Below are 132,650 nucleotides of genomic sequence, written 5' to 3' on the forward strand. Positions count from 1 at the left end.
GATGAGTATGTCTGTCCTAGATCGCTGTATGGGGGATGAGTATGTCTGTTCCAGATCGCTGTATGGGGGATGAGTATGTCTGTTCCAGATCGCTGTATGGGGGATGAGTATGTCTGTCCTAGATCGCTGTATGGGGGATGAGTATGTCTGTTCCAGATCGCTGTATGCGGGATGAGTATGTCTGTCCTAGATCGCTGTATGGGGGATGAGTATGTCTGTTCCAGATCGCTGTATGGGGGATGAGTATGTCTGTTCCAGATCGCTGTATGGGGGATGAGTATGTCTGTCCTAGATCGCTGTATGGGGGATGAGTATGTCTGTCCTAGATCGCTGTATGGGGGATGAGTATGTCTGTTCCAGATCGCTGTATGCAGGATGAGTATGTCTGTCCTAGATCGCTGTATGGGGGATGAGTATGTCTTTTCCAGATCGCTGTATGGGGGATGAGTATGTCTGTTCCAGATCGCTGTATGGGGGATGAGTATGTCTGTCCTAGATCGCTGTATGCGGGATGAGTATGTCTGTTCCAGATCGCTGTATGCGGGATGAGTATGTCTGTCCTAGATCGCTGTATGGGGGATGAGTATGTCTGTCCTAGATCGCTGTATGGGGGATGAGTATGTCTGTTCCAGATCGCTGTATGGGGGATGAGTATGTCTGTCCTAGATCGCTGTATGCGGGATGAGTATGTCTGTTCCAGATCGCTGTATGCGGGATGAGTATGTCTGTTCCAGATCGCTGTATGCGGGATGAGTATGTCTGTTCCAGATCGCTGTATGCGGGATGAGTATGTCTGTTCCAGATCGCTGTATGCGGGATGAGTATGTCTGTCCTAGATCGCTGTATGGGGGATGAGTATGTCTGTCCTAGATCACTGTATGCGGGATGAGTATGTCTGTTCCAGATCGCTGTATGGGGGATGAGTATGTCTGTCCTAGATCGCTGTATGGGGGATGAGTATGTCTGTCCTAGATCGCTGTATGCGGGATGAGTATGTCTGTTCCAGATCGCTGTATGCGGGATGAGTATGTCTGTCCTAGATCACTGTATGCGGGATGAGTATGTCTGTTCCAGATCGCTGTATGCGGGATGAGTATGTCTGTTCCAGATCGCTGTATGCGGGATGAGTATGTCTGTTCCAGATCGCTGTATGCGGGATGAGTATGTCTGTCCTAGATCGCTGTATGGGGGATGAGTATGTCTGTCCTAGATCACTGTATGCGGGATGAGTATGTCTGTTCCAGATCGCTGTATGGGGGATGAGTATGTCTGTCCTAGATCGCTGTATGCGGGATGAGTATGTCTGTTCCAGATCGCTGTATGGGGATGAGTATGTCTGTTCCAGATCGCTGTATGGGGGATGAGTATGTCTGTCCTAGATCGCTGTATGGGGGATGAGTATGTCTGTTCCAGATCGCTGTATGGGGGATGAGTATGTCTGTCCTAGATCGCTGTATGCGGGATGAGTATGTCTGTCCTAGATCGCTGTATGCGGGATGAGTATGTCTGTCCTAGATCGCTGTATGGGGGATGAGTATGTCTGTTCCAGATCGCTGTATGGGGGATGAGTATGTCTGTTCCAGATCGCTGTATGGGGGATGAGTATGTCTGTCCTAGATCGCTGTATGGGGGATGAGTATGTCTGTTCCAGATCGCTGTATGGGGGATGAGTATGTCTGTCCTAGATCGCTGTATGCGGGATGAGTATGTCTGTCCTAGATCGCTGTATGCGGGATGAGTATGTCTGTTCCAGATCGCTGTATGGGGGATGAGTATGTCTGTCCTAGATCGCTGTATGCGGGATGAGTATGTCTGTCCTAGATCGCTGTATGGGGGATGAGTATGTCTGTTCCAGATCGCTGTATGGGGGATGAGTATGTCTGTTCCAGATCGCTGTATGGGGGATGAGTATGTCTGTTCCAGATCGCTGTATGGGGGACCGTTATGGAAAAAAACACTTTTCACATGTGACATTTCCACATGTTTTGCACAGGTGAAATCATCTAAAACAATGTTTTTCGAAAACTTCTCATGTGATGATGATATTTCACATGAAGTTTCACATGTGATCGCATAACCTTTCACAAGTGAATTACACATTTTCACATGAAATTTCCCAGGTGATGCCTTGCAATCAAATATAGTTGTTATGATACACACACAGTGCTTTTTTAATTTATTTTTTTACATATTTGACACACTTTGAATATGTTTACAGTAATAACTATTTAACATGTCCTTACCTGGGATTTGAACTCACAAATGCTTGGAACACTGCATTCCGATCATCCTGCTATCCCACCATGTCTATTACTGATTTCACCTTTATTCCTACACTTTTGGACTTCAAAGTACATCCCAGCTTTGATAAAAAATACACTCAAGAAAAAGTATTATTTATCATAGGGATTCAGGTGTAACATTAAAGCAGACAAATATGCACCACCAACATTGTACAGCTAGACAGAAAACACTCTTATTGAGGAAATAAATCAATGTAAGTGCAGAGATGTATTGAATGCGTATACATACTTTGTGGCACAGCAGAAAGGTCAGTGTACCTCACATCCAGAAGATGTGAGTTCAAATTCCAGGTGGGGTCATACTTTAGCTGAATAGCGATAACACATGAAACATGAAAATAACCTCCAGGCTGTGTAAGGGCTATTTGACCAAGAAGGAGAGTGATGGAGTGCTGCATCAGATGACCTGGGCACCACAATCACCCGACCTCAACCCAATTCAGATGGTTTGGGATGAGTGAAGCTGCAGAGTGAAAGAAAAGCAGCCAACAAATGCTCGGCATATATCGGAACTCCTTCATGACGGCTGGAAAAGCATTCCAGGTGAAGCTGGTTGATAGAAAGCCAAGAGTGTGCAAAGCTGTCATCAATGCAAAGGGTAGCTACTTCGAAGAATCTGTAATATTATTTATATTTTATTTGTTTAACCCTTTTTTGGTTACTACATGATTCCATATGTATTATTTCATAGTTTTGATGTCTTCACTATTATTCTACAATGTAGAAAATAGTGAAAATAAAGAAAACCCCTGGAATGAGTAGGTGTGTCCAAACCTTTAACTGGTACTGTACATGTGCGGAGAATCTAGCATAATAGTAAAATTTTCTACCCATCACATTCAATTTAATGCTCGATTCGTAACCATTTGGGAGGTGGGAATTTACTAGTTGTGAAGTCGTAAATACTAGTTGGATGCATTCATGTGCTTTGAACTTGTTGAGAAATGCTGATTGCCTAATGGCCAACAAGCTGCATTAACCATCTGCGCCGGTGTAGTACCTCGTGGAGTGGGAGGGGTACGGTCCGGAGGAGAGATGCTGGGTTCCGGTGGAGGATGTGTTGGACCCGTCAATGCTGCGGGAGTTCCATCGTCTCTGTCCGGATCGCCCTGCGCCTCGCCCTCCGGGTCGTCCCCGAGGCCGGCGTTGGCGCGCGGCTGGAGCCGCGCGTCAAGGAGGGGTACTGTCACGACTTCCGCCGAAGTCGGGTCCTCTACTTGTTTGGCGGCACTTGGCGGTCGCCGTCGCCGGTCTTCTAGCCATCGTCGATCCACTTTTCATTTTCCATGTGTTTTGTCTTGTTTTTCCTCACACCTGGTTTCAATTCCCTCAATTACTTGTTGTGTACTTAACCCTCTGTTCCCCCCATGTCTTTGTGTGGGATTGTTTATTGTAGTGCTTGTACACGTTCCCCGTGAGCGCACAACGGGTTATTTTTGTGCCCATGTATCTTGTTGTTCTGGATGCCTTTGGTTTTGCTAAATAAATCTCCGGTTATCACCCAGTTCTGCTCTCCTGCGCCTGACTTCTCTGCCACCAATTACGCACCACGCTACACCAGGTGTCTTATTGAATGTGAAAAAAGTATTGCACAGTCCTGACAACTCACTTAACTATTCCTGAGATTTTCACTTACTAGAAACAATTTGAATGCCAAACTCACAAACATTATAATAATTACTGTACACACACTTCTTTTCAAATTTCCATAGAATGTGCTAAGTATGACAGCCATTTCGTTAAGTACCAGGAAGATAAAGTGGCCAAGGTCTCTCCCCCACACATGTGATATCATTGAAAAGCCCAGAACAACATGACTTAATACAGTGGCTTGTATGGCCTCTGAGGTACGGACCAAGAACTGATGTCCACTACAGAGGACAACAATGAATTGCTGAGTATTACAATGACAAACTAAATATTGTATGGCTGTTTTGTAGTACTTTAACAAGGCTGCAGAACTGACAGTTTTGTGTTTATGAAAATAATGCAGCAGAGTACATTAACTTGGATGACACACCAAGAGACAAAAAGTGTTAGCTAAAAGCTACATCTCCAAAAAGCTACACCTGCAGTCTTCTGCCGCTGCTACAGTATGCTGCCAATCAGCAGGTGATGTGCATGTTGTCAACAGAAGAGCCAGTGAAGGTACAGTAGGTTACTGGCAAGGATTGTTAGTAGCAGTGTGTGTCTTGTAGGTTACTGGCAATGTTTTGCCAGTATTAATGTGAATTTTACACTGACTTACTAGGTAAGAAATGACAAATTCACAGAAAAGAATTGCCATTAATTTACTTACAAAGTTTGCAGAAGAGGCAGTATCAAAATAAGTGCATAATTTGCATCGCCATAACCAACTGCTACAACACTTCCACTGATGGTTGGCACAAATGCACATTTATTTGACCATGCCCCGAAATATGCTAATGTTCCCTACTAGTATATTTCCCCCACTTACAGTTAAAGTCAGAAGTTTACATACACCTTAGCCAAATACATTTAAACTCAGTTTTTCACAATTCCTGACATTTAATCATAGTAAAAATTCCCTGTCTTAGGTCAGTTAGGATCACCACTTTATTTTAAGAATGTGAAATGTCAGAATAACAGTAGATAATGATTTATTTCAGCTTTCATTTCTTTCATCACATTCCCAGTGGGTCAGAAGTTTACAGACACTCAATGTATTTGGTAGCATTGCTTTTAAATTGTTTAACTTGGGTCAAATGTTTTGGGTAGCATTCCACAAGCTTCCCACAATAAGTTGGGTGAATTTTGGCCCATTCCTCCTGACAAAGCTGGTGTAACTGAAACAGGTTTGTAGGCCTCTTTGCTCGCACACACTTTTTCAGTTCTGCCCACACATTTTCCATAGGATTGAGGTCAGGGCTTTGTGATGGCCACACCAATACCATGACTATGCTGTCCTTAAGCCATTTTGCCACAAATTTGGAAGTATGCTAGGGGTCATTGTCCATTTGGAAGACCCATTTGTGACCAAGCTTTAACTTCCTGACTGATGTCTTGAGATGTTGCTTCAATATATCCACATAATTTTCCTACCTCATGATGCCATCTATTTTGTGAAGTGCACCAGTCCCTCCTTCAGCAAAGCACCCCCACAACATGATGCTGCCACCCCCGTGCTTCACGGTTGGGATGGTGTTCTTTGGCTTGCAAGCCTCCCCCTTTTCCTCCAAACATAACGATGGTCATTATGGCCAACCAGTTCTATTTTTGTTTCATCAGACCAGAGGACATTTCTCTAAAAAGTACAATCTTTGTCCCCATGTGCAGTTGCAAACCGTAGTCTGGCTTTTTTTATGGCAGCTTGGAACACCTGTATTTGGGGAGTTTATCCCATTATTCTCTGCAGATCCTCCTTAGCTCTGTCAGTTTGGATGGGGAGCGTTGCTGCACAGCTATTTTCAGGTCTCTCCAGAGATCGGGTTCAAGTCCAGGCTCTGGCTGGGCCACTTAAGGACATTCAGGGACTTTTCCCAAAGCCACTCCTGCGTTGTCTTTGCCGTGTCCCTATCACTGAAAAACATCCCCACAGCACCTCCCTGACCAAGACCCTTCTCACCCATTTGCTCAGTTTGGCTGGACGGCCAGCTCTAGGGAGGAAGAGTCTTGGTGGTTCCAAACTTCTTCCATTTAAGAATGATGGAGACCACTGCGTTCTTGGGAACTTTCAATGCTGCAAACATGTCCCTCGACACAATCCTGTCTCAGAGCTCTATGGACAATTCCTTTAACCGCATGACTTGGTTTTTGCTCTGACATGCACCGTCAACTGTGGGATGTTATATGGACAGGTGTGTGCCTTTCCAAATCATGTACAATCAATTGAATTTACCACAGGTGGACTCCAAGTTGCAGAAACATCTCAATGATGATCAATGGAAACAGGATGCACCTGAGCTCAATTTTGAGTCTCATAGCAAAGGGTTTGAAAACTTACTGTACGTAAATAAGGTATTTATGTTTGTTATTTTTAATACATTTGCAAACACTAAAAATGTTGAGATTTTGCATCTCCATGTTGTCACATGTATTTCACACGAGATCGTGTTTTCACATGTTCACCTGTTGTCACATGTAGTTTCACGGTATCACATGTTGAGATTTTGCATCCCCATGTTGTCACATGTATTTCACATTAATTTCACATGAGATCATGTGCTTACATGTGCTAGCATGTCACGTGTAGTGTTATGTTATCACATTTACTTCACATTGAATCACATGAGATCACACAAGATCACGTGTAGATAATCTGAAATTCGGGTGTTTTTTCTGTGTGGGAAAAAGACCTGGGCTGAGTTTTACATAAAGTCCTGGTGTGTGTGGGTTTGGATCACGCGGCTCGGCTGCGGGGGTAGTCTGGTTTGGGCAGAACTCTGAGGATGTGGAGGTGGTAGAGTTGGCTGCTGCTGAGGCTACCACTGTACCTCAGGCTAAACTGGCACCAAAACTGTAAATTGTTGAACATCATCCAATGTTTAGGCTTCAAGTGCAGATACTCCCCACACTCATGTGCGCACACGCAATGCAGTAGCAAGTGCACACACAGACGCATGCACGTAGACACACACACACACACACACACACATCATTAACTACTAAAGACCATCACAGAGATTAGCGCGCAGTATTTCGGCAGTGTAAATATGTCTATTATCCCTACATAGAGGCTTAATTATAGATGGATTAATTAAACTGTGTGTGTGTGGGGGGGTCCCCTGCTGTAAGATGAGACCTCTGTGAGACAGGGAGGTACAGGTATGTGTCACTGCTCTACTCCAATCATGATTACATAACAGGGAGATCCTGACTCATGACAGAACTGGGGAATTCCTCACCTTACACAACTCTGTGGGTGTGTGGAACTCAGCTTCTGACTCTGACTCTGGGGTGCAGAACATGGAGGTAAATTTAGCATGTGGAGATTACATTGAGCGATGGCTTCCTGATGGATCTGGCTCCACACAGCTGACTCCCCCAGCTCTGCACTGACATACATGGCTCTAATTCTCTAATCGGTCACAGCTAGCTCGAGGTCACAGAGGCGGAGGTAAATGGCACCATATTCATTTTTAGGGCACTTCTTTTGACCAGAGCCCATATAGCTCTGTTCAAAGGTAGTGCACTATATAGGGACTAGGGTTACATTTGGGACATAAGCATGGTTACTGGGAACAATCACACCCAGAGGGTCCATGATGTACTTTCTGACTCCTCTGCCTCTGACTCGTGGCACTACTATCTCTTCTATAGTATTTATACCGAGTCTCTTGGGTAAGTTAATGAGAGTCGCTCTGTGGTAATGTGATCAGTGATTCATTGTTTGATTAAATTGACTGGAGAGGAAACCCTGTCATAGTGGTGCCCGTAATGACTCTTTGCGTTGTTATGAAAGCCCAGCCATTCAATTCCTAATGCTAATGACACCCAGCCAATAGGATACTTACGTAAATCCCCACAGGGACAGTTAATACCACCCAGCACCACTACAGACAGACATAGCATGAGTCTCAAATGACAATCTATTCTCTATATAGTGGACTACTTTTGAACAGATCCCTATGAGCCCTGGTCAAAAGTAGTGCACTCGGGAATAGGGTGCCATCTGGGTCACAACCATAGACACAGGCGCCTGTCCTCAGAGCTGGGCTTTAAACGTAATGTGTGTTTGTGTGCATATCGGGGGTGTTAGATGAAAGCTGAAGACAAGTATATTTGATCTAACTTATCTGATCTTTAGTGGTTTCCCTCAGCGCTGCTCGCATGTTTAGGTTTCTCTCTCTGCAGACTAACATTGCTGAAACAGAGTATGGAAACCATAACACACTCCATGTATAGATAACACAGGGGGGGTTGAGGGGCTTATTTCTTCCTATTTGTCTGTTTGTTTCAGGGAGGGAGAGAGGGGGGATTCTAAAAGTGGACTGGTGAAAGGATGGCGGAATGGAGGGAGAGGAAGAGGTGTGACTTGTCAGTGTGGGCTGCATGTAGAGTCACTAAAGTGGGACATACAGCTTGTCCCTCTCTTCTTCCACCCTCCTCTACCTCTCCTCCCCTCTCCTGTTCTCCTCTCTCTCTCCACTGCATTGCGGACGAACACGGGACAAGGTGCAGACCCAGAAATGTCAAGCTAATGTCATGAGGATGTATTTGCTCTTTTTTTCTCAATCTCTTTCTTTCCTCTCTTTCTCTTTCACAGCTCCAGTTGTATGACTCTTTAAGTCTCTGTAAATGGGTTAAACCACCTCCTACATCCCCACTGATGATGCTTTCTCTTTTTGAACATAAAGCAGCAGAAAAAAACACATTTGGGTAATACTTGACAGGAAGATGAGGGTGTATATGGTAACCAATGGCAATATGAGTTTCAGAACTGCATTTGAAGCTAGTGCACAGACACACACGGCTCTTTCGCCTCTCTGGTGAGTGCCTTAGAAAGCTTATCCTTGCTATCATATGTGTGTCAACGTGAATTTGGCCATGAGTTCACACAAGGCAGCTCTCACTTTGTCATCCTCTAAGGTCAGAAGGAATATGTTTACTTCCTTATAGATATTTGAGCAATCTTTAACAGTTTGCTGTGCATTTGAGAGACAATAGCCTGAGAGACAATTAGAGCCGAGGGCAGCTGACCTTATTGAGCTGTTCTATTCTGTGGCATTGATGAGTCGCATGCTTCGCTCTCTGTGCCTCATGCCTGGGGCATGTGTGTGTGTGTGTGTTTGGGTTATGACGCTGCTACAGTACCATCCCACTATAACAGCGTATCCTCCCACCCTCGACCTCCATCCTAAAACAAGCAGTGTACTCAACACTCAGTCAGTGTCAGTAATGAGGACACAGAGAAAAACTAAGATGACTACAGATGTAGAATCTTAATTTGATCACTCTTTTGCTACTGAGAATTTTCCTGCGCTTTACATAAATTCACAAAAAAAACCCACTAACACAAAAATATTGCCTGCAGAAACAGGATTTGAACATTTAGTCCATAATGTTGCTTGATTGATGGTTAACAGTCAAGGATGGTCAGATAAATGCATTTTTAACAATATTGCACTTTTCATGTAACCTAATTTTGGCCAGCTAACCATCAATCAAGCAACATTATGGACTAAATGTTCAAATCCTGTTTCTGCAGGCAATATTTTATATTATTTTGCTGCGACAATTCAAATTAAGAGCCTACATCTGTATTAGAACTGACCTCCCTCTTCTCTCTTTTTAGGTCTCACTTCTCCACCCCACTACTTCTTACTTGTACAGACATCACAATTGTTATATCGCCTTGTTTATTATTGTCCTGTCCCGTCTCTATTGTGATGATCACTAATCTCTCACATTCAGTGTTTCCTTTGAGACAGTTTGGGCGCATGGAATACAAAAATGGCATTTTTGGTATTGATACAATATAGACTAAAGAACAGATGGCCAATAGGGGCCAGAATTAGAATACTGAAGGTATTATAGGCTGATAAAGAAAAGAAAAACAGTCAAGGATGGTCAGATAAATGTCATATTATTACCTGGCACTTCCCTCTTATATCATGTACATGCCTGCCTCATGATTGATACATCTGCTGAGCAAATGATCAGTACTGTGAATAATAACTGAAGTACAGTAACAGCATCAACAGTAGCTATTAGCACAACCTAGTTGCTAATGAAGTGTTTACCAAAACCCCCAAGCCGGATAATAGGAACAGGAGCAGCAGGTACCAGGGGAGGGGTTTGTATCTAGAGAGGGAAGAACTGGAGCAAATGAATGGTCATTAGTCAAAAAGAGTAGGAATCACTGGAGTGGTATGCAGTATGAGTAGAGCATGGAGTTTTTCTTGCTCAGATCTGGAAAAACCCCTGGCCCTATGTAATAGGTATGAGTAAGTATGATGAAACCTGCATGAACTAAAGAGGACCTCACCAACAGCCTTACAACTGAGAAACAGGATACGTTGTGAAACAGAAAGAGAGATAGACCAAAAATAATGAGGAAGAGTTGAAATAATGTGGGGATACTGTTGAAGAAAGTAACGAGAAAGAGAGAGACCCTGGGAGAGGGAAAGAAGGAGAGCACTGGATGATGAAGGATCCAGCCTATATAGAACAAGGTGTCTGCAACTTTCAGTTACCCCAGAAAACAAACTTTCCCCCCTCACTATTCTGGGTCAGGAAGCCTCAAGGGAGAGGTAAGGAACAGAGCAGTGCTGCCATTTCTCCTGCCCTACTCTCCTATACTGCATACTGCTGCCTGTCTGTCTGTATCACCCAGGCCCTGCTGCTCGCTCTGCTGAAGCCCTCACAGTGATCTGAAACCAGATACATTGCACTTCTGCTTTATTAGTGCAGTTACAGTTATACACAGACACAGTTGAAATACGTGTGGGAGTATAAATAGCCCACAGAGACTTTAGTTTATTTTTGAGTCTTTTGTTTGGGCATGCCTTTTGTATTTTTCCTTTTTGTACATATTTATGTTCTCATCATCATCTGAACAAATAATAATCCACTTGGACAACCAAGAGTTGAAGAGAGACAGAGCTGGTCCTGGACCACAGTAAGGTTGCCGTCTCCCTGAGCACATGTACAGTACATTCAGGTGAACAGCACACTATTCTCATGCTTAAGTTCAAAGTCAGAATGCGCACAGAGAGAAATAGTTGTATATTATCTTTTTTTGCACACTTTTAGTTATTTTACTACTGTAATGTCAATGTCTCTCCCGAGCCCGTACGGGAGTTGTAGCGATGAGACAAGATAGTAGCTACTAAACAATTGGATACCACGAAATTGGGGAGAAAAAGGTGTAAAATAAAAATAAATAAAAAATAAAAATTACTGAAGATTTTGGGAACTTTGGTAAATTACCAGTAGCTTTGCAACCCTAGCACAGGGTAATTAGAAGAAATCACACAAACTGACACATGCAAAGGATATCCGACCTTAGTCACTTTACTTGTCTGAGAAACCCCCACGGTTTGAAATAAATAACTCATCCAGTACAAAGTCCACTACAGTAGTTATGGCTAATAGCAGGGTTTCACATCAGGGAAACCACTCTCATTATAAAGCTGAGCTGTGGCTTGATACAAATAGGAATTTGACATGTTATGTAACTTAATGTTGAAGTCTCTTTTTTGTCATTGATCTGATATAACTGATATATCCATGGTTAGCCAACTCCAGGCACTGGGCTTAGTGAGTTTGGCACAGGTCGACCAAGACACAGGATTAAAGAATAACATTTAGGAGAAGAGTGTACTTACATTCCACTTTCAGTTCCATTCTCATTTTATCAGTGCAAATAAAGCAAAACAATATTTGCCTATCAAAATCTACATGTATTTACATGAACTAGTTGCTGTATGCAAGGCCATTTCAGAAAATACAGTACATGACAAAAATGCATAGCAAAGAAACACACTATAAATGCAAAAAAAACAAGACAAATCATTTAATCACAATGTTGTTTTTAACGTTAGTTTCAGGACTGTTCGTTTCAGGACTGAAGCCCAGCTGAGCATTCTATGCAATGCAGTCTAAATACACACTTATAAAAAAAGGTGTTATCTAGAACCTAAAAGGGTTCTTCGACTGTCCCCATAGGAGAACACTTTGAAGAACCCTTTTTGGTTCCAGGCAGAACCCTTTTGGTTCCATGTAGGACCCTTTTCACAGAGAGTTCTTCATGTAACCCAAGAGGGTTCTACTTGGAGCCCAAAAAGGTTAAACCTGGAACCAAAAAGGGTTCTCTTATAGGGACAGCCAAAGAACCCTTTTAGAACCCTTTTTTTTCTAAGAGTGTAGGTGCTGATGAAGATTTTGTCTGAAGTGCATTACTGTGGCTTGGAAACAACATTTCAAAAGGATGCAAATAATTAGTAGGATAAGCTTTTGTCATCATTGTGATGTCACCAGACTGACTTGAGATGCAGTATAACTTTAGCTAGCTAGGTAAAATTGGGGGGAGAGCACTGACATTTTTGCTAGCTAACATTAGCATTTCTAGCTATTTCTGAGGGACCATGTCCATGTTACGTCAGCCCTGTGTTCCCTCGGCCCTATGCTCCATCAACCTATGTTCCCACAGCCCTATGCTCCCACAGCCCTATGTTCCCTGGGCCCTATGCTCCATCAACCTATGTTCCCACAGCCCTATGTTCCCACAGCCCTATGTTCCCACAGCCCTATGTTCCCTGGGCCCTATGTTCCCTGGGCCCTATGCTCCATCAACCTATGTTCCCTGGGCCCTATGTTCCCTGGGCCCTATGTTCCCTGGGCCCTATGTTCCCACAGCCCTATGTTCCCTCAGAAGAAGGGAGTGATTAAATATAAATATTTGACATAGCTTATATTTTTCACAGCCTTGATGTACACATACAGTGGCTTGCGAAAGTATTCACCCCCTTGGCATTTTTCCTATTTCGTTGCCCTACAACCTGGAAGAAAAAATAAAAAAATGGGGGGGGGGGGGGGGGGGGGTGTATGCCTACCACTTTGAAGATGCAAAATATTTTTTCTTGTGAACCAAACAAGAAATAACACAAAAAAGATTGGCACATCTAGCCACTGGTGCACAACTGAGCAAAAGGACAAGTGCATCAGAGTGTCTAGTTTGAGAAACAGACTAATCACAAGTCCTCAACTGGCAGCTTCATTAAATAGCACCTGCAAAACACCAGTCTCAACGTCAACAGTGAAGAGGCGACTCCAGTATGCTGGCCTTCTAGACAGAGTTCCTCTGTCCAGTGTCTGTGTTCTTTTGCCCATCTTAATATTTAATTTTTATTGGCCAGTCTGCGATATGGCTTTTTCTTTGCAACTCAACTAGTCGAAAGAAGGCCCGTTTTATTGCTTCTTTAATCAGAACAACAGTTTTCAGCTGTGCTAACATAATTGCAAAAGGGTTTTCTAATGATCAATTAGCCTTTTAAATTGATAAACTCGGATTAGCTAACACAACATGCAATTGGAACACAGGAGTGATGGTTGCTGATAATGGGCCTCTGTACGCCTATGTAGATATTCCATAAAAAAATCAGCCGTTTCTAGCTACAATAGTTATTTACAACATTAGTAAGGTCTACACTGTATTTCTGATCAATTTGATGTTATTTTAATGGACAAAAACTGTGCTTTTCTTTAAAAAAACAAGGACATTTCTAAGTGACCCTAAACTTTTGAACGGTAGTGCATTTCAGTTACTTTTGAGTATTTTGTGTAATTTGTATTCCACTGGCCTTAACTACAAAGAAATGTATTTTGCAATAAGTTACACAATTTCAAAATACAAAATACTTTTCTACACCATTTTTTATAGCGACTCACACTTCTGTGGGCTCCTATCACCCCAAATGTACTGCATTTGTATCAGAAGTGTGATGGCACTATGGTGTGATAAAAATGTCTGCTAAATGACCAAAATGTTATGTGAAAATGAACACTTACAAATCACACTGGGTATTTGATTAAAATAAAAATGCATTTATGCCAATTTTGATTGAAATTGGTTTAGTGGGTACTGAGGGAACATAGGACTGAGGGAACACAGGGCCCAGGGAACATAGGGCTGAGGGAACACAGGGCCCAGGGAACATAGGGCTGAGGAAACATAGGGCTGGGGGAATATAGGGCTCTGGGAACATAGGTTGAGGGATCATAGGGCCCAGGGAACATAGGGCTGAGGGAACAAACTTTTCTAGCTCAAGGAAACATTGCCATCTCTCTAAAGTAAACTTGACGACATCATAATGATGGCAAAGTTGTTTTCTACTAATTATTTGTATACTTTAGCAATGTCATCGTATTTCCAGGCTTCTATAGTGTAATTTTCATGAAACAGTCATTAGCCCTCGTTCAGAAAGACTGACCATTAACCATCAGTCGGACATCAATATGCTGCGAGATCTAACAACGTTGATAATATCAGCAACAACCGAATGAGGTGCCATCCATGAATAGTCATCCTTTGAGCAGAACCTGTGCTTTAAAATGTCAGGCATTAAGGTACGTGAAGCTGCATTAAGGTACGTGAAGCTGGCTAAGTCGAGTGCAGGAAAGTGTCCTGATAAAATAAAGAAATTGAGAATTCATTCAGTAAGTAGTGCCATATTAGGTTTAGAAAGGCTGTCTTGCACTGTGAACATGACAGCACATATTGGGTCTAATGGGAGGGGGGTGAATGAACCCACCATCTCAAACCTTGGTAGATGATGTAATAATACATGGAGATGTATGGAGATATATTATTACGTCATCCACCAAGGTTTGAGATGGTGGGTTCATTCACCCCCCTCCCATTAGACCCAATATGTGCTGTCATGTTCACAGTGCAAGACAGCCTTTCTAAACCAATATGGCACACAACCTTTATGCTTCTGACATCACATTAAAACAACGGTCACGTTGGCATGTGGTCAACGTGTATTAATAACAGATTCAGCATTTTCATAACCTCTGGATGTAGGTTACACCCTAGTAGTACATGCAGTTTTAATAACATTTACTGTTACTGTTCACTGAAAAAAATCTAGTTGTTTCAAGTAACACAGCCTTTTCTTCTGTTTACTCAACTTTTCGTGTTATCTGAACAACAACAAAAATTGTTGGCCCAAACTTAGCTCCAACTTGTGAAAACTTAGGCAAAAATTCAGTCAATTTAAATGTAAATTATTATTTGGGCATCTTAACTAAAAAAAAGCTGGGCAACTGGTTACACACACACACAGTGCTTTTAACATGCAATGTTTTCAACTTACAAATTTGACACGTTGACATCATTATCTACCATGCATGTTCATTTATACAGAAATTATTCATATAGCAGATGCTCTTATCCAGAGCAATTATGGTTAAGTGCCTTGCTTTAGGGCACATTGACAGATTTTTCAACTAGTAGGCTCGGTGATTTAAACCAGTGACCTTTCGGTTACTGGCCCAACGCTCTCAACTGCTAGGCTACCTGCCATCCCCACGTCCCCATTATTCAACATGTGCTCACCTGGGATTTGAACGCACAACCTTTTGGCTCATGGCATTCCAATCTTCCTGCTACTCCACCATGTCTGTGTCAGTTCTCAGTTAATCTTGACTATTCTCTCATCATTGATTTGATTTACTTGTTTCAGCCATTTGATGGTTTTCTGTCTGGTTGTTTAATGTTGGTGGGGTATATTACTCTGTTTTAATGTTACTCCTTAATCCAGCGTTTCCCAAACTCGATCCTCTGGACCCCAAGGGGTGCACGTTTTGTTTTTTGTCCTAACACTACACAGCTGATTCAAATGATCAAAGCTTGATGATTAGTTGATCACTTGAATCAGCTGTGTAGTGCCAGGGTGAAAGCCAAAACGTGCACCCCTTGGGGTCCCGAGGAGTGAGTTTAGGAAACCCTGACTTAATCACCATGATAAATCAAATATTTTTTCTTGAGTGTACTTTTAATAGAGCTGAGATTTACTTTGAGGTGCAAAGTGTAGCAATGCAGGTGAAATCAGTCATTGACACAGACATGGTGGCTCAGCGTGCACTAAGAGGTTGTGTCTTCAAATCACAGGTGAGGACATTTTCAATACTGCAAGGGCTCTCCAGAGGGTGGTGCACAACGCATCACCGGGGGCAAACTACCTGCGCTCCATGACACCTACAGCACCCGATGTCACAGGAAGGCCAACAAGATCATCAAAGACATCAACCACCCGAGCCACTGCCTGTTCACACCACTATCATCCAGAAGGCGAGGTCAGTACAGGTGCATCAAAGCTGGGACCGAGAGACTGAAAAACAGCTTCTATCACAAGGCCATCAGACTGCTAAACAGCCATCACTAACTCAGAGAGGCTGCTGCCTACATTGAGACCCAATCACTGGACATTTTAATAAATGGATCACTAGTCACAATGCCACTTTAATAATGTTTACATATCTTAGATGACTCATATCACATGTATATACTGTATTTTATACCATCTACTGCACCTTGCCTATGCCCCTCGGCCATCGCTCATCCATATACTTACATGTACATATTCTCATTCACCCCTTTAGATTTGTGTGTTAGGTAGTTGTTGGGGAATTGTTAGATTACTTGTTAGATATTACTGCACTGTCGGAACTAGAAGCACAAGCATTTCGCTACACTCGCATTAACATCTGCTAACCATGTGTATCTGATCAATAAAGTGTTATTTTATTTGATATGAATTCCTGTATATATGAACATGCAAAATGTAATCAAGTTTGTGCCCCCCAAAAAATTGGGTTCAGGTAACACTCTGCCCGAAAAGTCTGTGGAAACTGTTATTTAATAATAACTAGTTGAAACAACTACATTGTTTTTACAGTGTTCTTAATTCAAATAAAATAAGATATCCCCAAAAAATGTGAATGTAATTTTCACTCCATTTGTATAAGTAATCCAGAGTGGTTAATGCCATGAAACACTGGAGGGAGAGTCATAGGTAGCCTTGGTGGAATTTTCCAGAAGGGTACGTATCTGGGACAGTTTCTCTCTTGGCTCTAGGCATCACACCTGCTGTAGCAGCGGGATGGGGACGTTGGAAGATGACAAAGTAGGTGAATGTGTCCCCTCCTTTAAGAACACCATGTCTTGTTCTCTCCTCTCCCAGTCCACACAGTAAGACACAACCGTCACAGCTGACTAAAGGCAAAATGAGCATCTTCCTCCTCTTCCCTTTTTGTTTTACATTCAGGCATTCTGAGGGATGGCTATGTGTAGTAGGAGAGTGGCAGCGAGGACTCCAGGGTAAGTCTGAAAGGTGAGTTATAGGGCGCATTCCTCTGTCCAGGCGTTGCTGACGCCTGCCAGATCTTATAACGCCTGGATAGGTATTTTACGTATCAGCCAACCACATCATATGTTATAGTAATCTGTAAGTCGATGACACAGTCAATGATGTGGCACGCAATCATTGGTTGATACATGCAACGTCTGAGCAGTGGAACGCAACCACAGTCTCGACAAACCACCCAAGATGGCCACTGCTATAAAACTGTGGCTTCCTCCATGGCATTCACCCATCTGGATAGAGAAGAAAGTGCTGACTGTAATAACATTGTAATAACAATATGATTGTTGTGTTGATGCTGTTGTCAATGTGAGTCACACCTATGAGGTTACTGAATGAGGCCTGTAACTGGGGCCAGGAGTTCTACCTCACTAAGTAAAAGGATAAAGGCTATAACTTGGGCCCATAGTTTCTCCTGGTCAGATCATGTGGTCATAAAAGGTGCAGTGCAGAGCTCACCTCTCAGCAGTGTGGTTGTTCTCGGCCTTAAAGGTGTAGTACAGGGTCTTCTTGTGGTACAGCTCAAAGACGTTGGTTGTCTCCTCTCCACCTGGCCTGTCAGGCAGCTTCACTGTGAAGCCCAACAGAGGCAAACTCTCAGACGCTACCTTCTCCTGAAGAGAGAGAGAGAGAGAGAGGTGAAGATAGGGAGAGAGAGAGGGGGGAGAGAGAGACAGAGAGTAATACAGACAGAAAGAGACCAGCATAGTCTTCAGGGTGTAGTTTGTGGGGGTTTTGTGTAGGGGTGTAAGTAACGGCTTGCCAAATCCATGGTTCGGTACGTATTGCTGTTTTGGGGTCATGGTTTCGGTACAAAATGAAATGCCAACAGTTACTGTAGTTAATTGTTGATGACTTAATCAAATACAAAGTGTTGGTATTCCTGATTCCATATATGATCACGAGTCATATAATGTCTGATGAGAGTACAATCAGGAACATCAATACTTTGTATTTTCTTAAATGAAAACACAAGATTACTCAACAACACAAAAATAAAAAAACAATATGCATGTGAAATCAATATGTAAACATGGCTCAGACATTGTATAGGCAGGCCTATGCTATAATGTTTTCTTACAAAGAGAAAAAGATTGGCACTTGTGTGACTCTCATAAAGGGGGCGTGTCTCTAGCGCGGTAATTCTCATTTACCACTCCGGGGTAATGTGATGGGCTGTCACTGTTATAACTTCTTCAGGATTGGTGGGTCCCCTGCAGGACGGTTGAGCTAACGTAGGCTAATGCGATTAGCATGAGGTTGTAAGTAACAAGAACATTTCCCAGGACATAGACATTTCTGATATTGGCAGAAAGCTTAAATTCTTGTTAATCTAACTGCACTGTCCAATTTACAGTAGCTATTACAGTGAAATAATACCATGCTATTGTTTGAGGAGAGTACACAGTTTTGAACATGAAAAGTTATTAATACACAAATTAGGCACATTTGGGCAGTCTTGATACAACATTTTTAACAGAAATGCAATGTTTCATTGGATCAGTCTGAAACTTTGCACATACACTGCTGCTATCTAGTGGCCAAAATATAAATTTCACCTGGGCTGGAATAATAGATAAAGGTCTGTCTCTTGCATTTTTGATGGTACAAAAAAAATACAAAAAATATTTTTTCTCTTAGATCTTTTACCAGATCTAATGTGTTTTATTCTCCTACATTCCTTTCACATTTCCACAAAATTCAAAGTGTTTCCTTTCAAATTGTACCAAGAATATGCATTCCTTGCTTCAGGGCCTGAGGTACAGCCAGTTAGATTTGGGTATGTCATTTAAGCGAAAATGTAAAAAAAGGGGTCGACCCTTAACTTCATAAGAAGATGTTTTAATTAAGTAGCTCTCTATAGCCCTGGAGGTTCATCCATCTGTAGCAAGCGCAACACATGGTGCATTGGCCAATTCACTGGCAACTTCGGCTTTAGCTTGCTTATATAGAGCGGGTACTACCTGTTTGCTGAAATTGGTGCGAGAGAGCTAATTTCGTAACGTGGCTCGAATACTTTCATGAGGCGCTGGACAATGGCGTAACGCAATTTCTCTGGACCCTACCCTTTTCCTAAAATACAAAATTGAATGTGTCAGCCAGACAGCTACTCACAAAGTATAGACTACCGATCGCTGTCCATGGTGCTGAAATTGTGACGTCTATGTAGCTGCCTATCGAATCGACGATAGGCTTTCTGTTGTGCCAGGGCATATAGCCTATAGCTTTGCTTCAGCTAATGGATAAATGTTTATTGCCACATTTTCTCATGTTAAGCCTAACATTTCACAAAGCTATACACGGTGTCGCAATACTGACATTTAGACTGCTGGCTGGCGGTAACAATGTAATTACTTGTTCAGTAATTTAAGTTGGAAACTCAAATAATGCAGATTGCAAAATGTATTTTTGATGCATCAGCATACTAATAATCTACCAATCGATTTAAAAATTACATATACAACTGTCCTGTATAGGCTACCTAAACCTGCATGACATGAGTCCTCCTCATGCTTTCTCCCAGCTTGTGTAACATTATAGCTTCCGTCGCTCTCCTTGCCCCTACCTGGGCTCGAACCAGGGACCCTCTGCACACACTTTGGGCAGCAGGGTAGCCTAGTGGTTAGACCGTTGGACTAGCAGCCGAAAGGTTGCAAGTTCAAATCCCCGAGCTGATAAGGTACAAATCTGTCGTTCTTCCCCTGAACAGGCAGTTAACCCACTGTTCCTAGGCCGTCATTGAAAAGAAAGAATTTGTTCTTAACTGACTTGCCTAGTTAAATAAAGGTAAAATAAATGTAAAAAACATCAACAACGGACACCCACAAAGCATCACGCCACAAAAACTTCAAGGTCTCAGAGCGATTGACGTCACCGATTGAAACGCTATTAGCGCGCACCACCACTAACTAGCTAGCCATTTCACATCGGTAACACTTGGAAAGAAAGTTGTTGTGAATAAAACCAGTCTATTAATGCCAAATAGTACAGTCAGTCCACCCTCAAAACACTAGCTTACTAGGGATTGTTTCATTATGCAGTGTATCCTATAGCTATACAGTATTTAACTGGTATTTATACACTTTTTATAAAAAATACAAATAGCCTAACATATCTCCTGAAGTATTCCTAGCTGCCTCTCTCTGTGTCTGTCTCTTTTTCTCTTTCTTTCTATAAAAGAGAAAGTAGCTACAGTATGCTACTGCATTGCCTTGAATGTTCGTGTGCAAACCATGGCCTGTAGGCGTAGGTTGCAGCCCGACTATTTTCTATACTAAGTATTGACAACCCAGACAGTCTTTCCTGAGACATTGTATATTAAATGTCCATTGTGCTGCACACAATTTAAACTATACCAGAGATAAGGGACTGCTGATATTCCAGTGTGCTAGTAGTGCTGAAACCCCCTTTTCTCAACCAAAGAGAATGGGCGCATATCTGCGGCTAAAAACATACCTATCTCTCTTGTAATTTCTTTGGCCTGGTCAGAATCAGTTGAGAGGGGCTGCTTGTTGATGTTTTTTTTGCGTTTCCGTCTGGATCCGGTGGTAGGAATATTGGGGTGATGTCGGCATAAATGTGTCAACATCTTTCAGGTGTTGGTAGCTGCATAGGCTATTCTCGTTGAGCAGTGGCAACATAATCTCTCTGTCCATCGCTGTTGTAATTTACTGGGCGGCCAAAATGTTCCCAAACTGGAGATTTAAACGATGATGGATCCTCCTGATTTATTAACCCCACCACTCTCCATCGTACAGAACTAGTTCCCGGCTCCACCTCACAAAAGGATCGTTTGAAATGCGGCAATAAATATTAGAATTTTGATTACAAAGTGCACATAGGCTCTAATTATTTATTTTTCAGATCAGATTTACAGCAGTTTAGCCTAGGGTTTTATTTTTAAAATATATTGTTTTATGTATTCATTCGGGTTCACAGTGCGGACCGAACTGACATCCCCATACCGAACAGTTCGTTACAAATACAATTACAGTTACACCCCTAGTTTTGTGAATACAAATACCATAGTCCCCTAGTTTTGTGAATACATTTACCATAGTCCCCTAGTTTTGTGAATACATGTACCATAGTCCCCTAGTTTTGTGAATACATTTACCATAGTCCCCTAGTTTTGTGAATACATGTACCATAGTCCCCTAGTTTTGTGGGCATTCAGAAACTAAGAAAGTGGAGCTATACTAGAGAAACTCAATGCTCTTTCTCCATCTGAGTTGGGTATGTGTAAGTTACAGATTTACAGGGAGAGGTGTTGTAGGGGTGAGGTGTGTGTGAGGGTTCAGGTTTAAGGGGAGCGTGTGTTCCCCCTCACCTCGCGGGCCTGGTAGGTGTAAAGCACCTTGTCTTTGAGTTGGAACCACAGCCTCTTCCAGTTCCTCTTGCTCCTCTTACTGCGCTGTAGAGTACCACTCATAGAGCCCTCCTCTGACACACTCGCCTGGAGACAACACAGGAACAGCCATTAGTTAGATACATAACAGTGCACAGCGAAAAGTATACTGCCACTTACTCAGTACAACCAAGGTGCATGAATTGAAGACCAAAATTATTGATATTTTTGCTGAATTTTCTATAATAATTTTCTACATTGATAGATTCTTACAATGATCTTATAATTCTAACATCGTAATTTGGGTCCAATAATAAAGGAGTACTTTTCAAATGGATAACAGTACAGGACTGAGTAATGCAGCTACAGCAGGATGTGGACAATGGCTTTCGTAATGTCAATGTCAACCTCAACCAATTCCCTGCTCATTTGGTAGAATAGGAGTGGTGTGTGTGTGTGGATACCTGGCTCAGAGATGCGGTGCCCTTGCGGTGTCTCCACAGGCTGGGAGGGTGAATGTTCTGGAAGACGGCAGAGAGTGGGCGGCTGGAGCGGCGGTTAGAACGAGGACTGCAAGTACCACTCGCCCCAGACACATCTCCTCCTATGGCGGCAGAGAACACCTTAATACTGGACTCACACACATTCAATGTGCTCCAGTAATCAAGGGGGGCATGTACAGTATAGTACAGTACAGTGCAGTACAGTACAGTGCAGTATAGTACAGTACAGTACAGTGCAGTACAGTACAGTACAGTGCAGTGCAGTGCAGTACAGTACAGTACGGTATAGTACAGTATTGTACAGTATGGTACAGTACAGTATAGTACAACACATTATAGTATAGTACAGTACAGTATAGTACAGTACAGTTTAGTACAATACAAAACAGTAAAAGGCAGGAGGCGTAGTGTACCTCTCTTCTTGAGCTCGCTGTAACAGTGGTCACACACTTTGGCCATGTGGTCCTTCAGGTACTTCAGAGGGTATCTGTTCCTGGAGCAGCTCCGACACACAATCTGAGTAGAGCAAGACCAAGACCAGGACACGTCAGAATACTAAACACACACAGGTCAGACCATAGACTACCATACACTCCAGCCACATCATACTGCACAAAACTATGCTTCTAAGTAACATAGCCATTCCTTTAAAACATTTTCATTCCATGTGTGTGTGTGAGAGAAACTCACCCTCCCGCAGGCGTGGCAGTGGTGTCTGCGCAGTGTGAGGCTGAAGTCTGAGGTGCAATTCATACACATCATCACATGGGATACAGGCACCAGAGTAGGAGCCTTCTCCCCCAGGGACAGCCACAGACGCTCTCTGGCCTGGGAAAGAGAAAGGACAATATAGTTTCAACATGCGGCTACCACACTAGACTTCACAGTCACACTGAGGAGACAGGCTGCAATGTAGCCTACAGACACCTGCAATGCTATGTAACTTTAGAAAATGTATGAGTATTGGTTTGCTATTGTCATTGAGTGGGGAGCATAACTATGTTATTGCTAAAATTGTTAACATGACTTTTATGTAGGCACCGTCTCCCAGTCAAAGTCGTCCTCACCTCTCCAGAGCAGCTGCTGAAAGTTCCAGGTCCTCTGGCGTGGTCAGACACTGTCCGACTAAGAGTGTGGAACCAGTCCTCTCTCTCACTACAGGAGCTGCACAGGGACACACAGAGCACAGGTCATTAAGCCCTCTTACTGTACGTAGTCTCATTTACCAGTAATGTCCCACTGGGCACAGACGTCAATTCAACATATATTCTACAGTACGTTGATTCAACGTAATGTTACTGAAATGACGTGGAAACTTTGATTCAACCAGTGTGTGTCCAGTGGGGTGTTTGACTATCTTACTTTTAGAGGTATAAATGGCCCGGAGTGGTCTAGATATGTGGTCAGAAAAATAACACTGACACTACTTGTAAAAGAGCCTAGAAGCCTGGCACAAGAGGCATCACTATACTTAATTCACTATCGAGACGGTAAAATTGGTGACCACGAGAACTGTAAACCACAATCATCATTCCGACCAAGGTGTATGTATTAGTGTGACGCACCTGGCTGCCAAGGTGATGGAGATGTCTGCTCCCTCAATCCTCAGAGCGTTCTGCACATCCTCTATGATGGGTTTACTGACCTGGAACATCAATCATCAACAGCACATGACATAGACTGATGAGGAATCAGTGAGAGAGAGGACAGATAGGTTTAAAAAGGGAAGCGAGAATGAGAGGATGGTGTGAGAGAGAGAGAGAGAGAGAGAGAGGATGGTGAGTGGCAAAGTGAGATGTTAGGGAGGGACAAAGAATAAGTGAGAGGGAGTGAAAAAGATAGAGACAAAGTTCAAGAGATGGGGGCGAGAGGGGAAAAAATGTGAGAGAGGGGAATGAGTGATGGGGAGGGGGACTCTGACCTTCATCCCAGTCAGTAGGAGGGTGTTCTTCAGTCTGTATTTCCCGTCCTGCTGAGGGTAGGTGTACAGCAGCACATCATTCATCTGTTAACACACAAACACACTCATTATTCACTGACAAGCCTCAGAATCAAGCATACTTTCATGTTTTATTCCCAAAGCCAATGAACAAGATAATACTGTTACAAACATTCCACTGATTCAGCTGTTGGATAGCACGGAGAAATTAAACAATGTGAAATGCATACATGGACTTATTCTCAGTACTAAAATCCTTTTGACATTATGCCTGCATGCTAACTGACCACACGATGGCGGTCTAAACTAAGAGGAAACTATCAGTTATTTTAGGAGGAATCGGGCTGTTTTAGTGATCATCATTTCATCAGATTTGATCACTTTTGTCAAGACGTTGACCAATGTTGGTTACCGCCTTTCAGTATGTGTTGCATTAAGGGTATATACATTTTTCCACTTGCGACTACAGGTCGACTGCATGACCTTTACAACAACCATGTGATCAAAGTTCATAATCTTTCAACTGCAGTCAACTGGACATTTCTGCAGTTTCTCCTCACCAAATGCAACTTGAAGTAGGAACTGAAGCATTGTGGGACACAACCTTCTTCTGTTTTTTTGGACTCAAAAGGCACTACATGCTCATAAATGGTTGATGTCGCCACCTGTCATTGGTTATTAGCAATGCATGTTTACTGTTTTGGTTGGATGACTATTTAGAGCTTAAATACATCTTCATCCTTACAATCTATGTACATAGGCTGTGTGTGTGAAATGTGATCCACATTTCTAACATAAATAAATTAAATATTAATGAGCAAGTTGCCCAGACACCAGTCGTGGGGTTAATACCAAATACATTAGACTGCTTCGCTTATCACTTTTCATAGTGTTTACCCAGTAACTTATGTGAACTGATGTACATGTAGTCTAATCCTTTTCATAGTGTTTACCCAGTAACTTATGTGAACTGATGTACATGTAGTCTAATCCTTTTCATAGTGTTTACCCAGTAACTTATGTGAACTGATGTACATGTAGTCTAATCCTTTTCATAGTGTTTACCCAGTAACTTATGTGAACTGATGTACATGTAGTCTAATCCTTTTCATAGTGTTTACCCAGTAACTTATGTGAACTGATGTACATGTAGTCTAATCCTTTTCATAGTGTTTACCCAGTAATTTATGTGAACTGATGTACATGTAATCTAATCCTTTTCATAGTGTTTACCCAGTAATTTATGTGAACTGATGTACATGTAGTCTAATCCTTTTCATAGTGTTTACCCAGTAACTTATGTGAACTGATGTACATGTAGTCTAATCCTTTTCATAGTGTTTACCCAGTAACTTATGTGAACTGATGTACATGTAGTCTAATCCTTTTCATAGTGTTTACCCAGTAACTTATGTGAACTGATGTACATGTAGTCTAATCCTTTTCATAGTGTTTACCCAGTAACTTATGTGAACTGATGTACATGTAGTCTAATCCTTTTCATAGTGTTTAACCAGTAATTTATGTGAACTGATGTACATGTAGTCTAATCATTTTCATAGTGTTTACCCAGTAACTTATGTGAACTGATGTACATGTAGTCTAATCCTTTTCATAGTGTTTACCCAGTAACTTATGTGAACTGATGTACATGTAGTCTAATCCTTTTCATAGTGTTTACCCAGTAACTTATGTGAACTGATGTACATGTAATCTAATCCTTTTCATAGTGTTTACCCAGTAATTTATGTGAACTGATGTACATGTAGTCTAATCCTTTTCATAGTGTTTACCCAGTAACTTATGTGAACTGGTATATATGTATTGTGTTATCTTTTTCTGTACAGTGAGTGTTTTGTCCTTCATGTGATTTAATCAAATTCTGATATTTACATGCTTAATGACAAAAGCAACATACAAGTTGAGAATTAGGGGAAAGGGTGATACCTAGTCAGTTGTACAGCTGAATGCCTTCAACTGAAATGTGTCTTCCACATTTAACCCAACCCCTCTGAATCAGAGAGGTGTGGGGGGCTGCCTTAATCAACATCCACGTCTTCTGTGCCTGGGGAACATAGGGTTAACTACCTTTCTCAGGGACAGAACGACGTTTGTACATTGTCAGCTCAGGGATTCGATCCAGCAAACGTTTGGTTACTGGCCCAATGCTCTAACCACTAGGCTACCTGCCAAAAGGCTGTTTTTGCAGCATGGATAATGGATAATGTGATGCTGACATGCAAACATTTACCATACAGTAAGAATCTTGGTGGACTCCATTTAATCACATCCTCCCCACAGAAAGTTTTGGAGGTTTCATTTCGAGGTTGTGGCCTATGCGTTTCTGGTCCTGCTTTTCAGGCTCTCCCTATTGCCCCACACCTTTTGTATGGTGGTGGAGGCGACTTTGGCACCGATGCGGTGCCAAGTGATCAGAGTATTGACCTTTCTGGATGATTGGCTGGTCGTAGCGGAGTCAAGGGAACAGGTGGAGCTCCACACTGCCACGCTGCTTTCTCATATTCTGGGGTTCATAGTGAGCCAAAAGAAAATGAGTTTGACTCCAGCTCAGTGCGTTCAGTTTCTGGATCATGTTGTGGACTCGGTTCTGAATCATGCATCTGGCTCCATCTGCCACGGTTTCAACTGGGGCACTCAGTGTCGTTTCGCTTGTGCCTGTGTTTATTGGGTCTGATGGCCCCTATGATAGCTGTGGTGCCTCTTGGACTTCTGTTGATACGTCTGTTTCAGCTCTGGGTGATTGCTACACATCTGGACGCATCGCGCCACTGCCATTGGTAGCTCAAGGTATCCTCCTCGTGCCTAAGGGCATTGACTACTTGGACGGACCATCGACTGCTATTGCAGGGAGTTCTTATAGGCCGGATAGCGTCCCGAAGGATGATCATGACAGACGCATCCTTACTGGGATGTGGAGCACCATGTGTGGTTTACTCGGGAAAGGGGTTTTGGTCAACAGCACAAAGGGCTCTGCATATCAATTACCTAAAGCTACTGACAGGTTTGCTAGCGCTGAAGCGTGTCCTTCCGATGTTGGAGGGCCAGCATGTGTTGATAAGGTCCGGCAACAGGACAGCGGTGATGTACACCTGGCCTATTATCTGCTCGTATGGAGCAGCGCACATTTCCTCTCGGGCAGGGCAAGTATCTTTCTGGATTTCTCAACGTGGGTGCGGTTCTACTTTCCAGGGGGTCCTATCTCTACGGAGAGGAGACCCCTGGGTGGTTGCCCAGATATGCGGTCAGTTCGGCAGGCCCAACGTAGATCTTTACGCATCACGAGAAAATTAGCATTGTTGTCTATTCCTCTTAATGAGGGATCTGGGCACTCCGTTAGGAACGAATGCTTTGGTGGCCTCGGCCCCTTATCAGCGGCCTGGGACCCTGCTCTATGTGTTTCCTCCAGGGGACCTGATTCCGGCCACCATGCAGAGGGTCCGTTAGGAGGGTCTGTTGTTGATTCTGGTGGCACCCCGTTGGCACAGACAACCCTGGTTCCCAGAGATCATTCGTCTGTTGGGCGGGAACCCACGGAGGGTTCCGTGTCATCGGAATCTATTGTCCCAGGCACACGGGAAAGTTTGGCACCCACGAACGCAGATATGGGATCTGTGGTTTTGGCCCCTGAAGGTTGAATTTGACGGCTAGGGGTTTACCTTCGAACGTGACTACAACTATACAGTCGTCACGTGCACCCTCTACAAGAGGCTATACAAAACATAAGAACACCTTCTCTTTCCATAATATAGACTGAAAAGGTGAATCCAGGTGAAAGCTATGATCCCTTATTGATGTCACTTATTAAATCCATTTCAATCAGTGTAGATGAAGGGGAGGAGACAGGTTAAATAAGTATTTTCAAGCCTTGAGGAGATTGAGACATGGATTGTGTATGTGTGACATCCAGAGGGTGAATGGGCAAGACCAGAAATGTAAGTGCCTCCGAATGGGGTATGGTAGTAAGTGCCAGTTGCACCAGTTTGTATCAAGAACTGCAACACTGCTGGGTTTTTCACACTCAACAGTTTCCTGTGTGTATCAAGAATGGTCCTCCACCCAAAGGACATCCAGCCAACTTGACACAACTATGTGAAGCATTGGAGTCAACATGGGCCAGCATCCCTGTAGAATGCTTTCGACACCTTGTAGAGTCCATGCCTCAATGAATTGCGGCTGCTCTGAGGGCAAGGCGGGGTGGGGTGGTAGGTGTCATGTAGGGATTGACGGCTCTACCCCGAGGTGTCATCCTCTGCTGGTGCGGCTCCTGAAAGGCGTGAGTCAGCTCAGAACAGTGTCTAAGCCTATGGCACCGACCTGGACACTTCAGGTGAATATGATTGGCAGTTGACTCCCCATAATATGTTATACCTTGTTCCCTCATTCAGAGAAGTGTAGTTATATTCAGAACTGTACGTTTTTCTGATCGCATGACATGTGCCCTACTCATCATTCCACTAAGACCCTGAGCACACCCTAACTCCACTTCCTTGACAAAGCGAGAGTACTCTGTTGTAGAAAAACATTAAATGGACGATTATAGTTGTGTATGTCATCATGAGTGGATTGACAGCCTATAGCTTCAGTGTTTATTCTTACATGTTTAAGGGATTTCCCACAAGCAGTTCCTACAGCTTTTCCTATAAGATTTGAAATTAAGTTTTATCCTGTTGGATAATATTTCCAAATATGATTGAGTAAATCGCCTTAAATCCCTCTAGTTTGACAACAGTGACTTATAAAACATAAAAGTTGACTAATACTGGGGTATAAATAGATGTGAATAAAGGTCATTGGTCATTCGAGGATAGGCATCATTTTGGATTAGCTTTTCATTTTCAGATTATGTTTGTCTTTCTTTAAAGCTAGAATCTGCAGTTTAAACAATAACAAAGCCAACACCACGTCTCTGTTGGTAAAAGGTCATCGGCCTGGGGAAATGTGCCCCCTCTCAAATTCATAGACAGAGCTGTGGGTGCAAGGCCTGACCATCCATGATATCAAAATGATTTGAGGATATAATGTTTGTTTACATTTACTTTGTTTACAAACATTGGAGTAAAACAAGCGTATATTTTGGGTTCTGGTGGCGTTGACAGTTGAACTAAGCTCATGAGGCATTTATATATAAGTGATATATTCTTCATGAATCAATAGGTATATAACATTAATTTATATGTCCAAAATGTATGTAGCAACTGCAGATTGACCCTTTAACTCTCTAACTATTCTTTCTATCTTTGTTTACCGCCACTGAGAGGGCTGGACATTTGAAAAAAGATCGAAATCCCCTTTTATCCTGTAATTATATGTCATAGTAAACCATTCCTTGTTTTATGCTCTTTCTCTTCTGCTCACATCCCTCTCTCTCACTCTGGGATGGCACAGTCAGAGTGTTCTGTTGGCATGGTTACAGAGGGGGTGTGCGCTGCCAGGCTGCTAAAGAATGGCCTGTCTGAAGTCGTTACTCTATTTAGAGTTATGTCTTTATAAATTACACCCCCCCCTATCCTCCTCCTCATCCTCCTCTCCTACCCCAGATAGGTGACCCATACTACCCTATCATGAGTGTAGATGTAGGGTTGCTTAGGATGCACATGTTCTTTTTTAGAAAAATGACAGTATCTAGGTGGGGGCTGTAATGAGTAATGATACAAATGTTGATTAACATGGTGTGGTAAAACAATAGTAGGACATCCATGTGAACATCTACTGATCTACATACTAAGTATTACACATTTCTATCTTGCTCTATTTCTTAAAGACAGTTATGATTGGACGAACTAACAAAAAGAGGTTTAAATAGTGGAGTTTTCTCCAGGTCTAGTGTGTGTGGCTGTATCAGCATTGTTCAAATGAACGAGTATCTGGTCTAGGGGGTATGTGTGTGTGTGGGTGTATGAGGAGTGTTCCTGAGGTTCCCTGTCCCCTCAGTAAAGAGCAGTTCAGGAAGCGCCCATTCAGAAACATCCTGCCAGGAAACTGCTCTCTCAATAGCAGGGTCTGGGAGGACCAGGCCATAGATATAGTGCAAACAGAACAGAACTGCTGCTTCTCCCTTTCACATTTACATGGCAGAAGATGGTGCATAGTTGTGTAGTCATAATGACAAGTGAGATGACCATGTTAAAATTAGAGCAAATTGTGATTGACAATTCTGTTAAACAATGGTATTTTTAGCCTAAAAACCCCATTGCTTGTTCTGTCAGTTGTATATCTATAGGTTTGTGCTGGTGAGTGTCCTACCCTCCCACCAAAAGGAAGTGACATTTACCAGAAACAGGTGGCGTGGCTGTCTGAACTTCCTGCTGACCTTCATCAGAGTGCCCTCCTTCACAAACACCTGAGAACAACACGCACGCACACACACACACACACACACACACACACACACACACACACACACACACACACACACACACACACACACACACACACACACACACACACACACACACACACACACACACACAGGGTCAGACATAGGGTTACAAAATTCCTGGTCGAAGGAATCCCCGAACTCATAGAAAATAAGCAGGAAATCCAGAATCCTCCAACCAGAATTTCTGGAAAACCAGGGAATTTAATAAACATTTATTTATTTATTTTTAGAGAATTTTATAACCCTAGTTAGACAAAGTAGATTACATAGCAATTGGGGGCCGTCAGTGGGAAGTATTCGGCAGTTTTAACATTGAATCAAGAAAGTTGGAGAGAGGGCTTTTAAAGAGTCCTTTAAGAGTGTGTGCCTGCTCTACTCCACCCCACCTAGACACAAAGAGAGGGCCAGGGGATTCCCAGCTGACTGGTTATATAAAGGGCGACACGGGTGGGATGGAGAGGTGGAGGGTGCCCGGAGCCCTGGGTAGAAACAATGGTGTTATCAGGCAGGACGGAGCTCACCCTGCCAGGCTGGAGCAGATCCCTCTGGCCTCGAACACTGTACTCTATGTTGACCAGACGCAACAGGTTCTCCTGAGAGAGAGGGAGAGAGAGAGAGCTTGTATGAGAGATTATGCCAACATTCCATGTTAAACAATAACAATAACTAAAAGATAAAACGTTGTGCATCCCACAACACTGACTGTACACGCTAACACACACACAGGCAGACAGGCAGGCATATAGGCAGATAGACAGACAGACAGGCAGGCATATAGGCAGGCAGGCAGACAGGCAGGCATATAGGTAGGCAGGCAGGCAGGCAGGCAGGCAGGCAGGCAGGCAGGCAGGCAGGCAGGCAGGCAGGCAGGCATGTACGCAAGCACTCACGCACACATAATGTACACACATCATGTTGGAGGAACTGTCACAAACACTCGTCTTCGCACTTGAAACTCACCCCATGTTTCAAACTGTCATTGGCTTGATCCGCAATGTCTGATACGATCACCAGTGCGGCTGAGAGAGAGGAGACAGTGAAAATAGAGAAGTAAAGGGGTGTTAAAACAAAAATCAAAACGTACAGAGAACCAGAGCGGGACAGAGACCATTCTCATCTTTCATGACCTGTACATGTTCCACCCTTTTATCTAAGAAAATGTAGCCTATTTCGGAACAAAGTAGCCATTTTCATTCGCTATAGCAATACATTAAAACGTACATTTATTTTGCAAGCTCCAACATCCCTTTTGAAAACGTTGACAAAATGCACTCATTCATTAACACAAATGTATCCTATAGAACGGAGGTGCAGTCTGGTAAAAAAAACTGAAAGAATCTCCAAAATAACGGACGAATCCACTGACACACAAGACTATATTTTGTAGGAGAGCTGGATGTAGACAAATCGTTATGGCTGATACAGTATATTTGCAGGCAATGTATTATTCAACAATGTCAGTACAACAAGGGGGAAATTGTGATGTAGATATTTGGGGGGACGAGGGGTGTTTTCAGGGGTATATGGAGGGGTATTTTAACCAAAAATATTTTGTATTATTATTATTAAGGGGGGGAGGGGATGGGGGGGGGGGCAGCTAACTTCCTTGATTTCACAACATTTGCTTTATAAAAAAATGAGTCAGAATTTATTTTCTGCAATTCTACACATTTTGCCATGGGGCAGAGAGAAAAACGTGCAATTCATGTCATGCTATTCTTCATATTTTGCCATGAGGATGAGAAAACATTTTGCAGTTTCAAAGCTAATTTCCTGTTACTCTACAAATTGTTCCATGAGGCTGTGAGAACATTTTGTTTTAAAGTAGCTGTCCAGTGAAAATCTCACTTTTAAAAGTTCATATTCTGTTAACTCGTCCAAATAATGTTGTTGACTCATCCTATACTGGTATTTGTGGCCAAAGCATAAATTGGAGAAAAAAACAACAAAACAATCACCTCAAACTTGTATCTCGAACAGACCATTTAAAAAATGCTTGATATTTCCTCATAGAGGATGATGTCATCCCCCTGAGGAGGATGAGCTGGCCAATCAGTGTTCTACTCGCATTCATATTTTTTATGACCGGTATATACCCACACCATTCTGATGTTGGGGTACGCCCACACCATTCCAACACAGAAAAGCTGCTTTTTAACATAATTAAGGAAACCTATTTCACTCATATTGTAATTAATTATCGGTCATATTTAATAGAAATCTGGAAACACTGGACACTTAATACATTTTCATATATTTTTTACCCCTTTTTCATGATATCCAATTTGTAGTTACAGTCTTGTCCCCTCGCTGCAACTCCTGTATGGACTCGGGAGAGGTGAAGGTTGAGAGCCATGTGTCCTCCGAAACACGATCCTGCCAAGCCCCACTGCTTCTTGACACCCTGCTCGCTTAACCTGGAAGCCAGCCGCACCAATGTCTCGGACTAAACACCTTACAACTGGCGACCATGTCAGCGTGCATGCGTTGCTAGAGCACGATGGGACAAGGACATCCCGGCTGGCCAAACCCTCCCCTAACCCGGACGATGCTGGGCCAATTGTGCGCCGCCTCATGGGTCTCCTGGTCGCGGACAGCAGCGACAGAGCCAGGGATCGAACCCGGTTGTCTAGTGATGCCTTAGACCGCTGCGCCACTCATTGGACACATACTTTAAAGTTAAACTTTGGCCAAAAATGCAACAATAACTTTCAACTTTATAACTGATCAATGCATCATCATACCAGGTCATTTAATGTTAAAAAAAATTATGAATAAGATACTTGACTACAGAAGTACCATTTCCTACCAATCTCTACAGCTTCTGTCCAAAAACAAATCATGTGAAATGACGTCAACACATACTGGAAGAGTTACTGGCTAGCTACAAGTGGCTAGTTTAGTTAACAAACTAGCTACGTCGGTCATGGCGCGCATGACCAGAATGACACATCGATGAACCACCAAAGGCACACCCCATTTTTGTATGAAAATTGAGAAAGAGGATAAGTTGGACCCTTTTTTGTGCCCAATGTCGACCGTTAAAGCTAATTTCCTGCAATTCTACACATTTTGCCATTGCTTATGATGTGTTCATATGCTATCTGGGGGGGGCATATTTTTAAAGAAAGTATTGAGTGGATGAATCGACCTGTTCTGAATATATCCTCTGTGGCAATTTCGCCTATGCGAGTACCTGTACTTTTACAAATGCTTTGGAAAGGTGGAGAAGCATTTCTCTCCAAATACTGTGGTCAGCCCACTCCTGTACTCCATGTTCACCCATGACTGCATGGCCACACACGCCTTCAACTCAATCATCAAGTTTGCAGACCATACAACAGTAGTAGGCCTCATTAACAACAATGACGAGACAGCCTACAGGGGAGGTGAGAGCCAGGAAAATAACCTCTCACCCAACGTCAACAAAACAAAGGAGCTTATCAGGGACTTCAGGAAATGGCAGGGGGAGCACCCCCCTATCCACATCGAGGGGACGGCAGTGGAGAAGGTGGAAAGCTTCAAGTTCCTCGGCGTACACATCACTGACGCACTGAAATGGTCCACCCACACAGACAGTGTGGTGAAGAAGGCGCAACAGCGCCTCTTCAACCTCAGGAGGCTGAAGAAATTTAGATTGGCAGCTAAAACCCTCAAACTATTTTACAGATGCACAATTGAGAGCATTCTGTCAGGCTGTATCACCGCCTGGTACGGCAACTGCACCGCCTGCTACCGCAGGGCTCTCCAGAGGGTGGTGCGGTCTGCCTAAAGCATCACTGTGGGAAAACTACCTGCCCTCCATGACAACTATAGCACCCGATGTCACAGGAAGGCCAAAAAGATCATCAAGGACAACAACCATCTGAGCCACTGCCTGTTCACCCCGGTATCATCCATAAGGCGAGGTCAGTACAGGTGAATCAAAGCTGGGACCGAGAGACTGAAAAACAGGTTCTATCTCAAGGCCATCAGACTAGACTGTTAAATAGCCATCACTAGTACATTAGAGGCTGCTGCCCTATATACATAGACTTGAAATCACTGGCCACTTTAATAATGGAAGACTTGTCAATTTAATAATGTTTACATATTTTTCATTACTCATCTCATATGTATATACTGTATTCTTTTCCTTTCTACTGTATCTTAGTCTATGCCGCTCTGACATTGCTCATCCAAATATTTATATATTTTTAATTCCATTCCTTTACTTTAGATTTCAAATCAAATCAAATCAAATCAAAATCAAATCAAATCAAATTTTATTTGTCACATACACATGGTTAGCAGATGTTAATGCGAGTGTAGCGAAATGCTTGTGCTTCTAGTTCCGACAATGCAGTAATAACAAGTAATCTAACTAACAATTCCAAAACTACTGTCTTGTACACAGTGTAAGGGGATAAAGAATATGTACATAAGGATATATGAATGAGTGATGGTACAGAGCAGCATAGGCAAGATACAGTAGATGGTATCGAGTACAGTATGTACAAATGAGATGAGTATGTAAACAAAGTGGCATAGTTTAAAGTGGCTAGTGATACATGTATTACATAAGGATACAGTCGATGATATAGAGTACAGTATATACGTATGCATATGAGATGAATAATGTAGGGTAAGTAACATTATATAAGGTAGCATTGTTTAAAGTGGCTAGTGATATATTTACATCATTTCCCATCAATTCCCATTATTAAAGTGGCTGGAGTTGAGTCAGTGTCAGTGTGTTGGCAGCAGCCACTCAGTGTTAGTGGTGGCTGTTTAACAGTCTGATGGCCTTGAGATAGAAGCTGTTTTTCAGTCTCTCGGTCCCAGCTTTGATGCACCTGTACTGACCTCGCCTTCTGGATGATAGCGGGGTGAACAGGCAGTGGCTCGGGTGGTTGATGTCCTTGATGATCTTTATGGCCTTCCTGTGACATCGGGTGGTGTAGGTGTCCTGGAGGGCAGGTAGTTTGCCCCCGGTGATGCGTTGTGCAGACCTCACTACCCTCTGGAGAGCCTTACGGTTGAGGGCGGTGCAGTTGCCATACCAGGCGGTGATACAGCCCGCCAGGATGCTCTCGATTGTGCATCTGTAGAAGTTTGTGAGTGCTTTTGGTGACAAGCCAAATTTCTTCAGCCTCCTGAGGTTGAAGAGGCGCTGCTGCGTCTTCTTCACGATGCTGTCTGTGTGAGTGGACCAATTTAGTTTGTCTGTGATGTGTATGCCGAGGAACTTAAAACTTGCTACCCTCTCCACTACTGTTCCATCGATGTGGATAGGGGGGTGTTCCCTCTGCTGTTTCCTGAAGTCCACAATCATCTCCTTAGTTTTGTAGACGTTGAGTGTGAGGTTATTTTCCTGACACCACACTCCGAGGGCCCTCACCTCCTCCCTGTAGGCCGTCTCGTCGTTGTTGGTAATCAAGCCTACCACTGTTGTGTCGTCCGCAAACTTGATGATTGAGTTGGAGGCGTGCGTGGCCACGCAGTCGTGGGTGAACAGGGAGTACAGGAGAGGGCTCAGAACGCACCCTTGTGGGGCCCCAGTGTTGAGGATCAGCGGGGAGGAGATGTTGTTGCCTACCCTCGCTACCTGGGGGCGGCCCGTCAGGAAGTCCATTACCCAGTTGCACAGGGCGGGGTCGAGACCTAGGGTCTCGAGCTTGATGACGAGCTTGGAGGGTGCTATGGTGTTGAATGCCGAGCTGTAGTCGATGAACAGCATTCTCACATAGGTATTCCTCTTGTCCAGATGGGTTAGGGCAGTGTGCAGTGTGGTTGAGATTGCATCGTCTGTGGACCTATTTGGGCGGTAAGCAAATTGGAGTGGGTCTAGGGTGTCAGGTAGGGTGGAGGTGATATGGTCCTTGACTAGTCTCTCAAAGCACTTCATGATGACGGATGTGAGTGCTACGGGGCGGTAGTCGTTTAGCTCAGTTACCTTAGCTTTCTTGGGAACAGGAACAATGGTGGCCCTCTTGAAGCATGTGGGAACAGCAGACTGGTATAGGGATTGATTGAATATGTCCGTAAACACACCGGCCAGCTGGTCTGCGCATGCTCTGAGGGCGCGGCTGGGGATGCCGTCTGGGCCTGCAGCCTTGCGAGGGTTAACACGTTTAAATGTCTTACTCACCTCGGCTGCAGTGAAGGAGAGACCGCATGTTTTCGTTGCAGGCCGTGTCAGTGGCACTGTATTGTCCTCAAAAAAAAAAAAAAAAAATTAATAAAATAAAAAAAGTTATTTAGTCTGCCTGGGAGCAAGACATCCTGGTCCGTGACTGGGCTGGATTTCTTCCTGTAGTCCGTGATTGACTGTAGACCCTGCCACATGCCTCTTGTGTCTGAGCCGTTGAATTGAGATTCTACTTTGTCTCTGTACTGACGCTTAGCTTGTTTGATAGCCTTGCGGAAGGAATAGCTGCACTGTTTGTATTCGGTCATGTTACCAGACACCTTGCCCTGATTAAAAGCAGTGGTTCGCGCTTTCAGTTTCACACGAATGCTGCCATCAATCCACGGTTTCTGGTTAGGGAATGTTTTAATCGTTGCTATGGGAACGACATCTTCAACGCACGTTCTAATGAACTCGCACACCGAATCAGCGTATTCGTCAATGTTGTTATCTGACGCAATACGAAACATCTCCCAGTCCACGTGATGGAAGCAGTCTTGGAGTGTGGAGTCAGCTTGGTCGGACCAGCGTTGGACAGACCTCAGCGTGGGAGCCTCTTGTTTTAGTTTCTGTCTGTAGGCATGGATCAACAAAATGGAGTCGTGGTAAGCTTTTCCGAAAGGGGGGCGGGGCAGGGCCTTATATGCGTCGCGGAAGTTAGAGTAACAATGATCCAAGGTCTTTCCACCCCTGGTTGCGCAATCGATATGCTGATAAAATTTAGGGAGTCTTGTTTTCAGATTAGCCTTGTTAAAATCCCCAGCTACAATGAATGCAGCCTCCGGATAAATGGTTTCCAGTTTGCAGAGAGTTAAATAAAGTTTGTTCAGAGCCATCGATATATTTGCTTTGTGGGGGATATATACGGCTGTGATTATAATCAAAGAGAATTCTCTTGGTAGATAATGCGGTCTACATTTGATTGTGAGGAATTCTAAATCAGGTGAACAGAAGGATTTGAGTTCCTGTATGTTTCTTTCATCACACCATGTCACGTTGGCCATGAGGCATACGCCCCCGCCCCTCTTCTTACCAGAAAGATGTTTGTTTCTGTCAGCGCGATGCGTGGAGAAACCCGTTGGCTGCACCGCTTCGGATAGAGTCTCTCCAGTGAGCCATGTTTCAGTGAAGCAAAGGACGTTACAGTCTCTGATGTCCCTCTGGAATGCTACCCTTGCTCGGATTTCATCAACCTTGTTGTCAAGAGACTGGACATTGGCAAGAAGAATGCTAGGGAGTGGTGCACGGTGTGCCCGTCTCCGGAGTCTGACCAGAAGACCGCCTCGTTTCCCTCTCTTTCGGAGTCGTTTTTTTGGGTCGCTGCATAGGATCCACTCCGTTGTCCTGTTTGTAAGGCAGAACACAGGATCCGCGTCGCGAAAAACATATTCTTGGTCGTACTGATGGTGAGTTGACGCTGATCTTATATTCAATAGTTCTTCTCGACTTGTATGTAATGAAACCTAAGATGACCTGGGGTACTAATGTAAGAAATAACACGTAAAAAAACAAAAAACTGCATAGTTTCCTAGGAATGCGAAGCGAGGCGGCCATCTCTGTCGGCGCCGGAAGTCACGGCTCAGATTTGTGTTTATTATTGTGAAATATTTTTCACATCGTATTCGTTAGAAAATCAAAATTGTCTTGGGCCTTCTTCTGAGACACCGTAATTTGTTATTATTTCAGATGGCTGTCTATCCTGTCTTTCCGTTTATAATCTAATGCTAAATTGCAGGTTTTGCAGAATATATTATTGTAAAATGCTTACTTACAAGCTCTTAACAATGCAGTTCAAGCAATAGAGTTAATACAATATTTACTAAACAAATTATAGTAAAACATAAAAATCACAAGGTACAAAAGAAATGTACATAACAATAACAAGGATATATACAGGGGGTACCGGTACCGAGTCAATATGCGGGGGTACAGGTTAATCGAGGTAATTTGTAAAGTGACTATGCATAGATAATAAACAGCGAGTAGCAGCAGTGTAAAAACAAAAGGAGGGGGGTTCAATGTAAATAGTCAGGGTGGCCATTTGATTAGTTTAATTGTTCAGCAGTCTTATAGCTTGGGGGTAGAAGCTGTTAAGGAGTCTTTTGGTCCTAGACTTGGCGCTCCAGTACTGCCTGTTGTGCAGTAGCAGAGAGAACAGTCTATGACTTAGCTGACTGGAGTCTTTGACACTTTTTTGGGCCTTCCTCTGACACCAACTTATATAGGTCCTGGATGTCAGGAAGCTTGGCCCCAGTGATGTATTGGGCCATACGCACTACCATCTGTAGCGCCGCCATACCAGGCAGTAATACAACCGGTCAGGATGATCTCGATGTTGCAGCAGTAGAACTTTTTGAGGATCTGGGGACCCATGGCAAATCTTTTCAGTCTCCTGAGGGGAAAAAGGTGTTGTTGTGCCCTCTTCACAACTGGCTTGGTGTGTTCGGATCATGATCATTTGTTGGTGATGTGGACAACAAGGAACATAAAACTCTATAAACAGTTTACTGATAACATTCACCTACGGTAGTAACACACTTGAGAAAGTCCACAGAATTGAAAAGTAATGAATTAAACAGCCATGTCTCTGTCACTAACAAATACAGTCATGGGCGGTAACTTTACAATTCACTTTAAAAGGCAATTAGATTGGGGGTGTGGCTTACTGGGGGCGTGGCTTTCAACTAATTATTTTTGGCCACCCGTGAGTGGAAGTGTTGTAGCAGTTTATGTGGTCTATGGTTGTGTTAATTAAATACTGAGTATGTCTGCTGCTAATTATGATGCCTTTGTAAATGCTTTCATAAAAACTAATTTGCAAACGGCAAACTAAATATTGTTGTGTTGTCCTTATTCCAACACTGAAATACTGACCTTGGGGTGTAATAATAAAAAATACTATATGAGATGTTATTGCACAACACTTAAAGTGTTAATTCCCTAACACTGATAAAGTGTAACAGTGTTATTAAACACTTAAAAGTGTGGACTTGATTTAACACTGGAGAATTTGCTGTGCACAGACACACACAGACCAGAGGGGCCAAAGATAGCACAGTAGCTACCCACTCGTGAATTACATATACAGTACACAGAGACAAGACAGCCAAAATGTCTCCCTAGTGACTTACCCACACACAAAGAAAAACATAGGGTAAAATGGCTCCCCTGCGAGTTACTCAAAATGCCAAATGAGCCCAAATAAATCCCTTATAAACACATACAAACAGAGCCGACATGGCCCTCTTGTGAATAATGCAATACAGACTAAGGAGGTATTATAAACTGGGTGGTTCAAGCCCTGGATGGTGATTGGCTGACAGCCGTGGTATATCAGACCGTATACCACGGGTATGACAAAACATGTATTTTTACTGCTCTAATTACTTTTGTAACCAGTTTATAGTAGCAATAAGGCACCTCAGGGTTTGTGGTTTATGGCCAATATACCACAGCTAATGGCTGTATCCATGTACTCTGCGTTGCGTCATGCATAAGAACATGCCATGGTATATTGGCCATATACCATACCTCCTCGGGACGTATTGCTTAACTATACCATGGCTAGTGCTTATAGCAGAGCTCCACTGTACCTTGTGTATCTTCGTATTCTTTGGAGTCTGGGGAGAGGTTGTTCAGGTAATCTGGAGGATGAGGAAAACAAACAGCAGCAATTGAGAAAAGATACATGGACATTGATTGAACCACAGTAAGATGAGACAGAATGAGATCATTTTCATCATATACAATTTTTATGTATAAATGTTTTGATATACAGTACCAGTCAAAAGTTTGGACACACCTACTCATTCAAGGGTTTTTCTTATTTTTTTTATATTTTCTTCATTGCAGAATAATAGGGAAGACATCAAAACTATGAAATAACACATATGGAATCATGTAGTAACCAATAAAAGCGTTAAACAAATCAAAATAAATTTTATATTTGAGATTCTTCAAAGCAGCCACCCTTGGCCTTGATGACAGCTTTGCACACTCTTGGCATTCTTTTATCCAGCTTCACCTGGAATGCTTTTCCAACAATCTTGAAGGAGTTCCCACATATGCTGAGCACTTGTTGGCTGCTTTTTCTTCACTCTGCGATCCAACTCATCCCAAACTATCTCAATTGGGTTGAGGTCGGGTGATTATGGAGGCCAGGTCATCTGATGCAGTACTCCATCACTATCCTTCTTGGTCACATAGCCTTTACACAGTCTGGAGGTGTGTTTTGAGTCATTGCCCTGTTGAAAAACAAATGATAGTCTCACTAAGCTCAAACCAGATGGGATATCGCTGAATGCAGAATGCTGTGGTGCCATGCTGGTTAAGTGTGCCTTGAATTCTAATTAAATCACAGACAGTGTCACCAGCAAAGCACCCCCACACCATCACACCTCCTCCACCATGCTTCACAGTGAGAGCCACACATGCAGCGATCATCCGTTAACCTACTCTGTGTCTCACAAAGACATGGCGGTTGGAACCAAAAATCTCAAATTTAGACTCATCAGACCAAAGGACAGATTTTCAACAGTCTAATGTCCATTGCTCGTGTTTCTTGGCACAAGCAAGTATCTTCTTCTTATTGGTGTCCTTTAGACCATGAAGGCCTGATTCACGCAGTCTCCTCTGAACAGTTGATGTTGAGATGTGTCTGTTACTTTAACTCTGGGAAGCATTTATTTGGACTGCAATCTGAGGTGCAATTAACTCTAATGACCTTATCCTCTGCAGCAGAGGTAACTCTGGGTCTTCCTTTCCTTTGGTGATCCTCCTGAGAGCCAGTTTCATCGTAGCGCTTGATGGTTTTTGTGACTACACTTGAAGAAACTTGAAAAGTTCTTGAAATTTTCCGGATTGACTGACCTTCACGTCTTAAAGTAATGATGGACTGTAATTTCTCTTTGCATATTTAATCTCAATTATAACATTTACTTTGATTTGTTTAACACTTTTTTGGTTACTACATAATTCCATATGTGTTATTTTATAGTTTTGATGTCTTCACTATTATTCTACAATGTAGAAAATAGTAAAAATAAAGAAAAACCCTGGAATAAGTAGGTGTGTCCAAGCTTTTGACTGGTACAGTACATAATCAAAAAGGATTGACACGCGCACGCACACACTTACCATTGAGGAGCATGCAGTATTGAGCCACCCGTACGATGACCTGCAGAAGCTGGTGTTTGAGAGAGACATTGTCTCCTGCCGGACTCTGCTGCTGGGAAAAACAGACAGACATGTTACTGATAGCCTACACATAACACAAAGCTATTTCCTATATCCATATCTTTCCAAAAATTCTTCATTGTTACAGTAAGAGAAAGGCTGACCAAATTATGAGCTTTTGCACCGACAGATGAGTAGACAGACAGAGAAAATAAAAAGAAAGGGAGAAAATGAGCGGGTGGCAGGAGGATAGACCTGTGTAAATTGCACTCCACACTCTTAAAAGTAAAGGTGCCTTTGAAGAACCTTTTGGGTTGCCATACCGGCGGAACCTTTCCATTTTAAAAAGGTTCCTTGTACAACCCCTCTGAAAAGAATGCTAGAGGAAACACTGTGTAAAGTTTCAAACCTTTCCGTGATAGGAGGTGTTCAATGTTGAACCTTTTTACATGCATGAACAGTCAAAATCATGAAATGTAATGATATTTGGATGAAACCAGATCAAAGTATTATGACCAAAGTATGAAAAATGACTGACTGTTGCTTCTACATAATGTTTCTGGTCCCCTTCCGCATGTCAAACACGTGGATTCAGGAGGCGGGATTGTTAAGGGGATAGGGTGACGTAACCATAACTCAAAAATGTGAATACACCAATGGTAACATGATATTCTCTTACCCAATTCAAATAAGTACCACCTTGTAACCAACATCAGAGAAGGCGTGTTTGCAGAGGGGTGGGGCTTATATAGCTAGATCGCTACTCTACTGGTGCCAAAATATTTCTGTAGGGTGTCAGAAAATATAATTAAAAGTTTACCCTATTCATTTATGGCAAAGATACATATATTTCCCCTTTCATCTGTGTTTGGTGTTAGCTAGTTACAGGCTAGCTAAATCTCCAGCCAGCATGGAACAAAAGGGGAGGAGGGTCATTCAAAACTCTGACGGAGTTGTCATGTCAACACATCCGTCAGTGATGTGAACCACATCCGAAGACACATACCAAACAGGAGATATACAGTGCCTTGCGAAAGTATTCGGCCCCCTTGAACTTTGCGACCTTTTGCCACATTTCAGGCTTCAAACATAAAGATATAAAACTGTATTTTTTTGTGAAGAATCAACAACAAGTGGGACACAATCATGAAGTGGAACGACATTTATTGGATATTTCAAACTTTTTTAACAAATCAAAAACTGAAAAATTGGGCGTGCAAAATTATTCAGCCCCTTTACTTTCAGTGCAGCAAACTCTCTCCAGAAGTTCAGTGAGGATCTCTGAATGATCCAATGTTGACCTAAATGACTAATGATGATAAATACAATCCACCTGTGTGTAATAAAGTCTCCGTATAAATGCACCTGCACTGTGATAGTCTCAGAGGTCCGTTAAAAGCGCAGAGAGCATCATGAAGAACAAGGAACACACCAGGCAGGTCCGAGATACTGTTGTGAAGAAGTTTAAAGCCGGATTTGGATACAAAAAGATTTCCCAAGCTTTAAACATCCCAAGGAGCACTGTGCAAGCGATAATATTGAAATGGAAGGAGTATCAGACCACTGCAAATCTACCAAGACCTGGCCGTCCCTCTAAACTTTCAGCTCATACAAGGAAAAGACTGATCAGAGATGCAGCCAAGAGGCCCATGATCACTCTGGATAAACTGCAGAGATTTACAGCTCAGTTGGGAGACTCTGTCCATAGGACAACAATCAGTCGTATATTGCACAAATCTGGCCTTTATGGAAGAGTGGCAAGAAGAAAGCCATTTCTTAAAGATATCCATAAAAAGTGTTGTTTAAAGTTTGCCACAAGCTACCTGGAAGACAAACCAAACATGTGGAAGAAGGTGCTCTGGTCAGATGAAACCAAAATTGAACTTTTTGGCAACAATGCAAAACGTTATGTTTGGCGTAAAAGCAACACAGCTGAACACACCATCCCCACTGTCAAACATGGTGGTGGCAGCATCATGGTTTGGGCCTGCTTTTCTTCAGCAGGGACAGGGAAGATGGTTAAAATTGATGGGAAGATGGATGGAGCCAAATACAGGACCATTCTGGAAGAAAACCTGATGGAGTCTGCAAAAGACCTGAGACTGGGACGGAGATTTGTCTTCCAACAAGACAATGATCCAAAACATAAAGCAAAATCTACAATGGAATGGTTCAAAAATAAACATATCCAGGTGTTAGAATGGCCAAGTCAAAGTCCAGACCTGAATCCAATCGAGAATCTGTGGAAAGAACTGAAAACTGCTGTTCACAAATGCTCTCCATCCAACCTCACTGAGCTCGAGCTGTTTTGCAAGGAGGAATGGGAAAACATTTCAGTCTCTCGATGTGCAAAACTGATAGAGACATACCCCAAGCGACTTACAGCTGTAATCGCAGCAAAAGGTGGCGTTTGTTGATTCTTCACAAAAAAATACAGTTTTATATCTTTATGTTTGAAGCCTGAAATGTGGCAAAAGGTCGCAAAGTTCAAGGGGGGCGAATACTTTCGCAAGGCACTGTATATATTATTTTTAAAATACATAATTTATGAAATTTCAATGTTCTTTGAGTGGCTTTGTGTATTGCCAAACTTGCTTGAGATTATTTTACTGCAACACTGCTCACTGCATCCAAGTTTATTGACATAGGCATCTCAAAGTGCTGTCAGTCAAGGTGAGTTCATGAATAAAAGCTCCCCGCCCACTAAGCCTGTCTTTTCAAACTTCCTGGCACTTAGCAATGAGAGAAAAAGTACTTTTCACAAAAACATAATGGGTGATATTTTAGTCAGTCAAAAGGCTATCTACAGTTGAAGTCGGAAGTTTATATACACCTTAGCCAAATACATTTAAACTCAGTTTTTCACAATTCCTGACATTTAATCCTAGTAAAGATTCCCTGTCTTAGGTCAGTTAGGATCACCACTTCATTTTAAGAATGTGAAATGTCAGAATAATAGTAGAGAGAATGATTTATTTCAGCTTTTATTTCTGTCATCACATTCCCAGTGGGTCAGAAGTTTACATACACTCAATTAGTATTTGGTAGCATTGCCTTTAAATTGTTTAACTTGGGTCAAACATTTTGGGTAGCCTTCCACAAGCTTCCGACAATATGTTGGGTGAAGTTTGGCCCATTCCTCCTGACAGAGCTGGTGTAACTGAGTCAGGTTTGTAGGCCTCCTTGCTCGCACATGCTTTTTCAGTTCTGCCCACAAATGTTTTATAGGATAAGGTCAGGGCTTTGTGATGGCCACTCCAATACCTTGACTTTGTTGTCCTTAAGCCATTTTCCACAACTTTGGAAGTATGCTTGGGGTCATTGTCCATTTGGAAGACCACTTCGCGACCAACCTTTAACTTCCTGACTGATGTCTTGAGATGTTGCTTCAACATATCCACATAATTTTCCTACCTCATGATGCCATCTATTTTGTGAAGTGCACCAGTCCCTCCTGCAGCAAAGCACCCCCACAACATGATGCTGCCACACCCGTGCTTCACGGTTGGGATGGTGTTCTTTGGCTTGCAAGCCTCCCCCTTTTTCCTCCAAACATAACATTTGTCATTATGGCCAACAGTTCTATTTTTGTTTCATCAAACCAGAGGATTATTTCTCCAAAAAGTACAATCTTTGTCCCCATGTGCAGTTGCAAACCGTAGTCTGGCTTTTTTATGGCGGTTTTGGAGCATTGGCTTCTTCCTTGCTGAGTGGCCTTTAAGGTCATGTCGATATAGGATTTGTTTTACTGTGGATATAGATACTTTGTACCTGTTTCCTCCAGCATCTTCACATGGTCCTTTGCTGTTGTTCTGGGATTAATCTCTATCTTTATACGTGCGTACTATTGCTTGTACAGATGAACGCGGTACCTTCAGGCATTTGGAAATTGCCCCAAGGATGAACCAGCCATGACATAATTTTCTGGAATTTTCCAAGCTGTTTAAAGGCACAGTCAACTTAGTGTATGTAAACTTCCGACCCACTGGAATTGTGATACAGTGAATTATAAGTGAAATAATCTGTCTGTAAACAATTGTTGGAAAAATGACTTGTGTCATGCACAAAGTAGATGTCCTAACCTACTTGCCAAAACTATAGTTTGTTTACAAGAAATGTGTGGAGTGGTTGAAAAATGAGTTTTAATGACTCCAACATAAGTGTATGTAAACTTCCGACTTCAACTGTACATGGGAATCGGAATAACTGTTCGGGACCTTTAATAATATATTGTAAAGGTGGCAGCCTATCAGACGGGAGGTGTGGCAGAGTTATTTTTGGTCATTCCTGTTTATCATGTTCAGCTGGTACACTGCAAATTAAAATGTTCCTTGAATATTTATGCATATTAAACATTCTAATATAATAGTTACATTGCTGCGTACATACAGTAATAAAGTGTTAACTAATCCAACTTTGGGATTTGATTAGGCACTTTAAGAACTCATACGCCTCTGATACCTTCATTGAAGCTACTAGCAATAGTTCCTTGAGGAACTCTAGGGATTCCTTGATGATCTCCAGGTTTCCTCAAGTCACCACTAATTCTAAGAGTTTCAGAAGAATTACAAGTCACTTATGTGACGAGCCAGGGCCAATATCTCAACATAGTGCTAATCAGCACTTATAGTCCCTACAGTGCCCTCCAGAAACATCCCTATACACTTGCACTTTTACACACACAAACAAGCATGTACACACACACACACACACACACACATCCATGATCACACTCCCCCCCACATACAGCATGGGTCACAAATCAATGCCAAAGTCCTGGCAGAGCAATATGTTGATTTGATAGGGGAGTTTTAAAGACTGACCATCTGCTAATTAGCTTTTTTCATCTTCTTCACCAGCAGCTAGACAACAGCAATGCAACCAAAGACAAACACCCTACTGTACAGTAACATAGACCATATCAGCTCTCTCTCTCTCTCTCTCTCTCTCTCTGTCTCTCTGTCTCTGTGCATGCTGGGAGTTTTGGAGTTTGAGTGTTTGGTGTGGAGGGCTCTGTCCTAACTATCTATCTTGATTCTGTCCTTGGTCTTTTCTTTCAATTTTATTTTCTATGGTGGAGGGCTAATGCATGATTTGTTTTAGCGGTATCCACAGTCTTTTTCAAAGTTAGGGTGGACGAGGACAGAGTTAGTTTCCTGAGGTTTGAAAGGTGTGGTGTGCGCCATGGCTTCTCACCCGGGCGTGGAGGAGACGCTGTCGATACGGCATGGATTCAGGTGTGTTCCTGAGAATGGAGTTAAAGTGCAGGAGGTTCTGCTTGCAGTTGGTGAACAGGTAGGAGCTGATTTTATACATTCCGCTTCTAGAATGAACAAAGCTGTGGTTGTGTTCATGAAAAGAGCACATTTGGTTGGTAGGCTAATTGCTAGTGGAATATTTGTAAGGGGTGTGTTGGTGCCAATTTGGCCTCTTTCTACCCCTTCGACAAGGGTGGTAGTTGCAAATTTGCCTCAGTTTATTAAGGATGATCAAATCAGGAAAGAGCTGAGTCATTTTGGTAAGTTTGCTAGCGTTTTTCATGTACTGTCGGCAGGTTTTCAGGCAGATGTCGTTAAGCACATGGTTTCGTTCAGTGAGGCAAGTGTTTATGTTTCTGAATAACAATGAGCAACAGCTAAATGTGCATTTTAAAGTGTGGCTCTACGCAGGGTTTGCTAGCACAGATAGTCTACAGTGTTTTGAGTGTGGGGATTTGGGGCATAAGAGCTTTGCGTGCCCACATAAAGGCCATAGACAAGGTGAGGGCACAAGCGCCAGTGGGGGAAATCGAGGTCAACGTGCAGGGGGCAATGAGATGCAGACAGCAGAGGCTGGGCCTAGTCATGCCAGGGATGGTGGTGTAGATGAAGCTGGGCCTAGTCAGGCTAGAGATGGTGGTGTAGATGAGGCGGGGTCTAGTCATGTTATGGATGGTGGTGTAGCGGAGGCTGGGTCTAGTCATGCTATGGAGGGTTGTGTAGATGAGGCTGGGTCTAGTCAGGTTATGCTAGTGGATGAGGAGAGTATAGTGGGGAAGTGTAAGAGACTAGGGGGGAGGAGGAGGGTGTCAAGCAGAAAAGGAAAAAGGAAGTGGTCTAAGGCATCATGGAACCTTTGCCTGGTGCTGGGGGGGAGGCCCTGACCAGAGAGGAAGGGCAGGTGGTCAGGATGGGAGATGGAGATGAGGAGGAAAGTGAGTCTGAGGAAGAGGATGATGAGGAGTTATTTTTTTCAGACTCCTCTTCAATGGGTCCGGAGCTGACAGCTAGTCAAGTAGAAGGGTCAAAGTTCACATTGAAGGAACTGACAAGGTTCCTGAATGAGACCAAGGGGAAAAAAGTTAATCTTGAGGCTTTTTTTCAGATCCGAGAAAGTTTGTAAGATCAGCACAACATGCTATGAAAAATGAGGGGCATGGTGTCCTCTCACCCAGGAAATGATTTAGGTTGAGGAAGTGGGTCACAACAGTGCATAAGGGTCTACCTTCAGACACTGTTTAGATGTATAGTTTCTTTCTGGCACGGGGGCTTTTTGAGCTTTGCTATTGGTTTCTTTCTTTGCTGGCTTTTCTCCCACTTATTATGGAGACTCTTCGGGTAGGCTCACTTAATATAAATGGCGCCAGAGATGCGGGAAAGAGGAGTGTGTTGGGTATATATTTAAAACAAAAATAAGTACAGGTTGTTTCTGCAGGAGATGCATGTATTGAATAAAGTCAATTAGGGGCTCTAGTGGAAAGGGGCAAGTGTGTTGAGCCATGGGACAAATTTTAGTGCAGGGGTGGCAGTCCTTTTTGTACCGTGTCTGTCTGTAAAAATTTGCTCTTCAAAGGTGGATCCTTCAATAAAAGAAGGATTGAAAATTGAAAACACATTCGACACCAGAAAAGCTCAATATGTGGTACTCTCGGCTAGGCTGCTTGTTGAAAAAGCAGAAATTAACAACATGGGTTTTGTCTTTATAAATGTGTATGAGCCTAACTATTCTATTCTATTCTATTTGGGTGTCTTAGACAGGAACTCTCACAGTTAGCACCTGAGGAGACGCTGGTGGTCGGCGGGGACTGGAACTGTACAATGGATTTTACGAAAGACAGAAATGGGGAAGAGCCTCATTCAGTGTCAGTGGGGGTGTTAACTTCTTATGGCTGCAGGGACAGTATGGAGTATCTTGGATGAAAGGTGCCCAGAGGTGCCCAGAGTCAACGGCCTGCTCTTCAGTCTCAGTTGCTAATATATGCATATTATTATTAGTATTGGATAGAACGCACTGTGAAGTTTCTAAAACTTTTTGAATGATGTCTGTGAGTATAACAGAACTCATATGGCAGGCAAAGACCTGAGAAGAAATCCAAACAGGAAGTGGAAAATCTGAGGTTGGTCGATTTTCAACCCAGACCCTATTGAATACACAGTGGGATAAAAGGCATGGATTTCTTTACGATGCATTACAGCCACAAAGGAGATGCCGCTGCGAAATTCGAGGCATTATCAAGTGCTTGTCAAATTGTGAAGGAGAGACTATTGGAGTGTGTACAGCCTGTGCAAAAAAAAACAAAGAAGAGCTCATGCCTTTCAAATCATTATTAGAGTCTCATCATGCAGCCTTACAATGTATTAAACATCAAAACATATAGCACATTGTTTGTTGAACAACTAAAGTTACATTAATAACTATAAATTACCCATATAGGAGTACCTATTTCTTAACTGCATGTGTGCACCCTCAAATCGTTTGGAGAAAATATTTACATTTTATTCAGCTTTGTTCAATTGTATTCTTCATACTATAGAAAAATAAAAAATAATGCCACGGAATTCAGAGCAAAACTTGTCTGCTAAATGAACTAGTGTAGCCCACTAGTTTTTTTTAAATAGACTACATTTTCTTCATATCCTGTTTCTTTACTTACTTACTTACTTACTGACTGTATTGTCCCCATGGGGAAATTTTGTTGCAGTGTCATGTACACATTTAAAGTGGCGTTTAAATACAAAACAAAATTGACAATACAACTTTCATCACAGTTACGCACCAATAAAAATAATAATAGTAAGAAATAAGAAATAAAACATGACATAAAAAGAAGAAAAGACTAGCCTGCTGGCCTTACGGAGTCAATGGGAACATTCCCTGAGCTATTTAGGAGGGATATCACACCTGGCACAAATGATTGTCTCGTCTGTTTTTCCTGCTGAGGGGTGCCCATACCTGCGCCCAGAGAGGAGTAATTCAAAGTCCAGGCACAGGGGGTGACTTGGGTCTAAAATGATTTTGTGAGCCTTACGGAGGGCCCTGACCTTAAAGATCTTATCCAGGCCTGTCGGTTTGACTCCAAGTACCTTGCTTGCTGTGGTAATAATCCTTCTCAGCATGTTTCTCTGGCTGACAGTGGCATTGCCAAACCAATTTTAGACCTGTCTAAAATAAATAATGGATTTATTGTGAAGATGTAGGCTATATTACATGGATTTATTGTGAAGATGTAGGCTATATTACATGGATTTATTGTGAAGGTGTAGGCTATATTACATGGATTTATTGTGAAGATGTAGGCTATATTACATGGATTTATTGTGAAGATGTAGGCTATATTACATGGATTTATTGTGAAGATGTAGGCTATATTACATGGATTTATTGTGAAGATGTAGGCTATATTACATGGATTTATTGTGAAGGTGTAGGCTATATTACATGGATTTATTGTGAAGATGTAGGCTATATTACATGGATTTATTGTGAAGATGTAGGCTATATTACATGGATTTATTGTGAAGATGTAGGCTATATTACATGGATTTATTGTGAAGATGTAGGCTATATTACATGGATTTATTGTGAAGATGTAGGCTATATTACATGGATTTATTGTGAAGATGTAGGCTATATTACATGGATTTATTGTGAAGATGTAGGCTATATTACATGGATTTATTGTGAAGATGTAGGCTATATTACATGGATTTATTGTGAAGGTGTAGGCTATATTACATGGATTTATTGTGAAGATGTAGGCTATATTACATGGATTTATTGTGAAGGTGTAGGCTATATTACATGGATTTATTGTGAAGATGTAGGCTATATTACATGGATTTATTGTGAAGATGTAGGCTATATTACATGGATTTATTGTGAAGATGTAGGCTATATTACATGGATTTATTGTGAAGATGTAGGCTATATTACATGGATTTATTGTGAAGATGTAGGCTATATTACATGGATTTATTGTGAAGATGTAGGCTATATTACATGGATTTATTGTGAAGATGTAGGATGTATTACATGGATTTATTGTGAAGATGTAGGCTATATTACATGGATTTATTGTGAAGATGTAGGCTATATTACATGGATTTATTGTGAAGATGTAGGCTATATTACATGGATTTATTGTGAAGATGTAGGCTATATTACATGGATTTATTGTGAAGATGTAGGCTATATTACATGGATTTATTGTGAAGGTGTAGGCTATATTACATGGATTTATTAGACTTGTTAAAATGTAGATGTTCCAAAGGTCTGCATCAGTGGCTTGTAGGCTGTGTGTGGAAGCCAGGAGATTTAAATGTATTTATGTTAATTAACGGTCCATTACCGTGAGAAACACAGTTATTTCATTTGATTCGATATTTGCTTGACAATCACTGGCTGACAAAATGTCTTGACTGCCACAGCCCTAGGCTTGTACACAGAGAAGTGCACCACCCAAGTGTCCCAACTCTCTGGATAAGTAGTGTTTCTCTCCTGGATGTGGACAGTCACCATGTGAATCTATATGTCAGCTCAGTCCTTCATATCACTGCAGGTCAAGAAGGTGAGTCCTACAGTGTGTTTACATTCACCAAGATCACATTTTCAGATCTGTCTATTTGTTTGTCAGTATTTCAGAAACAACATAACCATAGATGAGGTTCAACCATTAGGTTAACTGGTTAATTGTAATAGCTTAAAATGTAAGTTTCATCGTTAGCGTAAATTTGTTATGAATAAAACAAACTATGGTGTATATTGTAAATTCAAAACAAATCCCGAATGTTCATAAGAAAACTACATCTAAGGTTTACGTGCTCTGTGTCTCTATAGGCTATATTCTGTCAGGCACTTCCTCTTCTCTGAAGGAGATCAGTGCCTACCCAGGACAGTCTGTGCTCCTGGACTGACCCCCGTGCTAAACCTCCCAGATTCACATGAACTAAATTCAGAAGTGAACCCAGAGTATTCTCTACAGAGACGGAGTGAAGCTGTTTACTGAGAACCTCTTTGTCCTCCTCTTACACCTCACTGAGGAGGATCAGGGTTGGGACAGGTGTCAAATCAGTGACCGAATACAGAAACATCAGCCTCACTGTTAAAGGTAAGACATTTAATTCTGATCTACCATCTTTTCAACATTCCATTGTAGTCATCTCATTTAGGAGAATACATTTTATACAAACTCCTCATGAAAGTCAGGACATTATGATTACAAAACACTGCTGCAGATTACATGAATTTACACAAACATACAGACAGTAGCATTGTATGTAGCCTGCTAGAACAACCAGTGTCTTCATAAACGCGTATCCCAAAGTGTATATGTTTGAATGGCATTCAAATATATTGCATCTAGAAAGTGCACACCTACTTACTATAACAGTGCCTCTGTATAAGTGCTATAAACAGTTTTGACTTGACTTTGACATCTGACCTCATATTGGCGGACGATTGCTGAGAAGGCGGGCGAGGTCCGGCAGCTTTCGTCCAGCAGGATCATGCTGCGGTCGTAGTGGCCGATGTAAGTCGTAAAGATCACAAACTCTGACTTCCTGGATAGGATGACATCGGCAATCCTCTGGCTCTCCTCCCTGAAGGAAGAGAAAGAATGGGATGAAGACAAAAAACAGGGAGTGAAATGATGGAGTGCACACTAGACACTGGGCTCAGTATGCAGCAGACACATTACTAAATTGTTAATAAATTGTTAACCAAATAGTTACTTGGACTATCTGCATTGACCCTCGTTGCCATAACTCTTTTGACTCATCACATATGCTGCTGCTACTGTTTATTATCTATCCTGTTGCCTAGTCACTTTACCCCTACCTACATGTACAGTTTACATATCTACCTAAATGACCTTGTACCTACGCAAATCGACTCTGTACTGGTATCCTGTGTATATAGCCAAGTTATCGTTACTTATTGTGTATTTATTCCTTTTTTTTTGTCTCTGCATTGTTGCGAAGGCCCATAAGTAAGCATTTCACTGTTAGTTTACGCATGTGACATACAACATTTGATTTGTCAGCCCTTGAGTTGTGTATATGTCAGCTGAGGCTCCTCTAGTGGAGGTGGACTAAAGTAGCCAGCATACTACTTTAATAAATATAACACTAGTCACTTTAATAATGTCACTTTAATAATATTTACATATCTTACATTACTCATTTCATATACAGTGGGCTCCAAAATTACCGATACCCCTGACTGGCAATGCACAAACAATACTTAAAAAATATATATATATATATAATTATAGAGATAAACTCAAAATACCAACATGTGAGAAATGCTGTACTTTATTAATGTTTCAATGAAACCAACCAAAATCATACAATTATTTAATATAAAATAAATTGAACCAAAATCAAGGTTTCATAATTATTGGCACTCCTCATTTAGTACTGAGTGCAACCATCTGTGTGGATCTTGACGTATGTTTCGGGTCATTGTCTTGTTGGAAAGTCCACCTACGGCCAAGTCCCAGCCTTCTGGCAGAGGCAACCAGATTGTCAGCCAAAATTGACTGATACTTGGTGGAATTCATTATGCCATCAATCTTAACCAGTGCCCCTGGACCTCTGGAATTAAAACAGCCCCAAAACATCACTGACTACCCTCCATATTTCACCGTGGGTATGAGGTGCCTCTCCTTGTATGCATCTCAGTTTCGACACCAAACATGCCGATGCTGTACCTGACCAAAACTTTTAATTTTGGTCTCATCTGACCAGAACACCTTCTTCCAGTCGTATTTTAAATGACGTTTGGCAAACTCCAAGCACTTGCGTCTGTGTCTTGTGGTCAGAATGGGCTTTCTTCTGGCAACCCTTCCAAAGAGCCTGTGGTTGTGGAGGTGGCATCTGATGGTGCTTTTTGCAACCTGGTGACCCCAAGACGCCACCAAGGCCTGCAATTCTTTCACAGTGATTCTTGGGGATTTTGTTGCTTCTCTCACCATCCTCCTCCCTATCCTGGGGGGAAAAATGCATTTGCGTCCTCTACCCATGAGGTTTTCAACTGTTCCATATCTTTTGCATTTTTTTATATTTGCCCTGACAGTGCTCTGTGGTATATTCAATCGGTTGTGGATCTTCTTGTAGCCATTACCAGATTTATGAAGGTCTACGACCATCTGTCTCTTTTGAAATGCCAGTTCTTTTGTTTTCTTCATGGTGTTGGATGACAGTGGGATATTGCGTGTGGGTTACCTCATTTTTATACCCTAGTGAAACAGGAAGTGATATAATGTCTCAATATAGTTCCTTAAGACTTAGATAAACTTAAATAAGTGGAATTTAATTTGTGGTTTAATTTTGGTAGATGTTATTTCCAATAATATTTAAGGGTGCCATTAATTGTGAAACCTTGATTTGGAGGACATAGATTTTTAATTAAATCAATCAATTATTTTGGTTGATTCCATTGAAACATTAATAAAGTATCGTATTTCTCACATGTTGGTATTTTGAGTTTATCTCTATAATTATATTGTTTATATTTGTTTAACTTCTTTGGGGTAGGGGGCAGTATTGGGTAGCTTGGATGAAAAACGAGCCCAAATTAAGCTGCCTGCTACTCAGCCGTAAAAGCTAGAATATGCATATAATTAGTAAATTCGGATAGAAAACACTCCTGAAGTTACTAAAACTGTTTGAATGATGTCTGTGATTATAACAGAACTCATATGGCAGGCAAAAACCTGAGTAAAAATCCAACCCGGACGTGGGAAATCTGAGGTTTGTAGTTTTTGAACTCAGCCCCTATTGAAGAGACCGTGGGATATTAGTTATGTTTAACTTCCCAAGGCTTCCACTAGATGTCAACAGTATTTAGAAACCGTTTTGAGGATTCTACTATAAAGGAAGGCATTGAGTGAGTGGTCTGGCAGAGTGCCACAGCCTCGGTCTGGCGCGCTCACGTGAAAGGTAGCTACGTTCCATTTAATTTGTACAGACAAAGGAATTGTCCGGTTGAAGCATTAATTAAGTTTTATGTTAAAAACATCCTAAAGATTGATTCCATACTTAGTTTGGCATGTTTCTACGGGCTGTAACGGAACATTTTGAACTTTTCGTCCGACGTTCGGCGCGACCTGAACGCGCTTTTGGATTTGTTTACCAAATGCCCTAACAAAAGAAGATATTTGGACATAACTGATGGACATTATCGAACAAATCAAACATTTATGGTGGAACTGGGATTCCTGGGAGTGCATTCTGATGAAGATCATCAAAGGTAAGTGAATATTTAAAATGCTATTTCTGAATAATGTTGACTACCCAATATGGCGGGTATCTTTTTGGCTGCTTTGTTGTCTAAAGGCTGTACTCAGATTATTGCATGGTTTGCTTTCTCCGTAAAGTTAAAAATAAATCTGACACAGCGGTTGCATTAAGGAGAAATTTATCTAAAGTTCCATGTATAATAGTCGTATCTTGTTATCGTATCAATGTTAATTATGAGTTTTTCTGTAATTTGATGGGGCTCTAAGTGTCATGTTCTGACCTTAGTTCCTTTTTTATGTCTTTATGTTAGGTTAGTCAGGGCGTGAGTTGGGGTGGGTAGTCTATGTTCTTTTTTCTAGGTTGTTATATTTCTATGTGTTTGGCCTAGTATGGTTCTCAATCAGAGGCAGGTGTCGTTCGTTGTCTCTGATTGAGAATCATACTTAGGTAGCCTGTTTTCCCCATTTTGGTTGTGGGTGTTTAATTTCTGTTTAGTGTCTGTTCACCTGGCAGAACTGTTTCGTTTCTCTTCGTTATTATTTTGTGTAGTGTTCAGTTTGTTCAATTAAAACATGACGAACACTTACCACGCTGAATTTTGGTCCTCCTCTCCTTCCACCAATGAGAAGCGTTACACTAAGCTAAATCACCGCATGTTTTAGAACTACTGAACGTAACGCGCCAATGCAAACTCTGATTTTTTTATATAAATATTAACTTTATCAAACAAAACATACATGTATTGTGTAACATGAAGTCCTATGAGTGTCATCTGATGAAGATCATCAAAGGTTAGTGATTCATTTTATCTCTATTTCTGCTTTTTGTGACTCCTCTCTTTGGCTGGAAAATGGCTGTATTTTTCTGTGGCTTGGTGGTGACCTAACATAATCTTTTGTGGTGATTTCACTGTAAATCCTTTTTGAAATCAGACACTGGCTGGATTAATGAGAATTGTATCTTTAAAATGGTGTAAGATACTTGTATGCTTGAGGAATTTTAATTATGAGATTTTTTTTGTTTTGAATTTGGCGCCCTGCACTTTCACTGGCTGTTGCGGGAACCCCAGTCCTAGACAGGTTAAGCATTATTTGTGCATTGCCAGTCAGGGGTGCCAGTAATTTTGTAGCCCACTGTGTATATATATATATATATATATATATATATATATATATATATATATATATACTGTATTCTATACTATCTACTGTATCTTAGTCTATGCCGCTCTGACATTGCTCATCCATATATGTATATACTCTTAATTCCATTACTTTACTTAGATTTGTGTGTATTAGGTATTTGTTGCAAAATTGTTAGATATTACTTGTAAGATATTGCTGCACTGTCGGAACTAAAAGCCAAAGCATTTTGCTACATCTGCAATAACATCTGCTGAACACATGTATGTGAGCAATACAATTTGATTTGATTTGTGTGTATGGTGTGCAGTCAATGTCTCACCACTGTCGGATGCGATTCTCTAACTCGGTGAGGATTCTGCGGTGCAGAGTGTAAACATCGGGCAGCTCGTTGAGGATCTCTCTCAGCCGCTCCTCCTCCAGCACAGGATCCCCCTCATCCCCTACTGCAGCCCCCACCGCCTCCCTGAAGTCCTGACACAGAGACAAAGATGATTTCACCATATGGGTTATTAATAAACTGTACATGATACACACTCAACGTATGAATTCAACAAGTGCTTCCAGTCCTGGCTGGACGACTCCTCCATTCACATAACTAAAATGATAACTTCCAATTCAGTGAGCATTCTGTCTGTCTGTGTTATGATGTCTATTTTTAGACTGACTATAAATGACTGCATGAAGTAGCCAGTTAGCATATAATGTACAGAGCACAGAACATTAGATTATCTCCATACGCCATGAGAAGTAAGTAGGATTTCTACAGTATGTTTACCAGCTTCCCTATGTACAGTATAGTACAGCACCCTGTCAATGACTGGGAGAGGGGCATTACCACATTCTGTGATGGAATTTTCATTACATCTTACAATTACGTCTCATTGATCACAACAATTGTTCTCAACCAGTATTTTAGAAATAATACAGTGTAAAATTGCTGTGTCATTCCATTAACCACGTTGGAATGTTGAATCAGTCCCAAGGCAAGAGCTGACCCACTTTTTAAAGCGCCATACCAATCCAAGCCTGGTTTCTCAGGAAAGAGGTGACAGACAAGGCCTTGTGATGTAATGCAGCGAGAAGTGAACCGAGATGAACTTTGACCACAGAAGGGTTGCCTTCCCTTGCCTTCTCTCTGAAATGTGCAATGAACCACTTACTCTCCCCCAAAATAGGATAGGCTTCTCTGCTGCTGAAAACACTTCTACACAGCTAATGCAGACAGTGCTGTTCTCCAGTCTGTAGGTACCCCTCCATTACATAATTCAAAGCCATCCCAATGATTCTATCTTGTCTGAGTGATTCACACGATTTGACGTCACCACAGACAATTTTTTTTATGTCTGCCAAGATCTGAACATGCTTTTGCTTGTGTACCTATTACTGTACCAACCATATCACTTTATACAACGGATGGGTCTAATCCTATCATTGAAGAACCAGATAAAACATTTTAGCAGACATGTCATATGAGGGTGGTGGACATTAATAGATATGGGAGAGTCATAGTATGAATACATAGTTATTGTATACATAGTTATTGTATACATTACATATATAGAATGTGTGAACATGTAGGCTGAGAAAACATTTAATATATGAACACACATGAAGCAAGTACTTTGTACTTTGAGGTGTTATGCCTTTTTAGGGCTTTTAGGCTCCAACTCCTCTCCTAATGTACCAAAAGTCTGTGGGTTATGTCATTGTAAATACATTGGAGAAAGACTGCCACTTAAACACTGTGTTCAATGTCATGATTGTCCTGTGAGGATTCAAATGGGTCAGATCAGCTTGGCAATGGATGACAGTAACCAGTCCTTCTCTCACCCACAAAAGAGGGGGGGAGGGAACTGGGCCAGTTTGACAGCTCACACTCTGTCATAAATTAAAGGAGAGGAGATCCAGATAGATCTCCCTCCAAAATCCACCAAGGAATGTGCTTTGTTAACAGACTTTTTCCCACTAAACAATATTTCTAACAAAAGAACGTGGGGAATGGTCAGAGATGATCTATAGAAAACTAATGTCAAATTGTTATGTATTTTGTCATGTTATTCAAAAGGTTATAAAGGAAATACTGCAACTTAAATTATATACACTACATGTATGAAGTCTCCATACTTAACGTTGTATAAGAAATATGAAAAATTATGAAAATACTTCTGTTAAGATAGGAATGTGATTTTAGGAGCCATAAGATAATTTGTCTCCTAAATCTTTGAATAGCATGTAGCCACACCCTGAGTGAGGTCAGAGAGCGTGTCAGCCAGACGGAGCCATCCCCTTCAGCCAGAGTGCATAAAATGATTGGTGGAGAAATTAACAGTAGACCAGGATATGTGAAGTGGTAGTTAAACTTTTGAAATGGTTGGAACTTTGAACCTCAACACGAGGTGAAGAAAATAAACTCACCTCCCAGACCAGAAAGGTGTGTATAGAGCTGCAGCTCACGTCCAGAGTGGTTTGAACCTTGAATATCAACACCCGGAAGCGGAGAGAAGCTCACCTTCCAAACAATCACTGGTACGGCTGATTAGCCATCCTACCATCCTACTACTCTTGTCAAATCATTGTATCCTACTACTCTCATCGCCAATGGGAACTGTCTACACAGCTGGCTACCCTATCTTCCATGGAGCATCTGCCAGAGTGAACAACAGTAGAAGATGGGAAAGGGGAGACCACTTTCGGACAATCAGAGCTATACAAGCGTGTCGCTGAAAGGCCAACAACCTTGCTGGGGAGGGCGGGTTCTGACAGTGATAAACGGTGAGCGAAGGCATACACACATAAATACGTTCATGATTTCTAATTCTAAAGAGGTGGCGGTTCTTGTGCAAAGTACACGATTACTGTGAGAATAGTTTCTAAAATGTATAAATGATGTGTCTCACTTTCTTTTTCTCTCTCTCTCCCTCTCCATGTTGTTTTGTAAAAAGCCACCATATTGTGTCAGTCCACTAGGGACCTTTTTCTCATGTATTGAGTGTGTAAGTTTATTCTGTGTTATTATTTAGTTAGCTATAAAATAAATAATTAAACCAATTTGTGTAGTATTGAATTCATAAGTAAGGCTGGGATTTTTGCAGATCCAAGAAGGTTATGACTGTTCAGAATGACGATATGATAAGAGGTTATCATTAATACTGCTTTATGGATGTGATAGGTAAAGACCTTTAGAGTTTAAATCGGGAGATGGTAACTCTTTAAACAACTTCTCTCATGGTGCCCCAAATTCCTAATGAGTTAATTGTTACATTATTAATTTAATCGGGTAACAATTAAACATAGTTGATTCGATAAATAAAAGTAATCAGATTAATGAAAGTAAAGTCACATTAGTTTGTAATACCTTCAAAATTGAATTAAAGTACAGTGGTTGGTGGGGCTCTACTTGGGGAAAGTGGTTCACAGAGAGACAAAAGTGAGATGAGTGGAGGCACCACACATACTTCAGGGAAGTGTCTGATGCCCTCTCAGCCACCTTCACCCTCAGATAGAGCCCCATCTCCACTCTCACCAATGACCACCATTGGCTATAATGGCAAACAAGGAATAATAATGACTCGACACCCTCTCCTAATTTGTCCAGAACTCTTATTCATTTTACAGCAGGTTTGCAAGTCACAAAAATAAATACAAGTACATTGTATTATAGATACATCCTTCCTTCCCTCTCTCCCAAGCCAAGATTCCAACTGTTATCTATTCACAACAACCCACATCTATGACGGTGAAATGCCTGTTTACTGTTCTATCTGAGAAATCACTGCACATCCACTGTCCCATCAGCCCAGCCAGGCAATTCATAAACTTCATCTCCACTGTAAAAAGCATCTAGACATTATTTCCCCTTGCTTCTAGCCTAGCATTGGGATTGCAAGAGAGGGGATTGGTATAAACCTTGTTATCTGCCTCTCCGATCCATCTCCTGTATCTTTCTCCTACCAACTCATAACTCAACGCCCAATGACAGGGAGCTTTCCTGGAGCAGAGTTTGCTACATGAAGGTGAGAGGAAATCTAATCCATCTAGAAATACATGTCTGGTTCAGAGACGTCTTCATTACCTACCTCCTGGAGAAGCTTGAGGGCTTTCACATGTCTGCAGAGAGAGAATTGAGGCACTGTCAGGTTTACATGTGCAGATGAATGTAAAAATGCATTCATTTACAGGTTATTAAGGTGAAACAACAAGGTGAAAAGGACACAACAATGTTACAGAGTAAAAGAGTTACAATGATGCTGATTAGTAGTGTTATATGTGATACTCAGGTCACTCACAATCTCTCAGTGTCCACCAGCTCTTTGGCAATGTAGAAGGCTCTGGATCGACCGTCGGTCTGTAAAGAACAACATTATCAGTAACAAATCTCTAAGGAATTGCAAACATAATACAATAACAATATCTTGGTTTTGAAAACTTACCCGTCTGTCATATGTGTTATCTGCTCCTCCCTCCTCCTCCTCAGAGGTTTGTTCTTTGTCCTCCTCCTCCACTGTCCCGCCCCCAGCCTCAACCTCTGACCCGCCAGGTGAACCAACAGCTATGGCGCACACGGTGTAGGCTTCTGTATAGGCACTGAGAGGACAGGACCAGATGAGAGCATCCGTATAGAGATGTAGGATCTTAATTTGATCACCCTGTTGCAGGTGAACTTTCCTACATGTAAAACATGTAGTGTATTTGAGGTTAAAAAAAGGCTTCTGAAGTTTGTAATTTCCACTCTAAATTTCAGACTTGATTTTCTCTTACGAAAAATGTATCGTCAGTTATAATACACATAATAATCCACATTTCCCGTTGCTGCAGGATTATTTTCCTGCTGTAGCAATCTGGCTCAAATTAAGATCCTACTGTAGTGTAGTTCACACATACATGTCAACTAATACACATTCAAACATTAAAATATGTATGTTAACAAACACACACACCATACAGTGACAGTTTTGTCAGTGCAGTTTTCTGAAATCTGGCAAATGATGAGGGTGAGCCAGTGAAGGAAGGAAGGAGAGGAGAGAGAGGAGAGACAATAAACCCATCAAATATATTACTAAACCAAAGGACATTTACAGAGAGGCATTATGAAGCTGTAACTCATCTGATGGGCAGTGGATCTAATTCATAAAATCCCAAACTCTGATCATTAGCAAGATAAAAATAAAAAAACAACATAAAAAACATCCTGAGATGAATATGAAGGTGGGAGACAGAGTGAGACAGCTTGTCTTCAGCTAGGATCCATTTTCAAACCAACACAGAGAGGGCTGGTAACGCTTTTTTATAGGAAATGAAGAGGAACATGTCTGATCAATGGAAAGGAGGATTAATCAACCCCAGAGTGATCTCTCATAGGTCACGGTGTCAGGCCTTCTGCCATGATGAATGGCTAATACAACTCAATGTTTCTCAGGGAAACAAATTAAAAACCATTTGTTCAGGAAGAGAACAATGACATTGTTAGAGACATTTTTCAAGATTCTATCTGCCCATTCCAATGTACAGTATGGCATTTCCATCAGGAATGTCTTCATCTACAGACCACAACATGAAGTATTATCTTTATACAGCATTGACAGTACATTTACACTGAGTGTACAAAACATAAGGACTCCCTGCTATTTCCATTACATTGACTGACCAGGTGAATCCAGGTGAAAGCTATGATCCCTTATTGATGTCACTTGTTAAATCCACTTCAATCAGTGTAGATGAAGGGATCAGACAGGTTAAAGAAGGATTTTGAAGCCTTGAGACAATTGAGACACGGATTGTGTATATGTGCCATTCAGAGGGTGAATGGGCAAGACTGTTGTAATAATAGCAGGTTATATGGAGGAACATCAGACATATGGAGAGCGACAACGTGATATTATGGGAAGAGATGAGAGGTCTTTTTAGTGTGGGGAAAGACCACCAATAAACCTAGAGTGCCTCCAGCGGCACAGCCATACCCAGGCCATGGACCAGCATCAATGGGATGGGATGCAGTTAATAGTGGTGTCCTCGACTAAATCGGAACAAAGGTACCGATTGAATCAGTTCCCAGTTTTCAGCTTCCAAATCATTTCCAACCAAAAACACATCTTAATCTCTGCATGTTACAACTTTGTCCCTTAACCATGGAAATAGCATCCGGTCTCTGCAGCCTCTGTGCTATAATGTTTTATTACAGCCAAAGAACAAATCTACAGTGGCGAATTACAAAAGGGGATAACAAATTATACTTCCCCGCTTCCCCAGGCTCTTTGTGAGCTTATTTGTTTGACCTGCTGATAGTGGAAGGGTGAGTATCCACTGGTCAGTGACCTCAAATATACTGAAGGACTTGGTTTCTCGGATAGTAATTATTCTAGTGGCGAAATTAGTAAAGATACCTGTAAAGAAGGCTGGAGTAACAAATAATTGTGCCTCAGTATGTTAAGTGAGATCCACTGTAGATTATTTCACATTGAAAATCACAGTAGCAGGGGGGTTTAGAAACCATCACACCTACTCAATGCTATCACAAGAGGTGTACCCGGCGCTTGACTGTTTCTGCGTTCAACACCACAAACAAGTCAAGACCTGTATGTACTGTAAAGCCCTTTAAAGTCCTCCACCCCTTCTCCGGCATTTCCCGTAAACAGAGAAATGGACGCTCAAAGGCAGGACACTTCCTCCCCAGGGATGACCTGACAATGACCTCACAGGCCCCACACCCAGGCCTTCCTGTAGCCAACACCTAGCCTATGGGCAGGGCTCCTGACCACTGCTGACCAACCTCTAGCCAACACCTACAGGCAGAGCCCCTGACCACTGTTGACCAACCTCAAGTTTCAAATTCAAGTTTTATTAGTGGTATGTATGGGATACACATGGTTTACACCGTCCAAAGAAATGCTTACTTGCTGGTTCCTTCTCGATAAATGCAACAACAATAAGAAATAATAAAAAATAAGAATACGAACATACAGTAAACGGCTCAGTAAAATATAATAAACATTTTAGCATATGTACAAATATAGGAACATTTACACATGTTTTGGGGAAGGAGAAATTAGGGGGGCAAGTGTTTCAATTGTGCAGTATTTAGCAATCATAATAATATTCTGGTAGCAGCAGTTGTGATGTGTATGTAGCGTGTGTGTGTGTGTGTGTGTGTGTGAGTGAGAGTACATGTGTGGTCAGCCCAGTTCAAGTGTTCAGCAGTCTGATGGCTTGTAGATATAAACGTTCTCTGAGCCTGTTGGTATCAGACCTCATGCTCTGATATCATCAGCCCGATGGTAAGGGAGTGAACAGCTCGTGGCTGGGGTGTGTGGTGTACTTGACGATGCTGCAGGCTTTCCTCGGGCACCGTTTGGAGTAGATGTCCTGGATGGGTGGGAGCACGGTCCATGTACTGGGCAGTCTTCACCAACCGCTAGAGGCCCTTGCTGTCGTGGACGGAGCAATTCCTGTACTAGGCCGTGATGCAACTGGTCAGGAGGACACTCTCAATGGTGCAGCAGTAGTATTTGGAGAGGAATTATTCAGCCACCTTAGGAAGTAGAGATGCTGTTGCGCCCTCTTGACAAGTGTGGTGGTGTTGTTGGTCCATGTCAAGTCCTCGGGGAACAGAACAGAAAACTGTAAAATAACAAATTATTTGAGGAACAGAACCCGAACCAAAAATGTAAATATTATGTTCTGTTTGATTTTTTTTTTTAAAGCATGGGAACCGATTATCAACGTACTTTCACGTTTTTTTATAGTCCCGCAAAAGTAGCTTTATTTTTATTCAAACCTGTGTAGAACATTATTTTGCCAGTCTACCATAAATAACTGATTGGTGGAGGGCTGCAGAGATGGTTGTCCTTCTGGAAGTTTCTTCCATCTCCACAAAGGAGCTCTGTCAGAGTGACCATCGGGTTCTTGGTCACCTCCCTGACCAAGGTCCTTCTCCCCCGATTGCTCAGTTTGGCTGGACGACCAGCTGTAGGAAGAGTCTTGGTGGTTCCAAACTTCTTCAATTTAAGAATGATGGAGGCCACTGTTTGTTGGGGACCTTCAATGCTGCAGAAATGTTTTGGTGCCCTTCCACAGATCTGTGCCTCGACACAATCCTCTCTGAGTTCTACGGAAAATTCCTTCGACCTCATGGCTTTGTTTTTGCTCTGACATGACCTGTCAACTGTGGGACCTTATATAGACAGGTGTGTGCCTTTCCAAATCATGTCCAATCAATTGAATTTATCACAGGTGGACTCCAATCAAGTTGTAGAAACATCTCAATGATGATCAATGGAAACAGGATGCACCTGAGCTCAATTTTGAGTCTCATAGGAAAGGGTCTGAATACTTATGTAAATAAGGTATTTTTGTTTTTTATATTTAAAACATTTGCTAAAATAAAAAAGTTACTGTTTTCGCTTGGTTATTATGGGGAATTGTGTGTAGATTGCTGAAGGGAAAAAAACAACTTAATCCATTTTAGAATTAGGCTGTAATGTAACAAAATGTGGAAATGTCAAGGGGCCTGAATACTTTCTGAAGGACATAAAAAAACCTTTTTTTTAAAACCAGGAAATCAGCTCCAAGTGATTTTAATATAAGAAATCTGTTCCAAAGTATTCCCACGCATAATAAAGGGGCAAGAGGTGACCGTATACAAATGTAAGCAAGGTTTGAAATGATTATGTTTTAGTCAAACATTATATTCGGCTTCTTGCGGTCAATTTGCAGTCTACAAATTATTTGTCATTATGGTCCGGCCCCCCGACCATCCACTCAAGAAAAAATCGGACTGTGGCTGAATCTAGTCGATGATCCCTGTCCTACTGTCACGTTCTGACCTTTATTTCCTTTGTTTTGTCATTATTTAGTATGGTCAGGGCGTGAGTTGGGGTGGGCAGTCTATGTTTGTTTTTCTATGATTTGGGTATTTCTATGTTTCGGCCTAGTATGGTTCTCAATCAGAGGCAGGTGTCATTAGTTGTCTCTGATTGAGAATCATACTTAGGTAGCCTGGGTTTCACTGTGTGTTTGTGGCACCAGATAGGACTGTTTTGGTTTTTTCACGTTTCTTGTTTTGTAGAGTGTTGTACTTTCATCTTTATTAAAGATGCACAAAACTAACCACGCTGCATTTTGGTCCGCCTCTCTTTCCCCAGAAGAAAACCGTTACACCTACAGTGTTAGTTACACCTTGGTGTTAGGGACTCAACACTCTTGGGGTGTTAGTTTATCAACACTGAAAGTGTTAGTTTAACACTATTTCGGTGGGTCATATTATACACACTAAAAAAGTGTTCAATTGAACAATGTGGGTATTAACATTTGCAGTGCACCAATATGTCACCTTAATGCTGGGGTGTCAAACTAATTTTGCACCAGGGGCCGCATCCGGTCTTCAACGAGGTCCAGAGGGCTGCACTGATTTTTGGACACTGTCAATAAACTGTATGACAGCTGGACACTGTCAAGAAACTGTATGAATATAGGTCCATTATAATTTCTACACAGTTTCCATTTGGTTTTAGTCATTTTTAAGTATATTGATTTTTTTACTCAAACCACCTGCAGGCCGGATTGGACCCCCTTGAGGACCGGATCGCATGTTTGACACCCCTGCGTTAATGTGAACTGAACATCTTTTGGATGCTTGTGATGCAACAACATGCAACAGCATCACCAATTCAGAGGATTGAGAGTCCTGTGTATCAAAACACCCTCGTGTTTAACTCCCATACACCTCCAGAATAGTAAACATGGCTACTATACTGCATTGCTGAGGGCAACACATCATAGAGCTAACAGAATACTGAGATTGCATCTCCCAATCTTCTTTCTGATTACCTGCCTGGAAGGAAGAGTGATGAGTCCAAAATGTTCTGAAAATTAATCATCCGGGGAGGTCTGTATAATACCTTAGGTAGCTATCCAAAGCAAACTATGACCTGCCAAAATAAATTGATATATGCATTCCTCAATGATGAACTAATTCCTACTGTATGTGACTGAACCTGTAAGCACAACTTCCAAGCAGTCTCCACCAGTCCTGCGGCCCCACGGTCTCCTTTATGTCATGTGCAATATGATGACTATAATGCTTAATGATGATTATAGGGATAGGGTTGTGTGTGTGTGTGTGTGTGTGTGTGTGTGTGTGTGTGTGTGTGTGTGTGTGTGTGTGTGTGTGTGTGTGTGTGTGTGTGTGTGTGTGTGTGTGTGACTGACCACTATGTGGTCAAGACAGCAAGGGACCCTCCCTTAGGAACAGTTCTAAATCCCTTATCCCTAGGGATAACACACACAACGGGGACACAGTAATCAAAAAGACTAGTGCTCTGTATAAGAGGTGGCAGGGATCACTAATATTAAAACCGGGAGCATCTATCTACTTCAGTGGTTCACTCTCATACAGTACACACATAACCCACCACACATTAAAAAATGAATGTTACAAGTGTGTTGTATGTTACATGCATATTACAAGTGTGTTACCAGTGCAAACTATACACCTTGAGATCTAAGGCAGATGTAAAAGTTAACTCATATTTACCCATACCTTTCAGGCTCTTGCTCAGGCGACTGAGCTTTTCTCTCAAACCCAGGGAAGCTACTCATATCCACGTAACCATCAGTGTCATTGGCAGAGGACAGCACCCGACTCGTGTGGTCAAAGAACTCTGCAAAGGTCCCAGGTCGTACAGGCCTCCGGGAAGGGATCTGGATGTTCTCATAGTCGGAGCTGAGGGTCTGGGCAGGGATATTCTCGTAGTCTGACATGTCAGTGTTGGGAAAGGAGATGGAGCGGGGCTTGGTCAGAGGGAGGGGGGTGTAGGGGGCGCGGGAGCGGTCCTCAAAGGACTCCACCCGTGCCACACTGCGGTTGAGGAAGGCCACGGAACCCCCTTTTCTCTTCCCATCCTTATAGAACAGAAAGGTGGAGGGGGAGTCCGGAGAGCGCTGGGGCTTACTGACCATCCGGGACTTAAGTTGCGGGGAGCTGCCTGTGCTGCGCCTCTCTAAATCAAGGACCCTGGCAGGGCCGTGGTGGCTGGACTCAGGGGAGGACCTGGAGGAGGACACATTGACGTCCACCAGCAGCTTGCTCTCTGTCTTCCTCCTGAACTTCAGCATCAGGAAGCGCTTGAAGGAGGACTTCTTCTTTTTCTGCCTGTCTGGGGAGTCCCCCTCGATGAACAGGGATGGAGAGCTCTTGGTGATGGGCTTCTTGGTGATGTATGCTAGCTCAAAGGGAGGAGGGATGTCCACCATTGAAGTAGGGGTGGACAGGCCGCTGGAGGGCAGGGGACTTTGCTGGGTGAAGCTTCCAGAAGAGCCCATAACACAGGGCAGGGAGAGGCTGTCCTCCCTCCTTTCCCCTGGGGAACTCTGGCCCTCCCTGTACACACACAGGGGCAGGTCCCGTCCCTCCATGGAGAAGGAGCGGGGGTACAGGAGAAAGCGATGTTGTTTGGATGAGCTCTTGGCCCAGGTTGAGTTTAACATGGGACTGCTGCTCAGCGCGGGTCCGCTCCGGTCCAATTCCACCTCGCAGTAGTTCTGAAGGTGGAACTCGGAGCCCGCCTCCTCAGGAACCGTATCAGGCACGTAACCAGGCACTTTCCCTGACAACGACCGGGACCTGGTCACAATGGATTTTCTGTCAAAAGGCAGGAAATTCTCCCCCTCTGAGTCCAGGCCTGCCTCTTCGTAGACATGCTCATCACTAAGGTTACCTTCTATGTCGGTTGTCTCATCCAGGTAGGGAATGATGTGGCCCTCAAGGTCCTCCTCATCCCTGAACACATCAGAGTCATCTGGGGAGCGCAGCTGGCTGTCAGAGAAAGATGAGGCCTGGGAGGTGTCTGTGTCCGCTGGCACAGAGATGGACACCAGCCTGAAACGGGGCTGGTTGTTACTCTGGTTCAAGAAAGCCTCCACCCTCTGGACTACAGGCATCCTTCTCTGACATGAACCTGTCATGTTCTCCCTGTCGTCATCATCGTCGTCATCGTCATCTCCTATCTCGACGTAGTCCTCAGAAGAGACACACTCAATATGACCCATGTCCTCACACAGGGAGTCATCGTCACCTATGGCTGCGTACTCACTGGGCTCCGTGGTCTCTGTTGTGACCAGCGAAGATTCTTCCGGTGTGCTCTCACTCTCTGCTGATCCGTCACCTTTGCCCTCTGCAGGGCTCTGCTCTGGATCCACAATGTCCTCAGTTGAGATGTAGTAGGGTTCCAGGCTAGGGTCAACTGCTTCCTCCTCTGTGTTGAAAAGTTGTTTTGCTTTATGTTTGCTGTGTTGGCGCTCACCCTCTTCCATACTGTACTGAACAGTCATGGGCTCTTCATCAATTATGGAATATGGTTGATACCTTTGTGCTCTCTCCTCTGAGGGACCAATGACATCATATCCAAAGTCCTCCTGTAGGACATTGGTAGGACTACCAGGGTAAGGTGAGGATTCCTCTACTTCCCCTTCATCCTCCTCCTTGAAGGATGAAGGCTCTTGGGTAACAAGGTCCTCCTCTACGTTGTCTTTGACGAGGAGATCTATGTGTTCCTCAGAGAGAGATTCTATTTCTGTATCTGCTGTGGTTTCAGCTGCTTCTTCTTCTGCTTCTTCTTCCTCTATTTGGTGCTCTTCCTCCACATTCTCCTTGTTTTCTTTCCCAGGCCAAGTTTCACAGAAGTAGCATGCTGCCTCCTCCTCCTCGATGCTGGTGATAGAGAAGCCATCTGTGTCGGCCAGCGCCTCGCCAGCATAGCAGCCCTCTGTGTCAATCTCATCAGTGATGTCCGTGTCGATTATCTCCACCGAGTCCCCTGAATAAATTGTGAATCCAGCATCACTGACCCCCAGTGTGTCCAGAGAATCCACCTCCTCTGCTTGAACATTGTCAGTTAACCTCCAGTCCTCCTCTTTCTCCTGAATCATCTCCTCCTCCTTCTCCGGTTCCATCTGCTCTTCATAACCATTCTCAGGATCGTTGACCCCTGAACTGAGAGAGTATGAGTCATACTGAGGTTCCACTGGCTCCTCCTCCTCTAGCCCCTTCCCTCCACTCAGACAGTCCTCTGGCTTGTTCTCCTCGTCCAGGTCCTCGTCTGAGGACAGCAGGTCCCCGTTGGTGCACCCCTCCTGGGCGTTGTTGCAGAGTAGGGAGGAGTCGCGCTCCTCAGGGTCATGTGGTACTGTGGGTTTGGGGGCGATGGGAGGTTTGGGGCCCCTGGCTAAGGAACAGGGCCGGGACATGAGGGGGGAAGGAAGCTTGAAGGTGAGGTGACTCACAAGTTTTGGTTTAGGAGCAAGAGGAGGCTTCTTAAAATCTGAAAACAAAACAAAAGACATCATCATGAGCTACTACTAGATATATCCAAACAAGATAATGGATTATTCAAAATTTACAGGGGGGGGAAATTGTGAGGTTAGCAGTCTGCACAAAAAACAAATGTTATCGTTAAACTCAAATTCTGATTAAACTGATTCCTAAAAAAACCCATTCTTTATGGATTTTGTTTTTTAAATGGTATTATATGTATTAATGATATTATGAATTTAAATGGAGGAGTTACGTCACATATGCAGTTAGTGAAAATATATGGGAATATCTCCTAAATCTAAACTTACAACCAATTGATTGATGATTGATGCCATATATTACACATACAAATTGGCTGAAAGGAACTGGCATAAATAGAAAAATATACCAGTTTCATCTGAGGACGCCAATGTTGACAGCTGTGCCATACAGGTTGCAATGTAAATAGGATATTTTTGATGTACCAATTCCATGGCACATGGTTTTGAACCGGTACAAAATAATACCCTTGACTCAACAATTACAGTTTTTTTTACAATTCCTGACATTTAATCCTAGTAATAATTCCCTGTCTTAGGTCAGTTAGGATCACCACTTAATTTTAAGAATGTGAAATGTCAGAATAATAGTAGAGAGAATGATTTATTGCAGCTTTTATTTCTTTCATCACATTCGGTAGCATTGCCTTTAATTGTTTAACTTGGGTCAAACGTTTCAGGTAGCCTTCCACAAGCTTCCCACAATAAGTTGGGTGAATTTTGGCACATTCCTCCTGACAGAGCTGGTGTACCTGAGTCAGATTTGTAGGCCTCCTTAATCAAACATGCTATTTCAGTTCTGCCCACACATTTTCTGAAGGTTTGATGTCAGGGCTTTGTGATGGCCACTCCAATACCTTGACTTTGTTGTCCTTAAGCCATTTTGCCACAACTTTGGAAGTATGTTTGGGGTCATTGTCCATTTGGAAGACCCATTTGCGACCAAGCTTTATCTTCCTGACTGATGTCTTGAGATGTTGCTTCAACATATCCACATAATTTCCCTTCCTCATGACGCCATCTATTTTGTGAAGTGCACCAGTTCCTCCTGCAGCAAAGCACCCCCACAACATGATTATGCCACCCCCCTGATTCACGGTTGGGATGGTGTTCTTTGGCTTGCAAGCATCCCCAAACATAACGTTCCTCCAAACATAACGATGGTCATTATGGCCAAACAGTTCTATTTTTGTTTCATCAGACCAGAGAACATTTCTCCAAAGTACGTAGTCTCCGTAGTCTGGCTTTTTATTGAGGTTTTGGAGCAGTGACTTCTTCCTTGCTGAACGGCCTTTCAGGTTTTGTCGATATAGGACTCGTTTTACTGTGGATGTAGATACTTTTGTACCTGTTTCCTCCAGCATCTTCACAAGGTCCTTTGCTGTTATTCTGGGATTGATTTGTACTTTTCCACCAAAGTATGTTCATCTCTAGGAGACAGAATGCATCATCTTCCTGAGCGGTATGACGGCTGCGTGTTCCCACGGTGTTTATACTTGTGTACTATTGTTTGTACAGATGAACATGGTACCTTCAGGCGTTTGGAAATTGCTCCCAAGGATGAACCAGACTTGTGAAGGTCAACCATTTTTTGGCTGATTTCTTTTGATTTTCCCATGATGTCAAGCAAAGAGGCACTATGTTTGAAGGTAGGCCTTGAAATACATCCACAGGTACACCTCCAATTGACTCAAATTAAGTCAATTAGCCTATCAGAAGCTTCTAAAGCCATGACATCATTTTATGGAATTTTCCAAGCTGTTTAAAGACACAGTCGACTTAGTGTATGTAAACTTCTGACCCACTGGATCTGTAATACAGTGAATTATAAGTGAAATAATCTGTCTGTAAACAATTGTTGGAAAAATGACTTGTGTCATGTACAAAGTAGATGTCCCAACCGACTTGCCAAAACTATAGTTTCTTAACAAGACATTTGTGGTGTGGTTGAAAAATTAGTTTTAATGACTCCAACCTAAGTGTATGTAAACTTCCGACTTTAAAGCGCACAATACACACAATGCCCCATAAAGATAAACTGTACGTATTGTGCATTAAATAACATATGCGCAGAACATAATCCGGATCCGTAACTTGAGAAAGAAGTTTCCAGAGGGGCTTCAAATGGGGGTTCCCTAAAGTCTACTGATTACAATGATAAACAATATGACATTCTGTATTTTGTCAATTTCAAGCAATGTGACAAGAAACCTTACTTAATTCCATGTACTTAGAATGTTGAAAATTTAACAATGGACATGAAACCATTCCAATAGAATTCTACCATTTTCAATAGGATGTATAGGACGTAATACTTAGGCTAAGATTACTTATTTTTCAAGCACTGTTCTAGTACGTGCTATCATTCTAATCCACAGATATCATACAGTTTTACGTTTATATTTTACCTTAAAGTACTCTTTTTATGCACTATGGTTTTTGAATTCTCTTACTTTGTAAACAACTTAAAGTTTTGGAAAATAAAACCCCTAATATTTTCACCCCTACATAGTTGTCTTTCATTGCCTCCTTGTTCATCCCCTTCATATGGCGGGAGCGGTGGGGTGGTCAGTAGAGGGCAATGAGTAGAGGTTAAAGGACTTTTTTTCTCTTAACCAAAAACCAAGATGACCAACAAAGGACAAGCCAGGGTGACGACCACTGAATATCCAGGAGAAGACTGTTGCAGGACTGTTTATAAAAGCAATAAGGCACCTCAGGGGTTGGTGGTACAGTGCCTTGCGAAAGTATTCGGCCCCCTTGAACTTTGGGACCTTTTGCCACATTTCAGGCTTCAAACATAAAGATATAAAACTGTATTTTTTTGTGAAGAATCAACAAACGCCACCTTTTGCTGCGATTACAGCTGTAAGTCGCTTGGGGTATGTCTCTATCAGTTTTGCACATCGAGAGACTGACATTTTTTCCCATTCCTCCTTGCAAAACAGCTCGAGCTCAGTGAGGTTGGATGGAGAGCATTTGTGAACAGCAGTTTTCAGTTCTTTCCACAGATTCTCGATTGGATTCAGGTCTGGACTTTGACTTGGCCATTCTAACACCTGGATATGTTTATTTTTGAACCATTCCATTGTAGATTTTGCTTTATGTTTTGGATCATTGTCTTGTTGGAAGACAAATCTCCGTCCCAGTCTCAGGTCTTTTGCAGACTCCATCAGGTTTTCTTCCAGAATGGTCCTGTATTTGGCTCCATCCATCTTCCCATCAATTTTAACCATCTTCCCTGTCCCTGCTGAAGAAAAGCAGGCCCAAACCATGATGCTGCCACCACCATGTTTGACTGTGGGGATGGTGTGTTCAGGGTGATGAGCTGTGTTGCTTTTACGCCAAACATAACGTCTTGCATTGTTGCCAAAAACTTCAATTTTGGTTTCATCTGACCAGAGCACCTTCTTCCACATGTTTGGTGTGTCTCCCAGGTGGCTTGTGGCAAACTTTAAACAACACTTTTCATGGATATCTTTAAGAAATGGCTTTCTTCTTGCCACTCTTCCATAAAGGCCAGATTTGTGCAATATACGACTGATTGTTGTTCTATGGACAGAGTCTCCCACCTCAGCTGTAGATCTCTGCAGTTCATCCAGAGTGATCATGGGCCTCTTGGCTGCATCTCTGATCAGTCTTCTCCTTGTATGAGCTGAAAGTTTAGAGGGACGGCCAGGTCTTGGTAGATTTGCAGTGGTCTGATACTCCTTCCATTTCAATATTATCGCTTGCACAGTGCTCCTTGGGATGTTTAAAGCTTGGGAAATCTTTTTGTATCCAAATCCGGCTTTAAACTTCTTCACAACAGTATCTCGGACCTGCCTGGTGTGTTCCTTGTTCTTCATGATGCTCTCTGCGCTTTTAACGGACCTCTGAGACTATCACAGTGCAGGTGCATTTATACGGAGACTTGATTACACACAGGTGGATTGTTTTTATCATCATTAGTCATTTAGGTCAACATTGGATCATTCAGAGATCCTCACTGAACTTCTGGAGAGAGTTTGCTGCACTGAAAGTAAAGGGGCTGAATAATTTTGCACGCCCAATTTTTCAGTTTTTGATTTGTTAAAAAAGTTTGAAATATCCAATAAATGTTGTTCCACTTCATGATTGTGTCCCACTTGTTGTTGATTCTTCACAAAAAAATACAGTTTTTTATCTTTATGTTTGAAGCCTGAAATGTGGCAAAAGGTCGCAAAGTTCAAGGGGGCCGAATACTTTCGCAAGGCACTGTATATGGCCATTATACCACAGCTAAGGGCTATATCCAGGCACTCCATGTTGCGCGTAAGAACAGCCTTTAGCCATGGTATATTGGCCATATACCACACCTCTGGCCTCATTGCTTAATTGTACAGCAGCTGATGAAACTAACACTGTAAAAGTGTAAAAAAATGTGATCAGTGGAATTTCCTGATAGTTGCTGGTTGAAAATACAATCTAGTATTAGAATGGACCAGAGACTACCAAAATAGAGCATGTTCGACAAAACAAAAATCTTAACCACCCCACACTGGCTTCCCAGATGCAAAAATACTTTTGTAGGATAGCCAGAGGCAAAGTCATTATCTGCCAGGTGATTGGCTGAGCCTTCTTGGGTGTGTGACATCACTCCGAGCCCTTACCAAAGCTAACAGTTTGCTTATCGTGGACACCAAACGACAACGCTAGCTAGACTTGGGAGCTCATGGGCACACGGGCTACAATAGTAAACTAGTTAAAGATGATAACACCATGGGAAACAATAATTGGCTAGTTTGTTTTCAGACAAATATGTTCAAGTCATAGTTAGTTTATCCACTGACCACCACATTTAGGATACCTAAATGACTTAAATGTAGCTAGCTAGCTCACTGGCCAGGCAGTAGCCATTACTATCCAATAAATTGTGGATTTCGTATTCTTTGATACATTTGGGATAACATCAAGCAACAGACAGTTTGTGTAAATGTAAAAATAAGGATTAGTGGACTCCTCTTATGAATGATCGAACAGTGAAACTAAAATAGATTGGTGAGGCTTTCATTTATTTCCCAATGAATTAAGCTGAAGGTAGGTTTCTCACGTCATTCGGTTCTTACTGTCTCAACCAATCACCCAAAATAACTTATGAATATTAATTACTTTGCTTCCGGCTATCCTACGAATGTAAATTTCGCTTCCCAGACTGCTTCCAATCATTAAAATGTTCCTTACTTAAAAGGGCAATCTGCAGTTGCTACATCCATTTTTGGTTTTCTAAATGAATTAATAAATGCCTCATAAGCTAAGTTCAACAGTCGTACCCCATCAGAACCCAAAATATAAGCTTGTTTTACTCCAAATGTTTGTAAACAAAGTAAATATAAACAAACACTGTATAGGCTCAAACATAGTTAAAACTATAATTTTCATTGCATGGATGTTCAGGCCTTCATCCATAGCTCAGTCTATGAATTTGAGAGTGGTTACATTTTTCCAGCCCCATCCCTCAGCTTTTAACCCGAAACAGGGGCAGAGAGGACCCTGCGTTATCATTTCAACTGCGGATTGTCCCCTTAAGGTATCTAGAATTAGTGTACCAAGTTTGATCATTTTATCACAAAATGCATGATTATTTCCTCTATCCGCTGGACTTGGGCACCTGGGAAGCGTATTGGCAGTGAACACTTTGCTTAGAGGGACACAAGTTAACACTAAAGGATTTACTAAAGGATTTCCCCAAGTCACTTTCTGCAACTCACCGGAGAGAAGCCCCTCTCATAGACTGTTTTTGCTCCTTTGAAGTTGTGAGTTTCAAGGGACAAAAAAACTAAAGACAAAATAAAACATTTGACAGCATAACTGGTCAAACAGGACACAGAAGGACATTACATAAGGACATTACATTACATTTATATGATCCAGGAGGCTGCTGGGGGAAGGACGGCTCATAATGGCTGGAACGAAGTAAATGGAATGGCATCATGGAAACGCATGGAAACCATGTGTTTGATGTATTTGAAACCATTCCACCAACTCCGCACCAGCCATTACCATGAGCCCGTCCTCCCCAATTCAGGTGCCACCAGCCTCCTGTGATAAGATCTCCTCAACATAACCTGAGGAAAACAGCACCCCTGGCTGTACCTTGAAGAACCAATCAGATTCTCAACAAAGCACCAATGTGACAAGCATCATACAGGCTTACTTAGTCCTTGTAAACTGTCCCCATAATTACAACAGAACAATGCCATTGAAAAACTTGTCAAAAATCTATAATGCGCATTATCAAAAGAATATCTGGTGTCTATAAATTCATAATCACTCATGTGTTTCGATATTAGATAAATCGATTATCCTATATATTAGATATATTTTTAGACCACCAACAGTCATTTCCCTTAACACTACATCATAGAAAGCCTAACTACTGCACTGTAGTTGTTCACAGTTTCAGATATAGACTAAAGACCTAGTGACTCTTTTCACACTTGGGATTTCAATGATTGAAATAATAAGATTGGAATTGCATTACCAGTTCTATATCTAAACAACAATTTGACCTCTATTTGGCTAGCCAACCACGCCTATAGGCTATCCCAGTCTGTGGCATTATGATCCCAGGTCTTGTCAACTTCCACAAATTGTAGGCAGCACAAGTCTGTCCCCCTCCCTTCACACAGAGTCCCTTTCCCGTTTTGTTATGGGTAGGACACATTCTTACAGTCCTTTTTTATCGGGATAAAACAACTCAGACAATGCAGCGTTTTATTATGAAATGAACAAATGTTGTCAAGACCTAGGGCCTATTTGATTAGAAGGCTACATTTGTTCAAATCGAAGTGCTCTCATACCTGTATCCATTTTCAGGAACCATCCGCGCGAGCATCCGAACCATTTATCGTTCATTAATCCTTGTGAGAAAGCAACATCTATATTCCAGACCACACGTATTCCGAGAAACAGAAAGGAAAGCTAATCAGAGACCAGAAAGGTAAAACAATAACCTCAGTTTTATGTCATTTTTATTGTGTCAAGTTACTTTCCAGCTGTAGCGGTCCTCGACTGGTGGCGCGTGCATATGTGGTGAGAGAGTCGCGACTGAACATATGCTGGAGACTGGGAACTGAGCGCAGGAGGAGTTCCCTGGCGTTTCCTGAGGAGGAACCCACTGGTCACAAACTGGTTGAATCAACGTTGTTTCAACGTAATTTGTCAACGTATTGTGACATGGAATCTACGTGGAAAATGCATTGGATATTAATGGCAACGGTTGTTTTGAGGGTGAAATCATGGTAACCTAATTTTAACATAGACAAACCTTGTATAAATTGTTGAATTTGTACCTTTAAAACAACATCAAATCTTTAACATTATATCCACAATCATAAAAATAAACAATAAATTGGACAGCACCTTCCACTGGAGAATGTATCTATGTGCAGCTCCACTTTGGTCTCCATCCAGGGTTTTAATCAATCCCTGTTTAGCTATGATATTACCAATGTGATATCATAAAAATTATTGTTGAGAGTTCTCCATCAGTCTTGGGGAGATAGTCAGCAGGTAGCTGACTAGTGGTGTATTCAGCAGCCTTATGGTCTGGGAGTAGAATCTAATCTAATCTATAATCTATTGGCCAGATTTACATTTTTTTCCCTATACTGCCTGCATCTGATTGATGCAAACAAGGAAAACAGGCCATGGCTTGGATGGCTCATCCCTACTATGGGGTCCCTGATGATCTTCTTGGCCTTCCTGCAACACCTGGTATTGTATTTGTCCTGGAGGGCAGGCAGTGTGCATCCAATGGTGCGTTTGGGTGAGCGTACCACCCTCTGTAGTGCCTTGCGGTCTGCAGCAGTGGAGTTGCTGTACCAGGTTGTGATGCAGCCCGACAGTATGCTCTCGATGGTGCTCCTGTAGAACACTGTGAAGGCCCTCAGGGACAGGCTGAATTTCTTCAGCATCCTGAGGTTGAATAGTTGCTGTCGTGCCTTCTTCACCACACTGTCCGTGTGTGAATGTGCTGAGCTTTGATTGGTTCTCTCAAACGTTTTCTGGTTTCCTGGGAGGTTAAGGCCTCACATTATTTGGATTTTGAAATGCAACAGTTGTATTGGAAGTGGTTGGCAATCGAGGGCTGTGTGTGGTTGTCTATGTGGGTGATTGAGTGAGAAAGACACAGAGCCGAACCAATCAGTAAAAAAGCACATCCCTTCATTATCGACTCATCATGCAGACAACGTATAAATATTCTTTCCAGACTCTGAAGTCAGGAGGACTTTGAGTTATGTGTTAGCCAGACCTAGTGTGACTGTAAGCTAACTTACAATTATAAAGTATTTATTGAATCCTGGCAGCTCAGAGACATCCAGCTAAAAACAGAATGTGTGGGATCCCAGAGACTGCTGCTATTTGGACATGATTTCCTGCCCATACATCTGAAGTCTGATTGGAGGACAGAAGTCCCTTAAAACGTTTCTGCATAACAGGAAATTGCACTCCCTGTTTCCTGCACAACGAGGCTCCACTTCCTTAGCAACTGATGGACAAAACTGGCACATTTTAACCCATTGGAGAGATGAAACTTAAAAACATGAGGTAACATATTTTGTCTCCTAAAGTAGTCACCTGATGATAGGATACACCAAAAATGGTTTATTTTCCATTACAACAATGAAATAACGTGTTTTCCTATTGTGGTACAAACTGATATACAGTACCTATTAACCACATTCAGCAGTATCATAATTATACCATCTCTTTTAACTGCAGCTATTTTGATCCATGTGTACTGAACTGACTTTACCTCACTCTGTATCTCTCAGGGGTAAAGAGTGTGACACATGGACTTGCAAGCGTGTGAGCGCATGCACACACACACACACACACACACACACACACACACACACACACACACACACACACACACACACACACACGCACACACACACGTTCGGCTGTAGAGGTAATCCCACTCTCTACTCACTGTTACTTGCGGTTCAGAGAGAGGCTAAGCCTGCACAGAAGGCATTGCTGGGTTCTGCCCAGGGCCACCAAAGGGAAATGCCAGGATTACAGCGTTCCCAACAACCATTCCCCCCTGCTGTGACATTGCACATGACTGGATATTGGATAAACTGCCTTTGCCTGAGAAAGGGCCAGGGTGCGCCATCTTTCCTCTCTCTCTTTCTTTCTCTCGCTCTCTCTCTCTCTCTCTCTCTGGTTCATTTGGTTCATTTTCTTTCCCTAATGTGTTAAACTGTGGAATAACGCAGGGCAACTGCCTTGGGCCACTTCTTTACTTAATATATACCAACGACCTTCCCTATGCCTTGGTTGAAACTCAAGCTACTATATTTGCAGATGATACTACAATTTATGCAGCAAGACAATCAGTACAGCAGGCTTTACAAGGAGATTTGGAGAATATCAGGAAGTGGGTTTGACAAAACAAACTTGTTTTAAACACCAAGAAAACCAAAGTTATGTTGGTCTGTTCAACTCGGAAAAGGCCAAAACAGCATGGGATACAATTAAGTATGGGAGGAGTACAAATTGAAGAAGTGGCAGAAATCAAACTATTGGGAGTGCAGCTAGACAACTGCTTATCATGGTCGTCTCAAATAACGAATCTATGTAAGTTAAAAAATATATTAAAACAGCATGCATAATCAGAAGGATAGCTAAATATTTACCAGGAAAAATTATTCAGAAAATAACACAAGCATTAATTGAGAGTCAGGTGAACAGCTGTTCGGTGGTCTGGGGAAATGCATCATCTAGTGAAGTTAGGAGGCTGCAGAATGCACAGAATAAAGCAGCAAGGATTGTTTTAAGGCGGAGATATGGTTCTTCTGTTGCAGTCATGCGCAGTGTTCTTGGTTGGTCATCAATCGACAAGATAATTGAAAAAAACATGCTTATTTTATTTGATAATATACATCATTTAAAATGGCCAAGTTCTATTCACAACGTTATTCAGTTGGTAAGAGACAGACAGTAAATACTAGGAATAGATTGTCCACCATCTGTGTTATCCAGACAGAAAAGAGAAATAGGCAAAAGAACATTTTGATTTAGAGCAATAAAGAAATGGAATAAATTAACTGAGCAAACTAGAAACCTTTCAATATATAAATTTAAAACAATTTAAATATAGTATATAGAAATGTTGTGGGACTATAGTAGATGAAGAATCAATATTTTTTAGATTGAGTATTTATTGGGTCATTACGCTAGTGTATTATGTATGTTTGTAATAGTGTGTTATATGTGAAAGTGTGTTTGTATTATAAATTGTATTTTAATGTTTAAGGACTCTTGGAAGATTAGTCCAAATGGGGACTAAAAGAGATCCAAATCAAATCAAATCTCTCTCTCTCTCTCTCTCTCTCTCTCTCTCTATCTCTCTCTCTCTCTCTCACACACACAACACTGAAAGGTAAAAAAAAAATCTGTCCACATCACAGCCGGCCTGGGGACTTCTGCAGATATAATTCAACATGCAAAATACATAAATAAGTCCCATTGCTGGCAGCATTACAAGACGAGAGACATCAGGGCACAGCAGAAAAAATACATTAGACCTGACTGGTAAATGAAAAAAGATCTCAAGCCCAGTCGAGTGCTCCCAGCCTCAAACTAGAGGAGGCACTAAGTTAGACCTGGCCAAAATATGTCACCCACACTGATCCTCTAACACATTAACTAAAACATCCTTGAGTGCCCAATGACCAAAACCTCCCAACTGTATATCTGCAGAATTCTTCTGTTTGTACTTTTGAATCAGGAGTACCGTGCATGCACAGACAACCACAACATAATATGAAGCGAATCTGGGCATGACACCTCTGTTTTCAACAGTCCCCCAACCGAGGCTAAGCATAGTGTTACTAGCAGCACAGATTGTTCTGCTCATTTAAAAACATTACATGTTGTTACCTTTGACCCGTTTTGTTGGTCCAATAAGTATGTTTTTATATTGACTCAATGAAGGGCAGGGAGGTGGGCTCAGAGAGCAGACCTGCTCTGTGGCGTGAGAGAATAATGACGGATCTCCTGATAAACAAGGGGCTGCAGATGTGGAGCATGAAAACATGTTTTGGGCTCATACAAAAACACACACAGACAGACAGACACACACACACAGCCATCCCTGCCTCCAGAAGGGAAACGGATCTGAAAGAGGGAAAACAGGCCACTAAGTCCAATGCTGCTGATCTCAGGGCTGGAGCACAACCCTCTCACAGGGACGGATGTGAAGTGTTCTGGTCAACATGCCAGCTCCACAAACTAGTCTGAGGCCAGTGTTGTGGAACACCTCTGCTGTTACAGAGCAGGTTGTTGGTGGTGTTCTGTGTGCAGCCAGCTGTGGTGTTACAGAGCAGGTTGTTGGGGTGTTCTGTGTGCAGCCAGCTGTGGTGTTACAGAGCAGGTTGTTGGGGTGTTCTGTGTGCAGCCAGCTGTGGTGTTACAGAGCAGGTTGTTGGGGTGTTCTGTGTGCAGCCAGCTGTGGTGTTACAGAGCAGGTAGTTGGGGTGTTCTGTGTGCAGCCAGCTGTGGTGTTACAGAGCAGGTAGTTGGGGTGTTCTGTTTGCAGCCAGCTGTGGTGTTACAGAGCAGGTTGTTGAGGTGGGAGGAGCAGAGTGATTAATGGACAGACCTATTCAATCTGGCTGCTACACCACATACAGTGATTAGGTACACCTGCAAATCAGCATCTAGAATCAGGGAGTAAGGAAAAGACTGTGTGAGAGAGAGACAGACAGAGAGAGGGGGGGGGGGGAGATAGAGTGGAGGACAGCTCTTGAACCCCATCAATAAAACTGCCCTTTATTACAAAGCCTTGTTCTCCTGGTAGTAATGGAAGGGACCTACTGACCCCACCAAATGGCATTTATTTGTCCACAATATGTTACCAGGGGATTTTAACATTACATTGATGGTTTTGAGTTGTTCTCTTTCAGAGCAGGAAATACTTACAATGAACCAGCCTTATAGAACAATCACGTGGGATGATTTTACAATAATCACCCTCTTGTAGGAACAGGTGTTATTCAGAGCCACTGAAAAACAATGAGAGCACAGTCACACCAAGAGCCAGCAAAATCACTCCTTCACAGTTGGATTTCAGGCCATGCATCGAAGAGGCATATGAGCACGATGCTTGGTGTTCTGGCTTAGCTTAATCATACTATGCACAATGGTCTGATGCTGAAGTTTTCCAGAGCTAAAATATATGATAAAGTGGGGGAATCCCTCCACTGTGTGTCTCCCTCAGCACTACACTCCATTGGCTGTCTGTCTCCTGTCTGTATCACACCATATTTTTTTTTTATTATTATTCATTATTTAACTAGGCAAGTCAGTTATTTTCAATGACGGCCTAGGAACAGTGGGTTAACTGCCTGTTCAGGGGCAGAACGACAGATTTGTACCTTGTCAGCTCAGGGATTTGAACTTGCAACCTTTCAGTTACTTGGCCAATGCTCTAACCACTAGGCTAGACGAGGGAGAGGGTGCATACTTCTTCTTTCTCCTGCTCTGAGAGAAAACAATAACAATGTGTCTTTAAAAAAGAACTCCCTCTTGATATACTCTTTCCTGTGACTCTTTTCACATCTATCAGAAAAAAATGGCCAAGGATTGAGAGAGGGTACGGATTCCAAACCTGTAAACATATTTTATTTGTCTCTTCTTTCTCTTTTCATCTGAACCAATAGCTTTTGTACGTGTGATAGTTCTGGCCAGAACAGTAATGTATTGGGTCCCTCCGTCTATGATATTACAGATTCATTTCTAAATATGAGAAGTGCCACAAAGAAGTGCTGGTTATAAAAGAAAGATAACAACAAGTCATCATTTACAGTGCTAACAACAAACTACTTCTGTTAAAAACCCTCTGACAAGTAGTTGATGTGGATTACACCAGCCGTGATTCAACAGTAACTGTTTTGCAGGTGGGGACAAAAGTGTGTCAAGGGGTTGAAGTGTGTTCCTGTAAATACACTTTTATCTGTCATCATATCTATTGTGTGAGCCTGGGAGTCTATTCAAATATTTTCCCACTGGGCCACGCTAACCATAAAATACAGTCACACTTTCGCAGTATTGAAAATGACAGAAAATATTTATGTAACAATGTAAGCAAACACTCATGCTCACGCATAAATACAGACACCCACACAAACTGAATGAAAACATGTTTGTTCTACTTGAACTGTGCTCTTGGCTGGCACAGCTATGCTGAGTGTAGCATGGATGTCTGTCCTGTCAGCTTTACAGTGGGAATAGCAATGGTAGCATAGATATCTGTCCTGTCAGCTTTACAGTGGGAATAGAAATGGTAGGATGGATGTCTGTCCTGTCAGGTTTACAGTGGGAATAGAAATGGTAGCATGGATGTCTGTCCTGTCAGGTTTACAATGGGAATAGAAATGGTAGCATGGATGTGTGTCCTGTCAGGTTTACAGTGGGAATAGAAATGGTAGGATGGATGTCTGTCCTGTCAGGTTTACAGTGGGAATATAAATGGTAGCATGGATGTCTGTCCTGTCAGGTTTACAGTGGGAATAGAAATGGTAGCATGGATGTCTGTCCTGTCAGGTTTACAGTGGGAATAGAAATGGTAGCATGGATGTCTGTCCTGTCAGGTTTACAGTGGGAATAGAAATGGTAGCATGGATGTCTGTCCTGTCAGCTTTACAGTGGGAATAGAAATGGTAGGATGGATGTCTGTCCTGTCAGGTTTACAGTGGGAATAGAAATGGTAGGATGGATGTCTGTCCTGTCAGGTTTACAGTGGGAATAGAAATGGTAGCATGGATGTCTGTCCTGTCAGCTTTACAGTGTGAATAGAAATGGTAGGATGGATGTCTGTCCTGTCAGGTTTACAGTGGGAATAGAAATGGTAGGATGGATGTCTGTCCTGTCAGGTTTACAGTGGGAATAGAAATGGTAGCATGGATGTCTGTCCTGTCAGCTGTGGGGAGAGTAAAGAGGTGCTGACTGAACTTCTAGTTGTGTCATGGTGGGCTAAATATAATTTCACATCACATCACGGGAAAATAAGGAAGAAAACACAGCTGGGTTGTTGTTGTTGTACTTCTGTAATACCTTCCTGACCTTCGTACAATGACCATGGGACATTCCCTTGCTCTCTTTCCTCTCTTTCTCTCTGGATTGTTCAGCAAATATGTTTTTTTTAATGTTCTGATTAAGCTACTGGTGAGAAAAACAGCTGCCTCAGAATAGTTTTTATAAATAAAAATTTATTGAATTACAGTGGACCCACTGACACATGGGAAAAAGGTATCAGGATGAGGTATCTTATCACAGATAAGAACGACACTTGATTTGAAGGGTCTTTGTTAAAGAAACAAGAAACCTTACAGAGACAATTTCTTGATCTATTAACATTGCTTACCCTCATAAATTACGATTATGGTGAAAACATACACATATGTCTGTCAGGCGCATTCTTCGAATTGCAAATTAATGTTATTTTAAAGCTGTTTTAAAACATTCCTGCACTAAATCATGGAAGGCAAACAAAATAGCATCAGGACAAGTAAAGTACTAAAATAGCAACCACAAAACAACATGGTGTGCATGCAATTTCAACCCCTGAACAATAAACAATGGACTAAGAAAGGTCAAACTGTCTCTCTGTGTGTGTGTGTGGGGAGAGGGGGGGGGGGGGGGGGGGGGGGGGGGTGTTACGGTTGTAGCTGCTTGTCCTTGGAATGGTTTCGGTACTGGACCTGTCCTCTCATATCATATGTGTTGTACTGGACCTGTCCTCTCAGAAGTGTTGTACTGGACCTGTCCTATCATAAGTGTTGTACTGGACCTGTCCTCTCATAAGTGGTGTACTGGACCTCTCATATCATAAGTGTTGTACAGGACCTGTCCTCTCATAAGTGTTGTACTGGACATGTCCTCTCATAAGTGTTGTACTGGACCTGTCCTCTCATACATTAAGTGTTGTTGTTACGGTTTTCTTCTGTCGAAGGAGAGGAGGACCAAAATGCAGCGTGGTTATTTCGATTCATGTTTAATAAAAAGATAAACACAAAAAATAAACTTAACGTGAAAACCTAAACAGCCTTATCTGGTGCAAACAAACACTGAGACAGGAACAATCCCCCAAGAAACACTCAAAGAATATGACTGCCTAAATATGGTTCCCAATCAGAGACAACGATAAACACCTGCCTCTGATTGAGAACCAATCCAGACAGCCATAGACTATTCTAGACAACCCCACTATACCACAATCCCAATACCTACAAAAACCCCAAGACAAAACACACCACATAATAAACCCATGTCACACCCTGGCCTGACCAAAATAATAAAGAAAACACAAAATACTAAGACCAGAGGCAGGTGTTTATCGTTGTCTCTGATTGGGAACCATATTTAGGCAGCCATATTCTTTGAGTGTTTCGTGGGGGATTGTTCCTGTCTCAGTGTTTGTTTGCACCAGATAAGGCTGTTTAGGTTTTCACGTTAAGTTTATTTTTTGTGTTTATCTTTTTATTAAACATGAATCGAAATAACCACGCTGCATTTTGGTCCTCCTCTCCTTCGACGGAAGAAAACCTTAACAGTTGTACAGGACCTGTCCTCTCATAAGTGTTGTACTGGACCTGTCCTCTCATAAGTGTTGTACAGGACCTGTCCTCTCATAAGTGTTGTACTGGACCTGTCCTCTCATAAGTGTTGTACAGGACCTGTCCTCTCATAAGTGTTGTACTGGACCTGTCCTCTCATAAGTGTTGTACAGGACCTGTCCTCTCATAAGTGTTGTACAGGACCTGTCCTCTCATAAGTGTTGTACTGGACCTGTCCTCTCATAAGTGTTGTACTGAACCTGTCCTCTCATAAGTGTTGTACTGGACCTGTCCTCTCATAAGTGTTGTACAGGACCTGTCCTCTCATAAGTGTTGTACTGGACCTGTCCTCTCATAAGTGTTGTACAGGACCTGTCCTCTCATAAGTGTTGTACAGGACCTGTCCTCTCATAAGTGTTGTACTGGACCTGTCCTCTCATAAGTGTTGTACTGGACCTGTCCTCTCATAAGTGTTGTACTGGACCTGTCCTCTCATAAGTGTTGTACTGGGCCTGTCCTCTCATATCATAAGTGTTGTACTGGACCTGTCCTCTCATAAGTGTTGTACTGGACCTGTCCTCTCATAAGTGTTGTACTGGACCTGTCCTCTCATAAGTGTTGTACTGGACCTGTCATCTCATAAGTGTTGTACAGGACCTGTCCTCTCATAAGTGTTGTACTGGACCTGTCCTCTCATAAGTGTTGTACAGGACCTGTCCTCTCATAAGTGTTGTACTGGACCTGTCCTCTCATAAGTGTTGTACTGGGCCTGTCCTCTCAAATCATAAGTGTTGTACTGGACCTGTCCTCTCATAAGTGTTGTACTGGACCTGTCCTCTCATATCATATGTGTTGTACTGGACCTGTCCTCTCATAAGTGTTGTACAGGACCTGTCCTCTCATAAGTGTTGTACTGGACCTGTCCTCTCATAAGTGTTGTACAGGACCTGTCCTCTCATATCATAAGTGTTGTACTGGACCTGTCCTCTCATAAGTGTTGTACTGGACCTGTCCTCTCATATCATATGTGTTGTACTGGACCTGTCCTCTCATAAGTGTTGTACTGGACCTGTCCTCTCATAAGTGTTGTACTGGACCTGTCATCTCATAAGTGTTGTACAGGACCTGTCCTCTCATAAGTGTTGTACTGGACCTATCCTCTCATAAGTGTTGTACAGGACCTGTCCTCTCATAAGTGTTGTACTGGACCTGTCCTCTCATAAGTGTTGTACTGGACCTGTCATCTCATAAGTGTTGTACAGGACCTGTCCTCTCATAAGTGTTGTACTGGACCTGTCCTCTCATAAGTGTTGTACAGGACCTGTCCTCTCATAAGTGTTGTACTGGACCTGTCCTCTCATAAGTGTTGTACAGGACCTGTCCTCTCATAAGTGTTGTACTGGGCCTGTCCTCTCATATCATAAGTGTTGTATTGGACCTGTCCTCTCATAAGTGTTGTGCTGGACCTGTCCTCTCATATCATATGTGTTGTACTGGACCTGTCCTCTCATAAGTGTTGTACAGGACCTGTCCTCTCATAAGTGTTGTACTGGACCTGTCCTTTCATAAGTGTTGTACAGGACCTGTCCTCTCATAAGTGTTGTACTGGACCTGTCCTCTCATAAGTGTTGTACAGGACCTGTCCTCTCAAAAGTGTTGTACTGGACCTGTCCTCTCATAAGTGTTGTACAGGACCTGTCCTCTCATAAGTGTTGTACTGGGCCTGTCCTCTCATATCATAAGTGTTGTACTGGACCTGTCCTCTCATAAGTGTTGTACTGGACCTGTCCTCTCATATCATATGTGTTGTACTGGACCTGTCCTCTCATAAGTGTTGTACAGGACCTGTCCTCTCATAAGTGTTGTACTGGACCTGTCCTCTCATAAGTGTTGTACAGGACCTGTCCTCTCATATCATAAGTGTTGTACTGGACCTGTCCTCTCATAAGTGTTGTGCTGGACCTGTCCTCTCATATCATATGTGTTGTACTGGACCTGTCCTCTCATAAGTGTTGTACAGGACCTGTCCTCTCATAAGTGTTGTACTGGACCTGTCCTTTCATAAGTGTTGTACAGGACCTGTCCTCTCATAAGTGTTGTACTGGACCTGTCCTCTCATAAGTGTTGTACAGGACCTGTCCTCTCAAAAGTGTTGTACTGGACCTGTCCTCTCATAAGTGTTGTACAGGACCTGTCCTCTCATAAGTGTTGTACTGGGCCTGTCCTCTCATATCATAAGTGTTGTACTGGACCTGTCCTCTCATAAGTGTTGTACTGGACCTGTCCTCTCATATCATATGTGTTGTACTGGACCTGTCCTCTCATAAGTGTTGTACAGGACCTGTCCTCTCATAAGTGTTGTACTGGACCTGTCCTCTCATAAGTGTTGTACAGGACCTGTCCTCTCATATCATAAGTGTTGTACAGGACCTGTCCTCTCATAAGTGTTGTACTGGACCTGTCCTCTCATAAGTGTTGTACTGGACCTGTCCTCTCATAAGTGTTGTACAGGACCTGTCCTCTCATAAGTGTTGTACAGGACCTGTCCTCTCATAAGTGTTGTACTGGACCTGTCCTCTCATAAGTGTTGTACTGGACCTGTCCTCTCATAAGTGTTGTACTGGACCTGTCCTCTCATAAGTGTTGTACTGGGCCTGTCCTCTCATATCATAAGTGTTGTACTGGACCTGTCCTCTCATAAGTGTTGTACTGGACCTGTCCTCTCATAAGTGTTGTACTGGACCTGTCCTCTCATAAGTGTTGTACTGGACCTGTCATCTCATAAGTGTTGTACAGGACCTGTCCTCTCATAAGTGTTGTACTGGACCTGTCCTCTCATAAGTGTTGTACTGGACCTGTCCTCTCATAAGTGTTGTACTGGACCTGTCCTCTCATAAGTGTTGTACAGGACCTGTCCTCTCATAAGTGTTGTACTGGACCTGTCCTCTCATAAGTGTTGTACAGGACCTGTCCTCTCATAAGTGTTGTACAGGACCTGTCCTCTCATAAGTGTTGTACTGGACCTGTCCTCTCATAAGTGTTGTACTGGACCTGTCCTCTCATAAGTGTTGTACTGGACCTGTCCTCTCATAAGTGTTGTACTGGACCTGTCCTCTCATAAGTGTTGTACTGGGCCTGTCCTCTCATATCATAAGTGTTGTACTGGACCTGTCCTCTCATAAGTGTTGTACTGGACCTGTCCTCTCATAAGTGTTGTACTGGACCTGTCCTCTCATAAGTGTTGTACTGGACCTGTCATCTCATAAGTGTTGTACAGGACCTGTCCTCTCATAAGTGTTGTACTGGACCTGTCCTCTCATAAGTGTTGTACAGGACCTGTCCTCTCATAAGTGTTGTACTGGACCTGTCCTCTCATAAGTGTTGTACAGGACCTGTCCTCTCATAAGTGTTGTACTGGGCCTGTCCTCTCAAATCATAAGTGTTGTACTGGACCTGTCCTCTCATAAGTGTTGTACTGGACCTGTCCTCTCATATCATATGTGTTGTACTGGACCTGTCCTCTCATAAGTGTTGTACAGGACCTGTCCTCTCATAAGTGTTGTACTGGACCTGTCCTCTCATAAGTGTTGTACAGGACCTGTCCTCTCATATCATAAGTGTTGTACTGGACCTGTCCTCTCATAAGTGTTGTACTGGACCTGTCCTCTCATATCATATGTGTTGTACTGGACCTGTCCTCTCATAAGTGTTGTACTGGACCTGTCCTCTCATAAGTGTTGTACTGGACCTGTCATCTCATAAGTGTTGTACAGGACCTGTCCTCTCATAAGTGTTGTACTGGACCTATCCTCTCATAAGTGTTGTACAGGACCTGTCCTCTCATAAGTGTTGTACTGGACCTGTCCTCTCATAAGTGTTGTACTGGACCTGTCATCTCATAAGTGTTGTACAGGACCTGTCCTCTCATAAGTGTTGTACTGGACCTGTCCTCTCATAAGTGTTGTACAGGACCTGTCCTCTCATAAGTGTTGTACTGGACCTGTCCTCTCATAAGTGTTGTACAGGACCTGTCCTCTCATAAGTGTTGTACTGGGCCTGTCCTCTCATATCATAAGTGTTGTATTGGACCTGTCCTCTCATAAGTGTTGTGCTGGACCTGTCCTCTCATATCATATGTGTTGTACTGGACCTGTCCTCTCATAAGTGTTGTACAGGACCTGTCCTCTCATAAGTGTTGTACTGGACCTGTCCTTTCATAAGTGTTGTACAGGACCTGTCCTCTCATAAGTGTTGTACTGGACCTGTCCTCTCATAAGTGTTGTACAGGACCTGTCCTCTCAAAAGTGTTGTACTGGACCTGTCCTCTCATAAGTGTTGTACAGGACCTGTCCTCTCATAAGTGTTGTACTGGGCCTGTCCTCTCATATCATAAGTGTTGTACTGGACCTGTCCTCTCATAAGTGTTGTACTGGACCTGTCCTCTCATATCATATGTGTTGTACTGGACCTGTCCTCTCATAAGTGTTGTACAGGACCTGTCCTCTCATAAGTGTTGTACTGGACCTGTCCTCTCATAAGTGTTGTACAGGACCTGTCCTCTCATATCATAAGTGTTGTACTGGACCTGTCCTCTCATAAGTGTTGTGCTGGACCTGTCCTCTCATATCATATGTGTTGTACTGGACCTGTCCTCTCATAAGTGTTGTACAGGACCTGTCCTCTCATAAGTGTTGTACTGGACCTGTCCTTTCATAAGTGTTGTACAGGACCTGTCCTCTCATAAGTGTTGTACTGGACCTGTCCTCTCATAAGTGTTGTACAGGACCTGTCCTCTCAAAAGTGTTGTACTGGACCTGTCCTCTCATAAGTGTTGTACAGGACCTGTCCTCTCATAAGTGTTGTACTGGGCCTGTCCTCTCATATCATAAGTGTTGTACTGGACCTGTCCTCTCATAAGTGTTGTACTGGACCTGTCCTCTCATATCATATGTGTTGTACTGGACCTGTCCTCTCATAAGTGTTGTACAGGACCTGTCCTCTCATAAGTGTTGTACTGGACCTGTCCTCTCATAAGTGTTGTACAGGACCTGTCCTCTCATATCATAAGTGTTGTACAGGACCTGTCCTCTCATAAGTGTTGTACTGGACCTGTCCTCTCATAAGTGTTGTACTGGACCTGTCCTCTCATAAGTGTTGTACTGGACCTGTCCTCTCATAAGTGTTGTACAGGACCTGTCCTCTCATAAGTGTTGTACTGGACCTGTCCTCTCATAAGTGTTGTACAGGACCTGTCCTCTCATAAGTGTTGTACAGGACCTGTCCTCTCATAAGTGTTGTACTGGACCTGTCCTCTCATAAGTGTTGTACTGGACCTGTCCTCTCATAAGTGTTGTACTGGACCTGTCCTCTCATAAGTGTTGTACTGGGCCTGTCCTCTCATATCATAAGTGTTGTACTGGACCTGTCCTCTCATAAGTGTTGTACTGGACCTGTCCTCTCATAAGTGTTGTACTGGACCTGTCCTCTCATAAGTGTTGTACTGGACCTGTCATCTCATAAGTGTTGTACAGGACCTGTCCTCTCATAAGTGTTGTACTGGACCTGTCCTCTCATAAGTGTTGTACAGGACCTGTCCTCTCATAAGTGTTGTACTGGACCTGTCATCTCATAAGTGTTGTACAGGACCTGTCCTCTCATAAGTGTTGTACTGGACCTGTCCTCTCATAAGTGTTGTACAGGACCTGTCCTCTCATAAGTGTTGTACTGGGCCTGTCCTCTCATATCATAAGTGTTGTACTGGACCTGTCCTCTCATAAGTGTTGTACTGGACCTGTCCTCTCATATCATATGTGTTGTACTGGACCTGTCCTCTCATAAGTGTTGTACAGGACCTGTCCTCTCATAAGTGTTGTACTGGACCTGTCCTCTCATAAGTGTTGTACAGGACCTGTCCTCTCATATCATAAGTGTTGTACTGGACCTGTCCTCTCATAAGTGTTGTACTGGACCTGTCCTCTCATATCATATGTGTTGTACTGGACCTGTCCTCTCATAAGTGTTGTACTGGACCTGTCCTCTCATAAGTGTTGTACTGGACCTGTCATCTCATAAGTGTTGTACAGGACCTGTCCTCTCATAAGTGTTGTACTGGACCTATCCTCTCATAAGTGTTGTACAGGACCTGTCCTCTCATAAGTGTTGTACTGGACCTGTCCTCTCATAAGTGTTGTACTGGACCTGTCATCTCATAAGTGTTGTACTGGACCTGTCCTCTCATAAGTGTTGTACAGGACCTGTCCTCTCATAAGTGTTGTACTGGACCTGTCCTCTCATAAGTGTTGTACAGGACCTGTCCTCTCATAAGTGTTGTACTGGGCCTGTCCTCTCATATCGTAAGTGTTGTACTGGACCTGTCCTCTCATAAGTGTTGTGCTGGACCTGTCCTCTCATATCATATGTGTTGTACTGGACCTGTCCTCTCATAAGTGTTGTACAGGACCTGTCCTCTCATAAGTGTTGTACTGGACCTGTCCTTTCATAAGTGTTGTACAGGACCTGTCCTCTCATAAGTGTTGTACTGGACCTGTCCTCTCATAAGTGTTGTACAGGACCTGTCCTCTCAAAAGTGTTGTACTGGACCTGTCCTCTCATAAGTGTTGTACAGGACCTGTCCTCTCATAAGTGTTGTACTGGGCCTGTCCTCTCATATCATAAGTGTTGTACTGGACCTGTCCTCTCATAAGTGTTGTACAGGACCTGTCCTCTCATATCATAAGTGTTGTACTGGACCTGTCCTCTCATAAGTGTTGTACAGGACATGTCCTCTCATAAGTGTTGTACTGGACCTGTCCTCTCATAAGTGTTGTACTGGACCTGTCCTCTCATATCATATGTGTTGTACTGGACCTGTCCTCTCATAAGTGTTGTACAGGACCTGTCCTCTCATAAGTGTTGTACTGGACCTGTCCTCTCATATCATATGTGTTGTACTGGACCTGTCCTCTCATAAGTGTTGTACAGGACCTGTCCTCTCATAAGTGTTGTACAGAACCTGTCCTCTCATAAGTGTTGTACTGGACCTGTCCTCTCATAAGTGTTGTACAGGACCTGTCCTCTCATAAGTGTTGTACTGGGCCTGTCCTCTCATATCATAAGTGTTGTACTGGACCTGTCCTCTCATAAGTGTTGTACTGGACCTGTCCTCTCATATCATATGTGTTGTACTGGACCTGTCCTCTCATAAGTGTTGTACAGGACCTGTCCTCTCATTAGTGTTGTACAGGACCTGTCCTCTCATAAGTGTTGTACTGGACCTGTCCTCTCATAAGTGTTGTACTGGACCTGTCCTCTCATAAGTGTTGTACTAGACCTGTCCTCTCATAAGTGTTGTACTGGACCTGTGGTGCTTGGCTGAGTGATGAGCCTTCACCGGCACCATCAACTCTCAACACACACAACAATTATCCCTGGTTAAAATACTAATTACATTTGCAGGTGAGACTATGGTAAAGGTTCTGCTTTAGAACATGAGGCCCTGGATCTTGTGACTAGGGTCATAACCTGGCCTTGAGTATGATCTTCACAAGGGACATCACTTTTAAGTAATTCATCACAATTGATTTAAGTGCCAACTCTTCATTTACACAATATGGCCTCTGACTTGAGCATGCTGTTGTGAGCAGCGGCCAATAAAACTGCAGGGGATTAACCTGAGCTAACCTTTCATCATATGTGTATGTGCATGTACGTGTGTGTGTGTGTGTGTGTATGAGTGCGTGCACGTGCATCTGAGTCTGTGTGCGTGTGTGTTTGGGATGCAGAGAGGTGGAGAAGTGCACCAGACAGTTATCACGCTGAAGTAATGGATGTCCAATCCAGGCGATAATCAGAATCCCAGCAGCTCCATAAGGACTATAGAGCCCAGCCTTTAAGTACAGCAGAGCGGCCAAAAGCAGTGGACAGGTGGGATTGATCCTGGCATATTCATGAAGTGAGTTCTACAAATTCTTTATCTCCAACGGAGGACACCATGGGGTTAGTTCCACCGGTAGCCTATAGACTGTTTTCCCATAGAGACCACAGAGACAAGATAATCAAACAGACTTTTAAATGCATTCATAGGCTTCCCTCACTGGCTTTATCACTGGAGGAGATAACCCTGTTGCCATGCTCACCAGAGTCGTAGAATGCCATGACAGTGGTCTATGTTGGTAAGCCTAGAGAAATTGAGATCAATTGTGGTATGGGTCAGCTAGTGTGCTTCCTGGGTTAATTGAATCAGAGATGCCCTCTGTGCCAAGCGGAGGAGAACTCAGTACATTGGCAGATTATCTGCTGTTTCCAACCATTTACTCATTAGTTATCAACTTCACTTCACCATGAATGGCACCCAACCCAGTATAAGGAAAGTATTTTCGGTTGGTTCTGTCAGTGACATTCAGGTTGTTTTGACAATGAAAGGGAGAGAGATAAGAGCAGCAGGGAGTCCCAGTCAGTCTTGGTGCAACTGTTCATTATCATTATATTTGGTTGTTTGTTTCATAGAGGCACCATTAATCTCCCCCTGAAAGACACATTGAGACGCAAACCACAGTAAAACTGCTTTCGGACTTCACGATCAATATTGGTTTTGGGCCTGTTGGAGCCACATCATCACTGCCATGAGGTGTTAGTCACGGATCCTCCTTATCTGCACCTCATTTGGGATTCTCCCTGGGAAAACCGTGTTGGAATGCCTTAATAAAGCCATGCAAGCTGGGAATAAAGAGCAGGTCGATATCTGGGCTCCCATCCATCTGCCTGAGAGGGGAGCAACATGAGAGAGTGCCACTGTCTGGCATCTACATTGAGTATACCAAACATTAGGAGCACCTTCCAAATATTGAGTTGCTTAAAAATCTTTCTTTAGCCTGTCTCCTCCCCTTCATCTACACTGATTGAAGTGGATTTAACAAGTGACATCAATAAGGGATCATAGCTTCACCTGGATTCACCTGGCCAGTCTGTCATAAAGAAGTACTCAGTGTATGTCACCATTAGACTAAACTCTGCTTTTATTTGTAGCACTAAATCTACATTAAACACAAACTCAGTCATTTGAGTCATGTCATTGGTGCAATTGAACATTCATCTATCAGTATTTGTCTTAAGTGCTTTTCACAGTACTGAGCCGAGCTGAGCCAAACCAAACTGGCCTGGTTACACATCCCGCCATATCTGCTGGAAGTGTGCCCAAAAAGACAATTGTTTAAAAAGAAAATATCCAAGCCAGCACAGTTTGGTTTGGGTCGGCCCTGTAGTGTAAAAAGGATAATAGACCCTCCAGAATAGCCTAGCTGTTCAGGGTGCCATAAACATTCTAAGGTATCAGCAAGCCCAAAACAGTATACTAAAACTTTCTTTAATCACACTCTAATGTTGTTGCAACATCAAATCCCTCATGTCATCTCAACACAGCTCATGTCTCCTCAACCAAGGTCTTAGCCTCTCCAGAAACACCAGCTGGCAGAGAGAGAGAGATCGCGCACTGATGGTTGTCTTCTTCTTCCCTCAACCCCTCCTCCTCTCTTTCTCTTTTCCTTTTTCCTTTTACGTCAGCAGAATTTACGAGTCCATTACGAGCGTGCGTGCTGTACGAGCGTGCGTGCTGTGCCCACAGCGCTCAGCACTCTGCTAATCTCTTTATCTGCCAGCGTGAGGAACAGGCCACGAAGGACGACAGATACACCACCTGGAAGACAAACAGCCTGTCGACTTCCCATTTCAGCTGAACACAGAAGTATACAAACGCTCTTTCTGCAATTTGTTACATCTCAGTTTAAACACCTTAACTGCTCTCTTTTGGATAGATTTCCAGGTACTTAGGGATCAATTGAAACCAGTTTTTATTATTGGAATCGTCCTTACCGTATCATCCACGAGGGCAGGATCTCATTTGTGGGCAACAAAGGTTTAAAAGGGCTAAATTACTCACTCACTTCCTTGCAAAGCCACAGTATAGGACCTGAAGGTCCTAGGCTAGTGCCTTGGTTGGGGAAGCCTGCTCCTCCTCACCACACAGAGGGAACAACAGAACCAGTGAGGAGAAATAAAACACTAGGAAATGTTTATCAAACTGTGAAGGCATTATTTACTACATGAATCCAGCAGCCTCACACTGTGAGTTGTATCATAGCCAAATGGATTCATCACATTATCCACAGGGCCTCTTTTCTCTTTGTCTCTCTGTCTCGCTCTGATCCATCTGCTACTGGGATGTACTGGGGAGACACCGCTTCAGATCTGCCATCAGCCCTACTGGTGCCAGCCTGCATTACATATGCTGATTTTAGGCTGCTCTACACAGCCAGGTCACCCATGGTACAAGTCATTATTCAACGTCCATTCATGTCTGAGGACGTTGGCAGATGAAACTGTCCACTAGGGGCAACAGTGAGCGATGTTGCCTTCAGGTAGGTTTCAATTTAGCTAGGGTGTTGTGGACGGGATGGCGGATGGGCGTAAGCATCTGTCTCTGGTGCCAAAGGTTGCATCTCTGAATCCATCTGCCTCTGGTGCCAAAGGTTGCATCTCTGAATCCATCTGTCTCTGGTGCCAAAGGTTGCATCTCTGAATCCATCTGCCTCTGGTGCCAAAGGTTGCATCTCTGAATCCATCTGCCTCTGGTGCCAAAGGTTGCATCTCTGAATCCATCTGCCTCTGCTGCCAAAGGTTGCATCTCTGAATCCATCTGCCTCTGATGCCAAAGGTTGCATCTCTGAATCCATCTGCCTCTGGTGCCAAAGGTTGCATGTTCAAATCTAGCAATAGAAAGTTGTTTTTAAGATTTGTACCTTAATCATTTGGAGTTAATGCCGAACCTAAAGATTTCGGAGTTAATGGCTAAACTTAACCCTAACCTTAAAACGTTTGGAGTTAATGCCTAAACTTAACCTTAAACACTTTGAAATTTGACATTTGAGAAACATGGATGAACGTCTAATTCTGATGTGAGACTGTGAGAGCTAGTTGGCTTTACACAACACAGCAGGAGAGTCTTTTTACGGTGAGCCTCCATACTGGCTGGAGAGTCACAGCGGTTGTGGGAGAATTAGCCTGTGTTGCGCTTTCTAACTCATTATGACTCTCTGTGCGGTGATGGAGGGACAGATCCTTAAGGTCTGGACCGCCTGCTGAACCAGTTATTAGAGGCCATGCAGTATGAACTGGGCACACCACGCCATTTCAACGCGGATAATGGGTAAATATTTAGTTGAGATGTTGATCAATGATATTTCAACCTATACTCACACACACAGCCAAAAGGTAGTTGAATTTCCAATGTGCTATCATTATGCTTTCAACCATCTACAGGCACAACCATATTCAAATGGAAAAAAAACGTCTGATTTTTGGTTTAGTTGTCACCCAAATGTCTATCATTGGGCTTTCAAAATATTTAAAAGCACAGCAAAGTTCAAATGAGAATACAATGTCAGATATTTTGTTTATTTATACAATGGATTGTTTTATCACTGTGCTTCATCTAATAGCAGAACCAAATGACCTGGATTGCAGTTTAGATTACATGGTGCTAGTGATCAATGCCGTTCGAGATTCTTCGCAGGTTATTACATCAATTGTGAAAATCTCCACAGACCTGCGACGACCTATGCATGCTATCTTGGACATGCATGCTTTATATGATTACATAAGAGAAATGTATATGTTTATCTTCTGGGTCATTCCACCTCAAAAAACACAAGAAAGTGGTTTTCGACACCAACCATCTCAGATGGTTCTGAAAATGTTTCTGTAATTAGTAACAGATACGATTAGCATTCCTGAAACATTATTTTGTTGATATTACATTTTATATATAATTGGAAATTAAGCTAATTAATTGCACCCAAATTGGCCATTTTAATTTATAGAATTCAGATGATATTCAATAAATAAAGTACTCAACATCCAATTTGGACCAAACTTCTTCGACTACCAATGAGTAAAAATAAGGCCAACCACGGACCCCCCCACAGCCCATGCCAATCAAACCCTAACAACCAGTATACAGTATTAGCTCTCTATGTTTGACAAGTAGCATGAAGCTGTGACTTGGTGTATTGCATCTTCTCCATACGATGTCATGTATTCCCTATCAATCTGGTGGTGTTTTTTCCCCCGGTTAGAGAAATCACTCATTGAAGTCACTTGCATTATTTAAAATAATATGGCCAGTTTGCACAATTTGCTTAATTTCTCAGAGATCAAATAAAACGTAAACAAAATAATGTTTCAGGAATGCAAATCGTATCTATTTCTAACTGTGTCATGGCTTGCTGGAAATACATATATTTATTTGTTACAAAACCAAATATCAACATGTCAAGGAGATGTATCTTTTGCTTGCATAGTTCCATCTGTAACACTGACTTAGTCTATCACTAAATATCATTACATTTGAAATCAACTAGTGCTTGAAGCCCTAGGCCTATTGTATTGTCTATTTCTTGTTGAATTCTGGGTTGAATTGAAACAATAGCTTTTGATGACTTGCAAATGCTATATAGACCTAAATGCCATCAAATAAATTCAAACGTTATTTGTCACATGCACCGAATACAACAGGTATGGCTACCCGAAACGTTTGACCCAAGTTAAACAATTTAAAGGCAATGCTACCAAATACTAATTGAGTGTATGTAAACTTCTGACCCACTGGGAATGTGATTAAATAAATAAAAGTTGCAATAAATCATTCTCTCTACTATTACTCTGACATTTCATATTCTTAAAATAAAGTGGTGATCCTAAATGACCTAAGACAGGGCATTTTTACTAGGATTAAATGTCAGGAATTGTGAAAAACTGAGTTTAAATGTATTTGGCTAAGGTGTATGTAAACTTCTGACTTCAACTGTACATGCAGGTAGGGTTGTTAAAGTGGCAATGCATAGATAATAAAAGAGAGTAGTAGCAGCGTGGGGGGGGGGTGGAATAGTCTGGGTAGCCATTTGATTAGTTGATCAAGAGTCTTATGGCTTGGGGGTAGAAGCTGTTTAGAAGCCTTTTGGACCTAGACTTGGCGCTCCGGTACCGCTTGCCATGCGGTAACAGAGAGAGCAGTCTTATGACTAGGATGGATGGAGTCTTCCTCTGACACCGTCTGGTATAGAGGTCCTGGATCGCAGGGAGCTTGGCCCCGGTGATGTTCTGGGCCGTACGCACTACCCTCTGTGGTGCCTTACGGTTGGAGGCCGAGCAGTTGCCATACCAGGCAGTGGTGAAACCTGTCAGAATGCTCTCGATGATGCAGCTGTAAAAATATTTTGAGGATCTGAGGACCCATGCCAAATTCTTTCAGTCTCCCGAGGGGGGAATAGGTTTTGTCGTGCCCTCTTTATGACTGTCTTGGTGTGCTTAGACCATGTTAGTTTGTTGTTGATGTGGAGACCAAGGAACTTGAAGCTCCCAACCTGCTCCACTACAGCCCAATCGAGTAGAATGGGGGCGTGCACAGTCCTCTTTTTCCTGTAGTCCACAATCATCTCCTTTGTCTTGATCACGTTGAGTGAGAGGTTGTTGTCCTTGCAACACATGGTCAAGTCTCTGACCTCCTTCCTATAGGATGTCTCATCCTTGTCAGTGATCAGGCCTTGCACCACATGTTGTGTCATCAGCAAACTTAATGATGGTGTTGGAGTTGTGCCTGGCCGTGCAGTCATGAGTGAACAGGAGTACAGGAGGGGACTGAGCACGCACTCTTGAGGGGCCCCCGTGTTGAGGATCAGCGTGGCGGATGTGTTGTTACCTACCCTTACCTACCCTTACCACCTGGGAGTGGCCCGTCAGGAAGTCTAGGATCCAGTTGCAGAGGGAGCTGTTTAGTCCCAGGGTCCTTAGCTTAGTGATGAGTTTTGAGGATGAATAGCATTCTCACATAGGTGTTCCTTTTGTCCAGGTGGGAAAGGGCAGTGTGGAGGGCAATAGAGATTTGTGGATCTGTTGGTGTGGTATGCAAATTGGAGTGGGTCTAGGGTTTCTGGGATAATGGTGTTGATGTGAGCCATGATCAGCCTTTAAAGCATTTCATGGCTACATACATGAGTGCTACAGGTCTGTAGTCATTTAGGCAGGTTACCTTAGTGTTCTTGGGCACAGGGACTATGGTGGTCTGCTTGAAACATGTTGGTATTACAGACTCAGACAAGGAGAGGTGGAAAATGTCAGTGAAAACACTTGCCAGTTGGTCAGCGCATGCTTGGAGTACACGTCCTGGTAATCTGTCTGGCCCTGCGGCCTTCTGAATGTTGACCTGTTTAAAGGTCTTACTCACATCGGCTGCGGAGAGCGTGATCACACGGTAATCCGGAACAGTTGATGCTCTCATGCATGTTTCAGTGTTACTTGCCTCGAAGCGAGCATGGAAGTTATTTAGCTCGTCTGGTAGGCTCGTGTCACTGGGCAGCTCTCGGCTGTGCTTCCCTTTGTAGTCTGTAATAGTTTGTAGGCCCTGCCACATCCAAAGAGCGTCGGAGCCAGTGTAGTACAATTTGATCTTAGTCCTCTATTGATGCTTTGCCTGTTTGATGGTTCGTTGGAGGGCATAGCGGGATTTCTTATAAGCTTCCGGGTTCCCGCTCCTTGAAAGCGGCAGCGCTACCCTTTAGCTCAGTGCGAGTGTTGCCTGTAATCCATGGCTTCTGGTTGGGGTATGTACATACAGTCTGTGTGGGGACGACATCCTCGATGCACTTATTGATAAAGCCAGTGACTGATGTGGTGTACTTCTCAATGCCATCGGAAGAATCCCAGAACATGTTCCAGTCTGTGCTAGCAAAACAGTCCTGTAGTTTAGCATCTGCTTCATCTGACCACTTTTTGTATAGACCGAGTCACTGATGCTTCCTGCTTTAATTTTTGCTTGTAAGCAGGAATCAGGAGGATATAGTTATGGTCAGATTTGACAAATGGAGGACGAGCTTATCTGCAGCTTATTATAAGATACTCCACCTCATGCGAGCAAAACTTTGAGACTTCCTTAGATATCGTGCACCAACTGTTGTTTACATAAATGCATAGGCCCCCGCCCCGTATCTTACCAGAGGCTGCTGTAATTGCAAACAAAGGTTTCTGTACCAAATATTAAGTTCTGCTTTTCTGATGTATCAAATACTTATGTCATACAATAAAATGCTAATGAATTACTTAAAAATCATACAATGTGATTTTCTGGATTTTTGTTTTAGATTCCGTCTCTCACAGTTGAAGTGTACCTATGATAAAAATAACAGACCTCTACGTAGGAAAACCTGCAAAATCAGCAGTGTATCAAATACTTGTTCTCCCCACTGTACGTGCCTTCAGTTCGTCCTATTTATATTCTAGCTATTGATTGTTAGCTAGCAGAACAGAGGGCAAGGGCAGATTAGCCACTCGTCGTCTGGTCCTCACAAGGCACCCTGATCTTTTGCCTCTGAATCTCTGTTTCCTTCTCCAGCAAATCACGGAGATCGGGGCCTGGTCGGGTGTCAACAGTGTATCCCTTGCGTCCGACTCATTGAAGAAAATCTCTTCGTCCAGTTTAAGGTGAGCAATCCCCGTTCTGATGTTTAGAAGCTCTTTTTGGTCATAGGAGATGGTAGCAGCAACATTATTGATGATATATGAGTGATAAAGTATGGTCACATTTCATTTGCTCTGTTAAACCTTCCCTTTGGAATGACTTCGATAGCAACAGTGAATCTATTTAGTTGGGGAAGTGGAGACCTTTCAACAATCATTCTCATGCTAGCACGTTGGTAATAGTCAATGACAAAACCCTGGGTGCAAGACCAAAAGGTAAAGCTGTAGATAGATCTATTTTCCAGTAGGAGGTGCTGCACAACCTATAGATTTTTGTCTGATAGTGAATATAATGTTGACGAGTTGACGTTGTTTTAAAGGTAGAAATTCTACATATTTTATGCAATGTTTGTCTATATTGAAATTTGGTTACCATGATGATATAATCCTGTGCTTGATATTTTCACCCTAAAAAAAACTGTTAATTAATTATTTCAAATCCAATGTATTTTCCACGTAGATTCCACATCACAATATATTGACAAATTACGTTGAAACAACATGGATTCAACCAGTTTGTGTTTAGTGGGACACGACTGGAATGAACATTTACAGAAACTTTTGTGACAACACTTAAACTACTTTAGTAAAGCAACTCTTATCTGTAGTGATAAAAACTGTTTTATTCCTCTCCTCTGTGTAACGATTCTCTTCTTGTGAAGTAGAGGCGGACCAAAGCGCAGCGTGGTGGTTGTTCATTGTATTTTATTACGACACTATACATGAACAAACTAACGAAAAAACAAGAAACGTGAGAACTCAAAACCTAATACAGCCTATCTTGTGAACACTACACAAAGACAGGAACAGTCACCCACAAACAAACAGTGAAACCCAGGCTACCTAAGTATGATTCTCAATCAGAGACAACTAATGACACCTGCCTCTGATTGAGAACCATACTAGGCCGAAAACATAGAACTGCCCCAAAACATAGAAAAACAAACATAGACTGCCCACCCAACTCACGCCCTGACCATACTAAATAAATACAAAAACAAAGGAAATAGAGGTCAGAACGTGACAGTACCCCCCCCCAAAGGTGCGGACTCCGGCCGCAAAACCTTGACCTATAGGGGAGGGTCTGGGTGGGCGTCTGTCCGCGGTGGCGGCTCTGGCGCGGGACGCGGACCCCACTTCGCCATTGTCTCAGTCCGCCTTATTGTCCGCCTCCGTGGCTTACTCACCATGCCCACCCCTCTCAATGACCCCACTGGACAGAGGGGCTGCTTGGGACAGAGGGGCAGCTCGGGACAGAGGTGAAGCAGCTGCTCGGGACAGAGGGACAGCTGCTCGGGACAGAGGGACAGCTGCTCGGGACAGAGGGACAGCTGCTCGGGACAGAGGGACAGCTGCTCGGGACAGAGGGACAGCTGCTCGGGACAGAGGGACAGCTGCTCCGGGCGGAGGGGCTCTAGCGGACCCTGGCTGACTGGCGGCACTGGCGGCCCCTGGTTGACTGGCGGCACTGGCGGCCCCTGGCTGACTGGCGGCACTGGCGGCCCCTGGCTGACGGGCGGCACTGGCGGCCCCTGGCTGATTGGCGGCACTGGCGGCCCCTGGCTGACGGGCGGCACTGGCGGCCCCTGGCTGACGGGCGGCACTGGCGGCTCCTGGCTGACGGGCGGCATTGGCGGCTCCTGGCAGACGGGCGGCACTGGCGGCGCTGGGCAGACGGGCGGCACTGGCGGCGCTGGGCAGACGGGCGGCACTGGCGGCGCTGGGCAGACGGGCGGCACTGGCGGCGCTGGGCAGACGGGCGGCACTGGCGGCGCTGGGCAGACGGGCGGCGCTGGCGGCGTTGGGCAGACGGGCGGCGCTGGGCAGACGGGAGGCTCCGGCAGAGGCGCCGGACAGGCGGGAGGCTCCGGCAGCGGCGCCGGACAGGCGGGAGGCTCCGGCAGAGGCGCCGGACAGGCGGGAGGCTCCGGCAGCGGCGCCGGACAGGCGGGAGGCTCCGGCAGAGGCGCCGGACAGGCGGGAGGCTCCGGCAGAGGCGCCGGACAGGCGGGAGGCTCCGGCAGAGGCGCCGGACAGGCGGGAGGCTCCGGCAGAGGCGCCGGACAGGCGGGAGGCTCCGGCAGAGGCGCCGGACAGGCGGGAGGCTCCGGCAGAGGCGCCGGACAGGCGGGAGGCTCCGGCAGAGGCGCCGGACAGGCGGGAGGCTCCGGCAGAGGGGCCGGACGGGAGGCTCCGGCAGCGGCGCCGGACAGGCGGGAGGCTCCGGCAGAGGCGCCGGACAGGCGGGAGGCTCCGGCAGAGGCGCCGGACAGGCGGGAGGCTCCGGCAGCGCTGGAGAGGAGGAAGGCTCTGGACGGATGGGCCGGAGAGACAGCCTCGTACGGGGAGCTGCCACCGGAGGGCTGGGGTGTGGAGGTGGTGACGGATAGACCGGACCGTGCAGGCGCACTGGAGCTCTTGAGCACCGAGCCTGCCCAACCTTACCCGGTTGAATGGTCCCGGTCGCCCTTCCAGTGCGGCGAGGTGGAATAGCCCGCACTGGGCTATGCAGGCGAACCGGGGACACCGTGCGCAAGGCTGGTGCCATGTAAGCCGGCCCAAGGAGACGCACTGGAGACCAGATGCGTAGAGCCGGCTTCATGGCACTTGGCTCGATGCCCACTCTAGCCCGGCCGATACGCGGAGCTGGAATGTACCGCACCGGGCTGTGCACCCGCACTGGGGACACCGTGCGCTCCACAGCATAACACGGTGCCTGCCCGGTCTCTCTAGCCCCCCGGTAACCACAGGAAGTTGGCTCAGGTCTCCTACCTGGCGTAGCCATACTCCCTGTTAGCCCCCCCCCCAAGAAATTTTTGGGGCTGACTCCCGGGCTTCCATCCACGACGCCGCGCTGCCTCCTCATACCAGCGCCTCTCCGCTTTCGCCGCCTCCCGTTCTTCCTTGGGGCGGCGATATTCTCCTGGCTGAGCCCAAGGTCCTTTACCGTCCAATTCGTCCTCCCATGTCCATACCTCCTCGCGCTGCTCCTGCTGCTGCTCTCTCCTTTGCCCATTACCACACCGCTTGGTCCTGTTTTGGTGGGTGATTCTGTAACGATTCTCTTCTTGTGAAGTAGAGGCGGACCAAAGCGCAGCGTGGTGGTTGTTCATTGTATTTTATTACGACACTATACATGAACAAACTAACGAAAAAACAAGAAACGTGAGAACTCAAAACCTAATACAGCCTATCTTGTGAACACTACACAAAGACAGGAACAGTCACCCACAAACAAACAGTGAAACCCAGGCTACCTAAGTATGATTCTCAATCAGAGACAACTAATGACACCTGCCTCTGATTGAGAACCATACTAGGCCGAAAACATAGAACTGCCCCAAAACATAGAAAAACAAACATAGACTGCCCACCCAACTCACGCCCTGACCATACTAAATAAATACAAAAACAAAGGAAATAGAGGTCAGAACGTGACACTCTGTCCAAGGCTGATTGCCGTGTTTGCGTTTTATGATGCCATGACTGTTTATGTAAGCGTGTGATGAATGGATGTGTGTGATTGGCAGGGTATGTGTAGGCATGTGTACATGCTTACATTTACATTTTTGTCCTTTAGCAGATGCTCTTATCCAGAGCGACATACAGTAGTGAGTGCATACATATTTGTGCTATGTCGACTCACTGCCCTCCTGTCTGACTGACTGTTTCCATGGGGCATTCTCTGAAAAGGTCTGGTTTATACCCTGCATCGATTTGCATTCACCCTCTCTTTCTCCCTTTCTTTATCTCTCCTTTTCTCAGTGAGACATCAGCCCCCATTGTCCACCTGCTTATCATCTGATGATGTGGGCATGTCCAATGTCAGCAAGGATACCCTTCGGTTTATCTGAAAACGTGGCACTAGATGATAACACTCTGAAATTCTCCCCTATGTCCTATAATCTTCTCTAAGACACGGTAGATTTCAAATGGGTGTGACCCCAACCAGATGTATGGATGTTGGCATTGCTTGTCCACCTCATGACTTACTTGACTTAAGCTCTTGGCTTCTATGGAACATAGGACATTGACAAATGTCCTCCATCACACTTAGTTTGGGACAGGTTTTTCCAGGTCACACTAATTGAGGCCTCTCTTTCATTTCTACCTGGACGTCTCTCCTCCCAAGTGTTTCTGGGTCACCCTCCTCGTGAGATAGGCTTATATGAGACAAGGAGCTAGGTTAGCTCCAAAGCTGTTGTAGCATTTAGCTTACAGTTCCCATTAAGGATTCAACTAGAGGTAACCACTGTTTCTGGCATGGAGATAATGACTGAAGAGTTACTATGCAGGAGTAGATCATTGAGGTTAATTAAAACACAAACTAACCAGCCAACTTTCAAAGGCATGCAAATATAATGGGAAATCTCACTAACACCATGTCCAGTGTTATGTCTCTGAGACTTTGACAGGATCCCATTCCATCCCTAGAAACCTAAAATTGGTTAGACACAGGGGTCTCTCTTTATGACCCATGTCCTTTGACCCACCCATGCCCCTCTATCAAAACATTGCAACATCAACCCGCATTAGCTTGTGGGAATTCCATCCTTGACATCAATTAAGTCAATCAAGGAAGTGATCCCTGTTGTGATAACATGGCCTACGGTGTGACTCTACTGACCTATGATGCGTTAGACACAAGGTCACACTGAAGACACACACCCCCACTAACCCAGAGTGTCCCTGCTCCACTCGCCTTATCAATGCTAACCCTGGTTGGGGACTTATAAATGGTGTTGGAAAACCCATGGGCAAAACAAGGAAACGCTTAAGTCAGGTGGATCAATGCTGACATAATCCATCAGACATGTCTCCAGGCTCTTTCATAGAACCTGCATTGCAGTAGAAGTCATCCCTCTATCTCTCTCTACCTCCAGCGGTCGCTGAGTGCATCAGGATCCCTCTGGTCTTATCTGGGTGCTTTGACACTTCAGTGAATACAACCTTGTGTAGTGTTATGACATTACCTGCCAAATGTTCTTATGAATCTGTAGTATTGATAGTACCTGAGATGTGCCACAATATGAGGGGAGCGTCGGGGGCACCGTCGGGAGCATTATTTCAATAACAAGAGTAGGCAGTTGTATGCAAGGGTGACATCATGTATAATTTTAGTGTGTATTTAATGTTTAATATGCACGTTATAGATTACCTATAGTTTGGGCTATTCCCCCTTTCTTAAGAGCTGTGGAGACACTCCTTCAGGAAAAACACAATATGTCATGATCAGCCATTCTAGCTTTCACAGCATTTATTACGACTACCACCTCAGCCATTTTGGCTCCATGTACTTTCATATTGCTAGTTTTATTGCGTCTCATGCCTGTGAAATGGCATTCACGAGGAGCAGCCATACCGGAAACATGTTCCATCTGCCCCCATCTTCCCTGCACCGCAATAAAGAGGCCATTGATCGTGGTCCCTGCTCAATGCTAGAGGACATAAGACAGGGGGATTACCAGGGTAGATGTGTCAGATACTGGCTGCCCTCCATCCCATCTCCATATATCCCCCACTCATAAAGGCTCCATTAGCTCCTGTTGTGGTCCGGATGGGACAGACGTTAAAACAGACCAACTGTGACGAGTGTCTTCAATAAAGAGGCGCAAACCAACACCACTGTGCTCTTTGTGTGTGTTTGTGTGTGTGTGTTTGGTTTTACTATTGGATAGTAAAACAAGGAAAATTCTGACAAGTGTGGACATTTCGCCGGTCCCCAAAAAGAAAAAGGTTATTTTAGGCGGCTTAGGGGTTAGGGTTTCAGGTTAAGTTTAGGGGTTAGGGTTTCAGGTTAAGTTTAGGGGTTAGGGTTTCAGGTTAAGTTTAGGGGTTAGGGTTTCAGGTTAAGTTTAGGGGTTAGGGTTTCAGGTTAAGTTTAGGGGTTAGGGTTTCAGGTTAAGTTTAGGGGTTAGGGTTTCAGGTTAAGTTTAGGGGTTAGGGTTTCGGGTTAAGTTTAGGGGTTAGGGTTAGGGAAAATAGGATTTTGAATCGGAATCAATTGTTTGGTCCCCACAAGGATAGTAAAACAAACGTGTGTGTGTGTGTGTGTGTGTGTGTGTGTGTGTTTCTTTACAGCAGATCAGGGAATGTTTATTCTTGTAGTTGGAGCAGGAGGATCGGGTCCATCCCCTTTACTGTGTCCTGCTGGCTGATTCTGAGCAGGATACTTGGCTTCCCAGCCCCTGCATCACTCAAGCAGAGCTCAGTGACAAACTAAAACTACAGTCCACTTTAAGTCATTGGTCACAGGTCTGCTGGCTTTACAGGCCAATGGGAGGCTCTCGCGTACTGTTTTCCATTTCATCCATCACAGCATTGATCTGAAACAGCCCAATCCTTATAAACACTCAAACAAGCACACTGATACATCCATACTCAAACATATACACACTCTTTCTGATGCCAATACACACTATCCTTTACGCTCCTGTTAATGCCTTTACTTTAAGAGCTGGAGAGTGTTATTGAGTTAACACGTGTCCATTAGCCTGTGTGAATGTATTGATTTTATCGCAAAACATGTTAAATGATCACACTGACTGAGCCAAAAAATGTGAATCAAGTGTCATGTTAACCCACATGCAGAATCTGGGACAGCCCTTGGCTGTTTGACCAGTCAATGAGCAAGGTGATGGGGTCCTATGTGGTTCTATGCCAGACACCCCAGTTTGTAGTCATGGGGCAGGAAGTTGTCCTTGGTATGGTCACTCTGTGTTTTGGCAATCTCCTTCAGGATGTTGGTCTTCCTGAAGCTGTAGCTAATCAGAGCACCCACATTACTATAGAATACTACAGTACTAACTATAGAATTCTCTAGTATACTGTAGAATACTATACTACACACTTTAGCATCTCTCTATCATGTGTAGTACATACTATATAATGTTGTAATATACTGTAGAATACTAGAGTAAATACTACAGTATCATACCCACAAAAAAGATTGCAGTAAATACTACAGTAATGTCCGCAAAAACACTACAGTACGCAAAAACACTACACATTTTTAACTACACGAAATACTGCAATATTTCATTTGCATATACCCTTCCCATTCCCCTCCCCATATCCCAATCTGTGCCACCCATAAGTGACAAACCTACATGCCAAGTATAGACCATATTGTGTTCCATACAGATTATAGACAAGATCTGAAGTGCTAAACGAGCTGTCCTACCTACCTATCGACCTAGCTACAGGTTATGGAAAATGTACTCTTTATATATTTGTCAAACATAATAAAACAGAACACTATATTAAATACTACAGTATACTACAGTCTGTAAAAGCACTACAGTAAATCCTACAGTATACCACAGTAAAGTCTGCAAAAACAGAATACTATAGTATTTTTTTCATGTGGGCACTGTCTCACCGAAAATCTACTTTCCCGCTGTGTACAATTGTGGACACATGACCCATTGCACACATAGGGAGAGAAGACAGTAAAGTGTGTTAGGTTGGGAAAGAGAAATAAAAATAGAGGAAAATTAAACATTTGAATATGGTTTTGGTTATTAACCACAACTTTAAGGCAAAATACTGAAAGTCTCATTACGTGGCCATCTAGTACATAATAGTACAGAGAAAGTCATTTCACTGTATATTTATCTATCTGCACAATAACATAGAAACACACCTTATTTACATGTCCCCAAAAAAAATATGGCTTGTTGTTTTTCATCTGAGCCCAGTGCGGTCATTGTGTGTGTCACTCTCTGCTCTAATTAGGTTGAATTATTCAGTCATAACCTTCATTAAGTGGCCTTTTCTTTATTGTTGTGTGCATTCTGCCCTGCAATGCATTATATTTTCATGAATGTGCATATTCAATTTCCCTGCATCACTCTGTGAGGTCCGGTCACTGCATTATATTTTCATGAATGTGCATATTCAATTTCCCTGCATCACTCTGTGAGGTCCGGTCACTGCATTATATTTTCATGAATGTGCATATTCAATTTCCCTGCATCACTCTGTGAGGTCCGGTCACTGCATCCCCCCCCCTCCCTCCGCTCTTTCTCAAATGTGCCCTGGCAGCAACCCATAAATCCATCTTCATAAATGGGAGTGCAGACAAACACACACAGACAGTCACAGTCCCACACGCACACACACACAAACATTTGAACTTTGAGCCATCTAGCAGACTTACAGTTAGTTCATTAATCTTAAGATAGTTAGGTGGGACAACCACATATCACAGGCATAGTATGTACACATTTCCTCAATTAAGTAGTTATCAACAAAGGCAGAGCTAGAAAGGGGAGGGGGGTGTCAAGTGCAAGTGTTGTTTGCTGCAAACACACAAACAGTAACAAACATTACAAACACACACACACAGATGGTGACAGAGCTTTCACTGTCTAAGTGAGTGTTTCCCAGTCTGTTGGGCCGGTCTCACCAGAGGAAAATGGAAAAAGAAGTGGGAAAACACATGGTCATGGTCACATGGGAGTCGGCCCTCAACCAGACCAGGAAGAGCCCCATACAGACGATACACAAAACACTCACAGAATGTGTCTCAATACTATAACACAGACTCATGTTCCTTGTCTCCTTTCCTTCATGAGAGAACTGGATAGGTTTTCACCATATTGCCTCCACCTTTCAAGTGTTGCCAGGTCAGTGATCATGGAGGACAGGACACAAGGAGAGAAAGTCAAAATTGTTAAGAGACAACTATAGCACCCTAGCCATCAGTAGGACAGTGATGTCATACACTGTCACAACCATTATCAACTCCTTCCAAACCCCCTGTTCCTCCTTGTGCCCCCACCCCTGTCGTATACCAGAAGTGTTCCGGGTCCCACATCGTGCCTCTGGACCAGAACAAGAAGTGGTGTCTGTCGTATTTCACCTGCCTGAACAGGTACTGAGAACTCTGTCACAAACATAATGAAGTGATAATGACAGAGAACCCGATGTCTGAAGGATGTGTTGGCACGGGTGTTGTTAAAAACCTTGATTTAACTAGACACATTTTTTAAACCTTTATTTAACAAGGCAAGTCAGTTAAAAACAAATTGTTATTTACAATGACGGCCTAATCAGGCTAAAACCTAACCCAGACTGCCCTGGGCCAATTGTGCGCTGCCTTATGGGACTCCCAATCACGACCGGTTGTGATACAGCCCAGGATCGAACCAGGGTCTGTAGTGACGCCTCTAGCACTGATGCAGTGCCTTAGACCACTGCACCACTCAGGAGCCCTAATGATGTCCAATCAATTGAATTTACCACAGGTGGACTCCAATCAAGTTGTAGAAACATCTCAAGGAAAATCAATGGGAACAGGATGCACCTGAGCTCAATTTCGAGTCTCCTAGCAAAAGGTCTGAATACTTATGTAAATAAGGTATTCTGTTTTCGCTTTGTCATTACGGGGCATTGTGTGTAGATTGCTGAGGATTTGTATTGATTTAATCCATTTTAGAATAAGGCTGTAACGTAACAAAATGTGGAAAAGTCAAGGGGTCTGAATATTTTCCGAAGGCACTGTACATTCAGAGCCACATTCCTGTAAAGCTAGAGCAGATCTCATGTTAAATGAGACCATTCTCATTTAACCATTCGACACCATTCTGTATACTTCTGGCCCTTCTTTGGACACTGTGTTAACTAACCTCCAGATGATCTTCAATGCCATTCAACTCTCCTTCCGTGGCCTCCAACTGCTCTTAAATGCTAGTAAAACTAAATGCATGCTATTCAACCGAACGCTGCCGGCACCTGCCTGCCCGTCCAGGATCACTACTCTGGATGGTTCTGACTTAGAATATGTTGACAACTACAAATACCTAGGTGTCTGGTTAGACTGTAAACTCTCCTTCCAGACTTGCATTAAGCATCTCCAATCCAAAATCAAATCTAGAATCGGCTTCCTATTTTGCAACAAAGCATCCTTCACTCATGCTGCCAAACATACCCTCGTAGAACTGACTATCCTACCGATCCTCAACTTGTCATTATTTAACCAGGTAGGCCGGTTGAGAACAAGTTCTCAGTTAAAACTGCGACCTGGCCAAGATAAAGAAAAGTTTTGCGACACAAACAACAACACTGAGTTACACATGGAATAAACAACCGTACAGTCAATAACACAATAGAAAAAATCGATATACAGTGTGTGCAAATGAGGTAAGATTAGGGATGTAAGGCAATAAATAGGCCATAGTGGAGAAGTAATTACAATTTAGCAATTAAACACTGGAGTGATAGATGTGCAGAAGATGAATGTGCAAGTAGAGATACTGGGGTGTAAAAGAGCAAAAAACTAAAATAACTATATGGGGATGAGGTAGTTGGATGGGTTATTTACAGATGGCTATGTACAGGTGCAATGATCTGTGAGCTGCTCTGATGGTCGGTGATCTGTTTGTTAACTTGGCTTCTGAAGACCTTAGAAAGGCAGGGTAGGATAGATATACAGTGGGGCAAAAAAGTATTTAGTCAGCCACCAATTGTGCAAGTTCTCCCACTTAAAAAGATGAGAGAGGCCTGTAATTTTCAGCATAGGTACACTTCAACTATGACAGACAAAATGAGAAAAAAAATCCAGAAAATCACATTGTAGGATTTTTAATGAATTTATTTGCAAATTATGGTGGAAAATAAGTATTGGTCTTTATTTATTTTTCCTTCCTTGGTCTTTGGTCTTTTCTGGGCTCTATGGCACCATGTTGCTCCCTCGTTTGTTGAAACAACACTGAGCACAATATTAAGACAAAATACATTTATTTGCAGTGGTGTGAAGTATTTAAGTAAAAAATAGTTTAATGTACTACTTAAGTAGTGTTTTGGGGTATCTGTACTTTACTAATCATATTTTTGACAACTTTTGTGATGTTGGGTGCGTTCTTAAATTCACTCTGGAGTGCCCTAACGCGCACTGTGTCGTTGTAGCGCTTCGCTTTGGGTGCGTTCAGAACGCACACTGGGCTGACCGAGGAGTAGGATTGATCCGAGCGATCTGACCTCACAACGGCGGTCAAGGCACCCAAGCTAACTGGCTAACGTTGCCTAGCTTGCTAGCTACTTCCAGACACAATTTACAGAATACATCACTCTGACCATTTTACTCGCCCTAGCAGAGCTGGTTAGGCTGTTATCCAGAGCGTTGGTGACTGTAACTGTGCTGCTGGCAACAATTGAATTACACTTTTTTTGTTGACGCTTACTGACAACGGGTGTTGAGCGTTCGTCAATTCATCAGTTAGTCTACGATCTGGCACACTCAGACAAGAGTGCTCTGAAATCGGAGTACACAGGCAGAGCGAATTTACGAATGCACCCATCATTGAAGAAAAGTCCTGTCTCTTGATGATGTCATTAGTGGCCTACCTGCTACTGCAATATGATTATTTTATTGTAACAACATAATTTCAATGAATTCTGAAATTATATGGAACCATTTGCATCAATAACATTAAATTACTGATTGAAATGTAAAATATATATTTTAGGGTATTAAAATAATTGTCCTCAATTCATATTGGCAAACTGAAATTAAAGGAAGTACGTGTAAGCAGTAAGCACACTGCCTTTTAATGGTAAGATATATAAACATATAAAAAGTTGGAGGGGAAAAAAAGTGGTGATTTTACCTGATCTACAGTACTTCAGAGGTGCATTCAAAACGGTTTAAACATGGAATAAGTGGTACACAATTGAGAGCCTTGTTGGTAAAGTTTATATGATTGTGATTATCTGTGTGTGTGTATATATATATATATATATATATATATATATATATATAAGTATTAACTCACATGGCATAAATAACTCTGTAATACAATCTAATAATCAGAAATATTAAAGTTCCCTTTCATTCTCTGTTTGAAGAAGCTAAACATTTTCCACGTCAGTGTCATTTCCCTGACCTGTCTTCCTGATGGGACAAACACACCTGCCTCCTTGTCAAGAGCATGAAATGGACCAGAGGAGGTCATGCCAGGCCAGTGAGTACTCCGTTGGATTGAAAAACGTTTAAAACACTCAACATTACACATTCTGAACACACCTACAGAGTCTGGTGGCTCATAAAACAATGGTAAATGGGCACAGCGCCATCTAGAGCATGTCAGTCAAACCTTCCTCACCTAAAGCTATATCCCAACACTGAATATACACTGCTCAAAAAAATAAAGGGAACACTGAAATAACACATCCTAGATCTGAATGAATGAAATATTCTTATTAAATACTTTTTTCTTTACATAGTTGAATGTGCTGACAACAAAATCACACAAAAATTATCAATGGAAATCAAATGTATCAACCCATGGAGATCTGGATTTGGAGTCACACTCAAAATTAAAGTGGAAAACCATGGGCGGGCCACCCTCATGGAGTCTGTTTATGGCCTGCTGGGGGTCATTTTGCAGGGCTCTGGCAGTGCTCCTCCTGCTCCTCCTTGCACAAAGGCAGAGGTAGTGGTCCTGCTGCTGGGTTGTTGCCCTCCTACGGCCTCCTCCACGTCTCCTGGTAGCGCCTCCATGCTCTGGACACTACGCTGACAGACACAGCAAACCTTCTTGCCACAGCTCGCATTGATGTGCCATCCTGGATGAGCTGCACTACCTGAGCCACTTGTGTGGGTTGTAGACTCCGTCTCATGCTACCACTAGAGTGAAAGCACCGCCAGCATTCAAAAGTGACCAAAACATCAGCCAGGAAGCATAGGAACTGACAAGTGGTCTGTGGTCACCACCTGCAGAACCACTCCTTTATTGGGGGTGTCTTGCTAATTGCCTTTAATTTCTACCTGTTGTCTATTCCATTTGCACAACAGCATGTGAAATTTATTGTCAATCAGTGTTGCTTCCTAAGTGGACAGTTTGATTTCACAGAAGTGTGATTGACTTGGCGTTACATTGTGTTGTTTAAGTGTTCCCTTTATTTTTTTGAGCAGTGTATATTCCATAGATCCATTTAAATGATCACAGGTAATTGCATATGTTTGAATATAATGACGAGCATCCAGAGACGTCTCAATGCCTGTACTTACCCAGAAAACAGCTATTACATCGTGGCTGATCCTCGGTATTGTCCTGTCACTCAAAACACACAATCACCACACATGTACAAGATCAGCAGTCTAAATCCAAGATCAGATTACGAAAATGGGTCCATCTCTTTGGTGCCCTCTGAGGGGTTTAAAGATCATGGTAACGTCACTATAGTCTAACACCCATCAACGTTATTTGTGTGTTTGGGTTAGTTTAATACAGGTGTGTCTGTGAGTATCAAGCAGAGTTCTTGCTGAAGGACAGCATGTTATCCAGGCTCTGGGAAGGGAGCTGGGTCTGAAGCTGAGGGGGGCACTGGGGCTGAGTTTGGGGCTGCATACTGAAGTTGAGGAAGATACTGAAGGTGAAAGGGTGGAGGTGCAAATCGGGACTGAAATGGGGAAGCAAACTGAGGGTATGTTGGTGGGGGGGGTGTGTATTGGGGTTGGGGCTGTTGGGAGGGTACTAAGGTGGGGGGTTGAGGGGGGCACTGAGGGGCTGGAGGTGCATTTTGGGATTGGACAGTGTTTTGGTGCTGACCAGGGGATCAAATGAAATCAAAGTTTATTTGTCACGTGCGCCGAATACAACATACTTACAGGCTCGAACCAATAGTGCAAAAAAGGTGTTGGGTACACAACAGGTAAGTAAAGAAATCAAACAGTAAAAAAACAGGCTATATACAGTAGCGAGGCTATATACAGACACCAGTTAGTCAGGCTGATTGAGGTACCATGTACATGTAGATATGGTTAAAGTGACTATGCATATATGATGTAGCAGTAGCGTAAAAGAGGGGTTGGCAGGTGGCGGGACACAATGCAGATAGCCTGGTTAGCCAATGTGTGGGAGCACTGGTTGGTCGGCCCAATTGAGGTAGTATGTACATGAATGTATAGTTAAAGTGACTATGCATATATGATAAACAGAGTAGCAGCAGTGTAAAAAGAGGGTTGGGGGGGGCACACAATGCAAATAGTCAGGGTAGCCATTTAATTACATGTTCAGGAGTCTTATGGCTTGGGGGAAAAAAAACTGTAGAGAAGCCTTTTTGTCCGAGACTTGGTACTCCGGTACCGCTTGCCATGAGGTAGTAGAGAGAACAGTCTATGACTGGGGTGGCTGGGGTCTTTGACCATTTTTAGAGCCTTCCTCTGACACTGCCTGGTGTAGAGGTCCTGGATGGCAGGCAGCTTAGCCCCAGTGATGTACTGGGCCATTCGCACTACCCTCTGTAGTTCCTTTGTGGCCAGAGGCCGAGCAATTGCCGTACCAGGCAGTGATGCAACCATGCTCTCGATGTTGCAGCTGTAGAACCTTTTGAGGATCTCAGGACCCATGCCAAATCTTTTTAGTTTCCTGAGGGGGAATAGGCTTTGTCGTGCCCTCTTTATGACTGTCTTAGTATGTTTGGACCATTCTAGTTTGTTGTTGATGTGGACACCGAGGAACTTGAAGCTCTCAACCTGCTCCACTACAGCCCCGTAGATGAGAATGGGGGCGTGCTCGGTCCTCCTTTTCCTGTAGTCCACAATCATCTCCTTAGTCTTGGCTACGTTGAGGGATAGGTTGTTATTCTGGCACCACACGGCCAGGTCTCTGACCTCCTCCCTATAGGCTGTCTCGTCGTTGTCTTTGATCAGGCCTACCACTGATGTGTCGTCTGCAAATTTAATGATGGTGTTTGAGTCGTGCCTGGCCATGCAGTCGTGGGTGAACAGGGAGTACAGGAGGGGACTGAGCACGCACCCCTGTGGAGCTAGTGTTGAGGATCAGCGTGGCAGATGTGTTGCTACCTACACTCACCACCTGGGGGCGGCCCGTCAGGAAGTCCAGGATCCAGTTGCAGAGGGAGGTATTTAGTCCCAGGATCCTTAGCTTAGTGATGAGTTTTGAGGGTACTATGGTGTTGAACGCTGAGCTGTAGTCAATGAATAGCATTGTGGGTTGAGAGGGTACAGGGGTACTTGACTGGGGCTAGGGTAAATAACTACTTTTGGGCTTGGCCTGGGGTAGCTATCTATGCCCTCCACCCTGCCCCTCTGACCACATGAAGGCCATTTTGGGTTTGTCCTGCTCCCGTTTGGCCCATTTCCCGTAGCCCTGTCTCTTATCGTCGCTGAAGTACACAGAGGGAGGAGTGAACTCTGACTCCCTATCATCCTGCCGCCGACCCGTCCACTTGCCAAAAAAGTCCACTAGGAAAGGAGTGTTGTCAAATTGAAAAAAGAGAAGACAGTTAGTTAATGATCTAACACTCCAAGCAGCATACAACTCTTTGGTGTCTCACTGGAGGAAATTACCAGAGATGATCTGACAGGTGTTGACTACAGCAAGCAGTCCTTGGTTACACCTGGAACTTTCCTGCTCTACTTTGCCATGTTATACATGTTATGCCAGTGGGTGGCAGTGATTCATCAATGATCACCATTCATTCTAAAAAAAAAGATCCATGCCAATCGTGTCAACCAGAAACAAGGAGTAGTGTTTACCTTTGCCCCTGTCCCACTCCCTGACGTGGGGTACACCTAACTTGGTGTCTCTCCCCTCTTGGATCTCTACCTCCAACTTCTTCACTGCATGGGCCTCCTCATGGGCTTCATCCTCTTCTGAAGGAAGTAATATAAGAGACAACACTTACAACAGTATTCACTACAGTCAAAAGTATATACATAGAGCAGTATACAGTCATAGCCATACAATCTAGCCTGATCAGGTATCATTGTCTCCAATGCTGTATAATTGTGGGAGGTTCCTCTAACCTTGTTTGGGTCCAGCTCCCTGGTCGTCCTGTGTTCCGTCCAGCTTAGTCTTCATCTTCCTTTGCCTCACCTTGGCCAACTGAGCGTTCAGCAGAGCCTTCCTGTTCTCCTTCAACTGCTCCCTCTTACTGCGCTGGTCTGTCGTTTGAGAGAAAGAGAGGGAGAGAAAGGGAGAGAGATAATTAATCTTTAAAAAAATTGAATTAATGTTGACAATATGCTTCAAACTCAGTCATTTAAATGAACTGATAAGTGATATAAGAATGTCTAATCTCAGGGGTTGCGGAGGCTGAGAGTAACTCACCTGGTGTCTGAGCATGTCCAGAGTATCTGTTTCCTGCGCTGCTCCTGGTCATGAGAAAATGTAAAGTAGCCCACATCCAGCTCATGGGCCTCTGACATGGACAGACAGTAAAAGAAGAGGGAGGAAAAATAGCAGTGTGAGAGATGGAGGAAGAGGCAAGAGATCAGAGAAGAGACAAGTCAATCCACAGAGAACACACCTCTCAGGGTTTGGTTAAAAAAGTACAGTAAATACAGTTTGATTACTGTATCTATGAAACCAGTGCCATGTCAACGTTGCTCCCTGATGTCCTCGTAGTGGATTCGTCCCACAGGACTGTTCATGGCCTCCTCCCTCTCCCAGACTTGCCTCTGCAGCTCTCTACGCATGTCCTCTGATAGTCGGTCCTTTTCAGCCGGGTCACGTCTGTGTACAAACATTAAAAAAAGAAGCTCAAAACAGTATTGTCACTAACATCTTCTTCTATGAACAAACCATGTTTGATCAGAGTAAAATATACCCTTTTCCCTGAAAGTCTTGGTCCGCATGATTCTCTCTCTTCTTGTCAATAATCTTCTGGGTGAAATCCACCAGGAAAAGTCCCTCTGTCTCCTCATCTGACACAATGGAAAAGAGGACTGTAATTCCAATGCGAGAAATACAAATGGCATATGTAGGGCCTTCACATGTCAACCTTACATACAGAATGTAGTGTCTTAACACTTAGTACTTATTTATGTAATAAGAAAGACTCGGAATACAAGCAATTGAACTGGAGCTTCACATTTACTCAAACTAGTTAGTACCAGAATAACATAGAACAATACTGCGCATGACCAAGGGTGCTCCATCCTTAAAGGGGACATCAGTAATTAACAGAACATAACACAGAATATGACAGCATTTAAAGACCAGTGTAACGAATTACAAAACTATACCAGGACCAGTCGAGTTCAGCTTTGAGATCAACCAGCTGCAGAAAAATTAGTATAGTACAGTATCCTAGCTTGCTATGTGTTAGCGTGCAGGCTAGATAAATTACCGGCGTTATCTAATGAGCTAGCTATGGTTCACACACTGGTGACAGAAAATGTGACAATATTAATTATTGTAAACAAGTCAACGATGAAGCAGTCACTGCATATTGCTTATTCTTTTTATCCATGGTTGTTAGATTTCGATATATCAGCTCAAAGCCAGCTAGCTAGTGGAAAGCAACCAATCTACAACTCGGAAGCAGCCGAGTTGTTTGGTTCACGTGATAATTTAAGGGTTGCTAGCTAAGTAGATTCAGGACTGCCACCTAGCGGTGTGGAGTAAGCAACTGGCAGTCAAAAAAAGATTGATGCTTTCAATGTTGGCATAATTCGTTTCTGGTTATAATGGATTCAGGCTCTTGAACATGCAGTTATGTAATATATGTATATGTATATCAGACCAAGTATAGACAGAGATTGTTTTTTTACTATGTCTCATGTATCAAATCAAATTTTATTTGTCACATGCTTCGTAAACAACAGGCGTAGACTAACAGTGAAATGCTTAACGTTACTCACTGATTATTTTCCAACAATGCAGAGTTAAAGATAAAATATATATATATATATCGTATAACCAGAAATATACCATTTCGATGCTTATAATGATGCACAACATTCTGCCCATTACAGCTGACAAAGAACGGAAAAACTGAAAGTTGAGATAATGTGTTTTGGCATATTTCAGTACATAGGACAGTGAATATGTATTTTGTAGACTCAGGAAATGCAGAATGTTTCTGTTGATGGACCAGCAAACAGTTGCTCAGGTATGAGTACACATTCTAAAAGGGTCTAAAGCCCACATGACAGTGTGGTGTCATCATAATAGTATGATTAAAGGTGATAATCAGCAAGAACATTTCTGTTATCAGGTTGTAACTGTGCTATTCTTGTTCTTTTATCTATTCAAACACTTGAACAATCCATCTATTCCCAGTTCCATCAACCATGACTATATTTGCTTTAATGTGCAAACATAGAAGCAAATATGTGTTTGGATTCCAAATGTCTCAGAGGTAAACATAAGAATAGGTATATAAGGTGAAAAGAGACCCTAGTCCAACCATATCAATGTCCAAGGTATATCTGGTGAGTATAACAATTAGTTTTCAATAAATAAGATATCAGAGGAGATTATATTTAGGTTTGGTATCTCGATTCATTTATACACAAGTTAAATGTATGTCATATTGTGCCATATTTAGGTTTGGTATCTCGATTCATTTATACACAAGTTAAATGTATGTCATATTGTGCCATAGGAATGCTTTGGATAAAAGCATCACAATATACAGTGCTTTAAAATGTTGTTAATTTGTATTTGGTGAGTTCTCTCTACAAAGCGCAAACAGCCATCCATCATGCCACTGAAGAGAAACACAGGTCTCATGACACTGATGCTGTGTACTCTGGCTCTGTGGGCCAAGTCAGTCAGTGCTGGCTCCAGCTTCCTCAGCCCCTCCCAGAAACCACAGGTAAGACAGGTAAGGTGTAGCAGACGTGTGTGTTTGTGAGTAAGGTTTACGAATTGTGTGTAAAATGTGTGTGAGTAATGTTATACTAAATGTGTGAATAAGGTAGTGTGTGACTCACTGTCACGGCCTGGCCCTGCAGGGTAAAGGGAAGCCCCCTCGAGTTGGTCGGCGAGACATTGAGAGCTTTGCTGAGCTGTTTGAGGGTCCCCTTCACCAGGAAGACAAACACAATACGGTAAGTGACACATGCACATGGATTTACCTCTTGAAAATAGCTCTACAAATCCAACACTGCTGCTGAACCCAAATCAACCCAATGCCCCTACCATCCACCCAGCCTAAGTCTCTCACTGTTGCTGCCTGTTATAGACCCCCCTCAGCTCCCAGCTGTGCCCTGGACACCATATGTGAATTGATTGCCCCTCATCTATCTTCAGAGTTCGTTCTGTTAGGTGACCTAAACTGGGATATGCTTAACACCCCGGCAGACCTACAATCTAAGCTAGACACCCTCAATCTCACACAAATGATCAAGGAACCCACCAGGTACAACCCAAAATCTGTAAACATGGGCACCCTCATAGATATTATCCTGACTAAATTGCCCTCCAAATACACCTATGCTGTTTTTAATCAGGATCTCAGCGATCACTGCCTCATTGCCTGGATCCACTATGTTTTTATTTACTTTTCTGCTCTTTTGCACACCAGTATTTCTACTTGCACATCATCATCTGCACATCTATCACTCCAGTGTTAATTAGCTGAATTGTAATTACTTGCTACTGTGGCCTATTTATTGCCTTACCTCCTCACGCCATATGCACACACTGTATATTGTGTTATTGACTGTACGTTTGTTTATTCCATGTGTAACTCTGTGTTGTTGTTCGTGTCACACTGCTTTGCTTTATCTTGGCCAGGTCGCAGTTGTAAATGAGAACTTGTTCTCAACTGGCCTACCTGGTTAAATAAAGGTGACATTTTTAAAAAAGGGTCTAAAATGGCTTTATTAACATGTTGCTTTCAAAACCACATAACATGCCAAGGGATGTTAAGGGCTAGGTTAAATTTGGATACTGATCAGCTCTGCCTGTTCTCAGATCAAGGCTCCTTTTGAGATGGGCATCACCATGAGTGAGGAGGAGTTCCAGGAGTATGGTGCCGTGCTGCAGAAGATCCTGCATGACGTCCTGGGAGACACTGCCACTGCAGGTGCCCTGCGATGACATTTGAACTTACATACAGCACTACTACTCTAGTTGGATAGAGACCGTGGCGATTTTAGCATGTAAATCTTGGTGGGGCAAACTCAACTTTTATTTAATGCATAGCAGCAAAGCCACAACACAACACTAAACAAGACATTAATTGCACTATAACACAACACAACACTAAACAAGACATTAATTGCACTGTAACGGTGACAAATGGTGCCCACAAACTGTTAGGGCCTACATAAAGCTGTCCCAATAGCAGAGTCCCAACAGCAGTCCCAACACCTTACCACTGCTACACCTGGTTATCAGCTGAGCCTTGTCTGTCAGCGAAACAGTTCATTCAGCCTCATTTGCTACATTTTTTTTTTTTAAACAGCTAATATGGTTGACTTGCTTATACAAATGTGGTTTTTACTGACAATTGAGATGTACATATTATACAAGGGAACGGATTATTTTTACGGATCCGTAATTTCGATTAAGACGATAATGAGCGAGCTAAGACAGATGTAGTCAATATAACTATCTGTTCAGTATTTTCTAAATGTATAGTAACAGAATTCAGAACAATTGTCCAGTGTCTGTGTTCTTTTGCTCATCTTAATATTTTATTGGCCAGTCTGAGATATGTCTTTTTCGTTGCAACTCTGCCTAGAAGGCCAGCATCCCGGAGTTGCCTCTTCACTGTTGATGTTGAGACTGGAGTTTTGCGGGTACTATTTAATGAAGCTGCCAGTTGAGGACTTGTGAGGCATCTGTTTCTCAAACTAGACACTGTAATGTACTTGTCCTCTTGCTCATTTGTGCACCGGGGCCTCCCACTCCTCTTTCTATTCTGGTTAAAGTCAGTTTGCGCTGTTCTGTGAAGGGAGTAGTATACAGCATTGACCGAGATCTTCAGTTTCTTGGAAATTTCTCAAATGGAATAGCCTTCATTTCTCAGAAAAATAATAGACATTTTGAGCCTGTAATCGAACCCACAAATGCTGATGCTCCAGATACTCCACTAGTCTAAAGAAGGCCAGTTTTATTGCTTCTTTAATCAGAACAGTTTTCAGCTGTGCTAAAATAATTGCAAAAGGGTTTTCTAATGATCAATTAGCCTTTTAAAATTATGAACTTGGATTAGCTAATGCAACGTGCCATTAGAACACAGATGGTTGCTGATAATGTACGCCTATGTAGATATCCATTTTAAAAAATCAGCCGTTTCCAGCTACAAGTCATTTACAAATTTAACTGCCTACACTGTATTTCTGATCATTTTGATGTTATTTTAATGGACAAAAAAATTGCTTGAACGGTGGTGTACATTCAGCCCTGAATGACAGGTTGCCACTGGATAGCGATACACTGCCTGTTCATGATGGTAGCTATAACAACTCATTAGCACATATTTGGAGTTAACCATATTTGAATGAACAGTCATCTGTCAAATCTAAACCATCAGACAGACAGCTAGCTGAGTGCATTAAATGTTCCAGAGCAGCATTGTTTAAAATCATGTTTTTGTGTTTCAGAATGATCACAACTTGGCATAGACACGGAATACAAAGAACCTCCCATTTCCTGTTCTCCAACTTTCCTTTCTCAACTTGTCTTATACCCGATGTACTGTGTGAACATCGTTTGAATTGTAAAAGATGAATAAAATAACACTGCTTCCTTACTCCCTGGGTCATTTTGGGTCTTTGAACAGATCTGTCATCCTTATCTTCAAAGAGTTCTCTAGTAAAAATACTTTCTTAGGTCGTGGCTCATAACGGCAAAACATCTGAATTTGAGCACCAGGAGAATATGAAACAGCCCATCGATCTCACTAAATCTGCCAGAAATAATTATTCTTATAAGTTCCCTCAGCTGTTTCCTGCAAGTTTAACTCATTTGTTCTGGTCAGATTACAGTCACAGTGCAGTGAATAGGACACTTGACATAATCCTGTGAAACATGCTAAATTATGACCATGTATTCATTGAAGGAAAGAACCCTCTCTTTGTGTCTTGTTTAATATCGGTTTCAGGTCAGCTGAAGAGGCTGCTACTCAGACCTGGGGAACTAGGGCACCTCTGGCAGTGCGCTGTGGGCCACGTGTTTTATTAGATTGTATTAGAAGGCCTCGTCTCTAACTCCAGGCTGCCCTTCCAACAAGTGTACTCACATATCCGGACCTATATACAACAGGCTCAAGTAGAACACAAAACAGTTACATGGGAGACGTGTGCCCTTGAATAACTCAAAATCATGAGTTTCTCTGGGTTCAGTAGAGGTACTTAGGTACCATTCACACATTGAACCCATTGTCCTAGCAGCTTTTCCACTTTGATCTGGTGTGATGGTAGTGTCTCTCTGGATGTGTCACTGGGTGCTCCTGTCAATCATTCTCAAATGGAAGTGCTGAAGCTACTCTTTCTTAACCCATCTCTGACTGCTCACAGGAAGTGGCTAATGTACAGGCCACTCAGCCACTTCATGTCTCTATTAAATCTGGAAATAAAATCAACCTTATTTCTCCCTAACGCAGAGATGTTCAGCCTGGTTCCCCCCATACAAAACACTACAGAAAGATGTATAAGACAAGGCCCTATATGGACATTCTACTCAGTTGCCCTCTAGTCTATACAAACCCCTGCAACCCCTTTACACGCGTAACATCTTTCCTTAGTGTACCAGACTTGAAGCATACACAATTCCTTCCCATCAAACTACACATAAGGACTGAATTGACACCAGTGGAACTAAGGTATAACTTCAAGAGTAAAGTATTAACCTTTAAAAAATTGCCTTTGAACATAACAGGCTTGTTCTACCATTACCAACCACTGAGTACACCAGCACCCTCAAGAGGTATTTATTTACCTGTTGAGAGTAAATTGACCTAATGCAGCCTCCATGTTCTTGATAGGAGTTTAATGAGGGGTGTTGGAGAGAAAGAGCTGTATTCAAAAGGACCAAAGTGCTCATGTATCAATTCACACAAATCAGGAGAAAGTAAAAATAAGCTTTTAATTGAGTACATAACAGCCTTTGATAGTGAGGAAGGAACCAGGAAGGCTTCTACATCGACTAAATCAAAACCAAACCATTTCACAAGTCAGCAAGGTAGAGTAAAATGATTAAACACCAAAATTAAACAAATTAAAGCTTCCGTCAAATCTAATAATAAAATAAAGGTAAAAAATAAAATAAGATTTGGATTCCAGAGTGAGATCATAGTTGCTGAAACCATTGGGATCTTTTAGAACAGAGTGAAGCTCAAACTGAGCATTTCATGCTCCTAATGCCTGCAAGCCTGTTTCAGACTTAACTCCTAAAACTATGCAAGGGCTTGGGGCCAGCTAAAACAAAGCTTGACAACTACATCCTTTTTTCTCTTATCTTATATACATTTTTCTGCAATGCGTTAACTACCAAAAATATATATATTTTCAGACGTTAAATGCCACAGGCTGCAAACAAAACCAGTTTGGAAAACAGTTGATTTATTCTATATATAGTTTAACGATTATTCTTTAATGTGAACCTTCGATAACACAATTCTCTCCTCCATGAGGCTGCCTATGTTTGAGGAGAGCAAGTGTGTGTCAGGTCACTACGACAGCTACACCTTGTACTTCCATGCCTACAAGGGTGGTAGTCATGGCCTCCGTGGTGACCTTCCCTGTCGTCGTGGTCATATGCCGTAGAGCTGGGTGGTGTTGCGTCGGATCGTGGTGAGCACCGTGGTGATGCTTTCTCCCTTCAGAAGGCTGATCTCACGCAGGGTGTGTATACCCATGCCTGGGTGGGCAAACCTACAGACATCTTTACTAACCTACCGGTACACAGAGAACAAAAACGATTTACATACATGCACTGTCAACCTTAAACTTTCACCTGTATACGCCAAGCTTGTGAATCGGTGCCCGTTGAACCACCCTCCCAAATGTGTGTTGTTGTGTGGTGTTTGTGTGTACCTGTCGGGGCAGGAAATAGGGTGCGTCTGTCTCCAGGAGGATGCGGTCGAGGGGGATCTTGCGGATCGCGTCACGGGCCTCGTATGCCCTAGGGTAGGTGATGAGAGCCGTGAAGCCCACACACAGGTTGGGAAACTCCTTCAGGAAGGGCTCGATCACCGGGTAACTGTTGGTGAAACAGTGTCTGTGGAAAAGAAAGGCAAATGTAAGTCTAAGTTAAAAAACATTGCCTTATAATTCTGTTACCAAAAACAAATGTTTTAAGACATGCTCCAGTACTTTGGCGACTAGTAAGTATATATATTTTTTACCTCCCGCTTTAGGCTGGATGTTACAATGTGTAGTTCATACATGCATAATCTATGAGCAGAATTACTGACTTACCTCAATTAGCCACAAAATCCTTAGTTTGTTTTCTGGAAGCTGTGTTGCACCACTTCCCCTACATTTCCCCCCATTTGGACCAGCCCCTAACAATTTCAGTTCCAGCCAATGAGATTCAGCCCCTCACCATTTGAGTGACAGCTAGCAAGAATCACACACAGTAGAGCGAGAAAGAGAGCAATGACATGGTGCACATCTGATTTTTTTCAGGGAACACTTTTGGCTCGTGGGTGCTACTTTCAGAACTACTGGCTAAAAAGAAGACAAAAGTACTGGAGAATCCTTTAAGATATTTTCTTATTTCTCTCCCTCATGAGGGAAGATAATGAAAGTTCACAGACTTATAACAAGTAATGGTAGACCTACCAATTAGATTTACTGATATCAAATTCTCTTATGAATTATTACGTGATTAAAACTCGTCATTCAGTTACAAAATTAGTAACAGAATTACCAAAACAGTAATGGAATTGCAGAACTGAATTGGCTAAAATGGGAAAATCATAGCAGCCACAAACAACAAGTTGTCACCTGCTACCGTTTTCCCTTCCACTGGCATACTGTTATGTTCAGCTCAAAACGGTTTGGTTTGTGACTGCTTTGTGTTAAACCAAGTGTTAAAACAGTCCGTCTCGACAACCACTCCCTCTCCAGTTAATGTCACCTCCCCCAGCTCCTACCGACACATGAGCCCCCTCTTTTTCCATTTACTGTTACCAGCGTCTGTTGCCAGCACTGACCGACACCAGTCGTCCATTGACGTTGAGATTTGGTCCGTCCACCCTGACGTTAATGTTAACGTTCACAAATGGACCGGACCAAATCTGAACCTATCATAGATGTGTTTCACAAGTTTGGACAGCATTGTACAGTGAGAGCACAGTAGAGTACAAGCCAATACATTAGTACAATACAGTAAAGAAAGGTAGAGTACAGTATATTGTAATGTACTAAATTATACTGTAATCCACTCTACTTTACTATATTGTACTGCACTCTTACTCTGTGCTGCAATATCCAAACTTGTGAAACATGGAGAATGACATTCATATGCATTTCTGTGTAGTACAGATCAGGGACCTATGATGTCAATCCATTTCACATACTGTAGTTAAAAAACAAAGCAGATATTTCAGTTTTTGGAAAAGGTGGTCGCATAAAACACTGAAGGACATGTTACCATAATTCTGTTAGCAAAGTTATCATCTGCACAGTTCCACTAAATTTGTTTTTGTAAATTTTTCTGTGGAAGTTGTTCAAAGTAGCCCTTGTGTATAGACGTGTTGGTTGTTTAGCAACAAAACTGACGTGTGCGCGACTATGGGGCAAAACAGACGAGGTTGGCTTACTGTTGACAACATGTAAACTATAGTTAGTCTCCAATGTTTATTGAAAACATACATTTGCAGAATGAACACTTCTCAAATACATTGCTAGTTGTTGCTCATCTAGCTAGAAAATTGTTTTGCCATATTAGCATAGACGTGACATCAGTCAAAACAAGACATGTTATCAAGAACAAGAAACCTACAATTCCCCACATGGCAGCTTCTTGTCATTGTTGATAGCCATCTGGCCATCCAGAATCACTACACAGGCTTCTGCCCCATTGAAGCGTGCGCATTGTTTTCCTGATGCTAACCCGTCTATATAGAGTTGTATGGATTGTTAAACTTTGAAATCAATGGTTTTTGTTCGGTACACATTTTAAAAGTGAAACAAAAAACAGTCAAATTGTAATTCTGTTACTGTGGAATTCCCCCATGAACAGTATCAGTCACACACATGCAGACACTGACCTGTGGATTTTGTAGTCCTGGGGCACACACTTCTTCATGATGAGCAGCAGGTCATCGTCTGCGTCCCTGCAGTGGATCACCAGAGGCTTGTTCATAGCCACAGCCAGTTTCAGCTGACGTTCAAACACCTACAGGGGGCGCCAAACACACAACACCATCACTACCTCAACCAAGCAGCAGGTTATTAACTACTTCAAATGGGTCAGTTGAATAAGAGGGAGAAAATTAAGTTCTGACCATACCTCTTTCTGCCTGGATGTGTTGGTGGAGTTCTTGTGGGAGTAGTCCAGGCCAATCTCGCCAAAGGCTATAGCTTTAGGGTGTCGCATGGCCATTAGAATGCTACGCTCGTGGACCTCAGAGTACTCTTTGGCGAAGTGGGGGTGGCACCCGAACGCCCCCCAGACCAGCTCCTCCGCCAGCAGGCCCTCCCACAGCGCTTCCCGCACCATGATCCGAGGGTTGCAGAAGTCGGCAATGCAGCCGTGAAAATCAGTCGGGAAGCTGCTCTGGTGCAGGCTGCGGAAGCGGGCAAAGGTGCCCCGGAAGCCCAGCTTGCCCCACAGCATGTCCAGGTGGCAGTGGGTGTCCACAAAGCCATGTTGGCTCGCCCTCCGCTGGGAGGGGTCGCATGCCCAGATAGGCTCCACTCCCACTGACATTCTCCTGGTGTTGGTGCTGTTGTCATAGCACCTGGAGGGGGAGGAAGAGGGAAAGGAGTGGCCTCCGTCAGAGTACCTTCGAAAGGTCTGTTCACAGGGGCGGTAGGGGCTGGAGAACAGGGGGTGGATTTTGTGTGTAGCAGGCGAAGTGTTGCTGGAGCAAATAGCAGGCTCCCACAGAGCAAAGGGGTCCGGGGAGGAGGAGACACTGCTGGGGGAGCGCGGGACACCGATGCCCCCCATGCCAGTCCTGGGTGTCCCGGGGGCAGGCGGCTGTGCACTGTTTGTCTTCTCTTGGGGGATTTGCTTGGAGGAAATGAACACCGTCCTCCATGACTGAGGGAAGGGCTGAGCTGGGCTCTCACTGGGTGGCTGAACAACACCATTCAGTCTGTTTGTAGAGGGGGAGGTGAGAGAGGGTGCTGTAATGCTACCACTCTGAGCATTCACAGCAGGAAAGTTGAGTTTCCAGGTGTCTGGGTGGTATGTTTGAGGCTTCGTGAAGTAAAGTAGAGAGTTAGGAATGTAGTCCAGAGCAGGTAAGGAGGAGTCACTGCTGCTGACCTCTCTCTTGGGCTCCACCTTGGCAGTGGAATGCGATGGAGACTCCTCCTGGGAGAAGGTCTCCACCACCACAGGGTCCTCAACATCTGACCAATCAGGGGAGTCATCCCTTTTCAGCACCACACTCTGAGGTGGAAAAGGAGAGAATAGGGCGATATTGAGTACCGCCTAAGGAAAAAAAACAAAATTGACATCCAATGGAAGCAACACCAGTAAACGACATGTAACACTGGCCATCTGAGTTCATGTAGAAGAGGCAAAGAAAGATGACATTTGGGAGAACAGAGCAATGGTCCGTGCATTGAATTGCTTAGCAGAGTCCACAGTCATGATTTACCTTGGACTCAGAGGGAGTGAGATCTTTCAGACATTTTCTGGAGAGATTCCTGAGCCCCTTGATTTTCCCTGTGAAGAGGTTGCTCCCGCTGGGGTCGTTTGACGAGGTGATCTCCTTTCTCTTGGGTGTGTCTAGGCAGATGCCCTCGAGCTCTCCCAGGCCAGCTGACACGTTCAGATCAGGGGCAGTTAAAACCTCACTGGGCGACACACTCCAGCGGATGGGCTTGGGTGCGCCACCATTGCTCTTGCGGAACTTTGTAGGCGAGCAGAGTGTTGTCTGTAGCCAGTCAAACTTCACCTTCTCTCTGTTGTTGCTGTCCATCTCAGACACCCTAGTCAAAAATACAAGCAAAAGAGATGTCTGCATTATTAGTCACTAAAGTCAAACAATACCTTAAAATTGTCTTCAGAACAAGCACGAGGTTCAGTGATGTGTATCCTCCCAATGTATCAGACACATCACAATTTGAAAAACACCAATGGACAACAATTTGTTAAAGTTCAGTTTTACACTGCAGAGCTGTTTCTTCCAAACGAATTAAGTTATTTTCTGTAGAAACAGACCTGAAACTTTGTTCTCCATTTGTCTTTCCAAGAGGGTGAGCACAGAGGCATCATTTCTCCCTAATGAAATCACAGAAGGAAAAAAAGATGGATAACAAAGTTTCCGTTCTGTTTTAAGATGTGAAGTTTTCGACTACAGACAGGCTTGTTAGCTAGCTAGCTAACTAACGTTAACCTTCACAAATCAACATGGGTTTCTCACATGTCAAAGCCACATCTCTGGTCTGGATACTGTGGCTAGTAAAACTCGGTCTGACATGTAAATTGCTGGGTTCTGCTACCATGCGTTAACTCAGTTGCTACCCAACTTAGCTAGCTAATGTTACCTACCTAGATACCTAGCTTAATATGTTAGCTTGGATCACATCACTTTGTTATCATCAAAATGGATACATTACCTAATATAACATCTGATATAAGACTGATCAAATATTAAAACATTTATTCGAAGTGCAATTCAATCGGAGACTATATAGCTAGCTAGTTTAACAACTTTATCTTCTATAATAATTCTGATGACAGAAAGTAGCTAACCGTAAAACAGCCACGTGCGCACTGATGAGCAAATCCACGTGACTGATTTGACGTCAAAGGGACATTTGTGATTGATTCATTGGTTGGGGTCTTTGCTGATGAGAAAAAATTTATGTCAAGCAAATATTCTTCAAGGCACCCCAAAATCAAGGGCACATTTTGGGGGAGGTTGACTGACCCTACAAACTGATCTAAGGTCAGATCTTGCGTCGTTTCCTAGTTGTTTCTGGAAAGGTAAACTGATTCTAGATCTGTCAATTTGCGAGCTCATATGAAATCTTTCAATCCCTGCTATTTTGCAAGACTCCACTTGATGGCAGTGTTGTTACTACTCGGATGAATGAATAAATGCATGAACATTCTTTGCACAGATTTAATTAGTCATGGTTGTAACAGTCTAGTGTAGGTCGTAGGAGTCAATAAATGATCATATCTTAGCCCACTATGTTGTCAGTCTGGTTGGTACCAGGTAAAACAATTATTAAAGATATAGCTATGTATGCCATCCATCTAATTATCAAGGTTAATTGGACAGATCTAGAGACCACACCCACCATACAGCTGAAACATTACATTTTAGTTTCATATGACTGAATTCTAGTAAAACAATTGAACTGAACTGATTTGAACAAAGAACTGATTCAGTTCTGAGAGGTTAAGAGGGTCAACATAGATAAGCCTGTTTGTACTACTGTCCCCCAATCCTCTCTCCTTTGACTTTGTATCAGTCATCGGTAGTGGTGTACTACAATGTAATTACAAGAGACCCAATACAAATAAGCCAATATTTGGGTCAGATAAGGCAAGCTCAAGATGTCCACATGCTCTTGATGGAAGAAACATATCAGATTGTTCATAGGTGAGATACTTAGCTATTGCCAAGATTTTATGATTGGCAAGATAAGTTGGTTACAATTAGTGTGTATAATTCAACTCTCTCCTAGCGGTTGATGAATGGGAATAAAACCTGAAAAAATGGTACTTGGAAGTTTACAATCTGGGCAATGTCATGTATAGTGATTGACAGCTTCAGAATATGATTTCTGGGGAAACTTAATAAACCTCTCAATAACAGAATCTACCTTTGAAGTCCTTTAATATTATTAATCATTTCTCATTTACAAACACTGTTTCATTCAACCATCAGAGTGCATAATTCATACTTGGTCAGTAATAGTATTTAAAATCACTGACAGAAAAAATAAAATGTATGAGCACAGCAGTGGTGTAATGTACTTAAGTAAAAATACTTTAAAGTACTACTTAGGAAGTTTTTGGGGGTATCTGTCCTTTACTATTTATATTTTTGACGACTTTTACTTCACCATAAATTTTCCCTGACAGGAAACTGGTCCAATTCAGGACAGGAAACTGGTCCAATTCACACACATATCAAAATAACATCCCTGGTCATCCGTACTGCCGCTGATTTGGCGGACTCACAAACACAACTGCTTCGTTTGTTAATGATGTCCGAGTGCCTCTGGTGATCCATAAATGTAAAAAAACAAGAAAATGGTGCAGGAAGTGATAATGCCGATGGAGGGGATGGCTGCCGTTTTACGAGCTCCTAACCAAATGTGCTATTTTGTGTGTTTTTTTGCATTGTTCGTAACTTAGATTGTACATAATGTTGCTGCTACCGTCTCTTATGACCGGAAAGAGCTTCTGGATATCAGAACAGCGATTATTCACCTCGAACTGGACGAAGATGTTCTTCTTCAAAGAAGAAAAGACGGAAATATATGGGATGGAGGTTGCGGTGCATTGTGAGAACTTGTCGGCGAGGGGGTAACCCGCCTCTACCATCCATTCTATTGGCCAACGTGCAATCTCTGGAGAATCAACTGGATGATCTCCATTCAAGATTATCCTACCAACGGGATATTAAAAACTGTAACATCATATGTTTCACCGAGTCGTGGCTGAACGACGAATCAGATAATATACAACTGGCAGGGTTTTCAGTGCATCGGCAGGACAGAACAGCTCCATCTGGTAAAACAAGGGGTGGGTGTGTGTGTCTATTTATCAATAACAGCTAGTGCATGATGTCTAATATTAAGGAAGTCTCGAGGTATTGCTCGCCTAAGGAAGAGTACCTCATGATAAGCTGTAGACCACACAATCTATCAAGAGAGTTTTCATCTATATTTTTTTGAGACGTCTATTTATCACTACAAACCGATGCTGGTACTAAGACCACATTCAACAAGCTGTATAAGGCCATAAGCAAACAAGAAAATACTCATTCAGAAGTGGCGCTCCTAGTGGCCGGGGACTTTAATGCAAGCAAACTTAAATCCGTTTTACCTCATTTCTACCAGCATGTCACATGCAACCAGAGGGTGGAAAAATCTAGACATGTCATGGTCCAAACACACCAAGACAATTGTGAAGAGGGCACAACAGCACATTTTCCCCCTTTTCCCCCCATTTTCCCCCCAACAACAAATTTTTTCATGGGTCCCTAGATACTCAAAAAGTTAGACAGCTGCACCATCGACAGCATCCTGACAGGTTGCATCACCGCCTGGTTCGGCAACTGCTCGGCATCCGACCGTAAGGCGCTACAGAGGGTAGTGCGTACGGCCCAGTACATCACTGGGGCCAAGCTTCCTGCCATCCAGGACTTACAGTTGAAGTAGGAAGTTTACATACACTTAGGTTGGAGTCATTAAAACTCCTTTTCAACCACTCCACAAATTTCTTGTTAACAATGTATAGTTTTGGTAAGTCGGTTAGGACATCTACTTTGTGCATGACACTAGTCATTTTCCCAACAATTGTTTACAGACAGATTATTTCACTTATGATTCCCTGTATCACAATTCCAGTGGGTCAGAAATGTACACACACTAAGTTGACTGTGCCTTTAAACAGCTTGGACATTTTCAGAAAATTATGTCATAGCTTTAGAAGCTTCTGATAGGCTAATTGATATAATTTTAGTCAGTTGATGGTGTACCTGTGGATGTATTTTAAGGCCTACCTTCAAACTCTGTGCCTCTTTGCTTGACATCATGGGAAAATCAAAAGAAATCAGCCAAGACCTCAGAAAAAAAATGGTAGACCTACACAATTCTGGTTCATCCTTGGGAGCAATTTCCAAACTCCTGAAGGTACCACATTCATCTGTATAAACAATAGTACGCAAGTAAAAACACCATGGGACCACGCAGCCGTCATACCGCTCAGGAAGGAGATGCGTTCTGTCTCCTAGAGATGAACGTACTTTGGTGTAA

At 43.0% G+C, this 132,650-nt stretch overlaps 4 protein-coding genes across 5 annotated transcripts; 1 reads left to right on the forward strand and 3 right to left on the reverse strand.

Annotated features, from left to right (window-relative positions):
- Positions 1-16,216: 16,216 nt before the first annotated feature.
- LOC139371081 (FYVE, RhoGEF and PH domain containing 5b) lies at positions 16,217-76,732 on the reverse strand. Of its 2 annotated transcripts, none has more exons than XM_071111133.1 (21): positions 76,478-76,732; positions 66,847-69,625; positions 60,743-60,896; positions 60,599-60,657; positions 60,389-60,419; positions 56,632-56,783; positions 52,368-52,524; positions 41,630-41,717; positions 40,087-40,137; positions 31,285-31,343; positions 30,846-30,917; positions 30,217-30,285; positions 23,907-23,990; positions 23,551-23,630; positions 23,053-23,149; positions 22,676-22,813; positions 22,399-22,501; positions 21,947-22,086; positions 21,492-21,590; positions 17,594-17,748; positions 16,217-17,367 (listed from the first exon to the last, which is right to left on the reverse strand). In XM_071111133.1, exons 1-21 carry the CDS (start codon positions 76,530-76,532, stop codon positions 17,331-17,333), a joined length of 4,659 nt encoding a protein of 1,552 aa, XP_070967234.1. In that variant the 5' UTR covers positions 76,533-76,732; the 3' UTR covers positions 16,217-17,330. The 2 variants fall into 2 exon arrangements, with proteins under 2 accessions (XP_070967234.1, XP_070967233.1); XM_071111132.1 differs by having other exon boundaries at positions 17,106-17,367; positions 21,465-21,590; positions 41,630-41,720; positions 76,478-76,683.
- Positions 76,733-115,839: 39,107 nt separating this feature from the next.
- Positions 115,840-117,573, reverse strand: LOC139371067 (coiled-coil domain containing 174). Its single transcript, XM_071111116.1, has 5 exons — positions 117,392-117,573; positions 116,893-117,297; positions 116,589-116,733; positions 116,319-116,435; positions 115,840-116,024 (listed from the first exon to the last, which is right to left on the reverse strand). Exons 2-5 carry the CDS (start codon positions 116,905-116,907, stop codon positions 115,843-115,845), a joined length of 459 nt encoding a protein of 152 aa, XP_070967217.1. The 5' UTR covers positions 116,908-117,297; positions 117,392-117,573; the 3' UTR covers positions 115,840-115,842.
- Positions 117,574-119,254: 1,681 nt separating this feature from the next.
- On the forward strand, positions 119,255-122,169 carry LOC139369811 (ghrelin/obestatin prepropeptide). Its single transcript, XM_071109085.1, has 4 exons — positions 119,255-119,386; positions 119,526-119,621; positions 120,490-120,601; positions 122,127-122,169. The coding sequence occupies exons 1-4, from the start codon at positions 119,273-119,275 to the stop codon at positions 122,129-122,131; spliced, it is 327 nt and encodes a 108-aa protein (XP_070965186.1). The 5' UTR covers positions 119,255-119,272; the 3' UTR covers positions 122,132-122,169.
- Positions 122,170-124,276: 2,107 nt separating this feature from the next.
- Positions 124,277-128,632, reverse strand: LOC139369452 (TatD DNase domain containing 2). The gene is made up of 5 exons (XM_071108716.1): positions 128,306-128,632; positions 126,985-128,094; positions 126,743-126,870; positions 124,560-124,743; positions 124,277-124,417 (listed from the first exon to the last, which is right to left on the reverse strand). Exons 1-5 carry the CDS (start codon positions 128,627-128,629, stop codon positions 124,277-124,279), a joined length of 1,887 nt encoding a protein of 628 aa, XP_070964817.1. The 5' UTR covers positions 128,630-128,632.
- Positions 128,633-132,650: the final 4,018 nt, after the last annotated feature.

This window comes from Oncorhynchus clarkii, chromosome 17 (assembly GCF_045791955.1).
Source record: "Oncorhynchus clarkii lewisi isolate Uvic-CL-2024 chromosome 17, UVic_Ocla_1.0, whole genome shotgun sequence".
NCBI classification, from domain to species: Eukaryota; Metazoa; Chordata; class Actinopteri; order Salmoniformes; family Salmonidae; genus Oncorhynchus; species Oncorhynchus clarkii.

Coding starts and splice junctions, on each gene's coding strand:
- LOC139371081 (XM_071111132.1), bottom strand. CDS start 76,532: ATGAACGATAAATGGTTCGGATGCTCGCGCGGATGGTTCCTGAAAATG. Junction 41,721..52,367: donor CAATCGTCCGCCAATATGAG/GTCAGATGTCAA, acceptor TGTTTTTCCCAG/CAGCAGAGTCCGGCAGGAGA. Junction 22,087..22,398: donor CAGCGAGCTCAAGAAGAGAG/GTACACTACGCC, acceptor CTGCCGCCATAG/GAGGAGATGTGTCTGGGGCG.
- LOC139371067 (XM_071111116.1), bottom strand. Junction 116,436..116,588: donor GGGAGCTGGACCCAAACAAG/GTTAGAGGAACC, acceptor TACTTCCTTCAG/AAGAGGATGAAGCCCATGAG. Junction 116,025..116,318: donor GGAGTGGGACAGGGGCAAAG/GTAAACACTACT, acceptor CTCCTTTCCTAG/TGGACTTTTTTGGCAAGTGG.
- LOC139369811 (XM_071109085.1), top strand. CDS start 119,273: ATGCCACTGAAGAGAAACACAGGTCTCATGACACTGATGCTGTGTACT. Junction 119,387..119,525: donor GCCCCTCCCAGAAACCACAG/GTAAGACAGGTA, acceptor CTGGCCCTGCAG/GGTAAAGGGAAGCCCCCTCG. Junction 119,622..120,489: donor AGGAAGACAAACACAATACG/GTAAGTGACACA, acceptor GCCTGTTCTCAG/ATCAAGGCTCCTTTTGAGAT.
- LOC139369452 (XM_071108716.1), bottom strand. CDS start 128,629: ATGGACAGCAACAACAGAGAGAAGGTGAAGTTTGACTGGCTACAGACA. Junction 126,871..126,984: donor ACACATCCAGGCAGAAAGAG/GTATGGTCAGAA, acceptor CGCCCCCTGTAG/GTGTTTGAACGTCAGCTGAA. Junction 124,418..124,559: donor CCTATTTCCTGCCCCGACAG/GTACACACAAAC, acceptor GTGTACCGGTAG/GTTAGTAAAGATGTCTGTAG.